Below are 144,179 nucleotides of genomic sequence, written 5' to 3'. Positions count from 1 at the left end.
CACGCCCCTACGATGATTCGAAAGGCGATAAATTTAATGCAGTGGACAGCAAAATTGTTGTTTTGACCGCACGACTTTGCAATGCTCCTATAAAAACTTAACGCTTTCATTTATTTTATGGCCTATTGACTGAATTCGTCTTGTACGCTGTGAGTAATCATATGTGATATTTAATATTGTGTCTTCTTTTTTATACGCAATAGGAAATACTATCAGGAATTTAAACAATTCGTAGTAATATCAACGAAATTCGTCAGAAAATAATATGGATATTCATCAAAAATTTGCGGTTGCTTACTCAGTTGATCTTGTATCCTTTTATACTTGCACTATCTTTCTTGCAGCAAGTACCCTTAACCGCGATGACATCATGACCAGTTATTTCGACGGTTTTTTTTTGTATTATTTGACAATTACTCCAGATACAAAAAAATCTGAACGCAACGATGATATTCATACTATTTTAGATTGTGTATTGAACATTATAATTTTTATGGAGAAATGAACATTCCTATTACCTTTATATTATATTGCCATAATGCATAATTGCAATATAATATTGCATATTATATTATATTGCATAAGACGAACCGACGAGGGACAAACACGTGCCCCCTCTGAACCCAGTTTTAAAAACTATTGAAGGTTTAATTGCATAAAATTGCCACATGTAGATATATAACCCAAGCTATATATTTATACCCAATCGATCGAGCTTACAATACGCCTTATTGCCACAGAAAAAGTACACAATATCTTGAAATATCAGTTCTTGTGTGTCTTATGCAATGAAGTATCGGAATAAATCCGGCATATAAGTGTTCCAGGTTGGTGTTGTATCTCCTAACACGGTCATCATCGGGAACGAAGCGAATGTACCCATTTCTTTGCGCAACGCCGTCTCACCAAAATAGGGCACATATCAATAAATCAGGTTGATTTTTATTTGAGTACGCCTCTTGTACTTATTTACTTTCAACTTTACTGAACAAAAGGTACTGAATTGAATTTCAAATTCTTTGGAGCCATGCTGTGAGCTGTAACAATTGTTCGAGCCTTTTGTGTCTTAAAATATTTTATTACAATTTATAACCGCATTAAATTGATATCCTCGTGTGATAAAAATGATGTCCGTTCAAAATAGTTACACTCTTACCTCGATTCTTAATTTCTTAAAACCTCAATTCTTAAATGTTACACGAATTTGAACAGACCGAATACAGTATCAGTATCAAACCCGCAAAAATTATAATTTGCGTAATTACTGGTGGTAGGACCTCTTGTGAGTCCACGCGGGTAAGTAACACCGCCCTGCCTATTTCTGCCGTGAAGCAGTAATGCGTTTCGGTCTGAAGGGTAGGGCAGCCGTTGTAACTATACTGAGATCTTAGAACTTATATCTCAAGGTGGGTCGCGCATTTACGTTGTAGATGTATATGGGCTCCAGTAACCACTTAACAGGTGGTAACTAGGTGGGCTGTGAGCTCGTCTAACCATCTAAGGAAAAAAAAATTCTCATCTAATCTAGATCTGACAAAAAACTTTTTAGTTGATGCTAACTCTTATTGATAAAACTTATCCTAGATAATTTTATTAAAATTCAAATTCAAAAATTAGATATCGTTCAAAGCGCTCGTTGAAAATCAAAATAAACTTCAGCTTATAATATTAATACTTCTTTCTAGAATACCATTGTAACTCAGCGAAAGGAAGATTATTATGAAGCATAATTAGAAAGTTCTAGAGACAATGTCCCTGCCAGACCTACGTTTACGCATCCGGAATATGATAAAATTTCTTATAAACCAATCTTATCTTTTCGGCTCGCTTTGTTTCCTTAACGGCATAACGCCCATCAGGAACACTTGCGAAGACTCCTTAAAAGAAAACCGGTAGAATGCGCACGAGAGTCCTCTGAAAATCGTGATTAAGCCAGCAAAATTTCTTCCCGTTTTGATTTTGATTATAAAGATTACAAAAAAATAAATGGCATAGATTTTTTTCACTGGCGTTATTGTAATCTTAGACGATTCCAACAGGATACTACTAGCTCACGAATACGCATTAAAATTCGGAGTATACGACCCTTCGAATCCTTACTACTTTTTTTTTTTTTATTGCTTAGATGAGTGGACGAGCTCACAGCCCACATGGTGTTAAGTGGTTACTGGAGCCCATGGACATCTACAACGTAAATGCGCCACCCACCTTGAGATATAAGTTCTAAGGTCTCAGTATAGTTACAACGGCTGCCCCACCCTTCAAACCGAAACGCATTACTGCTTCACGGCAGAAATAGGCGGGGCGGTGGTACCTACCCGCGCGGACTCACAAGAGGTCCTACCACCAGTAAAAACTACTTTAATACTTCATAGCAGAAAAATACTCAACGGCTAAACAAAACTGTAAACCATTAAAAGTCCTACTTCCGCTATAATTAATGTGCTGAATCAACTCAAATAACAAACTATTTATAAATTAATTTTAAAACTGTAAGTCTTTGATATTTTACAGTTCCATGTGTGTAATTTTTCGAGAATACTGTTATTGGATGATTTGTGTACTTAAAAGTACGCAACGGGCACATACAAAATGATGTCATTCGACAAGAATGAATTGTATTTCTAAACACAAACTGGAAATCAAATACCATCACAACTAGCGGCGATTCTCTGAAGCAACATGCAATGCAACTTCTGAAAATAGATTCGAAGCGTTCCTCGAAAAGCTAAGTATTATTTTCACGATATTAAATAATCAATTATTCTTATTTTTTTTTTTTATTACTTAGATGGGTGAACGAGCTCACAGCCCACCTGGTGTTAAGTGGTTACTGGAGCCCGTAGACATCCACAACATAAATGCGCCACCCAACTTGAGATATAAGTTCTAAGGTCTCAAATAAATTACAACGGCTGCCTCACCCTTTAAACCGAAACGCATTACTGCTTCACGGCAGAAATAGGGGGTGGTGGTACCCACCCGCGCGGACTCACAAGAGGTCCTACCAACAGAAATTACGCAAATTATAATTTTTGCGGGTTTGATTTTTATTACACGATGTTATTCCTTCACCGTGAAAGGAGTATTCGAAGAAAAGGAGACAGATTGATACCCACCTATAAAGAGATATTGCAATAATATTGACACGTCGGTTTTCTCAAAGATTTCGAAACAGAACACGTAACAGGGAATTCCTCAAGGGTGACGTACGCACAACGCTCTTTACCTACAAACTTGATCGCAATCCTGCGCCCTCCAAATGTCAAAAGTTACATAACCGAACAACTTTACAAGAACGACCTCACACCTTCGAAAATTGACTTGTATTTTTAAAGAAATTGACACTTGCAAATAGTTCGCATCGCACTATATTCGGTGTCAAAGTTCACAATAAAAGCTAACGCAACAAACTGGGTTCTATTTCCTCATATTCATTAGCCGCGAAGTCTTTTAATCTTTTAGTTGCACGCAAAATTGATAGCTTCGAATCGTACAGGTAATTGCTTAACGACTCGATCTTTCGTCAAAACTTCATGCTATAAAATGTAATCATTGTTTGTTTTATCTTCCTAGTTAAATAGGTAAGTGGGTCTAGATTCATGTTGGCCATAAAATCTTCTTTTAGAATGTCGTATCTTGATCACTTTCGTGTTTAACGAACCAAATAAGTTACTTTGAATGTCATGTTTCTGAACAAACATTGATTTTTTTTCAACAACTCATGAGGCCAAAGATGAAAGTGTAATATGAACTAAGACGGCTGTGAGATAATTACATGTTTTAGAGCTCTTAATACTGACATAATTGTATGTATTTAATGTTTATACTTATAAAATAAATTAAACCGGTCGGTGTATCTTAATTGGAGCGCAAGAACATTACCGTGTGTAGCTTTTGATCACCGCATGTTATATAGAGTACATACAATGTTTTTGTTATTCGTAAATAAATACGCAATTTCATTAAATCGATAATCAGTGGACATTTAAGACAATAATAAGTAATTGTGCTAAGAACTTTTTAAAATTGTCTAACTTATAAATTTTTAATTAAACAACATATAAACATGCATCACTAAAAATTCAGAAGTCCTAGCCGCCCTTCGTCTACATTTCAAATATCTAAATTCGAAAACGTATATGGAATGTAAGTCACTCATTTCACTTCAATAGAGACTGTTAAATCTCTCAACGTACAATTGTTGTAACAGCTCTGTAAAATTCACCGATAATATTTATTTGTTTTAAATCGACGCTTATGCAACTCTAGTGCCGTGAAGGTGTGTAATGTGATACCTGTCCCGTAGAATTAATGTTCGGTGTGAACATTAGGGTGCTGATTGCCGAGCTGTCAATATACGAATCACGGACACTAAGCGTACATATCGTTTTGCAATGTTCAAAATGCTGCTCCAAAACTGTAATTAATTCTCGTAATTGTTGTTCAGTCAACTTATGTCAAACTTCTCGTGGTGATTGATTAATACTCCATGTTAGAGACTCATTATGTATGAAATAATTAGCACGTTTCCGTTTTTGTTATATTGTATTTTTTTTAAATAAGCAAATACCGCGAATTCTTAGATAACTTAACAATACAATGACGTAATAGTCAATATTAAAAAAATCTTCATAAGAAGTCTTTGTGCAGTTACTCATTATATATCGTTACCTGTTTCGCACTGCACTATTTTAGTAGAGTATTCTCGATTGCCGATATTTACGTCACCTGTTGTTATTGGTAGCTATTCCAACCTCCAGAACGATAAATAATGTTTGCACAGCGACTGTAATTCGACTAGAACCTTCTTGTACATCATAACTCTTTGGTAATGACCGCGATCTTCTTGTAAAAAGCAAATCGGTTGACAGACATAGGAGAAAAATAACAAACACGAAACTGCTTTATCTTTGCCTATTTAAATGTATATCATATTATTACAAACTTTCAGATTGTAATGATTTAAATAGATATTTTTGCGACTTTTTTTTCTTTCTTAAAACGTCTAAAAATTATGACAAAAAAAACTTTCTTAAAATCATAAATACCAAAAACCTTAACAAAATAGACAAATTTATTTGATAGATGAACAAGCCATCTAGTGTTGAATGATTACGGGAGTCCTTAGACATCAAACGGTGCATACCGCCACCCACTACGAAACTCATGCACATATTACTTGTATATATTATGGAGAGCATTTTTAAGAACACTTTAAACCAACAATATTTTCTCTCATGTAAACATAGTTTCAATCACAAAGAGCTATTAAGAAACAGTCTCATAGGTTTTAAAGCTTACTGCGAAGGCTGAGAATAAACAAAAAAAAACCGGTTCTCGGTCTACAACGTAGCTTAGCTTATCACACATTGTGTTTCAGTTCCCTTCGCCTTGAAATCGGAAATTATTTTTATTGTCGTATGTGGCAGGGCTGGTCCGAGGCCCATTTGATGTTTGCCAGCTACTCGTACACGAGTAAGGTCAACACCTCAACGGCGTTGTAAAAATTATCGTACTCTTCAAACACGAACTCATAACATAAATTATGCCGTATAAATTGGCAGTACAATACAACAGTTTTTGCAGTCTCATAAGTGATTACTGAATGTTTAATTAAACATTATTATCAAAATTTTAAACGCTAACTATCTTGACAGTTGTCACTGACAAAAATACTTGTTAGTATATACTATATGTACATGTATTTTAAAGAACTAATCGTTTAGACGGAATAACGAGAACAATTAATATAATTCAAAAATTACACAGTTTTGTAATCCTTTAGACTCACCGGCTTTGATACGCTGTGGTTTGTCAGTTGACGGGTACCCGTGTACTGCACAACAAGAAGAAAGTTAAGGTAATAGATCAATTACGTGTTGCACACGACGGCGCCGTTCCATTATATCAGTAAATAGGGGGTGGTCGGAGCCGGCGGCGGCTGGCCCTCTAAATCACGCGCTAATAACTACCAGCCATGATACGATCTCGGCTTTCAATAATAAACTTACCCAATTGTAGTTGGGGGTAAACGGATTTGAAACTAATAGTGTGGGACTTGGTCCACTTTAGACGCAAAATAAAATTATTTTCTTTTTCAATAACTCTAATAAAACCTTGAGATTATAATAATACAATTAACGAAACATAAACATTACACACATTCTCAACAAATTTAATCAACCAATCACAAAGATTTATCTCATTAATTAAATTTCTCATATAAAGTAATAGAATTCTACGGCTACTGTATTGTTTGAAGAAAAACTGCACTTTTCCCTGCCAAATCGTTGGAAGTCTAGGGGGCTATTCTAACTACCCACGGTTTGCCAGGTCAGCTCGTGGGACTCGACCTGAGAGGACTTGCTAACACTAGTCCTAGCAAGAGCAGTGCTTCGCTGAATCTACCACTGGGTCGGAATCGCGCCCCACTGAGATCACCCGTTGAGATTTTTTTTATTGCTAAGATGAATGGACGAGCTCACAGCCCAAATGGTGTTAAGTGGTTACTGGAGCCCATAGACATCTACAACGTAAATGCGCCACCCACCTTGAGATATAAGTTCTAAGGTCTCAGTATAGTTACAACAGCTGCCTCACCTTTTAAACCGAAACACATTACTGCTCCACGGCAGAAATAGGCAGGGCGGTAGTACCTACCCGTGCGGACTCACAAGAGGTCCTATCACCAGTAAAAACTCAGAGACTATGGGGTAGTTTGCTGTCCAGCTCTTCGTCGTATTCAGCGAGTTCCACAAGAATGATTTCCAGTACTTGGTGGTCCTAAAAGTACCAAACTGCATGAGCTTAGATAAATGATATCGACCAGTTATGCAGTATTGAAAAGAATTCAGTGTGTAAATTTACTCTGAAATACAGCGTGTAGCCAAAAACACTCCTCTCAACAAAGTAACAACAAATAGAAGAATATTTTTACATTCTCTGAAGATGTATCCAGGTACGTAACTTTATAGACAGGTATAGTCTAGGTATATATTTAATTCAAACATTCTGTCCAAATTTTGATTGACAGATACGCACTTGACATTCCAACCAAGAGCTGGTACTACTTGCATATAATCATACTAATATTATCAGCTACTTTCCTACTAACTCCTATTCTCTAACCTCTATTTCAAGGACTCTTGACTGGGCCACTCCTGGACAGGGTTATAGTCGCGCTCATTCCTACTCCAAATCAAGATACTTCGATTTTGATGGTAAGACAGATAGATATCTGTCGATACAATATTGTAGCAACGGAATTGTATTACAATGATCCTGCTAACATTCCTAATACATAAACAATATTCCTTCCGTCGGATAGGGCATATTCGTCTATCCACGAAGATAAATAATTTAAGCAAATTGGGATTTCGCAATCACATAATCTGTGTTCTTAAAATGACATCCCAATTTTGATTTAAGGAACCAACAACTACAGAATATTGCCTTGAGTACAAACCTGTTGAACTTTTCATAGAAAGCCACAGTGCGGACTTCTTTACCGGTTTCGGTTTGTAATTACCTGTTACAATGACATTTCTATTAACTATTATTCTAAATTGAAGCAATCTAGAAACAGATTAAATGGCAAGATTAACTCTGCGAACCTTGTCGTAGAGGAGATAAACATTTCGTAGAATTTAATTAATGACATTTTTATGTACCATTGTATCCTGTGTCGTGTTTTTGCCATCCGGAACTTTCTAGACGTTGTGTTTCTTTTAATACTGTTTTGTTTTGTGCTTTAATTAATGCTTATCAACTTTCCTTTCAAAATTACCAATGATACGTTAAATTTTCATATCACTTATTTGATCATCGACTGAATTCTCGCGTTTCGCCCGTAGATAAATTGGACACATATTTGAAAGATACAATTTGACGTGTTCATATTCTCGACGTTAGAAATAAAATAAAATATTTTGGTGTTATACATTTGGTGCTATGGAAAAAAAGCAAGCGCTGAATTCATCGGGAATTTAATAAATAGAATTAATTATACATGCAGAATTTGAGGACACCATTCCCGAAGTCGCAGCGATAATAAACTGTCCTTTTTCATGTTAAAAAGAATAAGCCTACCGTTGTACTTGAGACGTCAATCGAAGTGACTACGCCGATGTTAAAATCACGCAAGGAGGTACCAATTTTTCTAAGAAAAACGCGCTGAACACATGTGCGGGAACGACATCCACAATAAAAGAATACCTATTGTTAGGCCCTAATGTGAGTAACAGCTTTAAGAGTGGGACAGCCGTTATACTATCTAAGCAAGATATGTGGAATCCAAAATAAAGTTTTACTATAAGGTATTAAAAGGTAAAAAAATTACCTAAATTCGTTTTCTCAGCAAGTTTCTAATACACTATATTATATGTGAAGAGGGTCAAGTCACGCAACAAATCGAATCTACAACACATATTTATTGAAACTCCTTACACAATACAAGTCGGTCGAAAAATAATTGGTCTTAAATGAAAAAAGGCTTGGAAAAGAATAAATATGTAGTTAAGTGTTTGACTTCAGAAGAAAAAAAGCTGGGCTGCCTTTAAAAGTTGACCTGAACTCCCAAAAAGTCTATACCAACAAAGGGTATATTGGCAAAGCACTATAGTTGTTCTATTCTTTTTTTTATTTTATTTTTATTGCTTAGATGGGTGAACGAGCTCACAGCCCACCTGATGTTAAGTGGTTACTGGAGCCCATAGACATCTACAACGTAAATGCGCCAACCACCTTGAGATATGATGTATACCCTTTTGTGGGCTGTGAGCTCGTCCACCCATCTAAGCAATAAAAAAAAAAGATATAAGGTCTCGGTATAGTTACAACGGCTGCAAACCGAAACGCATTACTGCTTCACGGCAGAAATAGGCGGGGTGGTGGTACCTACCCGTGCGGACTCACAAGAGGTCCTATAAAGCGTATAAAATTCTAGCGTTTAGTATCCTTAGAAAAAAATTTATAACGAAAACACACAATTTTTTTTTATTTTTTTTTTATTGCCCTTGTATGCAGACGAGCATACGGCCCACCTGATGGTGAGTGGTTACCGTTGCCCATGGACTTCAGCAACGCCAGGGGCAGAGCCAAGCCGCTGCCTACCGAGATTAAATAACATGAAAACGTCTCATGTTAAAGTATGTCAACAGTATGCGAACTGCCAACAATTTTCAAGATCATAAAGATATTAATTTCAATAGGCCGCAATTTCGCACAATGCTTGTATGAATAACAAATTAATTCTAATAAACTTTCACTTGATTTCGTGTCAGACTTCACTATAAACATAGACGCCTCTTGCTCTTTTATAAACTACTAACTTTTATTATTAAAACATCAATTGAAATATAATTATTTTTATTGGAGCTTCCTTATTTATTTACAACTAGCGGCCCGCTCCGGCTCCGCTCGGGTCTTTAACAAAAATTTCAACGATTTTTTTTTAATTTTTTTTTTATTGCTTCGATGGGTGGACGAGCTCACAGCCCACCTGGTGTAAAGTGGTTACTGAAGCCCATACACATCTACGATCATTTACGTCATTTACGTCATTTACGCATTACTTTACTGGTGGTAGGACCTCTTGTGAGTCCGCGCGGGTAGGTACCACTGCCCTGCCTATTTCTGCCGTGAAGCAGTAATGCGTTGCGGTTTGAAGGGTGGGGCAGCCGTTGTAACTATACTTGAGACCTTAGAACTTGTATCTCAAGGTGGGTGGCGCATTTACGTTGTGGATGTCTATGGGCTCCAGTAACCACTTAACACCAGGTGGGCTGTGAGCTCGTCCACACATCTATGCAATAAAAAAAAAAAACATACTTAGATACTTAAAGTTTTGGGAAGAATACGCTGTTTGAAACAAGTAAAGCATTTTTGTCGTGCGACAAAGAATTTAATTTTTAATTAGAGAAACATTTTTTTGCTAATACGCTTTATACTCGTACGTAACGGAATTTTTTAATGTAATTTTCATCTAATTCAAGACCTCCGATTACTAACATACTAAGGGCCCATGAAAATACAATGACTTTATTACTTAAAATAATGACCAAGGTCACCAATTAAAGAAAAATAGTTTATTTAAATTTTTTGTTCGATTTTCTTTTAAAGTGTGTATTTTTTTGAAATGTTGAACTATAGTTTTAATTTGTTAAGCCAATGCGATATACGAACTTATGGATTTAAATCCATTATAGTACGTTCAGTAACAAGTAACGAGACAATATTGATAAAGACGTACCTACTTTTCTTTTACAACAAGTTGTAGATGCGTTTTTAGATTTGTGTTTCGTTTTAATAGAATACGAAAAAACAATTTGCACACATAGAATGATATCACAATATTATTCTCAACATAACTAAAGATAAGTTCTACATGGGTTAGTTAGACGTCAATGCGTTACAAGAAAAACATACTCTAAAAACAATAGAAATACGTCGTATTTAACGTAATAAAAGAACATAGCAGAGAACCGAATTTGATGGCCACAAAGGAGAAAAAAAAACGAGAAAAGATATGTTAGATCATCAATCTAGTAAGCACGTGTTAAGTTATTATAGCTGGCACATTATGCTGATGAACTCAAACGCGCTTTCTATCCGCCGCTTACAAATGTGTATACGGGAATAGTGATTTCTAAAAATGCTTTTTTATTGCCTCTATAGATAGACGAACATCGGCCTATCTGATGGTGAGAGATCATCGTCGCTCAAGGATGTCAGCAATACCAGGGTCATAATCACGACGCAGTCTACCTTAAACATAACATAAGCCTTATGCTAAACCAACAATATTTTATTCTCTTATAGCTGTACAAGGAATTCAAGGCCCCTGGACCTAAAGTGGCTATCAAAGCTAATAAACAAGAATGTAGCAACCAATAAACTTGAAGCATGAGCATCAAGTCTTAACTTGATTGTCTTATGACTGTTTCACCTATTAAAGCAGATCGCAAATTTACTTTATGATAGAATTAGGCACGACGGTACTGTCCGTAGCGGTACTCTATGCCCTACAATCAGGATTAAAGCAAAATGAACAATAACCCCTAATAAGTCTCTATATATTGGACAGTATACGGTGAAATGACGCTAGGACTCCAATTACTTAGACTGCACTAGAGGAGACCTATGTTTGTTTATCTGCACGAATAATTATGTGTGCAATCTGAATTTCAGTTTTGCTTAAATACATTTTCTGTTCCTTGTGTTTTTTTTTTCAATAAGGAATTTAACTTCCTATTGTCCGTGCCATATATTGCTAACACAATATGTATAAGATTTGATATGCATAATTCTTAGTCATCTATTATTAAAACCTAATTGATGCAATTCGTTTGTCATTGTTACCGTTTTCTTGAGAAATCTCAAAAAATTGGTCTCAAAGATCCGTTTCAGATGTTTCCGTCTTAATTGTTCAGTTAATATGACAAATAGATTAGTAGATAATAAGTTACTCGACGTAGTGTTAAAACGATTTGGGTCATCGCCCCAAGTAAATCGTAGAGTCTCACCGCTTTTTTTTTTCTTTTGGAATCGTAAATAGGCCTGGAGCTCCGAACCCACTAGAAAATATCTGTCGCTTTTAATAAATGAAATGACGCCACAAAAATGAATGCCGTACATCAAGCGTCAAGAGAAAGCATGATAAATCTCCCTTTGTTTGAAACACATAATATGTTTAAAGCAAACATGCATGCACTTGAGAACGTTCCGTATCGTGGGCCGGTTCTTTGAATACGTTTGTTCCTGATACAGGTACTTAAAAAATTTGACGAAGATGGCATTTAATTTATCATTGTTAATACAATTCGCCGAGTTAACAAACGATAAATAATGAAAACATGATCTGAAAAAAAAACATTATTAAATTATTATTTTTTCAAATGTGCAGTTGCCGTTGTTTTTGTCATAAAACTCTCGATCGGTTTCACATTCGGGAACAGGAAACAACATTAAATAAAATTCTTATAAATTCAGCATAATCCATAAGAATCAATCAATCTGTCAATCTGCAGAGATCATCTGAGACAGCTTCTGGAATTAGACCATTTAGATGCCTATTATTATGCTATTATTTATTACCAAACGCTATCCGTTAATATTACTTACGCCCGAATACTCTTCGCTACTGAGGCGACACAAATCCTCAATTTCACAACGCACTGATTAAATAATGTTTAATTGCAGCGATTAGGAAGGAAAGGCCCGAACAACCGGATACGAGGGCTTACATAACCTAAATATTAGCGCCTTGCACTGTATTAATTGTGATGAAAAATGTTGAAGATATTTAGTATGTACTCTTCTTGATACGTAATGTAACAAATTTGTTTAAAAATTAAACCTAATGTAGCTTTACCTAAGGTTATAACTAACATGATTATTTGCGTTAACGCGAATGTGTAGTATTTAAGCATTAGTTATGGCCCAGTAATGGGGCATGTTGTGAGATTGAACGGATCAATATCGTCATGCTTATTCATTACTGTTACTTGCCAATGATGCAGTCCAAATTAAAAAAGTATAATTTTTTGGAACCACATATTTCCTATGCGCCCTTAATAAATAATAAGAAAAAGACAGAAAGTATAGGGCTAGCAAATAAATTTAAAAATATATTTCAATTGATCAGTAAAAAAACTTTACGGTTCGCAACGCTCATCGTATTTTTGATTAGCATTTAAAAAAATATTTTAAATAAATTTATAATTAAAATCTTAAAAGCGACATTTAACATTGAGTCACAAAGCTTTTAGTGCGGCAAAAACTATGATCTCCGGCTGGCTTCATTGCTTTCCTTTTACTAATCTCAAAATCCATTAACGTTTGAGTAACAGCCAAGAGATCATATCGAAAGACAATACCAACCGCGGGGTACCATAAAAACGTTCGTGCACTTTAGCAAATAGTTACAGATAAACGGAATAAATACCATCGCGGAAAAGGTCGGCCGGATTTGCGGTCTTGAGGCCTGAATTATACCCGTGACTGTTGAATACAAACTATTTCAAAGGTGAATTGAAAAATATTATACTTAAAGTTGCCAGTTATTCAGCTGGGTTGTCTTAATTGAGTTAATTAGAAAGATAAGCTGAGGATACCATTACTATGGATGCTTAATCAGAGAGTAATACCAGTAGCAGTAGAATCGTTTTAATAATAACGAAAAAAAATTAATTTAAAATTGTCAGATATTCAGCTGGATCGCCTTAATTGAGTTAATTAGAAACATAAACTAAGGATACCACTACTATGGATGCATAATGAGAAAGTACTACCAGTAGTATCGACTACCCACATTCTATATATTTAATTCTATATATTTATGTTGCAAAGCAATAATGAGGTCCGGCTTAAAGAGTAGAACAATCGTAGTCCGGACCCGAAAGACCTAAGTCTGGTGGACAGTGATATTCACGTAGTAATTTCCATGGAATCCATTGAACAGGGGAGAGCTTTTACTATTCTAAAAAATCGTTAAAAAGCGGTTTAGGAAATACAAAGAAATATAATATAAACTCTTATGACTAAATTAAGGAATTATCGAATTAAAACGTTAAAGTATTTAATTACTTTAGTGGTAATTTAATCATTTTCTGTTCTTCTGTTCTGAATTTTCTAACTTTTTCACAGAAAACAAGTATTGAAATATTTATATGTAAGACCCTTTTGACGTATCATTGTGCAAAATACCTTTGCCTTTATCAAGCTTGACAATAAAATGGTTATTTCTAAACAGATTTCAACTTCGTTTTATTGTGGAACTATATCTTGAAAATAAACTATAAAAAATTACTCGACACTCTTGTTTGTAGTAACTCTAACTCTAACTCCAATATATCAGCATAGAAAAAAAAGGCAATGAACTTTCAAAATACTCGTAAGCATCTTGTGTAATACCGTCTTAAGCTTGATTATTAGGAATCCTGTTCCCCGTCATTAAAGAACTTTCACCAAGGAAACGTAATTTTCTAGAAAACAGTAGCTTGAAGATCAAACAGTTTCTATTTTTATCTGTGATCACCAAGCACCCTCGGGCTCTGTTACAGGGCAATTGGCCTTACCTAGATTTCATAAAGCGATCTGCTTTACAAAATGTAAATTGTGACGTTTCAATCATAAAACCCTCAAAGATGGCTACTGAAATTTTAGCGTAAATTAGCATGCATTAAAGATTTGGACTTTGCGTTTCCGATTATGATTTATACCTATATTAAAACATGCGCACCGCACGCATTCCACGAATTTTCTGATCAAATAGTCCACGTGCCTCCGCACGAGCCGTCCTTAACCTTTCGCCGAAGGAAAGGAACGCGATCCAAGTCGCATTTCTGAAACAATGTAGCAACTTGTGTGTACTTACAACACTTTCCGCGATACGAGCCCGGCGTTATGACACAGCGCTTTTTGTGATCCCTTATCTAGGACCCCTCGTGAAATATTGCTCACGGACCAGTTCGGTCGTGTCAGTTTCACCACTCACAGCTGCATCGTAAAAGGTTATCGAGCACGTAAAAGGAATAGCCCGTCGAGGTGTTGAACTGGCGCTAAGTTGAAGTGAAATAATTTTAAGTTCAAGTTCAATAAATATCTTTTGCTCTATTTTGAATGCAATGCTAGAAGGTTCGATGACGTAATTGCCGCGGTTACGCGAGACGCACTTGATCGATCGCATTGAGTGTTGATCTTCTGTATCGTTATCGTGAAATAGTCAAGATCCGCTTATGAATACTCACTCAGATTAACGTCTCGGTGTTTTGTAATGAAAGAAAAACCCAAGGGATTAAGAACACTGACCGGGCGTACGACGACCACGCACAATAATAAAGTAAAGAACTCGGAGTATTGCAATGTTGTTTTACCATCAAAAATAAGTAAAATACGCCTTCACACGGACAATGTTAACATACGATTATAAAATCGAATAAATCGCAACCGATAAAATCGCATTGACTTGTTCGTATTTATTTATTTGATATAATATTGTGTAAACACGCTTTTATCACATTTGATGGAAAGATAATTGTTGTGTTGATATTAAACTTATATAAAAATCAAATATGCAAATCCTCGAAATTCTTTTGAGAGACGTCATAATATTTTGATTTAATAACGGCTTTCTTTAATCAACTTTCTTGTAGTCTTATTAATTATGTGAAAATGAATAAGACTATTAATTATTACTATAATACGAAATTTAAATTAAGATAATTTTGTCTCGAAATCGTAACTAATCTCATGCGAGATTATAAAATATGTCATTTTACATTTAAATTCTCGTTGATTTTATCGACACTGTTCAACTCGCCGTCATAAAAATGACTATCAAAGCACTATTTATTGCTGAAATTAATAAACAATAAATGTTCACCGAGATTTGTATTCATAATTAATGGTTTGAAATTACAACGTAATCTATCACTAATTGCATTAATATGAAAGCATTTAAATAATGGTGGTACTATTTGAAGTGTCGACGTCAGCTTCGTCAGCACTCAGCGGGACGTCTTCAAACAAAACTGAATGGAATCAATAACGTAATGAGAAAATTGCGCAATAGGACGCGGCACCGCGCATACTTACTCTAGAAAAAACAATGATCAAATTTGTATGGAAACGCCTTTATGTACATAATTTAAATGGTTTGGGACTTAAAGTATTCGTTCTATACTCCAAGGAAAACACGTTCCAATATCCATTACCTAAAACGTTAATGGTTATTTTTTTTTTTAGGCCGTCTTTGCTAGGCCGTCACACTTACAAAACATAATACTCTTAGTTTCAACGTAAAACCATTAGATTCATACGTCATCCAAGTTCATCTTGCGTATGTGCTTCCCAGTGTTTAAATGTTCTGTTAGCCAACTTCTACGAATCCTGGCTTTGTCTCTGCATCGATAACCGCATTGGTAAAATATCCTCTTAACAACATAAAGGGTTCTTAGAATAAGTGAAAGACTAACACAGATAAGTAAATGTTTATTTGGGTATTTTTTAAACTCACTCTGTCAGACGTACTTTGAACGCAGCCTTCGTCACGTCACCCCTACCATTACCAAAATACGTTACGTTTGTATGACTAAAAATACTGAAGACATAGCGTGCTAAAACGAATAACAGCTCACTCAGTGAGTTCAGAGATTAGGAGCATAAATTGGTAAAAGGGCGTTAAAACAAATAATAATAAAACAAATAAATGAAAAGAGTTAATAACTATGGTATGAAATACAGAACGTAAGGTAAACTGTTCAACTTATTAGTAATAATTAAAGTAATAATTCTAATCATTATGATTATGCACACCTATTCTCCATATTAGATGAACAAATTCATATGTTGTTTTCGGTAATAAATCTTAATTAGCTCGGACTAATATTATATCTATTTTTACTAGCTGATCCGGCAGACTTCGTAGAGCCTCAATCGATAAATAAAAGACCTAAACCTTTGTATAAAATAAACTTAAAACAAACAAAAAGAATCCGTCTGGCGGGGGACACATCAAAGGGAAAACAAAATTGTTATTTCCGTTTAATTCCGAGCATTTTTATATTTATCTACCTTTTAAACCTTTTCTGGACTTCCACAAATAATTCAAGACCAAAATTAGCCAAATCGGTCCAGCCGTTCTCGAGTTTTAGCGAGACTAACGAACAGTAGTTCATTTTTATATATATAGATTCGAATTAACAAATAAAATGCAACGAAATGTTGGTAAATTCAAATGGAATGAAATCTAGTAGCCTAGTAAAAAAAAATGTTTAATGTAATCGATACGCCGGCTAACTTACATTACTGTCCATCAAATAAGTGGTTCACGTAATGTTTTCCCGGCAAAAATCCTTGAGCGGCGCCAGACAACATGAGAAACCTAGTTCATTGCATAAGTTCATACGGGGGAAGAGTGAAGGGAAATTCTTTAATTAAAGTACGTAATGTTCGTCTCTTTCCAAGGTCTTTCAACGGAGCACAATTACTCAATTACTTTTATGACAGTTGCAATTGGGGATGTGCTATTGTATTTTCGACTTTAGAACATTTCAAAAAGTATTGTTTTACTACATACTTTGTTTTTAACAGACATCAAAAAGGAGTAGGTTCTCAATTTAAATGCATTTTTATGTGTATTTTTTATAACCTGAAACCGATTTTGATAATTATTTTTTAGTTATTTAAAGCTAACGATTCTCATATTTTAAATTTTATGGAGATTTTACCAGTACTTTTGCACTGGGGATTTCCAGATTTTTCTATATATAAGTCTCTTAAACAGAACAGTCCAATCAGGTATTCCCTCACTTCTGTAAAATTAAATATTGTTTAACGGAAATACTACAAAGCTTACAAATATTTATTTGACTAAATTTACTATAAATGTATCGTTTGCATTATACTAAATGACTTAGTGCATCTCAAAGTGATTGTTGTTACCGACCATGAGATATAAGGCAGAGGCATCAATTGTATTAAATTACAACTGTCCGATCCCTAAAACCAGAGTGTATGACTCCTTCTATTCGCGGGTTCGCGGGTAACGTTTTTAATACCCTGCCAATAGGAATCACACTTTATAAATTTAGCATCCAGAAAATTCCCGCTATCTTCATCAGGTCATCCACCCACCTTATGCGAGGCTTACCCTCGCTGCGCTTTCTGGTTCGAGGTCGCCAATTGAGAGCTTATTGGCCTCAACGAGCACCTAGATCAAGCACTAGATATGTATAGGTTAATGATATATAGCGAATAGATATGGATTATTATTTTCATGGAAGCAATTAGAAAGCCGCTACAGCTACATTTTATAGTTTTTTTTTGGCTAGGGCGACCTTTGAGTTTCGGCCACTTAGATATCATCGTTTCACATCCTCTTTATTAATACTCTTTTATTAGCTTCAGACGTATGTATGTTTGTAACCACGGAATATCTATTCCGTGTTTGTAACGGAATCTTTGAACATTATTGTGACCCCCTCAAAACGTCGGATTAACTCGATATTTGGTATACTTATTAAGGACCGATGACAATTCAATAATAATAATAAAATTGAAAAAATTTAAATTCAACTAAAAAATGAAAAATAAATCTTATATACCTATATAAAAGAAAGTCGTGTAAGTTACACTATTTATAACTCAGGAACGGCTGAACTGATTTGGCTGAAAATTGGAGGAGGTAGCTTAGAACCAGGAGAAGGCATAGGATACGTTTTGTCACGTTCCCATGAGACGTGACATAAAACGTGGCATAACAAAACGCAACTGATATGGAATAACAAAACGCAGCTGACAGCTAAACGTAATATATTCTGTGGTTAATTATAGTAGAACATGAGTAGAACTTTGAAATTGACCGGTTGATGTGTTTGAAACAAACCGTGTGGCGGAACAAAGTTCGCCGCGCCGGGTCCATTAGTAATAGTTTAAAAAAACTATCAAAATACGCTTTTATAGAAAATCCAACTAAAAAATAGAAAATAAATTTTAATAAATTTGAATTAACAATACCGTAAGAAAAACTGAGTTTATTGTAAAAAAAGCGTGGGGTGCATGGTATCAGAAGTTATAAATATTTTATGAACAGATATGAATAGAAGGGTTATTTTAATAATATCCTGAAAAGCACCAAATTATTTTATATTTTTTATTTGGATTTTCTATAAAAGCGTATTTTGTTAGTTTTTTTAAACTATTATTTATATAGATATTATGACCTGTCAGATCCATATTTCGATAGATACTCATGTACGATGTGTGCTTACTTTATGTCAAAACACACACTATGTACAAAATCTATTCACCTTGACTCCGCACAATCAGCGATAGGACTATTGCATAGTCTTGTACCTTTAATGTAAGATTAAGCAAATTCATTGACCTCGTCTTTGTTGCTATATTGATTTCCTTTGTTAGGTATTAACATTATGAGACGTGTGTTTAACTAAGAATGGGCGCGTAGAAATGTGTGTACGTTTAATGATACAACGTAGTTAAATAAAGAAATAAATTAATCAACCTTCGTAAATTTATAATTCAGTGCGTTTCCAGAGGCCTTTTTTGCCACGTAGTATCCGGGAATGAGCTCCCCTGCACGGTGTTTCCCGAGCGCCATGACATGTCCTTCTTCAAACGAGGCTTGTGGGGAGTATTAAGCGGTAGGCAGCGACTTGGCTCTGCTCGGCTTGCTGAAGTCCATGGGCGACGGTAACCACTCACCATCAGGTGGGCCTGGTATGCTCGTCTGCCTACAATGGCAATAAAAAAAATAGAAAAACAAGCATAAAGGCTAAGGTGCCTAGTGTATTGGTATTAGTGGTTAGGTTATAGTAGTCCATCTATGTCTGTGTTTAATTCCCATAGTCAGCTATCAATTATTCACAATGTAACACATACTTTACACGTGTTTGCGGAAGACATCAACGATGAAGGAATAGCATGGTGTAATAAAAATCAAACCAGCATACCAATTGATTTTCTCGCCGGTTCTTCGTAATGGGTCGCGATTCCAATCCGGTAGTAGATTCAACGAAGCGCTGCTTTTGCTAAGGCTAGTGCTGGCAATTCTTTCAGTTTGAGCCCGTGAGCTCACGCATGAAGTTGGAATAGGCTTAGGCTACCAACGATTAGGTAGGGAAAAAAATACAAACCCGCAGAAATAAATAATATTTTGCGTAATTAGTGATGGTAAAACAAATTGAGCCCGAATGGGTACTAATTAGATGTCTATTTCTGCCACACAGCAGCCATGCATTATGATTTGAAGCATTTTACAAGACCAAAAAATGAAACCAAGTTGCAAATTCCTTGGGATAATATTTAAAGCATTTTTAAGTAGCATAAACAACAAAACAACACACTTCATTTAGCGCAAAATATTGAATACCTACGGTATGACAAATGAAGACTTAATTTAAAAAGAAAACTTAAAAAATTCAGACAGACCGTCATTTATACATATACTTTATTATTTTCTAAATATCGAATTAATGTCATCAATTATACAATGAAGCTTAATAAATATTATGGGTTAACGTATGAAATTGCCGATTTGTACTGAAAAATTGAAATTCGTTTTTTTTTTTTCATTTAACATATCCAAAAATCACTCGAATTTTCGAAGTATCCATCTTTCTTGTCTATGCTGAATAAAAAAAAACAACTTAAAGTCGATAATCGAATGTTGCAAATTTTTTAAAGAAGAACCTCATAACCATTTGAAAAAAGTTTCACTCAAAAATCTCAAGCCATGAAGGTTCTATGTCAATTCGAATTACCTATTACAATAAAACGGCAATTTCATACTTTAACCCCTATTATTTAGATAATTCATAGATATCCTATCACACGAATACCATTAACACATTTCGTAACATCGCATATAATCGCCAATTACTTGTTTGACTGTCAATTTCTGTTAATGTAGATTCTTAACAAAGATTTTTTGCATTTCGAAAGGATGGAGGACTATTTATACAATGGCCAGTAATTATGAAGACTTTTCAATTCAAGTTCCATAATATACAATAGACTTATAATTAAGAAATTTATTGAGCGAATAGCTTTGAATGTAGACGTAATGTTTCACTTTCTAGACGCAGATTTATAATCGAATACCCACATCATTCGCAAAAAATGAAAACAAGATAAAGTGTAAATTAAGCATGAATCGCTTTCTTAAACAATTGAAATAAGTAATGTAGTTAGAATTGTGGTTTTATTTCAAGTTTGTGGAGGTGGAGGCTAAACATTTTCCTTCCATAAATATGCAATCGAGCTTGGATCCTAAGCAATCACCGGTACACAAAATTCAACGCCACGACGTTTAAATTCCAATTTCATTAGACAAACGGCGAGGTTTCAAATCGGATCATTGTTGACCCAGTATTTTTAAATAAAAGGAGCATCGACCATTTTCACAGTTCACAGTGCACCTAATGAACTAACCACCACCCCTTTCACTGCAGAAAGGACGGAAGTTTGTCACAGAAACTTTAACAGTAGTAATATAATATGTTATTCCCGCCGATGTCCAAAAACAAATGACGATTATATGTCAAAATTGTGTACGGTTACTGGTTAAAATGAATTAAATAGCACACTGTACCGTCACTTATAAAAATTTAAAGTACCTAGCAATTTTTTTTGTATCTCCAAACTGATATGCATAAAAATTGTAATGATCTCCCAAGTTACTTCGTAATTTAATATTTGCCTAATCTCTAATCAATTAATCAATGCTACTTTAATTACAATACCGGACTATTTTGCATGGATACGTAAGGTCGTAAATCTTGTTCTAATAACATAGCATTCAACATTGATATCTTTATAACATCTTTATTATAGTTAACAGAATGAAATTGTTCATATTTAGACATTCAAGTATCTATTTGCTGATACTATCTGTTCGCAGAAATTTGATAGATCGTTTAATTAAAATATTGATTTAAGACTTTAGACTTGTGCAATATTTTTTCGTCAGTTTTAAAATTTTATTAAGTTTCTAACCGGAAAATTGATCGATTGCTATTAATTTGTTCATTAAAATTACCTTTGAACCGTTTTAAACAATTGAAAGACTTCCAAATAGGTTATTTTGTTTTATGAAAAATATACAATTGCAACGAAATATGCTATCCAACATTATACCACCTTGTAATGAGCGGATGTCGGGAATAGATAGCAAACATTGTGAGTATAATATATTAAAATTCAATAATTACTACAAATAGAAAACTACTCAATCGTTATGGTTTTAAGGTGCTTTTTTCTATAACACGTATCACATTTTGCGAAGGAACCATATGAAATAATGTCGTTCTGAAATTGACCTTTATAAATATAGAAATAGGAGTTGCATTTACATCTTCTTTAGCGATCCTTCAATGAACATGGCAATAGAAGCTGGCGCCAGCATTTTAACGTGTGCGTGATAAAATCGCTCCTCGAGGCGTCGAAGCAACAGCTTGTTTGAAATTTAACTGAATAATCTATTTCTTAATGCTAGGTCGAATCCTAGAACGCTTACAATTCACTGTTTTGCTTTTATAAGAGAAATTAGACTATAACCAGTCTAGTCTTAAATTTTTTTTTTTTTTATTGTTCAGATGGGTGGACCAGCTCACAGCCCACCTGGTGTTAAGTGGTTACTGGAGCCCATAGACGTCTACAACGTAAATGCGCCACCCACCTTGAGATATAACTTCTAAGGTCTCAGTATAGTTACAACGGCTGCCCCACCCTTCAAACCGAAACGCATAAATTACTGCTTCACGGAAGAAATAGGCAGGGTGGTGGTACCTACCCGCGCGGACTCACAAGAGGTCCTACCACCAGTAAATATATGTATTATATAGTCTATTACTATAATCAAGCTACTACATCAAAACCAACAACATCAAAATGGTTATATCAAAAAAAAAAATTTTTTTTTTTTTTTATTGCCTTTGTAGGCAGACGAGCGTACGGCCCACCTGATGGTAAGTGATTACCGTCGCCCATGGACTTCAGCAATGCCAGGAGCAGAGCCAAGCCGCTGCCTGCTGCTTAATACTCTCCACAAGCCTCGTTTGAAGAAGGACATGTCATAGCGTTCGGGAAACACCGTGGAGGGGAGCTCATTCCATAGCCGGATGGTACGTGGCAAAAAAGACCTCTGGAAACGCACTGTGGATGACCGCATGTGGATGTGATGTTTGTTTTGCATGATTGTAAAATACGCTCTGACTTTGTGATTGCTTTCAAAAATATTGACATCACAAATATTATCAATAAGGTGAGCACACTAACATTAATACGAATCCTCGAGTGTCCTGGAATCGAGAAAATAATTTTGTCAAATATTGGAAGCCTTGGTTGAAAGGAAGGATAATACTTCGTTTCCGTTTCAAGGTGAAATGTGAGTGCCATTCGTTGTAGAGTAACCGGCCCATTGTTTGGAGAAGCCAACACCGAGGATATATCAACAGAATTAAACAAGTCTAATGTTTGAACAACAAACGGTTCAGTACAAAAACATGACCATGACCTAAATTTGTCTGCACCACGGGATTTGCGTTTTAAGTGTTATATGTTTTATTTTTATTATGTTCTGTCAGTAAACACTTTAGAATCGTATTTACGCAACAATATTTCTGTTATTTATCGAGATGTAAAAGATTAAGGACCGAAAATATGTAAATATTGTTGTTTATTTGCATAAAGCCATATGCTTCGATTACTTATATTGTGTGCATTGTATTACTTATACTAATATAGACTCGGCGTACCCATATAAATAAAAATGCCTTCGGTACAAAAAAATAAGTAAAATAAAAAAAAGATCGGTTGTCTGTAAAGTCGGTTTACTAACGATAGTTGAAGGTGACAACGTCTTAAGAAAATATTGATGCAATGGTTTCATTTTTCAATTATCGCAATTATCGTTGCTATAAACAATTGACACCACATTCACTTTTCACTGAACTTCATACTTAACGAAAACATATAAATGTATTATTGTATAGCAGCTGTCCACGCGGATGCATCGCTCACTCAAGTAGGAGAGAGAAAGATGTCGAACGCTGCCGAACGCGGAGGCCGATCGTGCCTCTTTGTCACTCGTTGCGCGCTCTCGCTTGCACTTCAAGCCTTAAATGGAACGCCTCAGAACGACGTAACGCCGCATGAGTCATGTTTTTTCGTACGTGCAGCCGGCTCCATCGAAATATAAGACGTTGTCACGTCAAAAAATGATAATAAAATAAAAAAGTCATGGGAGGAGAGAAGCAGCGGCCCCGAACAAGAAAGAAGAAAATAAGAGAAGAGAATAGAAGAGAAGAAAGAAAGGAAGAAGAAGAAGCACCATCCCACTCATCAAAAAAAAAACCTGCACACTCCGACCCTGCAGCTCATCACCCCTGCCTTGATAGGGAGCTACAAGCCCGGGCAAAGGGATTTCCCCGAGGCCCGTTCCGCACCCCTGTGACGCGACAACCCCACGGAGAAAGGAATCATTTTCTACAGAAAGTCACACCATTCGCAGCGCTGGTTAAGTCCAATATTATATTTCTTTTTTATGGAGTCTAATTTTTCTGTTAATTTCAAGTTTTTTAACAAATAAACTATTATAAACTGACTGTGCTATGTAAAATCGCCCTGGAAATGCCAACAAATGATGAGATTTTCTCACTAAACATCACGTCCTATATCGCTTTTGGTATGAAATGTGTGTTAATTGAATTGAAACATGTCTTTAATGCAATCATCTAAAATCATGACATATGAGTCACTTATGAGTACAACGAACGCAATATTACAACTCATTGAGTGACACTATTGGCAAGTTAGACTGACAAGACAGATAGTCAATATTTTCTTATAGCTTTGTTACAGAACTAACATTTTATTATTCACCAACCAATGATCAAGTAATTTTGAGTGTGATTTTCATAGCATAGGCAATGGAATTCGGTGATGGACTGATTGATGACATCAAAGTATGTACTTATAACGTTATTTGTAAACCTCCTAGAAATGTACGCCTAATTTCGTGTGTTTCATGTACTTATTTTACTAAAATGAATACAACATTTACCAGGATCAATTTTTAGTCAGAGTCGATGGTTGTTACGTACATATAATCTTCTAACAACCTAGATTTGGTTCGTTTGATTCGAAATTTAAATTAATTTACCTTTATAAAATCTTCTACATCGACACCTTGCTATTGTCTATGTTTTCGAAAGAAAACAGCAAAATACAATTGCTCAATAACATGTCATTCTCTATATAAATTGACTTGTGATCTTTGATGTCGGGTCATGACATGACATGCGACGCAACGTTAAATCCGTGATTGACACTATCTACCAGCAGACCAGGCAAATCTGACAAGACTAAACTGACACCCGACGTTCCGGTATACTGGTGATAAACATATTATGAACTCGCACGTGCTACCCACCATTCTGCCTATTACTGTCTCTAAGCAATCGTGCACCTAATTTCAAGAATCTAATAGGCCTTATGCTATACAATTGAGACCTCAAAACACAAAGACAACTTTTACGCCGGTAGGCTTCAGTCCGTGACCACGAAAACCGTGAAGTATTCAAAGCCTTAGGATTACAATGATTATCTTTTAAAAACAGGAGTCATAGTCCCAACTAGTCAATTCGATCAACCGATCGATCGATTCTTAATGATAAGATACGTAATTGTTAATTGTTGGTTATAATGACAGATCTAGAAAAACTAAAACAGTACATTTGACGTACCAAAATATAACTAGTCTGGCCATAAATACTGTTACATAAAAACTTTTCTTTTTCAACTTCTTAATTACTTTGGATATAGAACATGTACCTATATTATTTCTTTCGATTTTGGGTAAGTTCACATATTTTTTCGTGTCCATTATCAAATTACAATATGTCAAAATTAGTCTCTTATAAAATTTTTGAAGCAAGCAGTTTCGAAATTTCCCTTGGAAACAGTGCGTACATCCATAGATTCTTGGCCAAACAGATTAAAGGCCTGTATAAAAGCCAAAGGTGGCCATTTCGAATAGAATTTTTTTTTTAGCTGAGACTAATAAATATAATAGACTAATAAATATGTAGGTATAAACTTTAATAATATTACATGACTTAATTTTTTTTAAAAAGCATTTTCATTTGTAACATAGCTTATGGCTGGACTAGGTAGGCATCAAATGCAAAAACTTAATGTAAACATCAAATAAACGCATTATATAATTATTTATTTATTGTTGAATTCATATCCCATAAAATCCATCATCGTTAAGCAAGAAAGTATGAGACGTAACTATTCATAAACAACTTTCTTAATATCTTCACATGCACTTCAAAGTTTTCCCGTTAATGTACAAAGTAACAGTTACGTGCGATGTCTAGGAGAAGAATCCAGCGAAGCACATTATTGGTACACAACAGAATTTCTATACTCATAATCAGCGCGATCGTAAAACGTTTAACTTTTGTCCAGATGAAAATACACGAATCTCACTTTCGAATCCCATCAGTCACAACAGACGCTCTGTCACACAACAGTAGCCAGTGATCCGGCTCATTAACTTCGACGCAATGCATCCGCGTGACCAGTTATACGCAACGTGTGCTTTACAAATACAAATTAACCGTTTAGTGATATCTGCGAACCAGCTCCGAGCGATGGACATCGACCGTCTCAATGGAGTAATAAAACGCAACTGGATGTGTCGTTGGATTTCGTAACGCCATTAATAAGATATATATTATCGTGACTTGATATTGGCACTCCTTTTCAAGAGGCAACTAGCCCGGTTACATTGACACTCTTTACGTCTGGTCCTGATAAGAGTTATGGTGAAATCTTGGTATGTACACACCATTCTAAGTTCACGTCCTAGACATAACCCAGTTTACGTGTAATTGAATTCGTTCGACTTAAGCTTACCCCCATTTATAGTATATCTTTATTACTTTAACCGATTGCTTATATGTTTTAGATCGACATGAAAATAGCGTTTACTAATTCTAATAGCACTTCTTCATGCACTTAATCCACTTTTTTTTGGGGATTTTATAACCTGGTAACTTAAGGCCTTTAGTCAAGTCTTTTAATTTATATTTTCTTATATTTATGAAAATTGAGAATATGGAGCGAAATGAAATGAAATGAGATGAGATGATATGGGATGAAATATAATCTCAGTAAAATGGTAATCATTTACTGATATTTTATCAGTGGACTTTATGGATGATCTCGAGAAGTTACGTCCAGTGGCTTTGTTTCATTTTCACACATTTGTGCACTTTCACAGATATTAAACCGTTAATAAACCACCATTATTGCACATTTACACCTGAAGAAACATTAAATAGACAAAATAAAACAAATCACACAACTTCACTCCTCACGTTCCCGTCCAAAAAGTCCCCTTAATCCACATTATGTGGGGTCGGCAGAGAATGTCATCTTGTCATGCTGCAAATGGATTTGGCAGGAGTTTTACGACCGTTGGCCTGCCTGACTTCAACCCTCGTTGGGTTATTAGGTATAACGATTGCAACGTGCTACGAGGAGGGACTTTTTCGGTTTCTTCTTTTGGTACTTCTTTTCCTTCGTCCGTTTTTGATTCTAGCTTTTAATATTCTGAACATTTAATTTTAAATAAAATGACCATAGCACTGTAGATAATTTTCTATGAACGTATAATCAAATATGCACATATTTTAGAGTTTATTTATAAAGGTAGGTGAAAATAGATATTAAGAGTATATCTTTCGTAGATGATAATTAAATTTTAATTAATTTGCCAGAAAATATATACAATTTTTTTAGATCAACGTGTACTGAAGCACTGGTGAGCAGGCTAATTGGAATTATAAGATGGTAGTAGCATTTTTCTGTACTATATAAATAATTAAACAATTACAATTAAAAAAATAAGTCTGCCAATTCCAATCATTCGTAGATCGACGTTTTTCTTATTCTTCATTTCACTTTCTCCGATGAGACTGGCGCGTCCCTGATACAAGTTCTCATTCGTCAAACATTAGACAAGTGCCCGCTGATTATCTACATTAGACTCCATTAACTATTTAAATCGATACCATTTCGCTTACCGGTTACCTGTTATGCAATTATTCAATTACAATTTAGGTATTACATAATGTTTCAATTAGTTGTTTGTTTAAATTAGTCGTATAATTTAGATACTTCACGATTTACAAAAGGTAGACTCCAACTAATATTTGTATTGCAAACTTAACCTAGTTAAAACGTGATTATTTTTGTAATGCCAAGTCTGTTTGTATAATTTATAAATCTGTATATTACACATTTTTTTTAAAACATTACTTTAAAATATTATCATTTAACGGCCGTCTGGTGTAGTGGTAAGTGACATGGTCACTACACAAGGGGGTCGCGGGTTCGAATCCCGCCAAGGGAAGATATTTGTAAGATAAATATAAAATGTTTTTTCCAGGGTTATGGATGTATATTAAATATATGTTGTATGTGTATAATAAAAAAATCTTACATTTATATCCGTTATCTGGTACCTGTAACACAAGTTCTTTACGAACTTATCACGGGACCTGTTAACGTGGCGTGATTGTTAGTAAATATTTATTTATTTATATTATTGAAATTATTACAAATCATAGATGAATAACATAGTATATTCACGATGAAAACGAGTGTATTAATTTGTAAAATTGGTATTATTATTTTAAGTAGTATTTAAATTGCAAGTGTACATGACGTAACTATTGAAAAGCTATAAATTCTTCTTCCTAAATAAACAATGATCAAAGTTTGAAAAACCATTTTTACTGGTGATAGGATGTCTTGTGAATCCGCACGGGCAGATACCGCCACCCTGCTTATTTCTGCCATGAACCAGTAATACGTTTCGGATTGAAGTGTGGGGCAGCCGTTGTACTGTAAAAACTGAGACATTAGAACTCAAACCTCAAGGTAAGTTGCGGCATTTTACGTTGAAGATGTCAATAAAAAAACTGTTAAGTTTATTTTAAAATAGCTATTCTGCGTAACACGGTGTCAAGGCGGTGTTTTCCATGTTAATCCAATCCTTAGATGACGTGTTGCAAAACAAAGACACGTCCCTTGCACGCAAGGGTAGGCTGCGGTTTGTGTGGCAAACACTCGAACTCATTGTCGAAGATCAAACAATGTTACATCGTCATAAGGTGTTTGAAACGCAACGTTGTATTCACCACTAAAGCACCCGCATTCCTCACTTCATTGTAAGCTTTATGTCTATTTTTAATCTATTTTAAAATATACGGTATGTAACGATAAAAATAATCTATTTTTAAATTTAATTTCTTTTGCAAGAAAGTTTCACCGAGCAATTTTTTTTAAGTCTAACTAAAATGTCAACATCCGCTTTTGCAATGGCACGAATTCTGTTTTCAGTCATGCATAAATCTCGATGACCGATGCCTTCCGATACAAATACGGGCAATTAAATGGGACCTAATCGTTTTATCTAGAGATGAAAGTGTCCGATAATGTATCTTCTACATCAAGAATCCGCATGCACGGACTCCGTGATGTATTTCCTCACGTCATATTTTTATCACGATGTTGCATTGCTCGCCGTGGCAGAATATAACCCCGACGTCATTCCTACGCGTCTCTTGTTCAGTTTCATAATGATACGTCTCGAGTACGCTACAGAGCTGATTAGATTAGAACGTTAAACAAGAGCAGTAAATAATGATACAGCTTCATAAAACAGGTTATCAGCGTCTGTCGATGCTTTATTGAAATCGTGCTCGTTGGCTTGAGGCGAGATATCAAGAGTCTCATCGCGATTTTTGCGGCTTCACCCATCAGATTTTATCTCCGGCTTTCACTGGTTACACATTGATTGCTGACTCATTAACTTTTAATTGGCGCTAAACGTCGCCGTGATTACAAGGAGTCAGGCGTACTTGACCTTTTTTCGTTGAATTAGCGATGAAGCTTTAACGTCTAATGATCATTAAATACTTTCTTTAGTCGTGTTGCTACTGAAGGCCTACAATCACACACTGGCGTTTCAATAGAAACTTTTACTGCTTGACCACTTCACGCAATGATTAGTTGCAGGATATTAAACTGTGAACTGAACAGACAGATGTGTTGAGGATCCGTGATCAATTCTAAGATTAAGGATAACATATACGTATTCATAAAAATGAGCATAAATAAATTCTTAACTGCATTATATGGTTCCGGTGCGCCCGTAGCGCGTATAATCTGATGTTGAGCGATAAGAATCAATACTTCGCCTACACTCTAGTTTGTTACAAAACGGAACGTTGGCGCCACTAAAGCAATCTAGAGATCCGATTTATAGCTCATATCTCTGCATCGACCACTGCACCTGTACGTACCAGATTCTATGCACTATGTCTACGCATGGAGCTTGAACCATGCATATTGCGCAACACATTATTTACCCATCTATTTACTTATAGCTCGTTTAATACTAATCTGTACATCCAGTACATCGTGAATAGTAACGTATTTTCTGACTTTTTGGCGGGAACGCGAGGAGTGAAGTTGTGTGATTTGTTTTATTTTGTCTATTTAGTGTTTCTTCAGGCTTAAATGTGTAATAACGGTGGTTTATTAACCATTTAATATCTGTGAAAGTGCACAAATGTCAGAAAATGAAAAGCCGCTGGACGTAATTACTCGGGATTCTCCAAAAAGTCCACTGAAAAAATCTCAGTAAATGACCACCATTTTACTAAGATTATATTTCATCCCATCATCATATCATTTCATCTCATCTCATCTCATTTCATTTAATTTCATCCCAGTTGATTAATGTCACAAATTAATCATCTTCATTTCTTTCATTTCATTTCACTCCATATTATCATTTTTCATAAAAATAAGAATATAAATAAAAATAAGATATCACTTAAAGATCTTAGTTACCAGGTCAGAAAATCCCTTAATTAATGTTGTTTCTTATCGTTTTAGTCTTGAACTTGATCCTGTTTGTGGTGGCGAAACATCACAAAGATTATTTTCGTGCGAACGAAATACGTGCGTACGGTTGTGACGTAGCCCCTGACGGAATTCAACGCGTAATTTCTCTGAGACCTTGAAATCTGCACTTGTTGCTTTCTCGTGTAGCGTCTAGTTGTAATGTCACACTGAATTCCTGTCTCGTCGCTATCGGTCGTCGGTCTGGGTACCGGAACATGCAAAACACAACCTAGACCAAACTCTCTCTCGCTATTGACTGCCTTGTCCGATCAATATTATTCCGACAACACTGCACCTTGTCGCTCGGTCCCATGTGACAACCAGACACTTCGCAGTGTCTCCTCATTAGACCTTTAAAGACATTTACACGAAGGGCAAAGCAAAACAGTAGCTTGGGTGATATGACCTAATTTCATTCAAGTAACATTCAGACATTTACTGGTGTATAATTTAAATTAGCGATCTGATTTCGTTCAACTTTAAAACAAGAATCGTAGGATTTATTTTACAATAAATGCCTTACTCACATAATATCATAACAAATTAAGTTAGGCGTATCATCTTCACCTGCATTTGGTGGAGCATTCTTTGTTTTAATGAAAATAAAACTGGTTTTCATAATGTTTTTCATATAGGTTACTAGGCTTAGTGGTTAGTTGAGAAGGTTTTGTGGCCTGAAGGATAAGACGCCAGACGTACTCGCATAGAGCGATGCAACTATGACCCTGTTCAAATCCCGTAGACGGATACCAACATATCTAATGAAATATATACTTAGGTCATGTTTATGAATGACTTATATGGTGTAGGACTAAGATGGGGAAATTTATAGTTTTCGTAATAACGATGTAATTGAAACATGGACAGCACTCAAAAAATTCGTATTACGATGTCTTCAACCATGCTACACATTATGTTATCTAAGACTTTAAATTTGTGGGTATCTGAATAAAAAGGTTTTTTTGTATTTATTTTATTTTATTTTTAAATGTATCATATCGTAAAAATAATTGTATTCTTATAATATAATTTAATATTTACAAAATTATGAGAAATTTGATAACACTAATGCGAGGTGTTTATCTTACAATTTACACGAAAAAAAAAGTGAAAATATTTACAAAATTAACTATCCTATAAGAAATGGCCATAAAGATATATTTTCTTGTGAATTTGTGACTGCAACAATTGTGTTTAGTTCGGTTTAATGTCTATCATCGATGATAGAGATATTTAAAAATAACTTAAAAGTAATATTACACAAAACAGTCTGGTGGATATTTAGGACTAAATTAATTAATTTAATTATTATTTAAATACTAAGAGATGGTCGTTTCTTTCGCACGCTCTTGCTGTTCTTGCCGAATATCGTTCCGATTACCTGTAAAAACAATTTCAGTTATTAAAAAATTATATACTATTAACATATATTTTTTTTTAATTAGCTCAGCACAACCAATATCAATTACCGTAAAATCTTTAAAATTCGCGGTGTTTCAAAATTTGAAATGAAATGAGCTAATCCTAAGAAACGCGAAATTAACGTAGTAGTCGTAGTAGTGTGATAAATCAAACCATAATAGCTAGGAGCACAACTCCGCTGCGAAATCTTTGTCCGTGAAGCCTACCTTGGAGACGGAATAGGCAGCGAGCTTGCATCGGGGCATAGCAGCAACTGAACGAACGCGTGTGCCCTTACAGGGTTTCGCCGTGTACTCTTTGTCCGTGAAGCCTATCTTGGAGACGGAATAGGCAGCGAGCTTGCATCGGGGCATAGCAGCAACTGAACGAACGCGTGTGCCCTTACAGGGTTTCGCCGTGTACTCTTTGTCCGTGAAGCCTATCTTGGAGACGGAATAGGCAGCGAGCTTGCATCGGGGCATAGCAGCAACTGAACGAACGCGTGTGCCCTTACAGGGTTTCGCCGTGTACTCTTTGTCCGTGAAGCCTATCTTGGAGACGGAATAGGCAGCGAGCTTGCATCGGGGCATAGCAGCAACTGAACGAACGCGTGTGCCCTTACAGGGTTTCGCCGTGTACTCTTTGTCCGTGAAGCCTATCTTGGAGACGGAATAGGCAGCGAGCTTGCATCGGGGCATAGCAGCAACTGAACGAACGCGTGTGCCCTTACAGGGTTTCGCCGTGTACTCTTTGTCCGTGAAGCCTATCTTGGAGACGGAATAGGCAGCGAGCTTGCATCGGGGCATAGCAGCAACTGAACGAACGCGTGTGCCCTTACAGGACTCCGCCGTGTACTCTTTGTCCGTGAAGCCTACCTTGGAGACGGAATAGGCAGTGAGCTTGCATCGGGGTATAGCAGCAACAGAAAGAATGCGCGTGCCTTTACAGGACTCCGCCTTGGACTCTTTCTCCGTGAAGCCTACCTTGGAGACGGAATAGGCAGCGAGCTTGCATCGGGGTATAGCAGCAACAGAAAGAATGCGCGTGCCTTTACAGGACTCTGCCGTGGACTCTTCGTTCGTAAAGCCTACCTTGGAGACGGAATAGGCCGCGAGCTTGCGCCTAGGCGCGGGCAGCAACAGAGCGAGCGCGCGTGCCTCTCGGAGCAGCGCGTGGAAAGCGAGCGCCGCGCCCGCACACGACTCCGCCGCGGACACCTCGTAGAACTGACAACCGAACCGCAAAGACAACTCCTGACCCTCCTCTGCATGGACCTCCCTATTTGAAAGATTATAAATGAATTAAAAAAAAAAACAGTGCGTGTGCAACTTGGTGCACGTGAATGAAGTGAAACTTCTTTTTCGATGTGTAGTAGGTATTGTGGTTTTCTTCATTTTTCATCCTTAAATCAGATTGCTCTTGTAATAGGGAATGCTGTGTATAAGAGATACGACATCTTCAACATTTACATTATATATATTTTAAATTATAGATAGGAAAATAAATACTTTTTTTTAAATACTTCATTAAAAATGGACGCTACTCGTTGCTAACGCTCGCGCTTGCCTGTAACAGGTATAATATGCACATGCGTTCGAGTGCCACACATTCCCTCTCCCTCTGTCTCTTTCTAGTAGGGCAGCGTTAAACGTTTAACGCAACCTTGTTAGAAGTCATATTAGAAGTTTCACTTCAAAAGTGTTTTCATTTAAACAGATTACATATAATTTCGAAATTCAAAATAGAATATAAAGTACCTGGCGTGTTCGAGGTCACGTTTGTTTCCCAAGAGGGTGACAGCAGCACATCCTGACAGTCGAGTTCGTTCTAACAGAGATAATAACTCAGCAGCTGCAAGGAAGGAGCGGCGCTCACACACTGAATATACCACGGCGAAGGCATCGCCCCACCGCACGTGCTCAGCCAAACAGCCACGAATCTACGACAAAAGAAATCTCAATCAAAACTTATTATTATCTACGCGACACATTAGAACGCGTACAAAAAGTTAACCTCTACATGAACGAAAACGATAAAGGAACAACAATATTATGAAATACCGAATAAATTACGAATAAATAAACATTCAGCTAAGTCAGTGAACTTTCAATAATAAAGTCACAGCACTACGTATTGACCGGAACCTTGTATCGGGTCCAGTCGCTTCAAACGAATAAAATCACCGATTACGCAATACGAAACATCAAGATTCCGTGTTGTTCTCTTATATAGTTCCGTTATCGGCCTCTTTAATAAAACATCTTCGTTGTTTAGACAAAATGAAGAACGTGTTTTTTTATTTTTCAATTAATAATAGCACCATCATACGTAATAGCAACGAAACGATTTACGTAATGTTTGACCGGTGCTTGGTTTTAAAGACAGTTCCATGGGCGAAGGCAGGAGTGCCGATCACGGTAGATAAGTCGATACAAGGCACATAAAGTTTGTCTAATTAAATTGTACGGCGGGCATCAGCGGGCGCTACCGCCGACTCTGGCCCGGCCCAGCGCAGATTAACATCTCCATTGTTTACTATTGAATAAAGATCTCTTCCGTTCGTATCTCTATTTGCGCAAGACATCGATGAGTTTTGGTGATTTTTTTTTATTAACTAATCCGAAATGAGGTTCATAATTCTTAAATTACATTTTTTTTTTAAATTGGATTAAATAAAAAATAATGCAAAGGAACTTTATGAAAAACTAAAGGTGACGAACAATTATGTAGTAATTATGTAGTTAGTACTCACGGCACAATTTGAAGTGTCCAGTATTTCTACTTCAGAAACAACTCCATCAAATGCAACCCTGTGCTGGTAGAGGAAATCTGCAACAAAATTCCGAGTATACAATATTATCAATTTTCCACAAATTCAAGTTCGTAATAATTTATTTTAATTTAAATATAATGGTATATTCTTATTGAAAATCAATAAAATAAACGCTTCCACCGCCTCCAAGAAGAGATACGACCATAAAAACAACCAGCGAAACAGCTTAGCGAGTATCTCTTTTTTTATGTTTATAAATTTGTTGCTCGTTATCAACACACCAACAATTTAACGAGATAAACACATTACACAATTGTAAATTGCAGATCGTAACGTCACAGACAATCAAGGTAAGGCGATTGGAACAAAATATGTATTGGTACCTCAACATCCGCAATTCTGTATCGAATTCAATATAAATGTCTCCAAAATGACGCAAAACCACAATCGAAGGCTTAAAGGAAGCAGACATTTCAATTAAAATAAGTAAATGCTTTCGTAAGCACAAAAAGGCGTTTCAATTCACGCTGCCGTCATCGATTTCATTAACACAAATAATTGACCTTTATCTTCACATTGAAATAATCTTATTTACTGAATACTTGAAAAATAAATAAAAGAACTTCTTACCTCCTGTCGAACTATATTCTCCGATATACCTTTTCGTCAGATAGCGTACAACCACGGCTGTAACAAAATAAACAAATTTAATATGTTAGACGTATTTTACTTTCATAGTCCACATAGCGAGTACGTTGTTTGTTAGTACATTGAACAATTAAGAGGTCATCACTCCCGACTTTCTAGAGGCTTCGGATGTTGATTAGTATTTTCACTCCTGGAATTTCTATCTGAAGGGTGATGCACAATACAAACAGTTAACAACAACAATGACGAGGCGAGTTTCTTGAATACAAAACGAACGTGTACCAAACAGGCTACCGACAAAATGAACTGTGGAGAATCCTGGCAGGCCATCAATAGGAACTGGTGAGTCTATTCAAAAAGATGATTACTCGTGGCGCGGCGACCTTTACCGCAGCCATTCACATTACTTACATTTACAGAGTCCTTTCATCTACAATGATTTCGTGTTTTGTCTCTTGATAAATAATCGTAAAAAAATAATAATGTTAACATGTTTATATCTCTGATGTGCTGATAATATTAAAAAAAATATCTAATAGTTTTATTTTTATAATAACCCGGGGAATGTCAAATTTTCCGTGCAAATGGTAAAATGTCATAATAAATTTCAAGAGCAAGTAAGTAGGTACGTGGTATCGAGTCGAGTCACTATGTACAAAGCATAATGATAAAAAGTTTCTGATTTGAATCTTGCATCAGTCCACATACCGAAATGAGATCGATCCGATTTCGGTTCTAATTCTGGACTCGGATCGATTGCGTAATACAAATTGGAACACGTTTCCCACAACGCCTTAATGCAGTTATTGTCATGACAATGGACTTGGTCGGTGTACGAATAGAGCTACCATTCAGATAGAGATAGCCGAATTCATTGCTAGTTGTATTTAAAAATCAACGAAATAGCTTCATGCTACTCCAAGGAAGACCGTTTTTTTTATTGCTTCTGTGGGTGGACGAGCTCACAGCCCACCTGGTGTTAAGTGGTTACTGGAGCCCATAGACATCTACAACGTAAATGCGCCACCCACCTTGAGATATAAGTTCTAAGGTATATTAAGTATAGTTACAACGGCTGCCCCACCCTTCAAACCGAACCTACCCGTGCAGACTCATAAGAGGTCCTACCACCAGTAATAAACCGGTGCTCATTTTAGAATATTAAGTGAACTTCTTCCTAACAAAACCTTACCTGACACTCCTGACAGATAATAATTGAAGCAATAAAAGTCACCGTAACATTTGGCAAGTAAATTTCACTGGTAATTTATTATCTTTCACAGCTTCGATGTTGGCATTTTAAAAGTGTTTTTTTTTCTTTCAAGAAACACGTTCGGTATTCCTCGCAATTATTTTTCCTTTCGATTATTTTTTTGTCAACTTTTTACCAGTATCATGTAAATTACTTTCTCCGATAAACCATTGCACGAACATTCGCAAAACATATTGATATATAAAAAAAGCTGAGTTAGTAAATTATAACGGCCGTCTGGTGTAGTGGTAAGTGACATGGTCACTACACAAGGGGGTCGCGGGTTCAAATCCCGCCAAGGGAAGATATTTGTATGATAAATATAAATGTCTTTTCCAGGGTTATGGATGTATATTAAATATATGTATGTGTATAATAAAAATCTTACATTTATATCCGTTATCTGGTACCTGTAACACAAGTTCTTTACGAACTTATCACGGGACCAGTTAACGTGGCGTGATATAAAAAACAAAAAAACAAAAAAAAAAGTGTGGTTCATTACGTAATTTTTATTAACAGTAATATTCGCACAAACAAACACCGTATCTATTCTTAGCTAATCCTTGGTTATTATTAAGCCACCATCAACTGATGATAATAAAAAGTCACGACATCGAATTTCGATCACGAGCTTAATATGATACTATGGAATGAAAAATAAATCTCAACACAGCAAATATGCGATGGATCTACAAACTTTACTGGTGGTAGGACCTCTTGTGACTCCGCACGGGTAGGTACCACCGCCCCGCCTATTTCAGCCGTGAAGCAGTAATGCATTTCGGTTTGAAGGGTGGTGCAGCCGTTGTAACTATACTGAGACCTTAGAACTTATATCTCAAGGTGTGTGGCGCATTTACGTTGTAGATGTCTATGGGTTCCAGTACACACATCTAGGTCATAAAAAAAAAAACTATACAATCACCGTGGTTAAGAAACATTTCAAACAACAAACAAATTCATTTCAGTTTAATAAATTAAAATCCGAAGAAAAAGTTTATAAAAAATATTTCGTTCACACCAAAGTTAGCAAAACAAAAACAAAGACATGAAGGTTCTAAAACGCCGGTGATATTATCAGAAAACAATAACCAAACTCAATATTATAGTCGCCGAACCATAAATGACAAATTACAGCAATCAAACAACATGGCACCGCGTAGGTTGATGGATGGGTACCCTATCGACAGAAACAATGGATGCTCCATCGACGGGAATCTATGGGTAATTAATAGATGGTCGGCTTCATCCATCATACGCCACGAACTGACCGTGATGACTGTTTCACATTGATGGTCGTCAGATTATGAAAAGTTTAACATAGTACACCACTTCAAAAGCTTCGAATTACTATTAATCTATTTTAGTTTCATTATTGAAAAAATAATACAATATTATACAGTCTTTACTATTTAACCTAAAGTTTTTTTTTTCTTTTACGAATTTCCGTGTTCTAATTTTTTTTTTACTTTAGTTTTTGGGGTTACTATTTGGTAACTCGCAACCACGACCGTACAATAAAAAAAAAGAAATGTTTGTCCGTAGACTCGAAGTTTCAAGGAGGCGATCCTTGCTATAATATGTACTAAGATGCGAGACCAGAGGAAAATACTAAAATCCCTATTTACCTGTATGTTATTACAACAACTATCCGTTAATAGTTCGTATCAATAGCTTATTATACAATCCGATTAACGGTCAACACTTAATTGGTTAGGTTATATCGACAATATATATTGAAGGGTAATCAAATTATGTAAAAACTACTAACCAACATGACACTAATTCGACATCAATATTGTTTAGAATCGGATCAGTTACAAACTTATAAATATGCTTATCACATACAATAAAGCTTTTGCGGTAATGTGACCTAGATTGTGTTAAAGAGATAAATATTGGAGAACTCCGGCCGAGATAGTAATGTGGCTAGTATAACGGAAACCATTAAAGTCTGTCAATAAGAACCTCGTTAAATCGAATCAATCCGATGGTAATGCAGAATGCTGTGGACTGTTAGTGTACAGACTTACACCCGTTTCGTTAAAAATGATGTCAGCACAAAGCACCGAACGCGTTTCATCTCCTGAAATCAAATGAATATGCAATTTCGAAAAGGGCACATGTCGCATATTTTGTCAAATACGTTTTTTCATATACATGTAGTTTTGAGGCTTACTTACACCCATTTTATAATAATTCCAGTAATTTTCAATTGCTAATTAACACTAAATTATATCTCAAAAGTTAATATTTTAAATTTTACACTGCTTTACAAAATAATCAGTTTTTTTCATTTCCTGAACATTTTACATTTTCAGAGATGTGCTCTTTTCGATAATGCATATTCAAATGCAGTATAATTATTTTTTTATTGCTTACATGGGTGGACGAGCTCACAGCCTACCTGGTGTGAAGTGGTTACTGGAGCCCATAGATATCTACGACGTAAATGCGCCACCCACCTTGAGATATAAGTTCTAAAGTCTCAAGTATAGTTAATACGGCTGCCCTACCCTTCAAACCGAAACGCATTATTGATCACGACAGAAATAGGCAGGGTGGTGATACCTACCCGCGCGGACTCACAAGAGGTCCTACCACCAGAAATAAAATAATAGCCAAAATTTACATTAAATCAATTGTGATGTTGGCCCTATGCGAGTGCAGCCAACGCCCGTGATGAACTGCAAAGACACGCGTTGCAGTTCAGTTCGTCGGTCGTCTGTCGACAATTAGGGCGGCGTAATCACAACCAGTCGTCGGCGAGTCGGCTGGTAGGTCAACGGCGCGATTTCCCGACGACCGCGAAGCTTGGCGCCACCGCTCCACGTTGTGTAACTCTTAAACGCCCGATCAAGCATTAACGCCGATGCCGTCGAGGTCGTTGCTCCACACACGTATATCACATTCTAGCACATCACCCATTCGTAGGTAACTACGGTTCCGTTTTAATAAAATCGTATCAAATCGCAATTTAACGCTCGATTTTATGGTTATCGCGAACGTAATGAAGCCTTACAACTCCGTGACAAGATCTTAATCGGATCATTACAATCTATGAGTGTCTTCAACGGTTTTGTCGAGTCGTAGAACTGATAAAAAAAACTTTTACAGTTTAATCTCCCTCATCATACCTTAGATCGTGACAATAAAAATTATAAAACAGAGGAAAAGATTAGCTACGCAATAACCTACTCCTGAATTATAATGAAAATAAAAGACTTATTTATATGTCTTATAACTCGACTTATTTATAAATTACTTCCTATGTAAATCTTGTACAGATCTAAAAACTAAAATACAAAAGACTGTGCGAGCTTCTAATAATTAATATTTTATTACACGTTTTTTTTTTTTTTTTTTATTGCCTTTGTATGCAGACGGGCATACGGCCCACCTGATGGTGAGTGGTTACCGTCGCCCATGGACTTCAGCAATGCCAGGGGCAGAACCAAGCCGCTGCCTACCGAGCCAAGCCGCTGCCTACCGATTTTCATAAGAGACTTAACTCAAAGTTTTACCGTTTCAAACAGAACAAAATAAATGTCACACATTTATAGTATAAGACGTAGATAAAACAGCAAGACTACACATTGTAACTATCAGCTTGTAACAGTGAATTTACACAAGAAATGTCAGCAAATAAATCGCAAAACGGAATGCGTTGATAACACACACACACACACATCTTAATGATCAAAATATTTACATTTAACTCAACATTATTGCGGAATTGGCGTTGTTAGTTACGTCACAGTTTATGATAAACTCTTCTAACCAGTCTGCTTCCGTCAGGCCCTTTCTTTCAAAAACAGAAGCACACGTGGATTCAATGTAAGCTTCAATGCAAGAGATTCTTTCAGTTTCAATTTTCAGTAAAGGATGTTGGAGATCGTATCCGAATATAAAATGGTGCTAAAAAAAAATTTTTTAATACATAATTGCTTCGTATCCATAGGAAGTTCATGTTGCTTTTTTCCTACCTAAGCTGATGGTTTAGAGAAACCATATCAGCGTAATTTTAACTAGTAGGTGAGCTCACGGGGCTCAAACCTGACGATGTTGCTAACACGAACCCTAGCAAGAGCCGAGCTTTGCAACATCTACCACCGGATCGGAAACGGGACCCACTGAGAAGATCCGGCGAGAAACTCAGTTGGATGTGTGGGTTAATTTACTCGCCGAGCCCTTTTATGTTGCGTGAAGCAGCAAACTAAAGCAAAAGCAACTGGCGGAGATTCGAGATCATTGACCTCACACGTGGATTGATTTTTAATTGGTTTATATTGAGTGCGGTGAAAAAATATTCTAATAAAATTTCGGGTGCGATTTTCTGTCATCGTACACAAAAGCTGTGAGTATTTGTTTTTGGATTCCCTTATCCCTAGAAAATGTAATCAGGAATTTTTAATGACGTTGTCTGTCAGTCAACAACACTATTTTAACAATTTCGAAGGTATGACTTGACTTTACATAGGTTTTTTGCTCGTATGTTAAGCACTTAAAAGTTACCTAACAAATCTTTGATATATTATATAAATTATACAATAGTATAAAACAGTGTTATAATTATTTGTAATAAGAATTATAGTGCTTTAAATTCATTCTAAAAACATTGATTCAAAGTTTAATTATTTTTTTCTAAACAACTACGAAAAGTAATAAATTTAAGTAAAAATTACTCAATTTTATTACTTTATTTATAAATTAAAATGTCTTATCCACTTAAATTCATTGAGCACTCCACTAGTTTATAACAGTTAAAAAAGAATACAAAGGTTATTAAAACTACTTTTAGTGTAATTTCGCTTATTTTATATTCATTTTATTACTACCGACGTTTCGGGAATACATATATAAAAATTCTCGTAGAATTGTAACTATACACGCGAGATTAATCTTCGTAAAAGTGCTTTTATTTATGTCTACGGCTCGCGAAAACGAATCGAGAACAAATATCCCACTTAATGAAATAAACTTCGTCTAAAAATTTGTTTTATAAAATATATTTTAAATACTTATTAAAATAAGTTCCGCTATACCCTTCACTGATGTAATAATGGCCGCGTAATGGCGCGTAATGTTTTGGTTGCCGAAAATTATAGGGTATGATGATGGTAAAATCGCGAGAACCGCCTACATTTAATGGCACCCGGTGGACGCGTTAACGAAAAACATGAATATGTAGTCCATACAATAAACAAAAAAAAAGGAAAACAAACTTCATTCGGTTAAAGATATCCGCGGTCATTTCAAGATTTATATTACAAGTAACCGTGGATGGCAATAATAGGTTTAATAAGATAAGACGGGCAGTAAGGGTTTTTTTTCCTACCTATTCTAGTAACCTCGAGGGGCTATTCTAGATTCGCCGAGCTTGTAGGTGAGCTCACGGGGCTCAAACCAGACGAAGTTGCTAACACGAACCGTGGCAAAGGCCGTGCTTCGCAGAATCTACCACCGGATCGGAAACGCGACCCACTGAGAAGATACGGCGAGAAACTCAGTGGGCTGTGTCTGTGGGTTAATTTACTCGTCGAGCCTTTCGTCGCAAGTGACGGTTTGATGAGAACGATGACCGGACAGTAGGGGTAGCTGCGTGCGCTGTGCTGCGGTCAAGCTGACCACTTAAAAGAGAATTCTTTATACATAACGAAAAATTTAGTAAGTAATAAATATTTAAATTTAAAAGATTTAATAAGGACATTTTTTAACCATTAATTGAGTTGACTATTATCAAAGCCGGCAATCTGACTTTTGGACAATTATTGGTAAATCAGAAAAACGAATTATTGACTTTGTATTCCATTGGCAGTCACAAAACTCTTCGGAACGACATCTTAGATAAATAACAGGTTAAATATTAACCTTTATTTAATGCAGGTTTTGAACCGTATTCTTTGAAGGAGACGATTATATTCAAATCAATCTGTATTGACATATCAATAACATATTTTTTTTCCAAATGCACAGATTGCCACCTTTGATAATATACGACTCAATTATTCCGCCAAAACTAAAGTGACCGGTGCTGACGATTACTCATTTCATGATTAGTGTGAGCGAAATTTCATTGGTGGCTCGTTTGTCACCGTAGGCTTATGTAGAAAATCAAAAGGGTTTTTTAAAGTGCTATTACATCTTTGCGCTGACTTATTTCGGTCCACAACGAAGCACCGTAATAATTGTAATTATTACTAAATAACACAACATTGAATTAAATTTTTTGTTTCACTTTTTTAGAATTAACGCGACAGCCGTACTTCGTAGGATAAAGAAGCGAAATATAATAAGTAATTGTCACGGTAAAAATATATTTAAAACATTAATAATATATAGCAACTGTTGAGAAAAAAAAACAAAGATTTTTGTTTTTTTTTTTTTAATTTACCTTCCTTACTATTTTTGAAACATAAAATTTAAAAGGCTACATCATAATTTGTCACTATTAAGAAAAAATCATTATTGATTTTCTTTATTCATTCTTGATCAATTTCAATATGTATTATAAGGTAAAATAATATTATTTCTATCACATTTAATATTACAGTAGCTTTTTCTCGGTATAATAAACTACATTAATATATAACAATAATTTATACTTACAAAAAAAAATGTGTATCTAAAGAAAATTAAAAAGTTCACACTTAAAATAAATGTAAACATATAAACGAAAATATTTTTTTGTATTTTTTTTCGATTCTTGTTGAGGATTTATACCTTTTATTTGCATGTATTATCACTTTTAAGTCGAGGAAGCCTATAGTAAGCTATTTTCATGCCCGTAATTACTTTTTAAGAATGTATAATATATATCTAAAATAATAAAATTTTTCATGATATGAATTTCATAAATCATCTCGCTCTTCATACTTGATGTTTCCAATATATCTAATCGCATTAAAAATCTAGCTGTCTTTTTGAAATATAATTATGTAACAAAACTACTAAGTTGATAAGCACTGACTTACTCGTTCACTATCTTGTACGATGAAAATTTTAGTAGGTAAATCATTGAAAACTAAAAATGTCGTGTAGAACGTTTCTTTAAATAGTATTATTTTTTCTAAAACAGAAAATTATCTGTATAATAATTAAATTAATCGAGTAAAATACATAAAAATAATTTAAATTTCCCCATAAAGAAAGCAAAGATAAAAACGAACCAGATTTCCCGCTCCGTGGACTCCCCAGCACAACCACCCTTATACGATTCACAGTCATCTTCATTTGGAATGATTTTAGTTTTTCACGTTTTTCAAAAAAATATCCTTTCAGATAGCCATCATGCCTTTCTGACGTACAATCACAGCAGTCATGAACACAAAAAACTCGACGCACGTTCGATCTCGTAATATATATCGTGAATTTGATCGAGATATTAATGTAGAGTAATAATAAAATGGCGTAGTATAAAAGTGTGTGCCCGCCGCGATGTTTCCCGCGCGACTGAGAGCATTTTGCTGGTGCTTGGATGAAAAGCGCGTGCGCAGCCTCTGGCGCACACAGCCTCCCATGCCCAGACGTACTGCGCGCACATGTTTACCGAATTCTTTCGTACGTTATGAATTATTCATACCTACATATCTTTACCATGAATCTAAATATTTGCTTATTAAATCTCAAGCAATTTAATTAATCCAAATAATATTGCTTTTACGGATGAGAAATGTCTTTTCTTCTGCATTCAAATATATTTATTCCAGTTTATTTTTATTTTTAATACGCTTTTATTAGCTTCAAACGTATGTTTGTAACGGAATATTTGAATATGATTTTGCCCCCTTCAAAACGTCGGATTAACTCGAAATTTGGTATACTTATTAAGGACCGATGACAATCCAATATTTAAAAAAAAATAAAAAAATTGAAATTCAACTAAAAAATGAAAAATAAATAATAGTTTAAAAAAACTATTATAACAAAATACGCTTTTATAGAAGATCCAACTAAAAAAGCGTGGGGTGCATGGTATCAATAGTTATGAACAGATATGAGTAGAAGGGTTATTTTAATAATATCCTGAAAAGCACTTTTCAACTATTATTTATTTTGTTTTATTATAATATAACAAATCGTTTCATTAGGAAATAATAGAATCAATGAGAGGTAAACGTTGCGTTAATTGTTATTTTTTTAAATATATTTTAGATTAAAGTCTATATGAACGAGAATAGAGTCGACTAGTATCAAAGCCGGCAATGTGACTTGTGGATAATTATTGGTAAATCAGAAAAACGAATTATTGACTTTGTATTCCATTGGCAGTCACAAAACTCTTCTGAACGACATCTTAGATAAATAACAGGTTAAGTATTAACCTTTATTTAATGCAGGTTTTGAACCGTATTCTTTGAAGGAGACGATTATATTCAAATCAATCTGTATTGAAATATCAATAAAAAAAATTTGTCCAAATGCACAGATTGCCACCTTTGATAATAGACGACTCAATAACTCGTTCTAATTAATGTTATCTAAAAATTGCATTACAATTTACTTAATTGCAAGATCGGCAATTTAACTACATTGTTCAGTGGACAAATATTAGAAGTACATTTTTTATTTTTTTATTGCATAGATCTGTAGACGAGCTCACAGCTCAGCTGGTGTTAAGTGGTTACCGGAGCCCATAGACATCTACAACGTAAATGCAGCCACTCACCTTGAGATATGAGTTCTAAGGTCTCAGTATAGTTACAAGGGCTGCCCCACCCTTCAAACCGAAACGCATTACTGCTTCACGGCAGAAATAGGCAGGGTGTTGGTACCTACCCGTGCGGACTCACAAGAGGTCCTACCACCTATATACATACTTATGACGTTTAGATCCAAAAGGGCCACCCAAGCGACCCAAAGTAAAAGTAAAAACTTAACGAATAACAAATAAACCTTATTTGTCAGAGTTCATTAGCGATCTCACAAAATATTTGCTTTCGAAAATAAAAGAAAATGCATTTGCATAGAAGTTGATCTAGGCGCGGGTTTCTCTGCTCATTAAGGCATGTTGCTTTGGAATTATTTTTCTACATAGTCGATTAGTTGCGTTACGTTAAATGATACTTCCACTTCGCACGCCATTTCGTGCTATATTAACACAAAAACCTTGAAACTCCATTCGATGGTCTCAATAAGACACAGCAAAGATCGCCTTTCGTACAGTAATAAACTTTTAGCAAATTAAACTGACATTTCAAATGTAACAGTTGAACATCAATAGCATTTAAAGCAAATCCGTTTGGGCCTCTCGTAAAGTTCATGAGCTAAAATAAAACGAAGTCAATCTATTCGTTCTCACACAGAAGGCATAAAATGTCAGAAAACAAATACAAATGCAAATCACTAAAACGATTCACGCTATAACTAAACGGATAACATAAATTAATTTCTCAACAATAACAAATTAGTCGGTTTACCGGCAACAGAGTCAAGCGCACAGATTATAGAAACACAGTGTTTCTATGATCTGTGGTCAAGCGCATTCGCAAAATCATAACTTTGATTAATTCATTGCAACAGTATCGTTCGTTACGCCCGTTCTTGTTGTTGTGTCCGATATTCAATTAAAGGCGTTCTAATTAAATTACTTATCAGCGTCTTGGGTAACGATGTAAATAAGCATTTATTTATTTTAATCGTGAGCCGAACGTTTCGTAAGAAGTACTCGCGTGTCAAAACTCGTTTGTTATTGGTACCGACAATGGCAATACTGTTCACACTTACCTATTAAACGTATCGTGTATTCGAATCTTTAACCTCTTGTTGTGCTGCTTACTAAACCTGTACACAATATTAACTAATAGTTTCTTGCTTGTTCAAATGAGAAATGAAAAATTTGATACTGACCTGACGATTGGCAGTGCCGAAATATTGCACAATTGATACGTGAAACCCGGCACCTATAACAAAAAGAAACTAGCACAAGTATATCAGACAGTAGGTTAAAATTCTATGACTTGGTATTCAATGAATAAAATACATTAAGCTGCCTATATCTGTGTGTCATCAAATAGTTTAGTAAATACATATGAATATATTATTGATTTAAAAAATCTTACTTGCACTTACTTCCTTAGATCAATTTCGAAACTTTAAAATAATTGGTTGGTACATAGTAAAGGTGTTGATAGCTGAGTTAGGAATTCTCAAATAAAGCCCTAACAAAGATTGGGCCGACCGATTACTTCTGAATGCACAGTTATTTCGGGAAACATGCAGTTAATTAACAAAATTTAATATTCTTTACTTATAGGCAGCTTGTAGGCAGCAGCTTGGCTCTGCCCCTGGCATTGCTAAAGTCCATGGGCGACGGTAACCACTCACCATCAGGTGGGCCGTATGCTCGTCAGCCTACAAGGGCAATAAAAAAAAAAGTTATATATTGTGTTTACCTGCCTATGTGCAACTCAAAGCATCATTAATATATAGGTAAGCTATTGATATACCTAAAATAATTATTTATTAAAATATGTACTACGTCCAAATAGTCGGTAATGATCGATCATCTTCCACTTACTAGATGATTCAGTAGAGGAAAAGTACAAAGTTATTTTTAACATCAACCTCGCCATGTATAATTTTGAAACTAATTACTTAAGCTTATGAGTTGCGCGATCATGATTTATCGGATGGCCTTTTAACACCAAAATTACTGTCATCAACAAGCCTTGTGGCTGTGTGCTCATAAATTATGAGAAAAAAAAAAAACTAAAACACAAGCGTTTTTAACCTACAAAGGATCCCTATAAGCTTTCGTAATGAAGACTGCGTCTCGTCGCCGCACGTTGACTCGGCTCGAGCGATCCAATTAATTTTATTAATAGTTTGTATGGGACACGAATATTTTCTGTCATAATAATCGATGTACACGGATGATAAAGACGTCGATAAATAAGAAGTTATTGCGCTTCGAGTTTTGAAATCGAAATTCTTTTCGAATTCGAAATCGAGTCGAAAACATCGATCGACCGAATTCGCCAAAACACATACCTACAGTTTTGATATCGACCTCCGAGGTTACATAAAACTCAGAACGCAATATGAGATGTCGCTGGATAATTTTATTGTTCTCGGCGTTCGTGTTTCGATAAAGATGTTTATTTAATTCAACGAAACATCGGCACCTCGTGCTTAATGTGATGTATGGAGATAGTGTTTGGAGACGCGTTGACACCATCCATGCACATGGATTTCACTGTTCACACGCGAACGTTACATAATTTTCGCAATCACATAAATACGTTTTAAATTCACCGTCGTCGACACTTCAGGACTTTGCACGCAATGAAAATATTCATCATTCACATTCATCAATAAAACGTTTATGTCGTAATAAAACTATGTAAGTTCGCAATGCAGGATTATACATAGACCTTAAACCGTGAGTAAATTACTGCTCATTGTCAATGCGTATTTATTCGGTCAAGTAACTCCAAAATAGGTTAAAGCCGTTCTCCTGATTATTGTTCTCTAGTCTTTGTGTGATTACGTGTATTTGACGGAGTATTTGAAGCCCTTGTTTTAAGGCAATTAATCTTTATATCCCAAACGTGGACAATGTTAGTAGAAGATTCATGTATTTTGTACGGAATAGCGGCAATTGACCAAAAACGGTCTCACGCAAATCACACTATTTTGAAGGTTTAATTTTATCAGTAACTGGCAACCGCTTTATTGAAGAACTCCATAAAGGCGAGATGGGACTGAAATAAAATAAATTGTAACCTGTATTTTATTTCTTTGTGTTCTAAAGCTAACATGTGTATAGCAGAATTAAAAAAAAACGAATACAAACTAAGCTACAAAGTTTGATCAAACAACCTAACTTGATGTGTAATCAAAAATTGCAAGCACAAAAACAGATGTTAGAGAAAATCCCGAATCTAATCCGACAAGATTGACGCCAGCCGGTCTGGTTGGATCAATCAGTGCAAAAACTTCTAGTTCAATGTCCGCCCACCGTTAAATTGATTACAGCCTTAAGCTAATCCTATTGGTTTTATAATAACTTTGATGTAATTAAAAAAAGACTGGATTTTTAAAGCAGTGTTTTGGACTTAGGACTTTGAACGCAGTATTTTGAATTTAAACAGTAAATAACAGTATTCATAAAAGCAGAGAGCTATATTTTTATGTCGTAATTTTATTTTCGAATTTAAAAAATAAAGTTCAATCTGGTACCATCAATATGGTAGGATAACGATAAATCCAACGAACTTCATTATTTAATATTGGACCACGTTTATAGCAAGAAGCCATCACGAATAAAAATGTAATATTTTTTACTGAAAATAAATTAAAGCTATTAAATTCCACTTTTTTACTGGTGGTAGGACCTCTTGTTAGTCCGCGCGGGTAGGTACCACCATCCTGTATATTTCTGCCGAGAAGCAGTAATGCGTTTCGGTTTGAAGGGTGGGGCAGCCGTTGTAACTATACTTGAGACCTTAGAACTTATATCTCAAAGTGGGTGGCGCATTTACGTTGTAGATGTCTATGGACTCCAGCAACCACTTAACACCAGGTGGGCTGTGAGCTCGTCCACACGTCTAACCAATAAAAAAAACTTACTTAACTAGACAGCAATTAAATGAACAGAGTTAATAGAATACGAGCAAAAGAGAATAAGAAAAAAATATTTTTTATAGCTGATATGCAAAAAGCTATGAAATACAACAATAAAAACAAATTTTGCCTTCTTTTTTCCTACCTATTCGTTGGTAGTCTAAGATTATATTCCAGCTACGCGTGAACGAGATTGCCTTCAAAAATCTCTTTGTCATCATCCGAAAAACTCGTATTTTTCTTAATTGAAAACCATATAATTTTCACTCTAATTCGATTCGGCCATGTCATATATTATCTCCATTGACATAAACTTTCCATCGAATTCTGTAAAATTCCTCTTATTTATGTATGTTACGTTAAATTTAAATGTAATAAAATTCATTCAGAATATATCGACAGTTTTGGGACAGTAATAATAAAAATAATTAAAGTGCATACCGGAGAATGAGTTCTCTCCGCATTACAGTCGACACAAAGATGAAATATTGGATGCGTTTAACTGTTAACTTAATGCATTACAATAATTTAAAAAAAAAAACCTACAGACCTTTTTAAATAACAAATGTTCCTTTACAATTCACTAAATTCTGTGTCTTCGAAACGTTACGATAAATATTACCTCGCTTATTCATGGCTGGCACCTTTGTGTTGCGAAAAAGGCTATCTGAATGTGTTTGTTAGGCAAATAAATACCTTTGGCCCGAATACGCCAACGAAAGCACGGAACGTAAAATACAGACTGATGTACGCTGTGTTTACATGCGGCTTATTGACCAATTTCTAAAGTAAATGACCCGTTAAGGAATCTACTTAGTACATAAAATCCAATGTCTCAGACCTCCGTAGTGGAGTAACTGTAATATTCTCAACATGGAAACCAACTGGATTCATGAACGTATTGAACTTTTTTCTAAGTTTCTTCATAAATGAGATCGAACAGTTGAAGTTCAACGTTCACTTCACTCGTTGTTACCGTTTGTTTTTATTGCTAACTGTATGATTCAACATTAACTATGTAGTTAGTTCTGTATGTTATTTTTAGTTCACTTTGTACAAGTAATTATAAAATTTAAATCCGCTCACGTCGTGTATGAAGAATAATCAAAATTGTAATGTGTTAATGAAAGACGACCGTGAATGATTTGTTGTCATTATCTAAATAAAACTGTAACTCCATCCAGGATCCACAACAGGGTCAAGGTACCCGAAGCAACGCTGACTTATTCAGAGGACAAAAATTGATACAGAAAATCAGACCCTATTACCCTCTCCGCAAAGCCGGCGACTTGAAAAAGCAAAATATTCCTCAGCAAAAACAGCCAAAAGCGCATTCGGGAAGCGTTTAATTAGCAATCATCATTGACCATTTATGTATCTAAGACCTACTTATTACACCATTGTATCAGATTCTTTACACGACTGAAACTACAAAAAATGACGCACCGTAATGCTGTTAAATTATACAAATAATATTTGTTACTAGCCAATCAATTTGTTTCCAGTATTTCAGTGAATAATCTAAATGTTATCAAAGCCATTATCCTTAAAGTTATTTAAAAAACAGAGTTATTACACGTAAACAAAAAAAAGTTATTATTTTCTATATCGCAACTGTATTCTTCGAAAGATTATTAATAAGCTGTTAAAACAAACAGGCATTACGTGAATCAAATTTATACTTTGTTCCCTAGTATTTTATCACCAAAAAATTATAAACTAAAAGTTGCTTATTTCTAAAAAAAAACCCAACCTAATCGTTGGTAGCCTAAGGAACTATTCCAGCTACGCTTGGTCGGGAAAGTTGCTAATGATTGTTAGTAAAAAAGGTCAATAATACGGATGTCATTAATCTCAAGCAAATAAAGCTCTCGTACCAGACTATTTGTCAAAAAATATAAATAAGTCGCCTTTGTTCCTTCGAGCTACTAGTCCTAGCCAACTGAGTTTCTCGCCGGATCTTCTCAGTGTGTCGCGATTCAGAATAGGTGGTAGATTCTGCGAAGCACTGCTCTTGCTAGGGCTAGTGTTAGCAAATTCTCTCAGGTTGAGCCCGTAAGCTTACCTACCCGTCCGCGCGTAGCCGGAATAACCTCAGCCTACCAGCTAATAGGTGGGGGAAGAAAAATTTAATCCTCGCACTAGTACTTCTCTTTAGAAGGTACTTTGTGGAAGTAATGCGTGTTGTGGCCCCTCTCAGGTTCATACCACCGACCTGCTTATTTGTGCTACGATGGTTTTCAATTTCCAAATGTAATGTTAATGAGTAATCTCTAACTCCAACCCAACTGGATCTTATGTCTCGCGTTGCGTCGTTCACGTTGGACTGTCTATGCAACATGGTAATCATTTACTATCAGGCAGACTGTGAGCTCAACTGCCTATTCACACAAATAAATGGAAATCCGAGTCTGATGCGATCATAGATTGCGGCCGCTTAAAGACCAAGTAGGTAAGCTAACATTAGCCGTAACACTTAGCTTCAAATACCTACTTTAAATAGGCTTCGTCACAAGACTATAAGAACAAAACGTTATTTTGTAAGGTAATAAGGTAATAGGACCTCTATTACTCTCAACAGTATTATAAGGGCATCAGAGACCACGGGAAAATATCCAACTGAAAAGCTAACCGATGTTTATGGAGATACACCATGCTTTTGTCATCATAATAAAATAGCACCTCTCTAAGCCAGCATTCAGCACAACAAATTGTTGTAGCGCAAAATCGATTATTATTACATTATTTATCTTCAAGATGATCCTGCGTGGAGTAGAAACCTAGTAGGTACATATGGTTGTTGAAATAGTACGATTTGAAGATTACGAAAATATAACAATACACAGCGACAAACTCATTTGTCATCATGAGATTTGACGTTAACCGTTCAGTTTGTTAGTCATTTCCAGTCGCTTTGTTAGGCGTATAAAAAAATTAGCACGGACGTAAAAATAGACAGGTTTACTTGATGCTATTCAGATTATTCTTAGTTATTTTGAATATTAAAATAAATGCACATTTAGTTATATCTATTTTACTGTCGTATAACAATGAGAAAGCAAAATACTTTATATAACACGAAGCATCCTTCAGGAGAATTTGACGTCAAACACATTTAGAATAACCTAAGTCAATCAAAACAAAGAGCTACAAACACCTGCAAAGCCCGTGGATCTAAGCAAACGCTCACCTGCTTTGATTTATGCGCCTGCACCGCCATTGTCCTGTCATGGCGACCAACCCGCGCAACTTATGAAATGCTTAGCCGCAAACGTCTTGTATTTGAGATAAGCCAAACTGAATTGACGTAGGAAAACTTGTAAAACTGTTTTTATTCAGAGCACGTGGTTAAGCTGATTAAACGAGAACTTCTTGTAAACGGTTAAAATGCACGTGTTTCATTTCAAACATCAACAGATTGCGGATCTTGAGACATATTAGTAATTTTCTTCATTGCGCAGTTCGGATGTATAAACGTGATAAACGCTATTTATTCACCTTCATGTAAATACTAAATTTTATTTCTTAATTATCTTCCGGTAGAAAGCTAGAGACTGAACGGTGAAGCTTGACGAATCCATTAATTCGCATCGATACGACAAAGCAGCGACATAATAGAATTCACATATAAACTAAGGACTGCAACAGCTGTGCTATTATTGGAACTACTCAGCCTATTATTTACATGATCCTGGTTTAAACAATACGTTAAAGTTTAACATTCGAATACATACCTGCTAAAATATCAGTTATCTAACTTACTTAAAATTAACAAGAATCCTGCAGTTTTTACTATCGGAAAAAGATACTGACAATGAAAAATGTATGTACGTAATATTTTATGAGAACGTTGGCGTGCTCTAGAAAATCCAGTTGGTTTTTTTTTGTTTTTCAATTTGAATTTTATGTGATAAAGAAGTACATAAAAAAAATTCTAATCTGTAGTTTTTTAGAACCGCAATTGCTTCTTTAGATGTTGAAGGTCGATCAATAAATAAGCCTACTGATCTCGGACTACACAAAAATATCAACGTCAAGAACCCGAAAAACAATCCGTAATCAATTATTATTAATCCGTTCCGTGTGTGTGGACGAGGCTGGATGCGAACCCATTTGTTTTACTTTAAATTTTAATGCTCTTAAGCGGCCAAGGATCCTGTAGCTTTAAGGTCACGTAGATTTTATGGATTTACAATTTTATTTTTGTAGTTTTATATTTATTCTGTGCTTTAAATAAAATAGTCAAAATCACATAAGATATATTGGCACAATTGGAAGACTCTTTTGTCATTATTCGTCTGTTCAATCAATTTAAAATCAGATTTTTTTCTAATAAATCCTAAAAAGTAGGAATAAAAAGTGGTTCTGGTTCTATTAAATACTTTTTAATAACGAGCGAACAAACTACGAACCTCCATGGAACAACATGTAAGCGAACACCACAATATTATAATACCCTTAGTAAATAAACTACTAGTAAACAAATTTTGAATTTAATTAGATTTTCACTAATGATCTGCTGCATGGTATATGGGATGTGGTTTTTCTTTAAACAAAACACTTCCATCACAGCTTAGTTTATTTAATATCTACTAGTAATGTATGTATGTTTATCTGCAAACATTGCAGCAAAATGAAATTGGCTAATAAGTACCTAAACAAATGAATTGGTACCATCAAGCGGTTTACGCAACGGCCTTCGCCCTACCGATTGTATTCCCACCACATCAACATAATAAGCAATAACGAATTGCACTTACTTAAATGTCAGAAGAGACAGATTTCTAAACTGGCAGCAAATGCGACTAGGTAGCAGATGATAAGTAGGCTAACGTTAAAATTTCATCACTTAATGAATGCAAAATACGAGGTAATTAATAAACGTCGACTATCCGGTACTTTTGCGGCCACGAAATAAGCGATCAGAACATTGACAGTATAGGAGTGAACCGATTACTGGACAGCATTATGACGCTAATAATCCTAAATGTTGTCACGTAATCTCTGTCAAAACTGTACCCGTTCAGTTTGTGGTCGCGCAATAAATTAGTAGGTATGCAAATGAATTTTAAAATAGTCCCCATTTTCTGTTGTCAAACTCGGCTGCATTATATGATGCCTCCGAAGCCTTCTATTATATCTAAACGGATATAACTACCAAACAGTACCCCAACAACAAAAATTAGTACAGTAAAAGATCCGTATTTACGCTTCCTTCATAGGTGTCTTCCATTCTTTTTTTTTATAGCTTAGATGGGTGGATGAGCTCACGGCCCACCTGGTGTTAATTGGTAACCGGAGCCCATAGACATCTAGGTACAACGTAAATGCCGCCACCCACCTCGAGACATGACTTGTAAGGTCTCACTTTTAACAGTACAACGGCTGCCCCACCCTGCAAACCGAAACGCATTACTGCTTTACGGCAGAAATAGGCAGGATGGTGGTACCTACTCGTGCGGACTCACAAGAGGTCCTACCACCAGTAATTATGCAAATTATAATTTTGCGGGTTTCATTTTTATTACACGATGTTATTCCTTCACCGTGGTAGTTAATCGTGAACATTTGTTGAGTACGTATTTCATTAAAAAAATTGGTACCCGCCTGCGGGATTCGAACACCGATGCATCGTTTCAACACGAATGCACCGGACGTCTTATCCGTCAGGCCACGACGCGACGACTACTAAGCTTTAACATTATTATAAAGGATAGCAATGGTACGAATACGTACAGATCGGCTGTATAAAAGTATCGTTTTTGTTCTAGGTGTCAATTAATATGATTTTATTGCCCGATCACCGTACTCGTCGAACCCGTCGCTTGCCACGAAGGGCTCTACGAGCGAATTAACCCACAGACGCAGCCCACTGAGTTTCTCGCCGGATCTTCTCAGTGGGTGGCGTTTCCGATCCGGTGGTAGATTCTGCAATACACTGCTCTTGCTAAGGCCAGAGTTAGCACCACTCCGGTTTGAGCCCCGTGAGCTCACCTACACGCTAGGGTAAAGCTGAAATAGCCTCTCAAGACTATCAGGATAGGTAGGAAAAAAAAAATTAGAAGAATACCTCATTCTGCGATGTCAAATCAATTGACAAAATTAAAATGTTCGCTATGACCTATTGGCCAATAATGCCCTCTCTATAATATTGATTCGTAGCCAAATATGTTTTCACTTCTTTTTCTAGTATTCGCCAGATGTACTCATACCATCGGCGAATTTCAATTTTGCAATGGATTTAATCTTGAGGTTTGTATAATTATTTCTAAATGTATAAATTTAGGAATTTATTGATGTCAAAGTGTGTTTTAGGTAAGTGTAAGTCGCCGGTCTTACCCATTTATGTCGGAAAACATCAATGGGCATTAATATAGGTTTGACCGATATTAAAACAACTGAGATATCGACTGCGTGCTTCAAGACGGGTGGCTGTGGCTGCATTCGTTATGTTTATGGACTCACTAGCTGCAAGATATAATTCCCATTATCATATCATCCATACCATATTATTATCATACACAACAAGCTTAAACAAACTTTTTGTTGAATTCATAATCATTCACTTTACATTGTAAAATGATTTTATCTATATTAATTATTTTTAAATATTGTATTATTAATTTTTAAAAAATTAATATATTGTATAATTAATAAGATAGTACAAATAATATTAATAACAATAAAGTTTTTGTTGGAGATAAGGGAAGAGGCAAACAGCTGTAAAGCCAATAACGAAAAGGTAAGATACACTGTGGAGAAACAGAATACATGATATTTACCTAACACTAATCTCGACATAATTAATCATAGTGGCCCAAAAATGCCAAGTATATCCAACTGTCCGTATGTGACTGTGCTTGCATTCAAATCCCGAATACAGCCTCCTGTACAATTGTAAGAAACCTGTAAAATTGTGCATTTCCTTATTGTTAGACCTCATAAATTCTAACCACCATTTTGCAGATTTTTGCAATTTGATGTCATACTCTACACCTTGAAATATCGGAAATAAGGGATTACTTAAATAGAAGTACATTGAGAATGCACAGATCCAGGTCAATGCACAACAATATCATATATTTCCATTTGCGGTCCACATACTATTTGGACATTGATAGGAAACCAGTCTTGCGAAACGTTAAAGGTACGTCGCGGTTCATTTACTCCACTCCGGTGAGGAAAAATTTCCAAGGACGTTTGAGTGGAGTTTATTTTTACGAATAAGCTTATCAAAACGCGTGTTGGAGGTTGAGTCGAGGCAAGTTAAGCTTGTGTGAATGACTAAAGATACAGGGGTTAGTCCGTAAATAATAATGAAAAGTTGTAATTATCTGAAAAAAACATTGACTTACATTCATACACATATCAATTTTATATTTAGCAAATGAAAACAATATCTGTATCAAACATTTAATAAAACTAGAGTATTTTTACACAGAAATCCCACATGTCAGCCTTGACTGTCCAGATTCTAAAAAATTTTTCTTTCAGATTTTCCCATCGGTCTCTATATTGTTTAGATTTTATCTTCATTTTATTGTACGGTATATTTTCTATATTTTCATCTCCAAAAATTGACACTTTTAACTCCTTGTTTCTATTTAATAATTTAAGAAATGTTTTGTATATGTTGTATTTACTGATAATCAGTGATGCGTCAGGTGAAATTGACTTTCCTTTTTTTATCAAACCGAGCTTTCTGCCTTGAACTGCCACTTCTAAAATCCTGTAAAAATTAAACATAAAACCTATGAACTTACTAGTAAATAAATACTATTACTAAGTGAGCTTATATAAGCACATACCAGTTTAAAAAAGAATATGTTTTAGACTGTGGACACAATACTAAGATCTAAAGGTTAATTACCTTTTATTTAAAGTTAAGTTCTTATTATTTTTATTCAATAAATATTTAATTGACATTTTATTTAATTAAGTAATATCTAGGCTTACTTGAAATATACTATTAATTTTAAAAACTTCATGATTCAACATTTAGATGGTTTTTAAAATCTATGAGTATTTTACCCATTTTGTACCATTACTACTAACTTTTAGGTTATTGAACATTTACAAACTTACGGATTAGTAAGATTTATCCAAACTATGCTGCCTGAAGCAGGTCTATACTTTCCTTCTGATTTTATATCTAAAAATGTTATTGAAGACTGGTAAAATTTTGGAGCTCTGGTGTTATTGAATTCATTACTCCTTTTTATAATTGCCCTATTTAATGATTCTTCACAATATGGTACAGATGCACCAAATATGAAATGTTTTATAAAAATGGGTTCACATATGAAGTCTAAAAGAGCACCATGTATACCAAGGTGAACCCACCTAGCTATTTTATCACTACAAGACACTGATAGTGTTCTATCACCTCTTCCAGGCTTAGTCCTAACCTGACCTAAGACATGATAATCTTTTCCAGGAATTTTAAGGTCCTGTTCTGCATTTGAAAGGCATTTTGCACCAGTTCGATGAATATCACTTAATTTTAGTCTTTTAGTGTCATGCACACAGTTGCTCTCATCTGTCTTTCTTTTAACCTTGATTAGATCACCAAAATGTTCCTCTTTCTCTTCACCATTCTTAGGTATAATAGATGCGTCACCACAAGGTAATTGTGAAGAATAAAATATAAATTCTATACTGTCTTTTAATTTTAGCTTGCTATCCGTTTTAATAAATATAGAATCAAGATTGTTGGTAGCCTTTTCGATATTTTGGAATAGATAATGTATAAACCCGCGCCGAGCGAACACTTCAGCGTGACTGTCATTGAGCAAGTCTCCGAGTGGCGACATTTTTGTAGCGCCAATACATTTAGACCCAGTTCCTAAGGATAATACTTCGATCGTATCATGTTCAGTTTCATATTTCACAATGCAAGATAGCACCGTCCATTCGTCATCGGCAGGTTTTCCTTTTTTGGGCAGTTGTTCGTATGTTTTCAGACATTTCTCTACTATGTTATCGACACATACACTTGATAGGTTATCTGGCATTTTATATTTGCATAAATATATTTTCACATTTGGCAGTTAGTAGAAATCTAATCTAACACCGTACCTAAAAGTAATTTTAATGTTAACATTTAATGAGACTTAAGATCAACAACAGATAACAGCGCTCTTTTATTGTTTACAAACAAATTCACGCATAATTTCTTTAACTCTTTTTTATTCGTCTATTGGCAAAAGGAACAAAGCCCATACTACCAAATTTTTCCAACAAAGACTGAAGCCATTTTTTAAACAGAAAACAAAATAATATAAAATACCGAATAAATATAAAATACCGAATTTAATGGAATGAAGAGAAATTATTCTTCATTTCAGTCGTACACTTCTGGCGGAGTGGTCGTGGCTATGTATTTGTCTTATTGCTTGGTTGCGGCTTTTGCAAGGTTTCTCCATCTCTTTATATTTGTGGCGGTGTATGTATAATGTGAGATAAAAAAAGTGTTAGTTATATTGATATGAGATAACCTCTCAGTCAAATAATAATAATTTATTGAGAGGTCATGATCTCTGACGACTAAACATAATTCATCGATATTTGAGATTAAATCTAGAAAATAATTTTACTTACGACTCGAGGAATTCGATGAAAAGTTTATAGCTTATCTGTAGGTACTCTCAAAATTGCGTAAACATCCCAATATTTTTAAAATAAAACCGTGTAAAATGATATTAATTAAGGAATGAAATACAATGAAATGAAGCTGTGAATCGAACTTGAATGTAATTATTAAGCGTCATGAAGCAAAATTAAATCAGTTATTATAGTAAATCGCGATCTCTTCCAGGCAACTACCAGTTGGGCAAGATTCATTTCTGGAATAAATTAACCGCGGTGTACTTATCAATAAAAAATAATATAGTATGTATTTAAAAATACACATAAAACATTAATATAAGTACCGCTTACATTTAAAAATACAAACATACATTTACAAAATACCTATGACGCATAAAAGCAATTCTTTTTAAACTAATAACCCTAATACATATTAAAATAGATTGACAACTAATGGGATAATAATTAATAAAATCCTTAATAAGTCTTTTGAAGGAATTTAGTGTCGTATACATACATGGACAGTGAAGAAATGATCATAAAACTTTATCGTATACGGACTCACATAATTAATTGCATGTTTTCCGATGATCTCAGGGATATGATGTGTGATGGACAAACTCAAAGCGTCTTTTGAGATATGAAAGGACTAAAGGTAATGAAGTTTATAGCAGAAAAAGGATATGAGCATTCCGACGAAGGCAAATTGACAGCCACCTAAAGGACAATGCCCAAAAGTGGGCCAACTTTATGTCAAAACTATTTGTACTTGAAAAACTATGACTTAATTTTTCACGTTGTTTAGTTTATGTATCAACATTTCTTTCACCCTGGCATTGTTTTACAAAAAAATAAATTACTTAATTGTTAACATCCTAAAACTGAGTGCCATTGTTTTTAAATTCGCCAATAGGCAAAGGGCTTAGCCCATACAGCCTTATAGTAAACCTATATGCTGCCAAACGAAAGAGTTGCCTGTGACTTGAACAATAAATTAAAAAAAATAGCTAATGGTTATAATTCACAGACTTTTTAGTTTATTTTTGTTCAATTCAATATTTATATATTGTTATAATAATTATTACTTAATACCATGAATTATTGATTATCTTTAGATATGAATGATTCCATTAGTAAAAATCTCAATGACCTACTATTACTCTATTCTTATTAAATATGATCAGAGTTTTGACAGCAACCCGAGTGAAGCGTCACTTGAAGTTTTATTTTAATGTTTTTTTAATAGCTTATTGTGATGTATAATATATAAATTGGGTGTTGTTTTGTGTATTAAACGTCAATAATCGTTGTTCACGATTAACGACATAAAAAAATATAACTACGACAGATTAGGCTGTATAGGCTACTCTCTTTGCCTGCTTATTGGCGAATTTAAAAACAACAACAACAATATCGTTGCCGACTTCCGGATTTCATTTCATTTTATTATTATTATGAGGATATAATAATAATAAAATGTATGTAAGGGCTTATTTCTAGCAACATTAACCACAATTAACTTATTTAATACTGTAATTAATGATGAGAGCGATTATTGATTTCGAAGAAAACAATTAACAACTTAATTTTAGCTGCAGAAAAAAACAGATTTCTCTTAAACCTGGATGAGAATATAAAAATAGTTTTCTGAATATGAAACGATATTTCCTTGTCTATCAAATTAAGTTAAAACCATCATGACTCGACAACTTTTTTTAGGGGCCCAAACGCCCATAGAAAATGGGCATTGTCCTTTGCACAAATTTCTGAAACTTGATTATATTTTCGTTTGCCAAGTAAATCTTAAGCAGATTTTTTTATATTTATTTGATTGTGCTTCAGTGAGATCGAAATAGCTTAATGGAACAAACATTGCAAATAAAGCGGAACTAATAATTCCAATGACAAATTGCTGGTATTATTTCAAATGTGCACTATAATTGTGACCCTTAACTTGAACTACGAGCTAGAGAGAGCTAAACTAAGAACAGAAATATCGACCAATAAATTTCCAATAGCAAACCTACCCACCTGGAAATTATTTGAGTGGTCATACATAAAAATCCAACAAAAGAAAACATGTTAAACACAAAAAATAATATTATATTAATTTAAATATTCCACACTGTTCATTTTTAAAGATAAAAGTTTACCCACCCTCCTACCTAACTACCTACCCTAAATTGTCACCACATGTCACCTATAACTTTAGTTTCGATCACAAGGTACGACCTTATTTCTCAACGAGGGTATGGCACCCATTCGTAGGTATCGTTATTAGAGAGATATATTAGAGGCTCTCATAATCACCTACTAATTTATGAGATAGCCTTAACCAAGCAGCAAGCGGAAAGGGAGAGGAGTGTGAGTTTATCTTCCTAGTTGAGTGTATCTATAAAAAGTCACACTTGTTGTGCTCGAAGCTTTTCTACTCTACCGACAATAATATACCTAAGGTTTTATTCTTTAAGATAGTATATTATAACTGGCTATCACATCTACTGACCAACTGAGCTCAGTGGGCGATGATGAAATGAAATAGTTTGTCATACCACGCTTGATCAAAGGTGCGATCATGACGAGCGGAAATACAGCATACATATTATATTATTTGCATAACAAAAGGAACCGTATCCTTTCAATAGAATATTATAAAGTATCCCATTCAATGTTTTATTGGATATGAATTCGATCACAGTCCGGGCGAGAAACATCTTTAGGCATATTTATTTAAATGTAAATCTTTAAAAATAATTATCGGCACATATAAATATATTTTTTTTTTGATTTTTTGATTAAGTGATTGTAAACAGAAAAGTTTACTACTAGAGTACGTAATAATAATAATAATTTAAAGATATTGAACAATTTCAATATGGTTCCAATTATGCATTCCAATAAGATTGACAAATTGTATTTGTTTATGAAATATACACAAATAAGTAAAGATATAAAAAATACAATGCAATACACACATAAATATAAAAAAAAGCATGTACTCTCATTTTATAAAGAACTAAAATAATAGAAAAGTACTCTCTGGCGTGCTGTAGTTATCTGGCAGGCATGGAGTTAATAAGTACCTACTAACTCTATGCTGGCAGGATAGACTGTAGAATATTCCCTGTGTCATGATAGGTAATTACATAACTTGATATAAATAGTACCTCCCAGTAAAAATTAAGATTGACCACAAATTATTTTCCTGTTCAAATTCGTGATACAACAAACTTCATTTTGCTAGGTAATCATTCAACATTAATAATGTAATTAATTGTAAATTGTAATATTTTTGAAGTCGTCGTGGCCTAAAGACGTCCGATGCATTCGTATCTTGTGATGCACCGGTGTTTGAATTCAATCGGTACCAATTTTCTAATGAAATACGTGCTTAACAAATGTACATTGAATTACACGGTGAAGAAATAACATCGTGTAATATAAATCAAACCCCAAAATTATAATTTGTGTAATTACTGGTGGTAGGACCAGCTGTGAGTCCGCACGGGTAGGTACCACCACCCTGCTTATTTCTGCCGTGAAGCAGTAATGCGTTTCGGTTTGAAGGGTGGGCAGCCGTTGTAACTACACTGAGACCTTAGAACTCATATCTCAAGGTGGGTGACGGTATTTATATCGTAGATGTCTATGGGCTCCGGTAATCACGTAATCACTTACATCAGGTGGGTTGTGAGCTCATCCCACCATCTAAGCAATAAACAAAAAAAAACTTAATATATAAATGATATAGTGAAATAATTTACATATACATAAGTAGTAACACGATATTATTGAGAAGCTCTCCTGTGTTTTGTACCGTGTGCTTCATGGGGAATGCTCTGAGGAATTGATTAATATGGTCCCATCATCTCATTTTTATCATCGTACCGCCCGCCACCTAAACTAATTTTATCCATACCACCTCAAACCAGCTTTAGAATGAACTCACTTCCATGATGTTTCCCGAGCGCTGTGACAATGTCCTTCTTCAAACGAGGCTTGTGGAGAGTACTTAGCTCTAGTCGGCGGCCCCTGGCATTGCTGACGTCCATGAGCCACGATAACCACTCACCATCAGATGGCTTTTCGTTTTTCCTTTGTCGTATCACTCTAGCCGGAGCGGTCGTGGTCGTTAATCAGTATCATTGCTGTGGGCAGATGTTATGCGAGCAATCGCCACTCTTCTCGGTTTGTTGTGAGTCTGGTACACTCATGTAAACAGCCGCCAACTGCCGACTTGATTTGACGTCTGCCTACAAGGGCAATAAAAAAGTTGCTTAAAATTCAAAGTTCAAAAACAGATAGACAATTGCTACAATCATATTATATTGATATAATAATAATTGCACGTGTTGCTAGGTTTAAACTTTAGTATTTTTAAAGGTCTACGCCAAAACAACGAATACAGATGGAGGTCAACAATAGTCTGAAACAATCAGTAGCTATTAAATCTGTGGAAACCGACCGATGGCAACCGTAATTGATTTTTCGATATGCAAAAATACTGCATAATTTCGATCATTATGTCATAAAATAAAATTTAATCATTTATAAACCCCATCACAGACAATTAAAATTAATTATATGGCAGCTTTCGTGGTCTACAGAATACTAACGTATAAATTTTAAATAAGTTCTTCGCAAATTTTAAGAAGCACGTACGAGTACTTAGATGAAATCTGTTCTAAAAAAAAATATTAATCGCAAAAGCTCACGAACTGTGTTAAACTTTCGCGGCAATCTACATTAAAAAAATGTTATTTATTAGCTTTTTACCCTGATTTTTCACATTTAGTAAGTTCCCGATATATACCGGCGTGTTGCAAGCACCATAATCGTGATTAGCTAGTAACTGTGGTAAGCTTCAGAAGATTGCGGGTAGGATGTAGGGGCAACCAAATCTGTCTACGCTCTTTCTAATTTGTTTTTTAATGTTACTACTGGAACTCGATTACTCACCCAACATTATACACTAAAGAGTCAACAGGTTTTTCTGAACAATAATGGTGGCTTATTAAACGTAACGGTCTTTAGGAAATTACACAAGTGTGGGAAAATTATACAAAGTTAATGGACATAACTTCTTTTCAGTTACAATATAATTTGATTCCGATGTAGAACTATACAAACTACAACAACTCCTAGGAATTAATCAGTGATCATTTTCTTACTATATTTCATTTTCAGTAGGTAATGACGCACCAATTTCTGTATTCGATATTTATTTGATCTTGGTTTGACTTAACAGGCGCTTTTTCTTAACACTCTAATGTTGGTAGCAGCTTTGAATGCATCTGAATGCACCATGACCAAAATCAAGCTACGTGGAACTCCCGCTAGGCGCTAAGGTCGCTGATGATTGATAAGGAGTCAAGAGAGCGTATTTTGGTTCCCACATTCACAGTGATTGCGAACTGCAACGCAAGGTCGTGTTGCGTAATGTTTGGGAAGTCTTTATCTCCCATCGCTATCCGACCGTGGTCGTCATTCATAATGCAACATGAATAATTTAGTTTTCCAAATTATGCAATGGTACAAATTGAAATCGTTTTGTATCAACACCGACCCCTGCAGAGAGAAGTTCCTCGCTCTCGGCACCGCAACAAAGGCATCAATAATAAGCAGAAATATTTTACTTTGTATTGATCGTAAGCCGATAATCTTTCGTAACTTTGGTATCTTTTGTATCCAAAGTACTTACTATAAATAACGTGATAAGTGTTCATGAAAGAAAATGTTTAAAGGACATTAAAACAACAACTGCCAGATAATTCGGTTTAAATAAATTGATATCAAAATATATTTTAAATAAAAACAAAATTAAAACTATAGATACAGACGTGTAGCGATTAGCTAATAAAGAACACAAGATATTTGACAGACTCCTGAATTTTGTTAACAACATTTTCCAGATAAGTTTAAATATTGCGACTTAGCTATCCCCCTCGTATTGCTGACGTCTATAAGCGACGGTAACCACTTAATATTAGGTGGGCCGTATACTCGTCTGTCAACAAAGGCAATAAAAAAATAGAATAACAAATTCAAGCTCCGAACTTTTGTATCTTCGGTCTACCAAACAACTTCCACCTATTAAGTTTCGCAGTAGCGAATTTCCCCATGAATCAATGCGCATTTCAATCGATAATCGGCACCTGAATATTGCGCCGAGGGTCATCATGGGTTCGATTCCCACATCGTATGAACACAAACACTGAATTCGTGTGATGAACAGATTTGTTTGCTATTATTCGGTGTGTGTTATTAGCTATATAAGTACGTATTATATATTTATTACAAAAAAAACCACTGCACTCACAAGAACTAGTTTAATTTATAATATGTAATTAATTTCATCCGATTTAATCCTTACTAGGAAAAATAATAATTTCCTAATGACTTGATCCTAATAATCCTAAATAACACCTTTTTGGTGCAGTGCCAATTATGTATTAGCATAAAAACGCAGTAAGCGCAATCGTTAATCAAAAACAGTACAAGGAAGAGAGTCCCGTGCCTTAATTTAGCATTTGCAAAAACAGTTAATTCGATTATAACTCAGAATAACAATGTTGTGCACATTGCATTCTACCTAATTCCAACCACGAAACCGCAGTGAAGAGTTTTCTGATTTGATTCGTTTTGTAGTGGCAAAGTGCTACCTACCTATTGTACTAGACGTTGAATTAATTTGTAACTGGATTAGCTTTGACTTTATTAGAAGATCCGGCGAGAAACTAAATAGGCTGTGACTGAGTGCTAATTTGCTCGCCGAACCCTTTGTCGCAAGTGACTGCTTCGACGAGAACGATGACCGGTACTTGTGTTACCTAAAAGCACCGTGCTTCCCGAATCCTGATCACACAGGAGCTAGTCACCGTCGACGCCCTAGATACGACCTTACGGATCCATCAGATCCAATAACTTTTGCACTAGACGCCTTCAGCTCTAACGCTAGGAACAGGCTTAGGAACCACGGTAACCCTAATCGTCGAACTCGGCAAATAGTTCGACGTGCAATCTAACCCATGCATCAGCACATTGAGTTTCTAGCCGGATCTTCTCAGCGGATCGCGATTCTGATCCGGTAGTAGATTCATTCGCGAAGCTGTCTTTGAGTTGTTAGGTCTTCTTTGAAAGTGATCAGGCAACTGTTATCAAATCCCACCCCTTCTGGCTGAGCCTTTGCTCACCCACCTGTCCTGGTGAAACTGGAAAGACCACCAGTAATCCTTCATTCATAAAAAATAAATAAAAGCACCGATAGTGGATCGGAAGGATCTGAAATGACGTGCTTAGGGCGACGGGGACTGTTTACCACTGAGACCTCTGCGAATGGTAAACTACCGTTCGCAAAGGTTGAATGGTGGACGTACTAAAATATAAAACGAAGTAGCAGAGATAACTGTTCAGACTACAATCACACACCTATTATGCTTTGGGTTTGTGATTTCCGGCTACGTAACTACAGTCACATTTTGGATTCATAAAAAATATTTGAAGAACAAAAAAAAATTGTTTGTTGTGTGAGATAACAATAATTAGGGTGCACTATTGAACGTTAGCAATAGGTACTGTTTCGACCTAAAATTATATAGGTATTAGGTAATCTATGCCCAAATGTTACCTACATCGTATTTTATTCACAAAATAAGACGAATTTTAATAACCCAAATTATCTAAACTTGTTCAATACACGTAAAAAAATTTTTTTTGTTGTTTTTCGGTTGCATTCCTGTAAGGAGCAGTTGTTACAAAGAGAGGAAATTATTGTGGAAGGTAACCACAAGCAATTTAACTGCCTGCCACTCATTACTAAGGGAAATGTAATTTTGTTGGTTTAAAATAATAACACATTGATTTTACGTCTAGTATAGTAGTGGTAGGTACATTTTTATTTAAGACTTTTAACAAACGCACAGACAAGATTTTAGCGGAAATTGATTGTATCATATGGATCTCATAGACAGATATGAAATTTTCTTCCAACCGGCACTGAGGCTGCGCTTGCACAGCCTTTCTTCCAATCCTTAACTACGCCAATTCAGATAATCTTGATCGAGCCGAAAAACAATTTGATAAACCTAAGCGGCTACAAAACGTCAGTATCAAATTCGTATTTGGTTTACTTAGCTATGATTGATTAAATATGATCATATCATAGACCTATATAGTAGGGACACGAGATATTGTTCTATACGTACAATTTCTTATATAAATAGCACCCATTTTGAAGCCACATACATAAACATATATCTATCTCGTTCTTACTCAGCACTTTAACTCGCAGGAAAACAATATAACAGTATTTCAGTGCGTACATAAAATGAAACATGAATATACGTAAATGTCTCCGTCTCCGTCTAATGAGGCCGAAAATCCGCCATGTTTAGCGCGCCAAATGTCATTGTCACGTCAGTTCGGCCGTCTGTTTTGGGTTGTACATTATTTATTGACTTTGATATCGATTTAATATGATTGCTTATATAAAATTTCTTATTTTATCATGCTTAAAACATACAAAAATAATAATTAAAACATATTTTATAGGATCTCAAGAAAGTCGTCGGAACTATTTAAATAAAATAGTTTTATAACACTATTGTCAACTCGTTAAATATTTAATAATTAAGTGATTTTAGAGAGGAAGTCACAAGGAATGACGTTTGTAATTTTATTAACGCATAAATGTTCTGTAGGTGTTTTTTTTTTATCAGGCGATCCCTTGATAAGTTTAAAATTTGAATCACTCTCAAGTGAGAGTGATTCAAATGGTGCGGCGTACCTTCCTTGAGGTGCGCTGCGGTAGTGTGCTACGGACTTTAGGTCAGCAAAACAATTAAAATAGATTGTAATAGTCTAAGAAAAACACGTACTCAAAATACGATAACATTCAGCATGCTAGAAATGGGCAGATGGCACTGTACTACGCCATATCTTTATGTTTTGCGGCAAACGACAACTTTATAAAATCAGTGTAGCAAATTTTAAAAATCGTCATATCGTTTACTTGGCAAATTTGAAGCACGAACTCGTCTTAGATTTCACATAATATCTAAATCACATCATCTTTGCACATAACAATATACTTACTTCCTATTAAAGTATAAATTCTACAAATACATTCACTCAACAATATTTAAAATAAAATGAGCTAAGAACGTTTATCGATAAAACCTACTAACATTAAAATCTTCTGGGCAGCACTAAAACCGCCATGTTTTGTGGCCAGATGACGTCACAGTGGCACGAATTTTTCATTTCCATAGGTTTCCTACTTCAGTGGATCATATAGGTATATGAATTCCGTTCTTAAGTCAAGTGGTTGACAATTTACCTTCGTCGTTATATGTACTTATATTCTTTCTTTACTAAATTGTAATATATTTTACCCTCCATTCCCCCAACACATCTCAAGGAACCTTTCGAGGCCCTTTGTGATTCTGTGAGATCATCAGATAACTTAAAGATTACAAATTCCTAAACATTCTTCAACATTGTTTGAGCGTTCATTCACCATCCAAGCGATTAACAAGGTCAATTGCGTTTTGGTGTACAAGAAAGTATATTCTCTCTCTGCATTCTCTTTGGCTATGTGTAGTATTATTAGTTGAAGGAATTACATATATAAATTTTATTAATATCTTATAAGCCACACGATTTAACGAGTAAAACTAAAACTTCAGACGTACTCGTAATTATGGCATTAATTTATGGTGAAATTATGTATTTCCATAATTATAGGTAGGGATTGTATAATTAATTAGTTCAACTACTGTGATAGCTACCGTAGTTGCCTATAATTATCACATGTGAAATCCAATTAACAATAATTAGGTAATAATACTTTTTGGTGCGAATGCAAGGAGCAGAGTTGGTTGAATTGTTTTATTTTGTTAATTTAATGTTTCTTCGTGTTTAAATGTATAATAACGGTAATTTAGTGTTTATTATCTACAAAAGTGCACAAATGTGGGAAAATGAACCAAAGCCGCTGAACGTAACTTCTGGCATCTTTCAAAAAGTCCACTGAAAAAGTTTCAGGTAACTATCGAACATTTTACTAGGAGTTTATTTCTACCCATATCATCTCGTTCCATTTAATTTCATCCCAATTTATTAATGTCATAAAATAATCAACTTCATTTCATTTTGGTCCTTAACATATTTCATAAAAAAGAATATGAAAAAGATAAAGCTGTATGGTTTGAAACTATCGCCTTTCCAGTTAGACATCTCAAATATTACGTGTATTATCTATGGTGTGACATATCTTTAATGCCGGTTGTACACACTCATCAAGTCGAGACACCCCGAAGCAGACCGAGAGCGAGTGTGTATAATGTACATGGTGCTCTTGTCTTGTCTCACTCTTGCGCGTCTTGCCTCACTTATCCGCGGTTGCTTGTCGGTTTTTTGCGCCCGAATCAAAGGAACTCGTGGGGTCTCACGAAGCAAACAAGAGCTATCATGTACACACTTGCTTATTCAGTATTATCGTTAAGTTTTAAGTTTAAACTTATTTTTACTAGTGGGGGACCTCTAGTGAGTCTGCAGGGGTAGGTACCACCACCCTGCCTATTTCTGCCGTGAAGCAGTAATGCGTTTCGGTTTGAAGAGCGGGGCAACTGAGTGAGACCTTAGATCTTATATCTCAAGGTGGGCGGCGCATTACGTTGTAGTTGTCTATGAGCTCCGGTAACCACTTAACACCAGGTGGCCTGTGAGCACCCATCTGAGCAATAATATATACGGTGCATAGTAACTATCCAACATCTTCTTCGCCATGGATTATTTAAGTTTTTTTCTTTTTGTGGTAAATTTGTAAATAATTATAATCCGAGCACAAAGAAAAACAGCAGCAGCAAGTTCTACGTCTATTACTGCGGTAATTTCAGTACAGGAACGCTCTCGTCGAGGGCCATATCGGCCGAGACTCGGCGAGTGTGTACAGCCGCCATAAATACGGAGACTCATAAACTTTGAAAATGCGTGATACCATAAAAAAAAAAAAAAACTTTGAATATATTATAAATTATAATAATCTGTGGATGTGATAAATTGCGATAAGATATTTATTAGAGAAAAATCTAAATACAACAATTTAAGTTCTGAGAATCTGAAAATAAATTTTTAAACTATGGGTAATTGGAAACTAGAAGTGGGTAGGATGGCTATGTACACATCGTTTCCTGTTGGATTGTTCTTTTTTTTCAACCAACCAAAATATTTTGAAGAATGGGTAACCAATACAAAAAGACAAATCTTCCCACCAGAAAACCAACATGATAGAGAAGCGATTCAAAAATTAATACAGGATATGAGGAAGAAACAAATGCAAAGTCTGGAATCCAAGTGAACAAAGTTTATAAATAATATAATTTAGTTTTTGTTGTCAAACGTTATTAAATACATTATGTACTTTAATTATTACTATTATTTCATTACTATTTCAATGAATTGAAGGTAACGAAATTCATACTATAGTGTGTATTAAGGAAGCTCATTCAATTTGGATTCATCAGGTAATTTTACAGATGGATCAACAAGCTTATGGCTCACCTGGTCTTAAATGCTTTTAAAGGCCCATAGACATCATAATGTCAAATCTAAAGCTCCCTTCTACAACAGTAAACTCACCCTTAAAACTAGAACATTATTAACTGTACTAAGTATGTGACATATTAATATTGTGTTATTCCTTCATTATGGAAATCATTCATGAATAACTTTAGTATAGTGTTTATTTTGCGATATTGCTAAAAAATTATATTCATAATCTAATCTGGTGGCTGTTCCATATCAACTTGCTGTTAATTATTGTTCCAAAATAGCTCACATCTTATTGTTAAATTCAGTGTTTTTTGTGAACATTACCTTACATTTGATTTGGGCAGGATTGACCAATAATTCATTAGTAGTGTATCATCTCTAAAACCAATAACACTATTTCAGTAAGATCACGGGTGTTTTTGACTGTCTCTTCATGGTTATTGTAGTATGTGCATGTTATGCGAAAACAAGATGATCATTTGGCTAAAAGACCCTGAGTTTGAAAGTAGATAGTAATGTGAGAAGGTGAAGGTATAAAATCCCATGGACTGTGTTAAAGAGTATGATAGACCTGAATGGAAGATGAGGACACATTGCAGTGACCCCAAAAAGAAGAAGGTAGCCTATTATTTTGTGTGGTAATAATACTCACCTAGGTTAGTGACACTGCATTCAGTGTACTAATAAAATGTCTTACAAAATTGTTTGACTTTGCTACTACTGGCTACTGCTCAGCTAGCTTGTCTTCAATTTTAAGCATTTTTTCTGTATCTTAATATCAATCATACTGCTGGTAGGGTGCCTTGTGTAGCTTTCACTAGTTAGCCTATTTCTCCTAAGGAGCTGTCTACACAATTCAAACTTACACCTTGTGTCATGGAAACATATAATTTAATGTTTATCGGCTCTGATAACCACCCATATGCACAACTACTGAAGTTATGTCCATAGGGCCTTTATTAATTATTTAATAAAATTATTGATTTTATGTTTTTATTAGCTTGATCTGTATCTATGTATAATCAGCTTCAAGAAATCTAGGTTATATACTAAGATAAATAATTTAATAAATAAACAAGCCTCTAAAAAAAGAACAGAATAATCTGAGTTATTGTGTAACTTAATATTTTTAAAATATTAGGCGATGTAGTTTTTAAATTAAAAGCAAAGATTTCTTCAACAAAACATTTATGTAACTCATGAAATTATTTACAATAAAATTGTAAAATATAATCATACAATTAGTCAACTTTCCTTTTAGTTCTATAATGGTAACTCATCACAAGACCCAGTACTGTGGGTGCCAATGAAGCATATATCACATATGAAACTCCTAAAAATTGCCCTGTAAACCCAGCAACCATAGGTGCGACCACTCCAGATAAAGATCTGACACTGTTGGAAGCGCCTATTAATGTGCCTCTATGATCACCATCACTCCTTTTTAGCACCATTTCTAATGTTACCAACCTACTAACTGCATTACCCATAGCTAAAGGAATCAACCATATTACATAATTGTACACATTTATTGATACTATTAACCCTGTCAATGAAATACTTAATAACAAAAACACATGTAAACTCCTTAAGCTGTAGTCTACATCCTGTTTATAGAAACTATTTATGTATCCTATAAAATAACTAGAAATAGAACCCATAACACCTTGGAATGATATAACATAACCCACATATTTGGGAGACAAGTCATATGTAGTTTTCAAATATAAAGCATAATTAGAATAGTAGACCCCCATTGCAAACCCAACTAAAGCTTTATATAAAAAAATGTCCCAATATTTAGACCAATTTATGCTGTACAATACAACAAATGATTGTTTGAAACTGTTAAAAAGTGATAACACTAAATTCTCAGAGAGAACATCTTTTGTTTTGTTTCTTTTTGATGGCTTCTTACTGTGCTTTGGCTTTGGCAGGAAACAAACAAGAGCTAAAACACAAACAAAAATACAAGGTGTAAGGGATCCATTATTGATAAATTAAGATTCTTATAATTCTGATATATCGTATAAATAATGCTTTTTTAGCTTTGAACAACTGTCACACAAAGGCAACCAGACCACATAACACAAAAATCTAAAAAGATTCATTGCTTGTTTATGAAGTAGGTACCTATTATTCATTTTTTTTTAATCACAACATAAAATTGATTGATTTATTTTTGACCTGAACAATAAGTAGGTAGTATATGATGCCCACAGCCCCTCACTCTTTTGTAGAGAGCTCAAGATTCGTGCCGATTACTATTATTTACTATAACAGAATTAGCAGATTACTTTTTATATTTCCTATTTAATGTATATTACTTTATAACTATGTTGGTTATGGGCTTAAATAATTAAAAATAAAGATACATTGTATTTTAAGTTGTTGCACAACTACTTTACTTATGTAGGGTCGTAACATTCATTTAAAATAACATTGCTAGGCAAAAGGTTAGAAACTTACCAGCATTAAAAATAAAACATATTCCGACTATAAAAGCAATAAACATAAATGCACCATTTGGATTGTCTTCCATAATATGACCACCAATCATAGGCCCCAATGTAATACCTACTCCAGATATTGCAGCCATTTTACCATAAATTTCAGCCTGTTTTTGCTCATTGTTTTCATAATCAGGCACTAAAGCCTTGGCCAACATTTGGGTTTGTTTGAAGAAACCTGAAATGTAGAGATCCAATTAGTTAACATATCAAACTGATGTTTGAAGATTGGTTACTTGTCTGGTTATCTGGACAATTTCCTTCACAGTTTAGCACCAGTGGTTTACATTCTCTAACTATTGCTGATTTTCATATACCAGTCAATAAGTTCCATATTCTGTTCACTGACCATTGACAGTTAGTTATAAGACCTCTATGGCTAGCTAGGCTTTTAACTGATGCAATGAAATACACTGACATAAGAAGTAGCAAATACTATTAAAAATAATGATACTTTTTCAGGGTATAAAATTTGCTTCTGGAATAGAGGTCCTTCTGGCATCATGGATGTTGTAGTTTGTACATCAGTACCTAGGTGTAAATAATTTTCCTTTAAAATATTTTTCTATCTTTCATGAACAGAACAGTAGCAATAGTTTTTTAACAATTAAAGTACTTGGATACAATGAGTCACAAAACCGTGTCTAGGCTAGTGGTCTGTCTGTACGATGGATCATTGAGAAATCTATCGGTCGGTCAAATGAACCTCTTACACTGAGCTCACACGCACATTAGCCAGCCTGTACCAAAGCTATGATATCACCATCATTTGTTCCTCATTAAAAATTCAGCTTCTATAGACTACAATAGACCTCTTCAACATGTATGTATATAAATATATATTTAAACAATAATATTTTTAACTTATTGAAAATTTAATATAAATGTAATATTAAAATCTTACCCAAAACACCTCTTAGAAGTAATATGACTAGTATTGAAGAAGTCAGACCTAGTACTGTGTAAGCAACACTACATATCAGTAATGTTAAAATTAGTATTGTTCTTCTACCTTTCAGATCACTCAAACTTCCCTGAAATTAATCAAATACAAAAAACAAAAAATTATTAAATAAATACTAAATAATAAAATACTAACTTAAAAACTTATTAAATAAAATACTAATAATTCCTATAAAGGCATTATTAGTATTAATTCTTATACCTAATAGCAAATTTTCTTTAAGTCTAAGTAAATGTATCAATGATTGAATTAGCTTTAATGACTGAAAGGTAACTTTTTTTAATGTCATTTTTACATTGTGAAAAGGCTGCACTGAAGTTACCTAAATATACCTGATTCCTTATGTTAGGTACACATTCTGGAAAGCAAGTACCAATTCTTTTAAATAAAATTAAACACTAATAATTTCCAGGTTGAAGGGACATTTTACGATAAAAACTAAACCAACATTATATTTATACTTTTACACATTTACTAGAGAAATTGTCACTAGTGAGTTTCCAACTACCTAGCATTTAGCATTGAGATTTAAATCTCATATCTCAAAGTGATGATAGCATTCATATACCTAGTTGTATATAGGCTTCAGTTACAGTCTATCTCTAAGTAAAAGATCTTACATCCACCAAAAGCATTAAAAAGATTTTAAGGTTCAATTTCATTGTAATTATTTTGACACTTACTATAAGTGGTCCTGAGCCCAATTGGAAACCAGCATATATGGAACCAAGTAAACCCACATAAATGTGGTTTGCTCCCATTTTCCTCACATGGCCAGGTACAAGTGGAATTATAAGGCCCACAGCTAAAAGATCCTAGAAAAATTTAACATATAAAATGAAAATGATATATCAAATAAAGACCAATGAGAGGCATATGGATGTTTTTAAGGACTATTGGACTTTTGTTAGAATAAATAAGCATTGGCATGCTACACCAAATAATTTCCTCATGTTCATTTAGTTGTCTCCCTGAGGCCCTGGATCCATCCATAGTAATATCCTCACCTCATGAAAATATTCCTAGTCAACCTTAGAATTCCTAGAAGGACAACAACCATTCTGTATATTTTTACCATAAAGTAATCATGTTTTAGTTTAAGTATGTACTTTGAAAGCTGATCTTGTGTCAACACAAAAGATACCCCTATATGGTCTCAGTCTCAGATGATTTATGACGTGAAGTGAGTAGGCTGCAGTAACCACTTAGTATGAATTTCATACTATGAAATAGATGTAGGAGACCATGATCTCACCGAAAGAAAAACCCACAAAACATTACAACTTGTGAGTTTAACAACTATTTAATACTATCCTATACTATATTTTAAAAGTGCAAAAACAGAACGGGCAAGATTGTGCATGTCTGATGTTATTTTTTTTTCAAGTATCGAAAATGTGCAATAAAGACAAACCAAAAAAGAGATTGCTTGTAGTAAACAGATTTCAAAAGGCATGATTAATAGATTTTACACGGGCAGCAACATATACGCCTGATTACATTTCAAGCCCATTAATTTATGATGACAACACGCATCTAGTTCTCTTAACCTGTCTGCACCTGTTTAGTAGACATGTGTAAGTAATGCGAGTGATATTACTCGGGTAATATTACTCTACGATGTAATGCAACATCACACATTACGCGAAGGAAACAAACATCACACCATCACCCAACATGTTTCTTTCTTTGTCGTGTAATGTTGCTTAATACACGAACGGAACCGAGCGAGCGAGACAGACCGATCGACGCAAAATAAATGAGCAAGCGACACGGAATTATTCCTAGTGATTTGGAACCGTATGTCCCGGCCGCTAGGTACATTTTTATACCTATGGTACGTCTGAATTTTAATATAGGTATTTGTGTTTATATTGTTCATGCGGCCAGCCGGTAGTTTCCCGCAAGTACTTACTTAATTTTTTATTCGCAACTTTTGTAAAATCGCTAGTCGCTCGTAATTGTTTAGTAATATTTCATATTAATTTTTGTGTTTGATTTGAATTACTTAAGCACTTGTTTGAAGATAGTTTTATTATTTGTTTTAATGCGTGTTTAATAAGTGAAAGAAATAACGGCGTCTAAATGAAAGTACAGTCCTCCTTGGATGCACTTTGAGGATATCGCGCCGAAACAATGCATCTACTGCTCTCGTATATTAACATTATTGTCGAGCTCAATTTGCAGTCTAAGTCGCCATATGAAATCCGTTCATCCCACAATAAATTATATTAAGTAAAAAATAAAATTATTATATTATTAAGTAAGTCAATCTCTGTCAAGTAATATAACAGTGTATTACAATACAAAGTTCATACTTTGTATTGTAATACACTACTGTAATGACACACCCGAATCATTACCTAAGTGATGTGTATCAACACATCACTTAGGTAATGATTCGGGTGTATAGATACAATGTATTCGTCGTCACAGTATCTATTGAACGCACCGAGTAATGTTAAGAGTGATGTGTAATGTTTTCGAGTAATATCACCTGTCTGTAAAAGTGATGTCATATCACATTACATTGAGGAGTGATGTTTTGCGCAAGTCTACTGTTTAGCTAAAAAATAAAAATACCTAGGTAGGTACATACGGTACGTATGTACATAGCTATCACAAATTCTATTGTTATTGGTCAACCGTCAAAGTATGATTTATTTTACTCGGTTATTCATTAGACCGGTAAAGGGAACCTAGTCCATACATACAAATCCTTTAAAACGATATCCGAACAATCTGTTAATTGAAAAGTGAAATTATTGTATTACCTGAGGTGAGATAAAATAAAATAACCTTTGTTATAAGAATAAGAATACAAATAATTCATAAGTGTGAAAGAATGAAACAATATAGCTAGATATGTTATCTCGAGTCTTCCAAAAGTATATTAAAATCTTGTCTTAAATCCAATATACTGAAAAAACTTGCTTTTTAGGCAGCGGCTTGGCTCTGGCCCTGGCATTGCTGACGTCCATGAGCGACGGTAACCACTCACCATCAGGTGGGCCGTATGTTCGTCTGCCTATACGGCAATAAAAATATATATATACTTACTTTTTTAAACCATTTCGTAATTCGTCTTAATTGGCCATTAGTATGGCCCATACCATTATATAAAAAAATTAAATGGAATGGAAAAACTAAAGCCGATACCGTATGGGCCCCATCTGTCGTGTATCCCTTGCTTAACTGACTAGGTAAAAGAAGAAAAAAAAACATTATGTAAACAAACATTAAAGAAAATTTAATTAAATAATAAATATTATACCAGGGGTTTAGTAAAGACTAAACTGAAAATGATGACAAGACGTTTGGTAAACATGTAATCATTAGTGATTTGTTTTTAATTTGTTTTTTAAAATCGCCTTGTTTCACATGGATAACGTTTACTTTATTTGTAGGTTTTACAAAGCTTCAAGAAATTGCACAGAACTAGAATGAAAGTCTTCGAAGGCGACGAACGTGCTTTATTAGCGGCACGAATAAAAATAAATGAAGAATTTCGCAAAAACAAAAATGTTCAAAATGAAAACTCGATTAAAGCGGTACTTTGTGAATATAGCTTTATGTTAAACAACATTAAGTAATAATTAAGTATTAGGTACTTAGTAGTAGTACCTATCAAAGAAAAATATTCTATAAATCAGACGAATTTACTCTGCACTACCTTTGGTTAACGGGTAGAGAATGCCTTAGGCATTAAGTCCGCCAATGCAAAATTTACATGAAGTGTAATAATTAAATAAATAAATTATAATACAAATGGTAACAGATGTGCACAATTTTTTAGAAGAGACAGTTGTATTTTTATTATTTTAATAACTGTGGCGTAACAGGAGGATAATAAACTTATGGTAATATTAATTTTCAGATGATTGCATTTGGAGAGGATATAGAAAGGGAATTAAGGACTCAAGTGATTCAAGCCCGAGAAATAAAACCAGGTGTTTATGGTAAGGACATCCTTGTTATAGTTTAATATAAGTATGTATTATGTTTTATTATTTTAATTATGAACTTAAACACATGTGTTGTGTAACAAATCAGTTCATTTGCGTGTCTATCAACAACCCACACTTGGCAATTAATTTATTAAAAGAAGAACAAGTACTCTTACTAGTACCCAACAGTACGAAACATTAAAAATTTATCTCAGGAATAACTGAGACTTAAATTCAGTTTTTTTTTTTTTTTTTTTTATTTTTTTTTATTGCTTAGATGTGCGGACGAGCTCACAGCCCACCTGGTGTTAAGTGGTTACTGGAGCCCATAGACATCTACAGCGTAAATGCGCCACACACCTTGAGATATAAGTTCTAAGATCTCAGTATAGTTACAAGGGCTGCCCCAGCCTTCAAACCGAAACGCATTATTGCTTCACGGCAGAAATAGGCGGGGCGGTGGTACCTACCCGTGCGGACTCACAAGAGGTCCTACCACCAGTAAAAAAAATATATTAAAAAAATATTAATAAAAATATTTGCTATATTAAAAATATTTAAAAAAAATATTGCTCAGTTGAGTGAATGATTAAGCAAATGTATAAATTTTGCAGGTTTCATTTTTATTCTATGTTATTCCCTCATTGTGGAAGTCATTCACAAACTAATGTTATACATTCCTCAAAACAGTTGATAAATTTTGAAGAGTTTGAACACCACTATAGTAACCATAATACACTGAACATCTTATGTTTTAAAGCACAACATTACATTAAACTGATATGGGTTAGCGATGAGGAAGTTCACAACATTTAACAAATTGAAAATCACAATCAAATTACAATTATTTTTCTCTGTAACTCGATAACAATCAGAGAATAATTATATTTCCTGAAGTTCTGAGCCTTAGGAATGATTAAAGCTTTTCAGCTTTTTGCCTTTTTTGTTTATACCTATTTAATTAATTTTATAATTAAATTTTCAAAAATAATATCCAAATGGATAAAAATTTCAGAAGCAAGAATTACCGATGACACTGTGAAATTAGACAACATACCTTTCAATGATCATGCTATATTAGAAGATGGGACAGAAGCACCACGACCATGCTGTCAAGATAAAACCAAATAGTAGATATATAAGGCTAGTTAAAACAATACAATCTTGAATAGAACAGCAAATGTAATGTAAAAAATACAAATAAACAGAATGTGATACACAATTATTTTAATTACGATTCCCATGTTTTTATTATATCGAAGGGTGATAGGCTATTTGGCTTATGTGACATTTTTGCAACTTTGCAGAAGGGCCAATTAAAGTTTGTAATTTAGAAAAATAATAATAATAAATTCACCTATTTGAATGGGGTAAACTTAATTGAAATTCAATTAAAAACGTCGAATTGTTGTTGCTAATACCAAATCAACGAACCTTTAATGATTACAAAGATAAATGTCGCTTAAACCAAATAGCCTTTCACCACTATGTGATATTAATATGTAAACGGTATCTTTTACCGCTTCGATGTTGATCGAAGTTTCACCGTGATTTAGACACCCTTCAAAAAAGTCGGCCATCGGATTAAGTATAAGATTAAGTAGGTACACCTACATAAAAAGGATCGATGGCAATTATTATTATTATTGACAATTCAATATTTTAAACAATTAGAGTCGTTATTTACTTTCTACAGTCAAACAACTTCAGTCAACAAATTCATCAGTGTGCTTAGTGCGAGCTTTTTAACGTTCTCGGTAGCGTAAAAGCTAGCTCATATTGGTATGGAATGGGATCGTTTGCCTCTTTGCCTACGTAAAGAATGGAAAGTAGTCGACGTCGCCCCAAACACGTCATCTCGGATCCTCCCTATCCACTAACGGTGCTTCTAGGTACTTCAAGCACCGGTCACCGTTCTCGTCGAACCCGGCGCTTGCGACGAAGGGCTCGACGAGTAAATTAACCCTCAGACACAGCCCACTGAGTTTCTCGCCGGATCTTCTCAGTGGGTCGCGTTTCCGATCCGGTGGTAGATTCTGCGCAGCACGGCTCTTGCTAGGGTTCGTGTTAGCAATGGCTTCGCGCGCCTTTTTCAAGGCGTAGTCTCTTGCGAGGAATTCGGGGAGGTGGAGGACCTTCTCGTCCCCCTCTTCCTCTCAGGAGGCGCCGGAGTCCGACATAACCCGGTTCGTTACCCCCCCGGACCGGGTATCCGTAAATGGATTCCCCAGCGTTAAAAAAAAAAAAAAAAAGGGTTCGTGTTAGCAACTTCGTCAGGTTTGAGCCCCGTGAGCTCACCTATTAGTTAAGGTTACGCTGATATAGCCTCTCAAGGATATCAGCTTAGGAAAGAAAAAGAAAAAAATGCCTTCGTTTGCCGCTAGGGGCGCTGTTCCAACTGCATACAAAATTGGGCTAACTTTTACGCTATCGAGAACGTTAAAAAACTCGCACTAAGCACACTGAGCGCGTTCTTTTTTTCACTTAATAAATGTTGTATTGGTGTGAAAGTACATTAGGGTAAGTAGGAACTGAATAATTTATGATACATATTGGCCTCATGCTTTTTTTACAATAAATTTATTTTCAATTTGTTACTTGGATTTTATAGAAAAACGTGTTTTTTAGTTTTTTTAACTATTATATAATATTTAATCAGAAGAGTAAGGTGCCTGGTGCAATCGTTTCTGACCTAATTTAATGTCATACTCATATCTTATAATTGTGTTGGCAATAGAATCATCCTCTCTTCCCATCGATATCGTAAAAGACGACCAAGAACGGAGAGGCAGCAGTGTTTTGTAGATACTATAAACTAGGTACCGATTTTAGGTGAAAGCTACTTGGTAATTCTCGGACAGAAAAACATATGTTGAAACTAAACTTTTTAGTCCATATTAAATTAAATAATAATAATTTTCATTTCGTTGTATTTCGTGTGAGTTGGTTTCGATCTTTTGTTATTAAAAATGTAGCTTATTAGTTAAATTCCTTTTGTCTATCTATTGAGCAATTAAACGCTCAAAATAAAATAAAAAGTGAATATAACAGCTTGAATAGAACAGCAAATAGATTAGAATAGATTTTTAGGACTTTTTGGCGGGACTGCGACGAACAAAGTTGAGTTTTGTTAATGTACCTAATACCTAGTGTTTCTTCAGATTTTTTCCCTACCTAAATGGTCTAAAGAGATCATATCAGCGTCACGCGGCTAGTAGGTGAGCTCACGGGGCTCAAACTTGACAATGTTGCTAACACGAGCCCTAGCAAGAGCCGTGCTTCGCAGATTCCGTCGTGGCCTTAAGGATAAGACGTCCAGTGCATTCGTGTTGAGCGATGCACCGGTGTTCGAATCTCAGACAATTTTTCTAATGAAATATTGATTGACTTCCACGGTGAAGGAATAACATCTCTATAAAAATGAATTGCTGTTCGTTAGTCTCGCTAAAACTCGAGAACGGCTGGACCGATTTGGCTAATTTTGGTCTTGAATTATTTGTGGAAATCCAGAGCTTTAAAAGGTAGATAAATATGAAAATACTCGGAATTAAATAAAAATAACAATTTTTAAGTTTAGGACTTTTATTTATCGATTGAGGCTCTACGAAGTCTGCCGGGTCAGCTAGTCGTGTAATAAAAATCAAACCCTCAAAATTATAACTTGCGTAATTACTGGTGGTAGGACCTCTTGTGAGTCCGCGCGCGTAGGTACCACCACCCTCCCTATTTCTGCAGTGAAGCAGTAATGCGTTTCGGTTTGAAGGGTGGGGCAGCCGTTGTAACTATACTGAGAACTTAGAACTTATATCTCAAGGTGGGTGGCGCATTTACGTTGTAAATGTCTATCTACGTTATTCCTTCACCGTGGATTGCAAATCATCAGATAGAGGTTTCTTCAGGTCTAAAAACGGTGGTTCATTAGTGCCTGTCAAAGTGCACAAATGTGGGAAGTCAACCAAAGCTGCTGGACGTGGCTTAGTGGCTTCTTGGGATCTTTCAAAAATTCCACTGAAAAAGTATTCGTCACCATTTTATTGAGACTATATTTTATTCATAAAATATGAAAAGACTATATATCTTCTCGTTTCATTTATAGTCATCCCAATTGAGTACGGTCTCAAATAACTCAACTTTAAAAATGTATGCAAAACTAGGCTGTTTGGTATGATATCTTAGACTTTCCTGTTGGAAAATGGATATGGAACTACTACTGTCATTTTTTAGGTGCAGATTTTGGGAAAGTGTTTTACCTACTCCAAAATAAATCGAGGAAGTCAACAAATTACTAGAAATAATGTTGACAAGAACTTTGCTAACGAGAGCTATTCTGCTCCGTAGGCTGCAAAACGCTGGCGACAGCTTGAAACAAACCAAACGAAATGCAGGACATGGGTTAGTGAAAAATGGGTGTTATGTCATTGAATGTATACATACATACTGAGAGCAGATTAAATTTTAATTACATTAACATAAAATAATATAAGAATAATAATAAGGAATATAAAAATATAAAACAACTGTGTTCTCATCAAATGTTCAATAAAAAATGACTTGCGCTTGATAATTCTTATCAACAAGCCTTGAGGAGTTATTATGAATTAAAAAAAAAACTGATACAATAATATATATTCAGTCTGAATGAAAGAAACAATATTGGGTATATACCTTCATTATAACACACACTAGGTGTATACTGTAACTCCAGCTGGGTTAACATATTTATGTATAATGGTACCAGACAATATATAATGAATGTACCTGAAATAAATACGTTCAAGCATTCATTCTTCTGAAAAAACATAGCTTATACTTTTATATCTATGTAAAGTAAGCTAAGTAAAGTTAGCTATTCAAATAAGCATTTAATCTAAATAAATTAATAATAGTGACATGTGTAGATGTGGACAGCACCACCATAACCATTTAAGACAAAAATGAATGCATTAGAAATCAAAGTATATGTTTACTGCTCCTGATGTGTAAATCTGAGTTATACCTTATTAGTTCTGCAAATTAAGGATATAGACAAAGTAGATTCCATACTTAAGCAATAAGTTGGCTTATCTGTGAGCTTTAATAGTGATTAAAATTTGTAACCTTAAAATAATACAATTATTTATATTTAATTCACCCATTAATATTAATTACTCACTTATATTTAATTTTCCACAACTGCTATTGCTAAATAACTCATTCAATAAAGTGTAGAATTATTAACCTTTAGCCTGTGTTTTTTTCTATTTCATTTTGTTTAAATGATTTTCATTGCAGAGTTTGGACGTACCGTGTACCGCCACCAATGCCTTCAAAAAAATCGATTCGGTTAGCTCAAGGGCTTGGTGGATTGTGCTGGTGGTGGATTCTGTATCACATTGCAACTGAACCTGAGCACATAACTGTAAGTAAACATAATATAACAAGCTTACTTAAGGGGGGTTAATAAGGAGTTGTGCTGACCTCAGCAATTTCAATGTTTATGGATGACTGAATAAATTTATGTTTGAAGGACTTAATAATTACTTTTAGATACTCTTTACAACAAGTATAACAAAACAGAAATAGTTGGTTCAGATGTCATATGTGAAACAACACAATGAGATTCCAGGAACAAAACTAGTATCTATTCCTAAAATATATTTTAGAGCACTTTTGAGTCGTACTCCCTCCTTGTGTCACTTTCCTCATTAGTGAGGGTCATGACTGTATCATTTTCTCACATACGATTTCCTTCCATTTGCTGAGATGCTTGGCTTCAGGAAGGGCATCATGGAACTTTATGTTTGAAGAATATCGGACTGCATCCTCTGGGAAGCTTGCTCTCTACCTTGCTGATACCATCAGCTATTCGGGATTTTGATCCTCTTTTCCAGCAATGTGTCCAAAGAACTCCAGTACTCTATGAAGGCATATGGTTGATGAGACCTACAGGCCTATTCATTTTATTTATGGAGCAATCTGAGGTGTATTCTTTTGCTTTTTTTTATTTACTGCTTAGGTTGGTGGACAAGCTCACCTTATATTAAGTGTTACTGGAGCCCATAGATATCTATAACATAAATGCTGCCACCTACCTTGAGATATGAGTTCTAACCTGAACCTAAAAAAAAATTATTCTAATAAAAAAAAAGTTACACACAGAGACATACATCTGATTTAATGAAATATCATAAATAATGTTTTATCTATAATATTTTATCTAAAATATTATTTTCGTTCATTTGAATTTAATTTTCCAGGGTGAGTGGCCTTATATTGATCCCAGTACATGGACTGATGAAGAGCTTGGAATTCCTCCTGATTCAGCAGGTTGCATAAAGCATTAATGCAAAAGTATATTAGTCATTGTACAAAGGATGTCTTGCTGTTATGTTGTTTAGCAAAATATAAGTTATTTAAAAAATGAACATTATTTTTCTTTACATTCAAAAATATAGCTATTAAAATGAACAATATCTTGTGTGGTTGTGGTAGAAGGTAAAGAACTAAATTAAAAATATATATTCAGCTACAACAAAACAAAATCAACATAATTTGTTTTTGGTTATCACCTTCAAGTTTAAGAATCCCAGTGACCATGAAATGAATAAGCATGAATAAGACACTACTTAGTCTATTGGTGTTCTTTCTTCCAGGCCACCAAACCACATTGTTTACTTTTGTATTTGCATTAAATAATACCCAATCTATGCTCTATATTATTCTAATCCATCAGAGCCTTAAATAATACCATCGCATTTTCTTTTTAATAAACCACTAAGTTCGAATCTTAAATTAGAGAATAAACATTTACTTTCACACTATCGTTTGATAGATTCACTAGTCCAAACAATCGGAAGCTATTTAAAATCGAATTTTGAAGTTTAACCGAAATCAAATGGAATACTAACACAGCTAATTTGATTGTTTTAGTTCAAAATAATTACATCCCATCTTTGCATTTCGCAGTGGGTAATCGGTATTATAATGCCCACTGCGAAATGCAAAAGTGGGTAAGGGGGGAATTAGAAGATTGGATGCAAATTTATGTGTGTCCGAGTGAATCTATGGACAGTTTGGACTTATAGTCACACCCAGGCACTGCAATATGGTTTATGTTTAATTTAGTATTTAGTTTAATATAACATTAGTAATATAGATCCGGTGGTAGATTCAGGGAACCACTGCTCTTGCTAGAGTGAGTGTTAGCAATTGCCTTAGGTTGACCTCGTGAGGTCACCTATCGGTCCATGAGTAGGTAGTTGGAATAGCCCTTTAGGCTACCAACTAGGCAGGGTAGGGTACATGGTCTACCGAACAACAACACTACTTAGTAATTCATCATAACTCATTTGATAACTATGTCATTTACTTGTCTCATTTCGTTTTACTGAAATTCATTCTAAAACCAGATCAATTTTGTCATTCAAGATATGGCTTCAATCTTTGTTGAAAAAGATATTGCTTATTGTTAGGCTCCTTTTACGTACTAACTGGACGAACAAAAAAAAAAGAAAATGTCGTTTGACATCTCATAAACGAAATGTCAAAAACAGTGAGCCTTTGCTTTCCACACGCTTGTATACGATATTAATTTGTGAATCGTTTCTTGTTATTTCGTGATCAGAATTGAAATGTGCTATTTGTGGATCAATGAAATAAAAAATACGTGATGTTGTGATTAGTGTTCAATGCCGGCAATGGAGACAAATCTATCACAAAAAGGTGAGTTGATTGGTATATCGCCACTACAAAAGACCCTGTCTTGTTTGTGTATGAATAACTGTATCTTGTGAGTCTTGCGACACGAATTCGTTCGTATGGCGCCGTATGACAACGACGGTAATGTGCCGTATTTAATTTTTTAAAAATCTCGAAAATAACGGGGAAAAAACGGGGATCGTGAAGCATCATGTACGTAACTCTTCGCCATGTCTTATCTTTAGATAAACTTTCATTCATTCCAAAATATACCAGCTACTTTTGTCTAAGGTAGCAATTTTTTAAAATGTAAATACCGCTACCAGTACTGCTCTATTAACAAAATATGACTATTTGTGTCTGACTCATGTTTTTGGTATTGTGATGTCATATGCTTGCTGTATGCTAATAATCTAAACGACGCGCTTCTAGCAAAAATATTAAATCTGTAAGTGATTGACTTATTCTTTTATTATTTTAGTGATCAAATATTATAAGTATAGAGTATTATATTGCAAATAATATTGAATTTGAGAATAATAACAAAGTAAACTAAAATACTGCAAAGGTTGCAAAAAATCTTAAAATACTAGAGAAATAAGATAAAATGATTAAATTGACTAAAAACATTAAATAAAAAAATTTATAACTTAAAAATAAGAACTTTCTTAGAGATTTGCACTTTAATGAATACAATTAAATTTTAATACTGTTTATTTTTAACACATTAACCTTATGAACATGTGAAACTATCACCATGATGATTCAACTTTGGAACTTGTATTTGTAAAGCATGTCATATGTCTGCATAGCTTATTATGAATTCAGGACAGGTATTTATACTTGACAGAGCCAACAGATATTACTTTAGTTAAATACTACATTCTAAGCATCATCTAGAAAGACAATTGTCAATGTTAAATGTAGAACTTATTAAAACAGTTGTCTATTGACACCATTAAAAAACTGCAATAAAAGTGCACTTTTTTTCAATTGCTTATTGCTTAGATGGGTGCACAAGCACACTATCGTCCTCGTGTTAAGAAGTTACATGGGCCTATACTCATCTACATTGTAAATGCTGCCACCCAGCTTGAGATATGAGTTCTAAGGTCTCCGTTTTTACAATACAATGGCTGCCCCACTCTTCAAACCGAAAAGCATTACTGCTTCACTGTATAAATAGGGAGGTTGATGATACCTACCTGTGTGCACTTGCAAGATGTCCTAACACCTTTGTGGGTTTGATTTTTATTATACGATATTATTCCTTCGCCGTGGGAGTCAATCGTGATTATTTGCTAAGTTAAGACTGTGGTTTGTTATTATTCACTTGATATACAATGTTGTTGAAAAGCTTAGGTACTGGTAATTTTTAGCCCCACTAAAAAAATATTGGATTCGGTATGTATTCAACTCTGAGCCAATGGGATATTACAAAATGAGCTCAGAGTTGAATGCTGATTGAACTCATGTGGAATGGTTTGTTTAGAAATTTGCTAAGATGTCATAGTTTAAAGGTAGGACAAAGGGCAAAAATGAATGATTTTTCATTAGATGTGACATATTTTTACGCATGGGGATTTAGTGAGACCGGTGTATGAGTGGTCTCTAGGAGGCATAAGGAGTGAACAAAATGGGTACAACTCTCTTCTTTATTTCTGCCACCATAATAAAGGCACTGTGTTCCACATTGTTTTTTATAATAATTTAGACATTATTTTATAGCAAATATGTAAACAAAGAAACATCTGTCAAGGTAACATTTCACTTATTTGAAAGTGTAACTGTATTTTCTTCTTGATCAATTCTTCATTGATTGAAGGTCATTGGTGCCGGTAATGACTTTCTGGACTTGCTTTCTCTAGGTACAGGAGCACTCGACTTTTTTCACAGCGGTTGATTTTTGTTATTTGTCAATCAAATGTAAATAGTATGTAATGTAATGTAATAAGGCAATTCTTATAGTACATGAAATCTCACACCATTGGCCCTGGTTTTGATGGATTTAAACACAATACAAGTGTCTTGTTTTAAAAGTACATACACAGTTTGACATGAAATTTTGCTCGTATTTCTGAGCAGGGGAACTTCAAAGTACTGCCTACATCTATTTGGCTTCATAAGAAAAGCTCTTTCGAATTGAGGATAAGGCATGACACACGCCGCATTTTACCCCTGTGAATAAAAATACTTTGCTTTGGGTAGAGGAAAACAACTGCCGGTAATGGTTGTCATTTTTTTGCCCTCAAAATGTAATTGCTGGTAATTTTCATAACTGTCTCTTTTGAATTTGATTTTACATATATATTATTAGTTTACTGATGGAAAGAAGGCAAGCGAACCTGCACAGATGGGTATCATTTAAAATTCAAGACAGCGACAGCTTAAGGCTTAGACCACATGCCTTATGATGGGTGGTGGCATTCGCGTTGTGATATCTATTGGTCCAGTAATCGATTAACAATAGCTGGACCGTGAGTGTGTGTACTCGTCTATGAATAAAATCAGTAATCTTTGACGTCAGGCGTTAACCATCGGCAGTTTCGTTGATGTGCTAGAGCCCTTAGTCAAATAAGAGTTAAATGTAGCGTGTAGTTTTATGTCGCATTTAATCACAATTCATTGCATCGCTACTTATCGCTTTGTGTAAGTAAGCGTACTTAGGGCAAAAGACAAGATGTGTAAAAATAATAATGAAACATTTGATGTCTTTCGCAGTGTCTTGCACCGTTAACTTCGCATATGATGCATCAGAAGCGGACGAGCTGACGATCAGACCGGGGGACGTGATACGCGACGTTGAAAGATTGCCCGGGGGCTGGTGGCGAGGCGAGTTACGTGGAAACCGCGGCATGTTCCCGGACAACTTCGTTTCTCTTCTAAACGAACATGCTACTACGAGGTTAGTTGACTTTTAAACATAAGAAGCAGTTGATTTAAAGTATTACACTTTTAACGATCGTTGATTTAAAACTGTATAACATACATTTTTCTAAGCGTTTCGATAAACGGCGAAAACATTTTGGAAGGAAAATTTCAAGATATTAATGTATATTTATGATAACTATCATACACAATCTTAAAGTTCAATTAAGTTAATGAGGTTTGTAAAGCGTAGATAAACTAAACAGCTAAGATGTCTTTAAAGTTTTGACACATATTGTAATCTGCTCCAGGCTTTGAACACCCACGAAACTGGTTTGGATTCCGACACAATATAAAAAAAACGTGTGTCGGATGTTTCTAGTTCACTGACACACATATTAAATTTTGTAATTGTTTAAACTGGTCGCTATGATTTTCACAAATTAATCTTTTTATTTGACACATTTTTGAAATATTTTTGTAGCGTTCAAGTTCGTCTCTGTTAGAATAGTTTATACAGCGGATAATAGTAGTAGCTGGCCATTTCGAAACTATATAGTTTGTTTTAGCGCCAATATTTGTTGTGCTCAACAATTTTGCACCAGACTGTTTTTTAATTGGCATCGTATGCCTTTCTTCTTCTTTCTGATAGTACCATTAATCTTATTTCAAATATGATTATATACGAAACTAAAACTATGAAACGCTTCTAACACTAAAAACAATAATAAAGATGAGGCACGATCGACATAAAACCTCGTATTTTATGGATTTTCTGTTCCGCCGGATGCTAAGCGAATAATCGATAGAATAAATATCACTTCGTCATATTAAATTTCAAGTGTTCATTTATTTTACCTATCGGAAAACCCAGGAATAACATAAAATAATAGGTTGGGGAAAAAGTCTTTTGCATTAAAGTATGTATGAACTTGTAATAAAATCTCTTTGACTATACTATTTGTATTTGGCTGGTTTTGGTATCATTAAAAGTTTAAATTTTAAAGAAGATAATTTCAAATTGAAATTAAGAAAAGATGTGATTCTAATTTATTTATCGTACTGTCAAGATGAGTGAATCTAATGAAGAAATTAGATACATTTTAAAATTTTACTACAAAAAAGGTAAAAATGCAACGCAAGCCGCGAAAAAAAATTGCGATCTTTATGGACTTAGTGCAGTGTCTGTGAGAGTAGCACAAATTGTTTTCAATCCGGAAATTTTGATGTCAAAGATGCACGTCGCTCTGGTCGCCCTGTTACGGATAAAATGGATGCCATTTTTGAAAAGTGGAACAAGATCGGTATATCAGTAGTTACGACGTAGCTGAAGAACTGGAAATTGACAACAAAACAGTTTTGGCGCATTTGAAAAAAACTGGGTACACAAAAAAGCTCGATATTTGGGTATTTCACGAGCTCACTGAAAGAAATCTAATGAACCGTGTACTCATTTGTGATTCTTTATTACGACGTAATGAAACCGAACCATTTTTGAAGAAGCTGATAACTGGTGATGAAAAGTGGATCACGTACGACAAGAACGTGCGAAAAAGTCGTGTTCAAAGGCCGGTCAAGCTTCACAGACTGGCGAACCCTGGGTTAAATCGCAACAAGGTGATGCTGTGTGTGTGGTGGGATTGGAGGGTATTAATCATTATGAGCTGTTACCACCAGGCAGGACCATCGATTCTGATGAGATTAAATAAAGAAATCGAAAGCGGCCGGAATTAATCAACAGAAGGAGTGTGGTTTTTCATCATGATAACACGAGAGGACTGCCAAAACCAACTGTTGTGGTATTTTCATAGATCATGTGCCACCTACAAGATGGCAAAAAGTTATCGAACAAAATGGTACCTACATACTTTAGTTAAATGTAAATAAACTATATTAAAAAATGCTGTGAACTTTCTTTAAAAAAATGCGAAGAAACTTTTCCCCCAACCTAATATTATGACAAATTAGTAATACAATACTAAAATAAAAAAGGTTTAATACTAAAATTATAATATATATCAAATAGAAAAAAAATACAATGTAGGTAGAATTTAAAATTGGAATTTATAATAAAAGCAACATGAAAATTCAGACTTTGTAGACTAGGTCAACATCATTTGGCTTATAAATTCTATTCAGACTGATCTCTCTTCGCCGTATGAATGTATTTTGTCGTGAATCTGTGGAAATTATTGTTGTCAAATAGCACAAATAGAATGCACATGCGCTTTATGACGTCACTGTCATTAAAATGCGGACGAGCGAGAGAAACAGCGAGACGTTCATTATACTACGCACCCATCATTAAAGTGGAGGCGTACTTCTCTTATCAATTAATTAATTTATCTAATTTCGATGCCTTTAACAAAACATTTTCTCCTTCCACACTCTTCTATCATATACCATTTCTTCGCTCACTCCCCTCTTATCCATATCGTCTTTCACGCAATCCATCCATTTCTTCTTAGGTCTACCTCTTCCTCTATATCCTTCCACATTCATAGTTAACATTCTCTTACCAACCTCATTTTCATTTCGTCTCATCACATGTCCACACCATCCCAAACGCGCACTTCTCAGCTTCTCTGTCACAGGTGCCACTTTCAGACTTCCTCTAACATATTCATTCATTCATTCTTTAACAGAACAATATGTAGTATTTAATCGTTTTCAATTTAAATAACAATTTTATCATTTTTGTACATGATATAAAACAATGAAAGTAATAAAAAAAAATAGACATCAGAATCATCCATAAACATAGTAGACACGTAATGTTTCGACACGAAAACACGATATGTCATGAGAAACGAGCTTGATCATGTCTTCGATAGTTGAAACGGGACCGTGTAACTTATTATAAACAGCATAATATTATTATTAAATTGAAATTTCTGTTGACATCCGGTTTCGTGGTCGAAAGCAACGGCCCGACTCGGCGAAAGTCGCTCAGCTGCCGTATGCAACAGGTTGAATTTCAAATTATGAATATTATTTGAAACAGATTTCCGTTTAAAATGTTTTTTTTTTTCGATTACTGGAATAATAATGGTTATACGCACTATCTAATCAGTCCGGATAAGACGATAACACGCGTTGCTCGCTTTACTTTGTGTTTGTGTGACCCTTAGTAAATACATACTGTGTTATACTACAGTGTAAAACGTGTCATATGGTTTGGAAGAAAATAGTAAAAACACGCGGCTCCTTCAGATTCTGGAGGTAAGAGTATTTTCTATTGAACAAAAATATGAATTAAAGATACAATGGTTGTCATCTTGAATTTTTTTACGGATGATAGGATCGCGGTTTGCGCAGAAACCTTGCTGTTTAGCCAAGAAGGATGATGTTGAAACTCTTTGATCAACAATAATCGCATTTTTAATTGTAAATGTGAACGGACATTTAATTCTTGAGCTATAAATGAAACATGATTGTCAATAATTGAATAAGATTGCTTTAATTGTTTGATTATATTGATAGTGATATATTAAATTAGTATTTGCACATATCATTATCTCTCCAAAATTTTGGGGCTTATGTTAAACAATAATAATTAATAATTGTAAAATGAAATGCTCCAGTGAATTGTAAAGTTAATAAATAAAAATAATGTACCTACATGTTAATATGAGCTATCGTCTTATCTGGAGTTAGTCAGTTCAGTACATAAAATATACGCGTTATAAAAATATTTATAATTAATTATGGAACAAAACAATTAAAATATTTTGTAAAAATAATTAAGTAATAATAGTTTTTTGAAATCTATATATTAATACGTGAAGCAAAAACTTTGTATCCCTTTTTACGAAAATTGCGCGGACGGAGGAGTATGAAATTTTCCACACTTACAGAGAATATAGAGAAGAAGTGCACAATGCTAATATTTTTTTTAAATAATAGATAGAATAAAAGATACATTAAATCAATAAAGAAAACATTACACACACTATAGACCATGTATTTGACGCACACACGCATGCATACTATTTGTTGTCAAACTTTTGTTCTTGACGTCTGTTGTCAAATAGAGAAAAGATTAAATATTGTTTGTCTTTGTTAATATTTTTTATAGTGTAGTCTTGGCGAAATTTGTGATTATAGAAGTATAAAATACAATCATAATGGTGTACAAACTTACAATTCCAATTAATTATAGTCGAATTTCGACTACTGCGGGACCTCTAGTTACTATAAAACGAGAAACGACAGGCATATTAGAAAGAAAAAAATCTTACAGGTACAACTAGTTAGTGACAATACGCCCCATTCAAAACCAAAATGGGTAGATACATCGTCTTTCATATTTTTATTTGAAAGCATTTTTTCAATTTTAGGATGGATAGTTGTTACACTAAAGCAATTAAGAAATCACATTCTCATGGCTCATTTACATTTTTATTATATTGCATTACATTTACATTTAAATTACAGGAGGAAACTACATATTATTATATGTATTCTAATAAAAATTCAATTGACACTTTAAAAGTTAAAATGCGCAGATGTTATCTGAAGCGAAATGTCATAGTTTCCGATTAAAAAAAAATTGTGTCATTTACAGTTAACAAGAACACAATCGCGCTAAGTAACGAACATTATGACGCACCGAAGCGTTTCAATTTACTCACATTTGTAATTCATTAAATTTCTATAAATTAAATCGAAACATTAATTTCTTGTGACTTTCGCTATCGTCATCTCGAATCAAGAAGATAAGTAGCTAATGTGCATCCTAAAGTCTTATTAAAGCCAAGTGAATTTTCAAACTCATTGGTTTCATGACGAGATCTTTCTTGAACTTTATCTACCTTTACCTGTAATAAAAATCAAACCCGCAAAATTATAATTTGCGTAATTACTGGTGTTAGGACCTCTTGTGAGTCCGCACGGGTAGGTACCACCGCCCCACCTATTTCTGCCGTGAAGCAGTAATGCGTTTCGGTTTGAAGGGTGGGGCAGCCGTTGTAACTATACTGAGACCTTAGAACTTATATCTCAAGGTGGGTGGCGCATTTACATTGTAGATGTTTATGGGCTCCAGTAACCACTTAACACCAGGTGGGCTGTGAGCTCGTCCACCCCTCTAAGCAATAAAAAAAAACTGTCAGGTTTTCTTTCGCTCAGGCAGAGTAGCCTGCACGGCAAACAAGTGTGCCATCAGTAATCGGTTTGACGGCCCAAATTTCCATTCCTAAAGACTTTGTCTTCCAAATGCATTCGATGTGAGCATTGTTTTATCTTAACTGGGCCAGCGTCGTTTTATGTCGCAAATATTGACCCGATTAACCAAATTACGATTTAAACTTTTTATTTTAAACATTTACGTAACATTTTCTTTAAGATCCAGCAGATCTTGTGTAGCACTTATTCGTTCCGCGACAGGAGTTTGAATTTTTATTCGAATACTTCTGTTTGAACTTAGATCTGTTCAGGAACGAATGAATGATAATGCATTTATTATAGTTAGTTTAGTCGATGTGTGAGTAAGAAATGAAAACGACATAAAAGCCAGTGTGTTAAGTGTGTGTAAAGTTGACCCGCATCATCGGGTTTTCTAAAAGTGTCTCTTACAAAAGGCAACTTTTTAGATATTTGTCGATGTTCAACTTCCTTAAGAATTTCAACGCATAATTAATTATCCGATGACGATATGAATTTTTTGACGTAACATAAATCATTTTTGAAGGGTGGGCCCAGCCCTTGTACTGTAAGAACTGAGACCTAAGAACTCATATGTCAATGTAGGTGGCGTCATTTGTGTTATTGATATGTATATGGGCTCCGATAATCACTTAACACCAGGTGGGTCATGAGCTCGTCCACCCACCTAAGCAACAAAAAAACAAAACCTAACTAAATATTTTTGGGTGGCGGCAATATGTCTTTGGTACGTAATCGCAGTGGTCCGTTTGTTCCTATTAGATCAACGGGCGTGCAAGGGCGGTGTCGGGCTCTGTACAGCTATCAACCAGTCAATCCGGATGAATTGGAACTCTGCGTCGGCGACGTGCTTGAAGTTCTAGGAGAGGTATGGACTATATACAATTTTACATAAGAAACTATACGGAATTACCGACTGAATTAATTCAGTTGTTAAAAAGTATTTTTCAAATCATTTCCGATTTAATTTTTATCATTATCACCTACGTTGACTACGTTGACTGGTGGTAGGACCTCATGTGAGTCCGCACGGGTAGGTACCTACCATCACCCCGCCTATTTCTGCCGTGAAGCAGTAATGCGTTACGGCTTGAAGGGTGGAGCAGCCGTTGTAACTATACTGAGACCTTAGAACTTATATCTGAAGGTGGGTGGCGCATTTGCGTTGTAAATGTCTATGGGCTCCAGTAATCACTTAACACCAAGTGGTCTGTGAGCTCGTCCACCCATCTAAGCAATAAAAAAACATTGAGGGCTCAAGACTTTTACTTTCGAAAAGTAACTGTAAAAAAGTGCTGCTGGTAGGGCGTCCTGTGAGTCCGCAGGGTTTTCTACCGCCATCCTGCCTTTTCTGCCGCGAAATAGTATTGTGTTCCGGTTTCGAAGGTAGGTCTAAGCCTCAATTGTGAGTGGTGGCATTTGCAGAGTAATGTCTATAGGCTTCGGTGAGCACATAACATCAGGTGGACCATGAGCTCGTTCACCTGTACATACAAATGGTGATCTTACGTACCAACGGATTATGAGTGGTGAATGCCAGGGATAAAGCCAAACCACTGCCTATGAGTACCATGTTCAATATGGGTGTTCGCATGACTGTGTGTCTGTCATTCAGGTAGAGGAGGGCTGGTGGCAAGGTCGACGCCAGGGTCGCGTGGGTGTGTTTCCATCTAACTTTGTTGTGATGCTCGACCCACCGCAGCCGGCACCCTTCGAACTCGCTCCAGCGCTCCCACCGAAGCCAGGTAAGTTAACACAATCGTATTTTGAATCTACTCTTTCATCGTACGTCTTATTGCGTTGTATATCTAAGGAGCATTCCATTTGCTGATCAAATACACATAAATAAAAATGACGTAAGGTGTCCGACACCGGTTTAAACGATGCACATAACGTATTGAGGGCCATACAATGGTGTAAATCACGCGAAACTAGTACGTAAGAACAGTAACGTAAGCGCTCTTCCCGCCTGTACATGTGTCGCTCATGACAATGACCTTACGTTTCACTTTCGGAACATTCGGAACAGCGTTCAATACTTGAAAATTGTTTTTAATCTATGATTATTTATGGTTACGGCGTCTCGGAGTACAGTGCTTTTGAGATTTCAATTGTTTTTGGTGCTTAAATTAAATATTAATTCGAATATGTAATTTCGTTTTGAATGAAACAGTAAGTCGGTATAATTCAGCATTATTAATGTATTAATTAAACACGTGTGAGTTATTATTGAAGCTTTAACACTAAACTTACCGACAATTTTTGTATTATATCGCGCTCGGTTAAATTGACCGGTTGTTAAAAATGTTATCGATTTTATTATTTAATGTATTTTCATGATTATGTTTATATGTAAAAGAAAAAATAATAATTTGAAGTAAAGTTTTATATGCATGCTCTAAGAATTCTCTTATATTTTGATAATGGTATTTCAGCATTTAAATCTATATATTAATACGTGAAGCAAAAACTTTGTATCCCTGTTTACGAAAATTGCGCGGACGGAGGAGTATGAAATTTTCCACACTTATAGAGAATATAGAGAAGTGCACAATGCTAATATTTTTTTAAAATAATGCATAAAAGATACATTAAATCAATAAAGAAAACATTACACACACTACATAGCATGTATTTGACGCACACACGCATGCATACTATTTATTGTCCAACTTTTGTTTTTGGCGTCTGTTGTCAAATAGAGAAAAGATTAAATATTGTTTGTCTTTGTTAATATTTTTTATAGTGTAGTCTTGGCGAAATTTGTGATTATAGAAGTATAAAATACAATCATAATAGTGTACAAACTTACAATTCCAATTAATTACAGTCGAATTTCGACTACTGCGGGACCTCTAGTATATATAAATATAGCAAAAGTTGCAAAAGTGCATTTGACCGGTAATGGTAGGTTTAGTGTTAAATAATTATTTTGAAACAACGGTAGAAGGTACATATATATACTATACACATTGTATAAACAAGAGTCGCGTTCAATGAAGTGCAATAATAAAATTGAATTGTTAACGTTGAATCACTCATGTTCTTGATTTAATTCAATCTCCTCTCATTGAGCGCATGAAGCGAGCTAACTCACAAATTAATCGAATCAATCGGAAAGCTCGGGGCCTCTTTATCCTTTACTTTTATTTGTTTACGAAACAAACAATACAATACGTTCACACAATATAGATTACTAGCGACCCGCCCTCGCTTCGCTTCGGAAACATTAAAACACACATGAAACAAAAAAAAAATTAAAAAAAAAAAAAAGGTAGCCTATGTTCATCAGGGACAATGTCGGCTTCTAATGGAAAAAGAATTTTTCAAATCGGTCCAGTAGTTTCGGAGCCTATTCGAAACAAACAAACAAACAAATCTTTCCTCTTTATAATATTAGTATAGATTAGTATAGATAGGTATAACAAAAAAATCACATACTAGTTTTCACTATTAACAATGCGCATGAGCAATTTGGTGAACATTATATAAAATAACTATCGTCTACGATAAAAAATTGTTATTTCTTAGATGGGTGGACGAGCTCGCAGCCCACCTGGTGTTAAGTGGTTACTGGAGCCCATAAACATCTACGACGTAAATGCGCCACCCACCTGCTAATATTTAAATTATTTTTCAATGTTTGCTTAAGTAGATGGACTAGCTAATATCCCACCTGGTGTTAAATGGTTACCGGAGTTCATCAGTAATGTAAACACTGCCATCTACTTTGAGACGCGAATTCTAAGTCTCAGTTCTATAGTGTACCACGAACTCTGATAGAAAAAAATATTTAGGTGCATATCGAGGGCTTGGTGGTTTAAGCGACATTTTTGCAACTTTACAGGAGAGCCGTTTAAAATTTGGAAAAAATATCATAACAAAAAAGCTTCTTCAGCTATTTGAATGGCGAAAAATTAATTGAAGCTCAATCAAAAACGTGGAAGTGTTTATGCTAATACCAAACAAAACGTAGCTTTAATTACAAAGATAAATGTTGCGTATTAAGCAAAAATGTCGCTTAAACCAAATAGCCTTTTACCCTTCGATATAATAATAATTATAAATATCAAATCCTATAAGAGAATATACTTCAAATACACCTGCTTTGAACTGCAACGTTACGTATCTTATTGTGGATAGGTTAACGCTATTTCATATGGGCAACGCAACGCCACGTATCACGCAAAGGAATATTAGAAAAGTGAACTCGGCATTACTGGCTCACACGAATCCGGGTGTGATCATCAGTGTTCGTGATGCCGAGACGTAATTGGAGGAAGTCGCGTCATCACACCCCCCTCGTCGCGTCTAGTTTTCTGTTCCCGCGGTGATACTTTTATAATCAGCGTTGCAGTACGACTTCCGTAGAGCGACCCCGCCGTTCCAAAGATAGGAACATATAAAACCCAGAGATTACCCAGATATACGGTCATACCGACACCAAAAAAATAATTATAAGCACTAAAGGCAGTGGCGTTTTGACCTGACAGTAATAGAGAGGCCAAACTTTTTACACGGTTCTAAACAAAACAAAAATCGGAGTGAATGATGTTATGGTATTCTTTTGTAAATATGTTGGATGAATGGAAATTTTATTGGAAATGATATAGATAGAGCTTAGGATTCTTTGTAGCTTTCTTTTCATGTTTTCCTTTGCTGAGCCCTCCCGGACAAATATCCTGCCAGGCTCTTGTTATAGTCCTTGTAAATAACTTTATTCCGAATGATTTAACTATATTATGCTAATTCATTGCTTGTTTTAACTGATATAAGGGACTGAAATTACAATTCAACATTCCAGGAACGCGATCTGGGTTTTTTGATTTGTTCTTGAATTTGGTTCAAGTTGGGTCACACAAAAACAACAGTCTGTTTATTCCTTTAAAAGTACCGCCCGACACACTTAATTGGATGCAAATAAATCTATATAATAATCGCATATTAGTAAAGTTATCTCGCAATTATGCCAATGAATTTTCTTGGAAGTCGCTTGGAAGTCGTTGAATGAATTCTGGAGACCTACAATCAAAAGAAAGCAAATACACATTTATGCTTATTCACTACCACTTGTAATAATAATAATAATAACTGAGAGAAGAAATCAAGCATGGTCATCAAGCCCAATTTAGGATTCCCTGTGTTATAGGTACCGGAGATTGAGAAACATATCTATATATGTACATTTAAATATAACTAGATAATAAACACCCAGACAAATAGCAAAAAAACTTGTTATTCACCCAATGTTTGCCCGATGTGGGAATCGAACCCACGACACGTGCACCAGTCAAAGACCACGAGTCGGTCAAAACTTGTGGATGTTAAAAACGTTTAGTCGCCGCGGGGCGTTGCAATGTTGCACAATAATGAAGCGAAATGCGCTGTCACGGACTTCTCGATTGAATCAAGCGATTGTATTGTCGATCCTTACGACCTTGGTATTAAGTGCTCTAATTGAGTAACGGTTAAAACGTAATGTGTTTCTGATAGCATGATGAGAAACGATGACCATCATTACCTATATCAATAAATGAGCGATAACGTTCGAGTCGCGTTGGAGTACTCACACGAAATCGGAACATTGGTTTTATTTTTTATTTATTTTTTATTGCTTACATGGGTGGACGAGCTCACAGCCCTCCTGGTCTTAAGTAGTTACTGGAGCCCATAGACAACCACAACGTAAATAAGGCACCCACCTTAAGTTCTAAGGTCTCAAGTATAGTTACAACGGCTGCCCCACCCTCCAAATCAAGACGCAATACTGCTTCACGGCAGAAATAGGCAGGGCGGTGGTACCCACCCGCGCGGACTCACCAGAGGTCCTACCACCAGTAATTACGCAAATTATAATTTTGCGGGTTTCATTTTTATTACACGATGTTATTCCTTCACCGTGGAAGTCAATCGTGAACATTTGTTGAGTACGTATTTCATTATAAAAATTGGTACCTGTCTGAGAATCGAACACCGGTGCATCGCTCAACACGAATGCACCGGACGTCTTATCCGTTAGGCCACGACGACTTCAAGATGGTACGTGATTAGTTCAAAACTCGCGACAATATTGAGTGTTTTTTTTTTTTTCAATTCAGTAAAGGAGCAATGTCGGGTGTTGTTCACTTATGCTGCCGTGAACGACGATGAGCTGAACCTCAACGAAGGCGACATCGTTACTGTTATATCAAAGGAAGCCCCCGACCGAGGCTGGTGGCGGGGAGAACTGCACGGTCGCGTCGGGCTCTTCCCCGATAACTTTGTACAGTTGTTGCCTGCCGGTGAGTAGACTATATCTACATTTCATTATTCTGTATATAGGTTTTATTCGATATTCAAGGTATAAATTTTCGCTTCCATTAGAGATGTAACACACAGTTATGTTTACACGAAATCAGCTTGACGTTGGTATCTAACCTAGACAGCCTAAAACTTTTTATTACTACATTTGAAGGAAATTGGAGTATCACTGAGATAAAAAGAATTTAAAATGAACTTATGTGCAATACATACTTAATTATTAACTAATATTATAGGAATATGAGCGTAAAATTTACTTTTTAACCAACTTCAAAAAAGGAGGATGTGCTCAGTTCTACTGTATTTTTTACGGGTGTGTTACCTTAGAATTTTACTAGACGAACCTATTTTTATTGTTTTTTTTTTAAATTTGAAATCAGGTTAAATTCTCATGTGATCCCATTTATAAAGATCTGACCAGTAGTTTTGGAGTTATTCTTAATAATGCATATTTAATTGATTTGGACTATATTGATGATATTCTCATTTTGTATTGTTGAAGTCGATTTTCTTTTTTGTAATAAAAACTTTGTAATATAGGCCATACAGAAGCTAATGACGCCACGATGAGATGTTTAGAGGTGATTTCTAAGAATCTCACGTATAGTTGATGTAAAAGTATGTATGTATATAACAAAACATAAAAATTATGACCGCTGGCATTCTAATTAATGTGTTCTATATGATTCCCACAATATTGCGTTGCTTGATGTTAATGATGGTGCGTCATCGCTCATGATCCTTAACGATAATTAAGTGCTCACTTGGACGGCTTCATTTGTACGTAAAACTAATTGCTTTACGATTATTCATAATACGAATCGAGGTAGTTTGTTGCGTATTTTTTCAACAAATCGAAAGTACTATGTGTTTTCATTTGACATAACTCAATGTTCTTGTTTGGGTGGATCTATATATCTATCTATATTAATACGTGAAGCAAAAACTTTGTATCCTTTTTTACGAAAATTGCGCGGACGGAGGAGTATGAAATTTTCCACACTTATAGAGAATATAGAGAAGAAGTGCACAATGCTAACATTTTTTTTAAATAATGCATAAAAGATACATTATATCAATAAAGAAAACATTACACACACTGCATACCATGTATTTGACGCACACACGCATACATACTATTTATTGTCAAACTTTTGTTCTTGACGTCTGTTGTCAAATTGAGAATAGATTAAATATTGTTTGCCTTTGTTAATATTTTTTATAGTGTAGTCTTGGCGAAATTTGTGATTATAGAAGTATAAAATACAATCATAATAGTGTACAAACGTACAATGCCAATTAATTATAGTCGAATTTCGACTACTGCGGGACCTCTAGTTTCAATAAAAAGGCGGTTTTTTTTTATAATGGCTGAAACCGCAGAATGCGTACAGTATTTAAATTTGATTTTCATTAGTACGGTGAATATGAATAGGTATTTTTATTGCCCTTGTAGGTAGAGGAGCATACGGCCCACCTGAAGGTGAGTGGTTACCGTTGCCCTTGGACTTTAACAATGCCAAGGGCAGAGCCAAGCCGCTACTTACCGTAAGGCCGCTGCCTACCGTGTATAATACTAAAAACCTTTGTATTTTAATAAGTGGCTCTGTGTTTAATACTACTCGATAGCAAACAAAGCAAAGATTATAACGAGACCGATGTTACGACAAAATTATTTTTATCCAAACAAAAATCAATGTTTCCAATGTATAATAGAAAAATAAATGTGGTCATCTTTATCGGTTAACGTTAGATTAGTGTTTTAAATATTACAAATATAAAGAGCTCTTATAGATCGGCTTTTACCATATAATATGTGCTGTCCTGAAAAAAATAATCTTAGTAATATAAGACACGATAATTTCAGATTAGAATTGTCAATTGTGTATAAATCATCTAACTATTATAAATAATCAGGATGATGTGCTATCGATCTATTAATGATTACTAAAAGAAATTGTAATTTGCGCTAAAAACATCAAAAAATAAAAAGAAGTACATATGTTATACCTCTGCAACAATATTAAATATTTCGAAGTTTTGTTATGTTTGGAAACATTAGATGCATAAATTTTGTAATTTTCATTATCAGTAACCAATTTCGAAGCGAATTATCTAATTAATCGTAAAATAAAACTTAGTTTTAAAAGTGAAATAATGTCACGTATGTACGTACGTACATGCTACAGTGTAATGTATTGAACAATTTAAAGAACCTTGAACGTGTATTATGTGTACAGACTCATTCTTATATTCGTAATTCAAGTTTCGCGCCAAAACAATGACTCTAAGCTATTTATGCTATTTATTTAAAGATCGCATGATCGACTCGGTAGTCATATTTGTCGAGCATGTTAGTAAACTATCTGCCCGTTGGAGTTGAGTGTAGAGGTAAACAGTAAGGCAATATTAACGTTATTATTTGGTGCAATATGTAATATATTAATTTACGATGAAGAGTTATCTAAGTTTTTTATACGCTTATTAGTTGTTTTTAGAATTTTCAAACATTAAATTCGATCTGTTTCTTATCGTAAAAAAGTATGATTGATTGGACATTGCAAAAAATGCCGCTTTCATAAACTCTTGTTTTTTATCAATGTTTGCCGGAGAGATTGTTTTTAGGCCGATAGTCTGTGGTTTTCGGTAAACGCTGAGTAGCAGAAGGATTTGGCGTTCGTCCTAAAATCTACTCAATTTAAAAAAAAGTTCTAATACTTATTGCATAAATTTTCTCTTTATGTTTAAAATATAATGAATTATATATTTATTTTTTACGATTATTCGGTTGTTTATTAGAAATTAATCGAAGACTAAATTTAAATTCCTATTCACTAGACGATTTTTCAAATATACTATTTAATTAAATTTTAAGATTGACTAACAGTAAGTAGCTTTGATTTGACCGACATCAAGTGAAAAAACAAAATTTATGGTCATTGATTTAGTTAAAATAAAGACGATATAGTTTTATTTTTCCACACATGTAAAATTTTAAAACATAATTGAGACTTCCGCGTTATGTCTCAGGTGAGTGCTTTACGTTGTCATCTATGTGCCTACGGAGTCCGGTAATTACTTAAAACCTTCTTTACCGACCAGAGCAATAAAAATACCTACATTCATAAACATGTCGTACTGTCAATAGTTATCAAAGGTATCGATGTTTTGCTATTGACATTTCTCATGAAGGTTGCAAGTCTCGAGCGAAGTCGTGATTTTGCGTAACGTACAGCCTCAGAGGTTCTGTCGCGTTTCTTTTTATAGCTTGTTGCCTCAGAGTCGTTCGTAACGCGTCTGAGCCGTGTTCGTTTCCTCGTTCGTTCCGTGTTTCAATCGAAATGGGCGTAGAAAGTCAGTTGTAAAAATTTATAGCTGTTTAAAAAAAAAAAAGTATCATTTTCGCACCATCGAAGCCATTTGGATGACTTTTGATTTTGTGTTTTGTTTTTTTGTGATCGTGCATTGGATTTTTTTTTTGTGTTTCGCAGCCACAGCAGATGTTGAAGAGAAGAAACCCGAACGTCCATCAAAAGCCGCGACCAACTCGATTTATCCCATACTCAATAAATACACAGAAAAAACCGCCTCGGTCAAGGAGTTGACTACGTCTAAGATAAGGTGAGGAAAGTGTGCTTTTTCCGTATCTCGTTTTTCGATTTAAGCGTGATTCTTTCGAACGTTTGAATGGTAATGAAGTTATATGTATACAAATAAGTATTACGAAATTAATCAACATAATGTGTTAGAGAAACAGTTATTTTTTTTGTAATAATGAATACAAAATGAGCGCGGGCGTCATTACGTTCGCAATCAGCTGACCTGTTCATACATATTTATATAAAAAAAAAAGTTTTTGTATGTTAGGATGGTATCACTTTTTTTATAGTGAGGTTGGCTTTTTTGCTTTCACTTGTCAATAATATATAGGTTAATATTAATACGTGAAGCAAAAACTTTATATCCCTTTTTACGAAAATTGCGTGGACGGAGGAGTATGAAATTTTCCACACTTATACAGAATATAGAGAAGAAGTGCAAAATGCTAATATTTTTTTTAAATAATGCATAAAAGATACATTAAATCAATAAAGAAAACGTTACACACACTACATACCATGTATTTGACGCACACACGCATGCATACTATTTATTGTCAAACTTTTGTTCTTGACGTCTGTCGTCAAATTGAGAATAGATTAAATACTGCTTGTCTTTATTAATATTTTTTATAGAGTAGCCTTGGCGAAATTTGTGATTATAGAAGTATAAAATACAATCATAATAGTGTACAAACTTACAATTCCAATTAATTATAGTCGAATTTCGACTACTGCGGGACCTCTAGTAGGTTAATAAAAATACAAATATGAATGTCAAAGCAATAAATAGTACACACGAGTTTTAATAATGGAGCGCTTATTTCATCAACTAATCGAGCTTCCTTGTGTTTCGACATAAACATTACTATTCAGATATAAAGAGGTTCAGTTAACAATTCCTGCGAATTGCTATCTCGTATAATGCACAAGAAGAGACAGCGAAAGGGTATATAAACTTGAATAGTTCATTGAAATATTTTATCACAGAAAAAACAGAACGTGGTATTATAGTAGCTATCATGGAACACAAAGTTATTAGACAGACGCCTGAAGCTGAAGCTAGCACGCTTGCACGTATTCAAGAAATTTTACCCTCTCGGTGGAAAACAGTCCCATTGTCGTTAAAACTCCCAAAGTGGGAACACTGCAGGCATACGGACTTAAAAATTTTATTTCTTAATTTCAGCATGCACAAAGACAACCCTCTCAGCAAAGAGACTAGCACACATAGTACAGTCACGCACACAAGTAAGAATGAAACTGAGAAATTTATTCACAACGAAGCATCTACAGACGGAAGTATCGACGGCCAGGTAATTAAATGACTTTTAACTTTTTTTTTTGCATAGATCAGTGGACGTGCTCACAACCCACCTGGTGTTAAGTGGTTACCGGAGCCCATAGACGTCTACAAAGTAAATTCCGCCACCCACCTTGAGATATGAGTTCCAAGGTCTGAACTATTTTTAGGGATGATCCGCCACCCGGGCTCAAGGCACATGGATGTGCTAAGTCTTTAGTGTTCTAGAGCATCCTGCTGTTTATTGGTGGCAGTGCTTTGTGAATTTCAATAAGTCGTGCTGCGTTCCATCCTGTGGGAGGCCTATTTCCCTGGGAGGGAGGGGGATCCGTTGGATGTAAGCAGTGCAGGATCAATCGTTGTGGCGAGGCTTGGGAGAGGCCTATGTCCAGCAGTGGACGTCTGTGGGCTAAAAGATATATAGATAGTGCTTTGCAGTTTATGTCAAATACAATCGAAGACCTGTATGTGAAGTCGCGGTGATCAAACTTAGAAATCTAGTAGGTCGCGATCCTGTGTAATGTAAATACAATATTTATGATGCAATCACATTGCAGAGTCTTATTTCATTACTTTCAAACAGTGATGTGTGTAGTAAGCGATATATTTGCAATATAGCTGCAAGTGAAATGTCTAATTTCATTATTTGTAAATTGATAATTGCATAAGGCGCGATCTCCGATCGATTTCAGCTTGGTCAAAATTTAAGTTGTTTCCAAATTAATGAAATGCGTATTATTTCGCCGGATTTATAATATTATGTCACTTTGAGCCATTGTTGCGTGAAAGAGGCCAATAGATGTCATTAAGTATGTAACTGAAACTCGCGGTCGCAGACATTTTAATGCGTAAAGTTTTTCGGTTGCATCCCAATCTTTGACTCGTTTTGGATTTTATAATAATGTTACGCGCTGGGGTTCGGGATAAATAAAAGTCCACCAAAGTACAACTAAAAACTGTATTCAACATTTAGAACGCTTAAAACAATTCACTACACTTTAAAACACTCAACAAACACTTTAAAACTCTCAATTCACTTGTTCCGCTTTGCTTCAGGTGATCCGTTCGCTGTTTCGCTTCGAGTAGTTCCGATTACTAACTGACTGCGTGCTATCCCTGCAACGCTTTTATAGTCGATACCACATCCCTAGAATTATCGAGAATATTCCACACATCTCTAGTATTATTTCCGCTATCTGGCAATAGATGGCGTTGTACTTCTCGAGCGTTCTAGGTGCTACTAGACCCCTCGATATTTGTCGGCGATAGATGGCGTTACTCTTACCGGCGTAACAATAATAATAAAAATGGGCAATAAAATCACACACGGCCATCCGGCCTCAGGTTAGGATTCCATGTGTTATGGATACCAGACTGATAAACATACTCATATATACTTGAATATTACACACATATAGATAATAAACGCCCAGACAAAGAACAAAAAACTTGTTCATCACTCGAACGTTTGCCCGATGTGGGAATCGAACCCACGACCCTCGGTGCAATAATCAGGACCGCTAACTACTACACCATCTAGACAGTCAAGTTTTATAACGTCATTGTTGGAATATTAGTTAGTGGTTTAATAAAATAAATAGTCCGGTATTTACGCGAACATTTCAAAGCACCTCCGTGTGTCGTATTGTGTCCGTATAATTAGCGAAAAAAAAAATTATATATATACACATTAAAACGTCGCTTGTGTACGTGTACCCTTTTAAATTCAAGGATATGAAGTGAATGTCATTGGAGAGTCAAATTTGAATCGCAACTACGCCTCCGCCTACGGTAGGATAGTTACGTAATTTTATGATTATATAATGAGATTTTATGTTGTTAAATTATTTCACGAATATTTAAATAAAAAAATCTAAATACCTTCCGAAATGTTAGAAAAGATATAAATTTCGCGCTGGGGGGTAGTTGTTGAATAACAAAAATGGACTCAAACACGTTGTATGACGTCACGCATTGATGGTTCCTGCCTGTTTCTAGCCGGATCTTCTCAGTGGTTCGCGTTTCCGCTGGTAGATTCTGGGAAGCACTGCTCTTACTAGGGCTAACGTTAGCAACGTCCTCTGGTTCCGCTAGGTAACTCACCTACGCGATCGGATACGCTGGCCATAGCCTCTCAAAGCTACCAGATTAGGTAGGAAAAAAAAGGTTGTTCCTGCCTATTTCTGCTGACTTAACGATCACTTGTTTTGAAGGCTAGATTAATCGTTATGGATAAGCTATTAAAACTGATACTTCTTTATTTGCTTAGATGGGTGGACGAGTTCACGCCCTATCTGATGTCAATAATCAAAAACGTAAATACTGCCACCCATCTTGAGACATAAGTTCTAAGGTCTCACTTTTTACAGTACAACGGCTGCTAGTACCTACCCGTGCGGACTCTCAAACTCGCCCTACCACGACTAATCACGCAAATAATAATTTTTGCGGACTTGTTTTGTACTACAATTCCTTCACCGTGGAAGCCAATCGATAACGTTTGTTAAATACGTATTTCATTACAAAAATTTGTACCTGCCAGCGTGATTCGAACACCGGCATATTCGCATCGCTGGATACGAACGCACCGGGCGTCGTATCCTTTAGGCCACGACGAGTTAGACCGCGACATTTATGTGAAGCTCTCTATAGGTTTTTTTATCGTTGTTCGGACAACAGTTAATCTATAGTTAAAAGCTTGCTTGGGTTTTTTTTTCTATAAAGTTTTTTTTTTACTTTGGTAAATGTTGTTATGTTTACAGGTAAAGAAACCGCCGGTGCCGTTAAAGAAAAGTCCGACGCCCGTATCCGGAGTCGGAGGATTGCTCAGCGGACTGAAGAATAAAATGCTGTCATCGTCTGACAAGTTAGTGTTCGTGATTATGAAATTTAGAATTTCTCGCCTATATTCATAAGAGCTAATTTGCGATGCCGTAATAAATAACAAAATTCGGAGGATGTCGATATTTGGAAGAGATTAGTTTCGGCTTAGTTAATTACCCAAAGCACGTTTGTCTCCTAATTATATCCGTCGTCAGGGATTTATTTTATCGTATCTCTGAGCGATACCTTTCCCCAAACGTCGCTCGCATGAGCTTCGCAAAGACTGTCAGCGACTATGAACTTATGGACATCTTCGCCCAAATTGTAGTGACGTCATTGCTATTACTGGTGGTAGGACCTCTTGTGAGTCCGCACAGATAGGTACCACCGCCCCGCCTATTTCTGTCATGAAGCAGTAATGCGTTTCGGTTTGAAGAGTGGGGCAGCCGTTGTAACTATACTGAGACTTAGAGCTTATATCTCAAGGTGGGTGGCGCATTTACGTTGTAGATGTCTATGGGCTCCAGTAACCACTTAACACCAGGTGGGCTGTGAGCTCGTCCATCCATCTAAGCAATAAAAAAAAAAGACTTAACACGTACTATTGTCTCGGGTTCGTAAGCCTTTTCATAATACATTCAAACTCAATACAATGAGATGTGCCGTTCTAACGCTGTATCTCTTTTGCAAGCACAGTATAATAATGAATAAAAACTAAATATCTTCAGAGAAAAATCGACGCCTGTTATTGTGGATTCGGACCGACCGGACGGCGCTACGTCCAGCAAGCCAACACCCAACGCCAACGCAGCAACCACGACCAACGCCAATACGACCAACGCCAACACGCCCAACATCAACGCACCCAACATCAACGCACCCAACAATAGCACGTTCGACAATATCGAACGTAACTCCATACTCAACGATCCTCGAGCGGGCAGGTAGATTATTCTTATTATTTTTAATTTATTTCTAGCCTCTAATAAAACAATTGCATTCAAATTCACTTATCCAGTTTAAAAAGGATCTAAATTGAAAAAGCGTTTTTAGCTAGTTTTTAGCAAATATAACTAGTGTGGTACACTTAAGATCGATAATATTTCAAACGATTAACTATTACTACTACTAATAATAATTTTCGTATATAATTTTGTTTGTGAGTTGTTTTCGTGTTTAACTTTAATCACATAATTAAACCTCTCGATTATCACATTTCAGAGTCAAAGCACCAAGACGACGGCCACCTAGTCAGGTCCTACGCGACGACACGCCGCAGCAAATAGGACTTAGCAACGGACACGAAGGTACGATGATACTGTATATATATATCAAGAGAGAAAAGGGTATTTGGTTTAAGCGACATTTTTGCAACTTTACAGGAGAGCCCTTTAAAATTTAAGAAAAATTTTCATAACAAAAAACTTCTCTACCTATTTGAATGGGGTACTCTTAATTGTAGTTCAATTAAAAGCATCGAATTTTTGATGCTAATACCAAATAAAATGGACCTTTAATTATAGTAACCGGCAAACTTCTTGAGCAAATGACTTTGACTGCGCAGAACCGAATTTTAGATCACTTTGGTGGTGAGGGTGAGGCGCGACGGCAGGGGAAATCGTATCGAGCGCGTTATTGGTAGATCAGTCGAACCTTGCGTCCCGCACCGCGCCCTCGTTCCGCTTGCTCCCAAAAGTACGCTTGCGTACAATGAAAAGTCTATCGTTATTAATCGTTAAGTTATTTGTTATAATTGCTTGTTGACTTTGTTGCCATTGCTATTACTATACGAAGCTAAAGGCTCTGGCTTGCTCGCCGTGTTTCGGACTCCGGGTAAGAAAAGATCAGGGAAGAAGAAGAAAGTTACCAGAATAGATAGTTTCGTTCAATCTGTAATAAAAAGATGTAATCATAATAACTACATAACAAGCAGCGAAACTCCGTACCGTAGAAAGGCTTCGAAAAATTTAAAGAAGATATAAATTTTAATGGCTCGGTATGAAGTTTACGACGAATTATGAAAGAGGCTTCAGATGGAAAAAAAACAGAAAATAATCGGAAGCTGGTAATTGAAAAAAGTTACATTCGATTACTACGAATCGAATATCTTCAAAAAATAATTAATTATAGACAAAAAAGTAGACCGAACCGACCGAGTTGTAAACTACACCGATGATCCCTATGTCGACTCATCACGATGATAGCAACTCGGGTGATAAAAACAGTGATGATGATAGTCAAGATTATGATAACGAAAAAAAAAATTACAAATACCAGCTTCGCTTCAACTGAACCAAGACCTGGCAACAGCTCTAGTTTTGACTTAATAGAAGGAATATATTATATTTTATTCCAAGATTAAATTATTACAATTATTAACCTATATTTTTTGTTGATGTTCTCATAAATATATAAATAAATACATATGTTGATTTTAATAATTTAATTGCATTATGACGCAGAGTAAATAATGTTTTTGCACGTGAGTGTACCATGCGCAAACTTACCCCCACTACGTCAACAAATGCTCAAGAAGTTTGCCGGCTATTATACACAGATAAATGTCGTGTAATAAGGGAAATACCTCTTAACTGTACGAACTGATAAATCAAATCGTGTGACCTCAGTTAAAGTTAAGTCAGTCAAGTCTCTCAAGATATGAAATTTCTCTAGAGATGTACTAAATTTATCGAAAACCCATTCCTAAAGAATTTTAATACTGATGTTTCTTTTTAAAAATATTTTTAAGGAATAATGATATTGGAGTCCATAGACGTTCTATGAATGTCATTTTAAACTACCCACCTTGAGACATGAGGTCTAGTAATTTGTATCGTGTAACGGTTATCGCAGTTAAAATGAGTAGCGGCACTATTTTTCGGGGAAACATAAAAAGGGAAAAACCTGCGGTACGTACTCATCGATTAATCTATATCTATACTAACATATAAAACTACAGTGGTTTTTACGGATGTTCCGTTATAACTACTGAATCATGCATCCGATAGATTTGAAACTTGGTTTCTATGTAGAAAATACATGTACTTAATGGATAGGCTAATATTTATATGAGTGTTGGACTCCCTATACCAGTTGCGGGGGCGTTAATGATGAGAATCTTTGTGGGGGTGACAAAAAAATAATATTAATTTTAAATGCCTAGCGAAGCGGACGGGTTCAGCTAGTAATGTATAAAAATGAGGTATTTTAGTAATAGCTCGTGTTGGCCGGAGTCGTACATGTCTCGAGTAATCAACTGATATTAAGTAAGAACTATGGCTTTAAACAATTATTTTTGTGTTCGTGCTATAACCTCCACATAAAAGAACGGAGAAAACCCAGGTGGGGTTAGAGAATAAATGGATTGGGATGAATTAAAAAAAAAAAAACTTCTGTTCATTGCAAAATAGAAAAATTCAAATTGATTTACAACAATCGAAAATACATTTTTACAGTACCGGCGAGCGAAAAGCCTCCGCCGGAGAAAGCGGAAGAGATAAAACCGCGCGCTCGCGAGTGGGAGAAGCACAAGGCTCCCTGGATGGAGGAGTTGAAGCTGAACCAGGCGAAGAAGACCAGCTTCGCGGCGGACGGCAAGGCGCGGTCCGTCTCTAGCTCGGCAGAGAGCAGCGCGCTGGCCAGCAGGGCGGGCGGCGGGAGCACCGACAGGTCGGTCACCGCCCGCAAACTAACACAAGCCGTGTTCAATTTTTTTTTAAGGGATTTTATGACCTTGTAACTGAGACCTTTAAGTCATGTCCTATTTTAATTTATATTCATATTTTTATGAAAAATGATATTATGGAGTGAAATGATATGAAGATGATTAATTTGAGACATTAATCAACTGGGATGAAATGAAATGAAATGAAATGGGATGAAATATAATCTCAGTGGTCATTTACTAAGATTTTTTCAGTGGACTTTTTGGAGGATCCCGAGAAGTTACGTCCAGCGGCTTTGTTTCATTTTCCCACATTTGTGCACTTTCATAGATATTAAACAGTTAATAAACCACCATTATTACACATTTAAACCCGAAGAAACACTAAATAGACAAAATAAAACAAATCACACTTCACTCCTCGCGTTCCCGCCAAAAAGTCCAGCCGTGTTCAAAGTTTGAATAATACACAGAAAATACGTTAATAAAAAACTTATTAAGGCGCGTACACATAGAACGTCAGATTTACAGGTCCTTTTAAACGTATATGTTATTAGCGTATGTAGTTGTATGAGCCAGTTCAAATGACAGTATTCCGGATCGAGTAAAAAATCCCACACACACAACGGAAATACTGATCCGTTTTATCGGATCCAAACCACTTCATAATTGAAAAGAGTAAAAAAATCACCATTCAAAAGCTTCGACAATAAGTTGATTAATCCTCCTTTCAGAATCCTGGAATGCGGTTTGGACGAGAAGAGATCAACGCATTCTATGGAAATGTCGAAGAGCACCTCATCCATCACCAGTCGAATGTGCGTTCTAGAAAGTTTCGAAGAGGTGAGTTCACAGATATTGCACGCGGATTTATTTTTTTATCTAAACTTATTGTAAAACAATTTTATATAATTCTAGAATTGCGTATGTAGTCAAATTATAAAAAAAAATATTTACGTGAGTTTAATACGTGAGAGTAATAAGGGTTTCATTATTAGAATGTTTGATGTATTTATTCAGACTTTAGACTGCACAAAGGTTTTTCAGATTACGAACAACCGCAACAGGAAAATGGCTTGATAAGACCATTATAGTAGTTACTATATATTAAAAAAAAATGTTATCACTACATAGTATAAAACAAAGTCGCTTTCTCTGTCCTTATGTATGCTTAAATCTTTAAAACTACGCAACGGATTTTGATGCGGTTTTTTTTAATAGATAGAGTGATTGAAGAGGAAGGTTTATATGTATAATAACATCCATTCAATAGTGGAGAAATCAATAATGAATTACAGTTTCCGAAGCGAAGCGAGGGCGGGTCGCTAATTAAATAATATTAAAGAAATCTCTGATGTAAAGTAAAACTGTTTAAGATTAAATATCTCAAACTAATGCTGTAATGTATTATCGTAATGTATTGTTTGTTCATAGACAAAGGTACGTCACTCGTTGGATTCTAAAAAGGAAACGCCCGATAGGAGTACCCCTGATCCGGTGCCTGTCATTAAACCGGTCATGCACTCCCCCACCGCCGCAGGTTAGTCAAAACACTCTTGTAACTAATTTATTTAGTTTGCTCATTACTGCATTACGGGGTCACTTGTTATAGTGACGTGGCAACCCTAATTGTTTGTTATACTCCGATACGAGAGGACGCCACCAGTCTCACTTTATACTCTGATTTTTCTTACTGTTATATGCCGGATCTTCTCAGTGGGTCGCGTTTCCGATCCGGTGGTAGATTCTGCGAAGGTCAGTGTTAGCAACTTCGTCAGGGTTGAGCCCAGTAAGCTCACCTACACGCTAGGCTAACGCTGATATTACCTCTCAAGGCTATCAGCATAGATAAAAAAAAACCGTTATTGTTATTAATTTCATTTTTCATTTTGGATATTGTTTCTCTTTTAATATATTTATATGTACCTAGTGGTTCCGATTTATCATTTTTGTTGCTTTAAGTTATTGGTATTTCCGCTCCATGGGTCACCAGACACCTCAATATGCCTGCGTGTCTATGATTATGAAACGTTTGATTGCTTCGCGGCAGTAGTAACCAAGATTGCTACTTTTCAATTTAAATATGGTCTATTACTGGTGATAGAACTTCTTGTGAGTCCGGCGGGTAGGTACCAATGCCCTGCCTATTTCTGCCGTGAAGCAGTAATGCCTTTCGGTCTGAAGGGTAGGGCAGCCGTTGTAACTATACTGAGATCTTAGAACTTATATCTCAAGGTGGGTGGCGAATTTACGTTGTAGATGTCTATGGGCTCCAGTAACCACTTAACACAAGGTGGGCTGTGAGCTCGTCCATCCAAATATGGAATAAAAAAAAATATTTGCATCCCACGTAATGTCAACACAATGTTTCAGGTCGAACATTTTTATCGATGGTTGACGATGTGAAGAAACCTCCCGCCCCCGCCCCGCCCGCCGCACCCACCGACAAGGCACCCAGCACCAAACACGACAAGCACGTTACAGATAAAATCGAAATTAATTCTACGAAGACATCCAGTGTGTTCGAGAAGTCTAGTACGGTCGAGAGAGTGGAACGGATCGAGGAGAGGTCGCCCGAGAAGCCGGTGGCCGCAGTCGGAGGTGACAGGACCAGCGCGTCCAGTACTCTCGAGCGGAGGCCGCAGCCCGGCAGGGGGGAGAAGGCGCCCCCGGCAGATGGAACCGACGCGCTCATTGCGCAGCTCAACTACAGGGTCAGTATTGCCCAATTATTATTATTTTAGGATTGAAGGATTACTGGTCACTTAAGCCAAATAGATAGCCCTCCTCGATATACTTTTAGTCTGTGAAGCTGGAAGTTATATTTTGTTATCGAATTTTTTGCGGGAACGCGATGAGTGAATTTGTGTAAATTGTTTAATTTTGTCTATTTAGTGTTTCTTCAGGTTTAAATGTGTAATAACGGTGGTTTGTTAATTGCTTAGTATCTGTGGAAGCGCAGAAATTTGGGAAAATGAAACAAAGACGCTGAACGTAACTTTTCGGCATCCTCCAAAAAGGTCTTAGTGAATGACCACCATTTTACTGAGATTATTGAGATTATATTTCATACCATATCATCTCATTTCTTTTCATGCCATGTTTCATTTTAATCAATTTCATTTCATTTCACTTCATATTATCATTTTTCATAAAATAAAAATATAAATTAAAATAAGCTTGACCTAAAGGTCTCAGTTACCAGGTCATAAAATCCCTATAAACACTCGATTTCTTAATACTTTTAAATTTTCACACTGCTATCGAAAGGCACTATGATTTGGCGAATGCGTTGCGTCAAGGAGCGTTGGGCTCACCTAGTCAATTTGTGTGACATGAAAAGAGCGCGACGTTAAGTACGCGTTCTGTTTGACGAAGGCTTTAGATGTTTTTCATACGCTTAGCAATAGACGCAGCGGAATGTGGTACCTCTTTTATTTGTATGCAATAATTTCATTTTATTCTCGTGTTAAGTATCCACTTTTGCGTTTTTAATTAATTACCTCATTAAATCACCTGTTATCAGAGGAAGTGTGAAAGTAGCCCCGGTAATGAACAAATGAAAGAGCGGACGGTTAAAAAAAAAACCGCTGAGTTTGTTTCGCCGGTTCTTCTCAGGACTGTGGCTTTTTTTGGAACCGGTGGTAGAGTTAACATTGTTATTTATATTTTGACATTCAACATGCTGACATCTAAGTTGAAATAAATCATTTTGAATTTGAATTTGTTAGCGTGGTATGGACATTTGATGCGTAGAGAGAAAGATGCATGTTACTAGGAGATGTATGGAAATGGTAGTGCAAGGTAGAGGGGGAAGAGATCGACCGAAGAAGACATGGATGAAATGTGTGAATGACGATATGAGAGAGAGAGAGAGGAGTGAGTGTTGAGATGACGGCCGAGAGAAGAGAATGGAAGAGAAAAATTAGCTGTGCCGACCCCACCTAGTGGGATAAGGTGGAGAAAAATAAAAGAAGATTAAATCACCTGTTAAGAATAGAAATATTTTAATCAGATTACAGTTGTTTTTTTTTTCGTAAATTAAACCTGCACATTTTGCATTGCGTTTATGTTTATTTTTTATTTTTTTCAGATATCGAACCTCGAGAAACTAATAGAAGTACAGAACAGCATGTTCAAGGCGTCTATTGAGGAGCTGAACGCGAAATTGAAACTTGAATCCGAGAAACGACAAGCTCTTCAGACCGAAATAGAGAAACTTGCACACTGCGTGACGCAAGTGTAGTGAGTGGCGTTATCCTGAAGTTGAAGTATCGTTCAAATTGAATCCTGTAAGATTGAGGTATTTTCCACAGCGGCGCAATTGATTGTAGGACGGAATTTGCTGTCGTAAAATACAAATCGAAACTAGGCGTAGATTTTTATTTATTGCCATTGTAAGCAGACGAGCATAACCACCTACCGGTGAGTGGTTAGTGTCGCCCATGGACCTCAGCAACGCCTCTGGTCAGAGCCAAGCCGCTGTCTACCGCATAATACAAACGAAATTCTTGTTAGATATTATGTCTTCGAAGTGTTTCAAAAGTGACTTTTATTAAATAATATCTGGTCCCACAGTCGCATTTAGTCTAGTAAATATTGAATTGTAGTCGCCGTGGCTGGTTTTGCGGGTTCTGTAGAAGCGAACGCGTTTACATATACGGTAGGCATAGATCGGAAATAGTTCAATACATTTTCACCTGAAACATGTTGCGTGAATCATTCATTCTAGCGTCCTAAATAAAAGTTTACAAATCATATAAACGTTTTAGCTAGAAAAATATGATCTAGATTTTTTAGTCTAAAATAAAACATAGATTTTTTGAATTAAAGAGATTGTAGTCAATAATAGGAACGTCAATAAACTCTCGACGTCGAATAGCTAAAAAAAAATTAGTAAAAAAGGAACCTGATCGTTAGTGGATAAATAAAACTAACAAATGGGCGATTGTGTTCAAGTAATTTTACAAAAAAATAAAAAATAAAGTTTAGCGAACGTCTACTCTATTCTAATTCTGTTCGCAGAGTAAATACAATTATAACTTTATTACTATTGTCCAAAACCTCCGCGTAGACCGGTGTAATGTACAATTTGGTTGCTTTGATAGATCGGAATTACACTGGATATTTATCTGGATTTATTACGTCGGAATAGAGTCAATATATAGCACAAATAAAATTTCAACAGATTTTTATTACGCTGCATTAGGTTTGGTAATTTCTAATGGATCTAATTATGCCTCTGAGTATATTTGCAAAAATGTGTAAAGTGATAAATCAGTGTTTTTGTAAAAAAAATTTTTACCTATTTTATTATTCACAATATGTACCTCTATTCCTACTTTGTGTAATTTATGGTGAATCTGATAAAACATCAGTGACTTATATCGTTCTTTTAAATCGACTTAATGCAGTGTCATAAGTTGATAATATTAATCCTTTGAGCGCAAACCATCGATAGATCGACTTATTCATGCGTAGAAAGTGCGGAGCGTTGGATTAGCGACTATTGTGCAGTTTGATTATTGGTGTTATATCCACTATCGACCTGTACGGACGTGTCTTAGCGCGCGCATGTATAACGTTTTAAATAATTTAATAACAATTTAAAATTATTTTGCTGTGAATTTAGCATTGATTGCTGTATTATTTATATAGGTTCTTTTTTTTTTCAAAAATCTTTGTGCAGTTTTCTGCAAAATATGTGAAAATAAGCTCAGCAAGGTTTAATATTATGAATAAATAAGACGCATTGAGGAACGGTGCTATGCTTAGTGGGAGTTTTTTTAACATGTCGATCACTTCCCTACGTTTGCCGCTAGGGGCGCTGTTCCAACTGCATACAAATTTGAGTTAACTTTTACGCTATCGAGAACGTTAAAAGACTCGCACACACTGGTCGTAGAACGTGTTGTGGCCCTGGACAAGTTACAATTATGGTACTTCTGGCGTAATACAATCACGCGTTTCAATCAGGACTGCCATTTATTTTGTTACAAGCTAAACTTTGAACGCATGTCGAGGCGTGGCGCTTGACTCGATCGTCAGTAACATAATATGTACTAAATACCGACCAGCCAGTGTGATACGTCAAAAAGAACGCAGTTTCAATATATGTACGTATGTACTTGCAATTCCCTGCCTAGGTGTATATACTCGTAATAAAATTGAATCTACATTTCGAACCGAAACAAAGGGACTGGCATGAAATAAAAAACTTGGAAATTTAGAATGAAATTACTAATTTAAAAAAAAAAAACGATGCACGTGCAACTTGGTGCACGTGAATGAAGTGAAACTTCTTTTTCGATCTGTGGTATTGTGGTTTTCTACATTTTTCATCCATAAATCAGATTGATCTTGTAATAGGGAATGCTGTGTATAAGAGATGCGACATCTTCAACATGTATCTATCTATCTATCTATCTATATATATATAACAATGAATTGTTGTTCATTAGTCTCGCTAAAACTCGAGAACGGCTGGACCGATTTGGCTAATTTTGGTCCTGAATGATTTGTGGAAGTCCAGAGAAGGTTTAAAAGGTAAATAAATATGAAAACCTTCGATCAATAATAATACTAGATTAAGGATCAGGAACAAAAATAAGACGCTCCAGTGGCCACGTTTGCAGACACGAAAACATCTTCATTTCTTAGAAAAAAGTTTAATAATGTTAACTACTTCAGTTTATTATAAACCTTAATACTTAAACATAAAATTTAATTACTATTGCAAAATATATGTATTTAGGTCCTTTCGTCAGAAAAAGAATATTATGGAATAAATTTAAAATGTCACTTGAACATAAAAAGTCATCAGTACAAAAATATTTATTCTAAAATGATACTTAAAGCCTAATTTATAAGGTTAAAAATATTTGTTTAAAATTTCGTGCTTATTGTATTGTGGAACTAGATGTAGTTCTAGGTATTACATTTCAATGCTCAGAACACAGTAAGTATTGAAAGACATAGAGTTGCAGAATATACATATTTGTTTTAGATTTGTTTTGTATGGTTGCAACTATTTTTGACCGATTCAAAAAAGTAGTAGATAATATTTTACATTGCCGCTATTACAACAAATAGGTGATAAAAAATAAAATTGAATAAAGTAAAAAAAATATGAAAGGAAACACGAAACATGTTTTCCACGTATTCTTTATACAGAAGTAATTAAAATAATAATATAGGTTTAATTACCTTTAAACAGATTCAGTTTGTTATAAAGCTGTCTTTTAGAAGTCATTTTTATATGAGCGGTTTCTTTTTTACAAATATAATGTAATCTTATATCAATGAATTTTTCTATAATCAGTTTAATTTAGGCTTATTTTATGGCTGTGTTCGTTTCCCCCAGAAAACAAATCCTTTTCAGCATATACGCTTAAAATATTTACACATACATATAAAGTTTTTTTAATACTTTTTTGCATTGATTTGCCACCACCATTGAACAATTCTAGAATTTTTATAAGGGTTCTATATTTCTTCTCCTCTTTCTTTCGCGACAATATATATCCATTGTGCACAGCGACAAGGGGCTACTAGGAAATCTACAAACAAAAATAACATTATAAAATAACAAAACTACTCTATGCATTCCCTGTTCAAGAATTGGTGATGTTTGTTACAATAGTTGGTGCCTTGTTGCAAACATTGGCCAAACAATTACAATATTCGTAAATTGTGTTTTATTTACAATATAATTGTGTTTATTATTTTATGAAAAACACTTAATAATATAAATTTACCAAAAAAAGATATTCCTTCCAAAACCTTGGTGTTACGGTGGTTTTTTACTCAGTTTTTGAACGCGCATTGCAGCGTTTTGACGTCTTAGTGTTGGCTATGATTGGACCATACTATTTTGGGCCGTTTTTGAAGCGCTAATCGCGAATCTAGTAGTATTATTGATCGAAGATGAAAACGCTCGGAATTAAATAAAAATAACAATTTTGTTTTTCCTTTGATGTGTCCCCCGTCGGACGGATTCCTTTTGTTTGTTTTTTGCTTAGGTCTTTTATTTATTGATTGAGACACTACGAAGTCTGCCGGGTCAGCTAGTATTTTATATATTTTACATTATAGATAGAAAAATAAATACTTTTTTTTAAATACTTCATTAAAATATTGGACGCTATTCTATGCTAACGCTCGCGCTGGCCTGTAACAGGTATACTACGCGCATGCGTTCGAGTGCCGCGCATTCACTCTCGCTCTGTCTCTTTCTAGTACGGTAGCGCGAAAACGCAACCTTGTTGGAAGTCGCATTAGAAGTTTCACTTCAAAAAGACAATCGCCAAGAGAACACTAACAGTACCGTTCACAGAATAAACTTCGATATTTTTAATTCGATTCGTTGTCGCGGTTATAGTCATTTACGTTGATATAATTCGGTGTAGTTATTATTAAGGTATTAAAACCTAAAGTCGTTTACGGTTACAAAGTTTGTGCCATTTAATGTTTATAGAATAAATGTGCTGCACATACACACAAACACGCTCACAAACTCACACACATGAACTTATTCGGTATTCAATTGTATTGAAAAATCGAGTGAATTGATTTTATAATGTCACGATTATAGTCTCATTTTAATGTTTGTGATTCGTACTTTCCACGTGTTGTGAATCGACTAATGTATCCGCGTTAAAGTATTTGATATTTCTAACAAAATATATAATGACATTTTAGATGAAAACTAATACGTTATTGAACACAAAATATATATATGAGTCGACTATTATCAAAGCCGGCAATCTGACTTTTGGACAATTATTGGTAAATCAGAAAAACGAATTATTGACTTTGTATTCCATTGGCAGTCACAAAACTCTTCGGAACGACATCTTAGATAAATAACAGGTTAACTATTAACCTTTATTTAATGCAGGTTTTGAACCGTATTCTTTGAAGGAGACGATTATATTCAAATCAATCTGTATTGACATATCAATAATATTTTTTTGTCCAAATGCACAGATTGTCACCTTTGATAATAGACGACTCATATAGACGCTTGAAAGGCAAACGTGACTAAGCGACAATGCGTGAATTTTACAGTAGACTAATTTAAAGTTGAAATACCTGAAAACAAAATTTATTTTAACGAAACTAGCTGTAGTAGAATCTAGCTAGTAGCTGTAGGATTAAAATGATTTTAATAGACCTAGAAAAAATTTTTTTTTGCGCATCGAATATGGTTATTGCCTATCATTTATGTACAAAGCAGTTATTGTCGCTTAGTCACGTTTGCCTTTCAAGCGTCGATATATATATATATATAATGTTTAACTGAACGGTTTATATTTTTGTATTTGTACATAATTATGTTGTTTGTAATAGACACCGTTAATTGAAGTTGTTAAGATTTTTGTTATACAATGTTAATATTAATTACTTACTCCTATGAATATCGTATTCAGCCTAAAATCAAGGTAAATTTAATATAATATATATATTTAAGTCTAACTGTAATGTATTTTTGTCCGTTGCGTAAATTTCGTTTTTTGTACAAAAGAAGAAAATAAAAAATCAAACGGTTATGTCGATATGTAATTTAAGTTACGAATTTTTTTTAAGAACCCGGTTAATGAATAGTATATAAAAATACATGATGTAAGTAATAAATTTATAACAGGTAAAATAAAAATATAGTGTGTATCATGTGTAGAATTAGGTTGCTATGTGATAGTTGTTGCCTAACTGGTCCATTAACTAAACTCATTCGTTACAATGGCTTTAATCATGCACAAAGAGAGTCACACTGTAGTTTATATAAATATGTAGCTTGAATGACGTTATTTTTTTTTTTCTAGTAAATAAAACAGGCCTACGTTTTGATTTTTGATGTAACAAGTAACTCATAGGAATATGGTGGTAATAAATAAATTCGATAATTAATGTACATACAAAAAAATGAATTAAAAGCGTACATAGGGTAAAAAAGGTAAGGTGAACTCAACTCTGATATGAGTCTTTCACAATCTAACTATACAGTTGTGCACCTCCAACATGTCTTAAGAAGGAAAGAAAAATATTTTCAGGAAAAACATGAAACAAATATACAGAGAAAACTGTTAGAGTGTACATTTTCAAATAGATTTGCCTTTGTGTAAATGCGAAAACATATTTTTCAGACGAAATTTTTGTAAACGCTAAATAGTGTATATGAAATCTGATGAAGATGTAACGTTATCTTGAGACATGGTTTTGTTATCAACCACAATATATTGGTACTCCGGTTCGCTAGGTCGTCACCAGTCTCGAGGAACTGATTGACTTCATGGAGTATTTGAGGCGGAAAGAATGAATATGGTCGCGTCATGTAATATAGGCACTATCTCGTAGAGCTACCGAGAACTGCCTTTCGAGTTTCAAAATGGTTTCAATCCTCGGTACTCGCCGCACAGTTTGAAAAGAAAAAAGGAAAATAAAATGTTAATAAAATAATTAAATACATTCCATACAAATGACACCGTGATGAAAAATTTATTAATTTTAATTATTGTACTTATTTTGTCTTGAAATGTGATGTGTTTCGTTTGATTTTGTTATTCGGCGATTCCGTACCTGAGATTAAATGTGGTTGTTACGTATGAAGCAAATGGAGTTGGTGCCAAATGAGGTGCAAATCCGGTGGCTAAGTTTGTGAAAATAGCAAAAGTATAGATAGAAGTTAGAGACAATTGATTTATTAAGATATTATAATAAGTGCAGTTTGTAATCGTGTTGTTTATTGCGCTTATCTTTGAACGGGAATTTTGTAATGTGTTCTACTTAAAAAAAAAAAAATTAATAACATTTTGAATTGTTAAGAGCACAGCACTAAAGTTGCTTTTGTCAACAAGCCAATGAATACATCTTACCTGCATCATTCATTCTCAAAGTGGTCTACTAAAATCTAATATCATAAAATTGTAATTAAATCGTGCCTTAGAACTTTGGCATTTAAAAACAGAATTACCTATGTGTCATGTGTATCTGTCAATATTTATGTAATATTGATATTTTTTTTTATATATGACGACTGTAATCTTTAGTTTTATCGATCGAAGTATATGTTCAATCTGTATGCATTGCGGCGGTCGTTTCACAGAATTTTGTCTTGAAGATGTCTTTATTTGTTAGACCGTCAGTTTGTCTGTAGGCAGCTAAACTCTAAATAAATCACAGATTGAACATTTAAAACGGACGATAAAACGACTCAATTGCTACGTATCCTTGCTATTTTCGAGCTAACTTAACCGTATCTAAGATTCGTTATATCTCGATGTATATAACAAAATAGGAACACTGATATTTTAAAATGTAAATACAGAGCCAGATGAAGTACACACGAATAAATGGTTTATATGATAAACCCATGTATGATAGGTTTTTTTTTATAACTTAGTACTTAATTTATTTTTGTTTAAGCTGTACCCTGATGCATTCCTAAAGTTTAATGATTTGGAATAAATTCATAATGAATAAAATAAATTTAAGATTACTTTGTTTTATTTTGTCATTCTCATTGGGATTATGTATGAAGATTTTAGTTGACGGCTATATTTTTAGCTGGCTTAATATTAAAGGTCACAGCTCCTTAGAGCAATCCCGGCAATCACTCCGGACCGCCCTCGTACGGTTAGTATTATATGGACTTGTATGGCTATGTGCTCACTACACCAACTCCGTAATATCACCGGATCGCCTCCGTCGTAAACCTCGCACGCGCGGACTACTCGGGAGACAACTGGCTGTTCGTATGCTTGCCTTACGGTGACCGCGCATTGCCAATGCTGCCCAAGAATGACACCAGGACGACACGCTAATAGTTAACAGACTACTCGAAAATTCGTTGAACAAGCGACGTCTACTCGTTAACCACGCGGCGTCCACCCGTCGACCACGAATGGAAGCCGTGCGACGAGGCGGTGCGGAGTGGGTGCCGGGTGTCTAATGTGCTGTGACCTTAGGGATTTATCGTAGCCCTACAGCACATGCTGACATAATATACATGAAGTCTCAGTTAAGAACTTGGCCCAATTTCTGTTGTTTTCACGCGGGAGAAACGTTTTAAGTTGTCGCGGCCTAAAAAATATCGATCTTAAAATCTACCAGGCACGTATCTATTTTTCTAAAGAAATACGTGCAGTCATCCGTTCTGGTTTGGACCCATTATACAATGCAATTGAGACTTCAAACTAATGTCTCAAGGTGGATGGCGACATTAATCTTAAGAGGACTATGGGCTCTTTTAAATGCTCAATACCAGGTGAGTCAGAGATCGTTCACTTATTGTTGCAATAAATAAACTGTATAGGGCGTAGCTTCGCGGCAAAAATAGCCAGGGTGGTGGTAAGGTAGTCAATTGTGAGGTTTTCAAATATGATCAGTAAATATCCTGAAAATATATTCACAAAAATAAGAAACACTAAATAAGTTACAACGTTTTATTGTTAACAAAACATACTTAGATAAACAATAAAAAAAAACAACTGCAGAAATATAATTTTTACAATGACGCACAATTGGGATATATATGTTCAATAATTGGAATTGCATTAATAACAAGATATTTAACCTCAAAATAAGATTACATTTATAATATAGTATAGATATATTTCATTTTCACACATACCTACCTACAACTAATACATTTTGGAGGAACAAAAGTGCAAGAAAAAACAAATTTTAATTGTATATTTTGTCTTAAAAGGGGAATGCCACCGAAACTGGAAAAAAATATTCTATTTTTTCCTCGCTTGAATAGCGACGAAGCATTTTTATTGAGATTACAAGCAAGCGTAAACAAGATTAACTTAATCTCAACGAAATATTGACAGTCTTGCTAATGGAGAGTGTTAACATTTTTCAAAGCGCGTATATCCAGCTACAAAATAAACTACTTTTTATTTTTTAGACAAGCATACGACTCGCCTGACGTTGAGTAGACATTATCGCTCATTAGCAATGTCAGGCGATATATGCATTACATACCTACTTGCTGATTTCTTTAATAAGGGACATGCTCGTCAACTCTCTGGTCATGCTATCAACCAAGAATTATTAATTTGAATTAAATTTGAGTTTGATGTCTGTCAATTATTTTTGAAATCCAAATCCATCCAAAATTTTATAACAGGTGCATTTAATTTTATACAATTAAGTTTTATTTAATTTCTTATCAAATGTATTGCATGAATTTGTTCTTTAGACACAAAACAAAAAAAATCGAGCTTTTACTAAAATAATGAGTATTTTCACAAAAATATACTTATAATTAAAGCTTCTATGGCAGGGTACATACAGTTCGATACTTAACCTTTTCTTATATTCGGGAATATATTTTATTATCATCCTCATTCTATGGATGAAATCCAGACTTACGGATTCTTAAGACTAGTCAGAATAATTAAGTGAATACTCAAAGTGACAGTTAAAATAATTATAGACTGCCTAAAAATTTTCGCATTTATATTTTTTTCATAACTTAAGTACAAAGTTTAAGAACAACGTATCAAAATGCTTGAAGACAATTAATTTCGGAATGCCAAAATAAATATGGAATCTTTCATTTGTTTCAGTCACATAATTTTAAAGCAAACGATATAACACAATAAAATAAAAATGTAAATTATTAAAAAAAAGATGGAATGTTTCAATTTTTCATTGAACATGCTACTATCTTATGAACAATAATTAATAATAGGTATTCATCACATGAAATTAAATGCGTATTATATAATACGTATAATTCATTTACCAGTATATAATATTTAGAATAAATTTGATAAATACTGTGCAAAAATAATAACACAACCCATTTGTAATTTATTATTGGGTACAAAACATAGGTAAGTACAATAGACAACCGATAAGTAATTTTATTTTAGCTAAAACCGTTTTAGTAAAATAATATAAAGAATAAAGAATCGACGCTTAACCCAAAATGACAGTGCACTAATTATTTGTAACCATACATGAGATTCTGTTTTGAAACAATTTAATATTTTTTGAGGTTAATTTTTTACGTTTTTTTTTCTGTTAAGTACCATTGAAGGCAAACGAGCCCATGGTTTACAATGTTGTAGGTGAACGTTGTCACTTCAGCAACTTGTTGCCTATCGGATTAACTATACACATTTTTTTTTGGTTAGAAATTACGAATGGGTTATCCAATTTTCGACTTATACGAGTGATAGGTATCAAATAAAAAATAATAATTAAAAACTAAAGGATATTATTACAGTATTTCTTTATAAAACTGTTTCGATTACAAATCACTGTTGAGAATAAATCTGTTTCCTTCTGAATGTTTGCCCGTGTACTTGTATAGACATTTACCGTAGGCACCTGGAATTATTAAAACATGATAATGTAATTTAATCTATATATTGTTTGAAGAGATAACTTTTTTATTACCTTTGTTATTTGAAGTGCGCTGAAACGAAAAAGCAACAGGAAAGGCATGATTGCGAGACAATGAAAACAATTACGTTTTACTTATACTTTTTTTATTGTTGTAGATTGTTGCCGTAGCCAACCATTCGGCTCCCGGAAATTCTTTAAGCTAGAATGAAAGATTCCTACGAAGCAAAAATAGCCTAGTAAGTCCTATCATAATCTTTATGTATATAATTCTACTGTACAGGTGTGTATCTGACTCCCCCGAAACAAATGGTTGGACAGATTTGAATGATTTTTTTGTATGCATTTGGGCGGCGCCCTGGATGGTTTAGATTGACAAATCAACCCAGCAGATGACGCTGCAGTCGGTATCTAGGTTATTTATCTGTACTGCAACTAAACGACTGGATCGACTTGAAAGACTTTTTGCAGGACAACGTCTGTCGGGTCCGCTGGTATAATTATATATTGATTACTCATAAATAAATAAATAATAAATATTTACTAACAATATTACGCCACGTTAACTGGTCCCGTGATAAGTTCGTAAAGAACTTGTGTTACAGGTACCAGATAACGGAAATAAATCTAAGATTTTTATTATACACATACACATATTTAATATACATCCATAACCCTGGAAAAGACATTTATATTTATCATACAAATATCTCCCCTTGGCGGGATTCGAACCCGTGACCCCCTTGTGTAGTGACCATGTCACTTACCACTACACCAGACGGCCGTTAAACTATGCAATTATTGTTTTTTATGATACATCACAGGGCTCCTTTATCGTGGAGTTCGTGAAAACGCGTTAAAAATAATAAGTAGAACAAATCAATTAATTTTGATTATGTACGTGAAAATTGCAATTAAAGACCGCGTTTGTTCTATCGAAATTGTGCCTTAATCGTTATTTAGATGTTGGTACTACAAACTATTGTTTTAATTTGAGTACATATCGGCACTCATTATTTTTATTTCGATTTGTTTCATTTTTCAAAATCTAAATGTACTGGCGCTGTTTATGTTATTTAAAAAAATATAATACAAAATAATGCTTTACTAGGCCAATTTATATATTACGTATAATTTTATTAGTTCGGTTCAGATTGTTAATTCGCGCGAAATTTAGAATACTATACTATACGGTATATATATCAAAATTAGTTAAGAAATGTTCTACAAACAATAATAGTACTAAAGTATTATACAATAGGCCATGTTATCGTTCAAAGCTATTTCTTCGAGACAAACTGGTCGGTAGTGTGTGATGACCATGGAATCCAATTAGAATCAATGTGAATTCTATGCATAAGTTAATTTTATTTTGTAATTCTTTAGCGGTCGAACCTATTCGATTACTTCTATTTTGAATAAATTTATTTTGATCTGGCGAAGTTCCATTTACGATTGACTCAATCACGGCATCAATATTTGAATATTTATATACATGTAAGGAGTAGTATACATTTTTAACAAAAAAACAAATCGGTGAATGTTTTTTTTTTATACTAGGTACAGACTAGACTAGGATAATATAGTACAGGCAGCAATGGTAAAGAACAGAAGCGTACAGTAAACTGACCTTTACAAAAAATAATGTATGTTACGTATTTTATTTTGTTTTATTTTGGTGTTTTTACACTATGGTTTATTAGTATTAGTATTAGAGTATTTACTCAATAAAAAACTGTAAACAATTCATTATTACAAGCATTACACACACTCGGATTCCCATAGTACAGAGCACCTATACTACTATAGTTTGCGGCCAGACCAATCCTGACGAATCCTTGTAGTATGGAAATCGAAGACAGTTATCCATACATTTAAATATATAGAGATGTTAAACATCCAGATAAAAATCAAACCATTTTTTATTGCTGTTGTAGGCAGACGAGCATACGGCCCGTGTGATGGTGAGTGATTCCGTCGCCCATGGACCTCATCAATGTCAGGGGCAGAGTCAAGCTGCTGCTTGTTCGTCGTATAAGAGTGCCTTAAATAATATCAAAGAGCTCTTACCTTTGTGTTTGCCCACCGCGGAGAGATCAATAGGTAGGGGTCGTTGACCTCCGGCGGCTACGACCGGTGAAGCAATCGAGGGTCCAGCGTCCGGTACGTCTGGTGGTCTCCGAACCTTCATGAACTCACCGCGCACTGCCGCCTCCCTGCGCTCAGTGGTGGTGACGCGACGCGAGTCCAAGAAACGCAGGTGCGGTATCTTGTATATTACATAGTACCTGCGTTAATAAGGGCTGTCCAAGTTAGAATAAAACTAGACCTCCCCGCGGTTTAGGCTATAAATTTGTTTTAAAAAAAATATGATACACGTTGCATTGCACAGGGAATGAGGTTGCTTGTGGCACTCTCTGATCCTTAAATTTTCGGTTCTATAGCAACATTTGCTATGCATAATGCGATCATCACTACACAGTATAAAACAAAGTAGCTTTCTCTGTCCCTATGTATGCTTAAATCTTTAAAACTACGCAACGGATTTTGATGCGGTTTTTTTAACGCGCAAACACACACACGCACACACACACGCACAATAACATACACACACACACACACACACATACACACGCAAACATACTATTAAACCATTAAAACCTGTTGTACATTCACTAATTAATGTGGACAGTCAAAACGAGAAAATTCTGTAAAAAAAGAATAAGAAAAATAAACAACAAAAATATTGTGACTATGAAACCACAATTTAATATTAATATCTTTCATCAAAACTTATCAAAGCACGAAACTTATTTAATTAGCAATTTTCATACATACATATATATTTATCGAGGTTGTTGAAAGGCTGTTTGGTTTAAGCGACATTTTTGGAACTTTACCGGAGAGCCAATTAAAGTTTAAAATTTGGAAAAATATCATGCCAAAAAAACTTCTTACCACTAATCATGCCAACACTTACTGGTACCTATTTCTACCATAGCGGGTAGATAACGGTACGACAAGTATTACTCAAAATAAGCAAAACAAAATAAAGTATAATAACTGTAAAATAATTGGTAAGAAAAAGTCATGAAGTCAAATGTGCAAAATCAATAAGATAATACGTGCATTTTCAATGCAAAAGTTCATAATGGGTTATTTGATCCGTTATTGTATGTTTAGTGTTAAGCTATTTAAATGGGGTAAACATAACTGAAGTTCAATTAAAAACATCGAATTGTTAATGCTGATACCGAAATGAAACGGACCTTTAATTATTGTCGCGTGTTAAGCGAAATGTTGGTTAAACCAAATAGCTTTTCTCCACTCGATATATATTTACCACGCTGCCTACTTCTACCGTGAAGCAGTAATGCGTTTCGGTTTGAAGGGTGGGGCAGCCGTTGTAACTATACTTGAGGCCTTAGAACTTATATCTCAAGGTGGGTGGCGCATTTACGTTGTAGATTTCTATAGACTCCAGTAACCACTTAACACCAGGTGGGCTGTGAGCTCTTCCACCCATCTAAGCGATAAAAAAAAAAAAAAAAACTTAGGAAATCTTCACACCTGTATCTTTGGTAGTCGGAGTCGTCTTTGTCAACGTCGGAAAGTTGGTTGGGACACGCTTTGTTACTTAGAAGACTGAGGTAAGACAACACGGGGAAGTTCTCCCTTATTTTATCAACGAGATCCTCCAAATTGGCTATCTGAAAATTACAGCACCCTAAATCTAACACAGGACTTTAAATTGTTAATGTGATTCGCATTACTACAATACAAATACATTTTTAAATGGTTACCTACGTGAATGAATCAATGAATCGAAAAAGCATATATTATAATTACGTACATAAATCTGTTTTTTTTTCACATCTACCTCAAGTAAATATGAATAAGTCAACAATGCAATTATCAATATAAATATTATATAATATGGTAACCGGTTGTTTGTCATCAGCATTCTTGAATTCGCGATGACAGTTTGAAATTTAGGTCAGTCATTAATAATGACTGAGTCTAACTTAACAGCGAGATTGGATAAACGTTTAAAAGTTAAGCAAAAAAACGTTAACTGAAGGCCAACTGGTTTTCAATTCGTGATCGGAATTTTACAATCTATCCCTTCTAAAATTCTGTCTTTATATCCTTTTCAGTATGGAAAACTTAAAATATGTTAAAAATTCAAAAGTCATACATTCGAAACCGGTATCGCGTAAGAGCGTAACGATCGCAGATACTAATAACCTTCAAATGAATATAGATTAATTAGCTAATTTATGTTTTAGGTGGGTGAAGTTCAAACAGCTATTCAATTTTTATGAATAAAAATAAAACTACCATTTAAAATGTCGGGCGAATTATTCGAGGTTAGAAGCGTACTAAATAACAAAGTATAGATTTATTTAGATAGATACAATAAGTTCATATTATTTAAAGTAAGCAAATATTTATCGTAATTTTAGGTTTGTTTTACGTTATTTACTTATTTAAATATTAAATAAATAATTAATGAAATAAATAATTTTATTTAAGGCTAAGTGTTATTTAATTTATACTTAAGTCGCAATTGAACACAATCGGTTAACTAAAAGGCTTCTATTGTGGGATAATTGTTTTTAAGCGATGAAAGGATGCAAGGATGAGAACATCCAACAGGCAGAATCAAGGATGATGATACCTACGCGTGTGTGCTACGGGCTAATAATATGCTTTGAAACAAATTTTTATTCTTCTTCTCATATTTTGACACTCTGATCAGTGTTTTTGTTCTATCTATTCATAATAAAATAAAATAAATAGGCAGTATTTGAGAGAACCTTTCCCGAATACAAGCTTATTTGAAAAAAAAAAAAACTATTGTTTTGTTCAGCTACTACTTAATAATTATATATTAGAACGTTCACATGAAATCGCAATAAAGCGAAGGTAGTTGATAAAGCGTGAGAAACACGCGAGACCGTTGACCTCGCGCGCCGCTTAAATTTAAATCCCTTTACATTGCGCGCTGCGAAAATATATTAACAAACAAATAGGATTTTCTCAATTTAAAATGTTCAATGTATTTGTTAATCCGCTTATTACGAATTTCGGTCCTCAGAAACGGTCCAACGTAACGTAAAACGTAAAATACCTGATTATTATTGAGGGACAGAGTTTTTAAATATGGCAACTTTGGAAACTTGACTCCATCACTCAACTGGTTGTTGTCTAAAATCAACTCCTCCAGCCTCGCGAACTGTTCGAGACCCTTTAATGTTTCGATACTGTTGTAACTGTAAATAAATAAAAATAATCACTTTCTTGTTTACTTATTCATATTGAAGGCCACGTTTGGAGGGATTTAAAAGACAAAACAATTTGCATAAAGGCTTGGTTCCTGTTTTTTGTAGTTAGTTTATTGTGTATTTAGAATGTCAAACGGACTCTACTAATTTTTGATGCTAGCAAACAATATATCGAGGGGTGAAATGCTATTTCGTATTAAGCGACATTTATCTTTGTAATTAAAGATCTGTTTTATTTGGTGTTAGCATCAACAATTTGATATTTTTAATTGTACTTCAATTAATTTTGCCCCATTCAAATAGCTAAAGAAGCTTTTTGTCATTTATTTTTTCATAATTTAACTTTTGTTAATTGCCTTTGTAAGCAGACGAGCATACAGCCCACCTGATGGTAAGTGGTCATCGTCGCTCATGGACGTCAGCAATGCCAGGGGCAGACGCAGAGCCAAGCCGCTGCCTACAATTAAACTTTATATAAGTTGTATAATAAGTAAAGTTGCAAAAATGTCGCTTAAACCATAATAGCTTTTCATTCCTCGATATTATCAACTTAATGGAGAAATTATGAGCGATATTAAATTATATAATTTCATGCAGTGTATTGAATAGTAACGTCAATATTCACGTGTGCCATACAAAGGACGCAATAAGTAAAAAGTTACTATTTATACCAATATAGATGTATTGGAATTAGTTGTGAAAAAAAAGGTTTATTTTTTATAATATGTAGGGTAGTAAGCATGCTGTCGTCGTAGCGATATGAATATTATCTTATCTTTAAGCAAAGATTTTAAAAGTCAACTAAAAACTATATTTTTAGGTTCGTTTCTGAGTGATGATTAAGTGATTTCTCTTCTAGGCACCCTTGTATTTTAATTAAAAGTTACATAAGGTCGGGAGACATATTTATTTAGCATTAAAAATATTTGCAAAGGCCTCATGTTGTATCTTAATGCTGACATGAATATGAAAAGTACTGAAAGTTTACTCGCTTTTTAGAGGCTATCAGTTTTCGAGACGTATTATATATCAAATTAAGCCCATAGTTTCAACAGACAAAGTGTATTTATTATATGAACACAAACGTTATAAAATGTCAATGTATAAACAGGCCTTAATAAAACTGGTCGTAATAAATTATTCGGTTTTGTTTTTATATTTTCGGTCGCATTCTTTATGCCTCTGTAGCAAATCTTATCTCGGCTCGACGGAGTCGAAATAGAGTTTTTTATTTATGCAGATTTAAGATACCGTTACCGTACCTTAAATGTAGCATGCATTAATGTATATAAAATAAAAAATCACCGGGGTAAAAAATATAATAGTTTTAATTTTCAGTTCTGCTTCCTAATTAAAACGTTTTTTTTTTCTTATCAAACCACATTTATATTTGTTATATACACTATGTCTTCCATCGTTCAGTGACCGACCAAAAAAATATGAAAATAAATATACGTAAAATCACCGAGAAAATATCCTACAATGAGGGGTCTGCGTTTGTTTGCCGGGGACCGAACCTCCTACGAGGTCGCCGCACCTAGGGGGCGAGCGGGGTATGTGAGACTAAACGGTCCACAGATGATGAGTCTACCTGACATAGCTTATTTACAGTTTTTTTTTTGATAAATCTTTTCTTACGTCGGTTTTGCACATCTTCTTTCTTTCATATCTTCAACAAATATCAACTAGTTTTTTATCATTGTATAGCTATAAACTTTAACTAACAGTGCCTGTTTACGCACGTTTCCATATTATTTCGGGTGGTCACTTATCGGTGGAAAGGATTGTAGGTATTGTACGCGAATTGGATTATTCTGATTTTGAAATCAATGTTTGATTTTTAAATACAAAAAAATTGTCTTAAAGCTTAATGAATTTCATGATAAACTATTCTAGTTACTATACTTATATTAATACGTAAAGCAAAAACTTTGTACCCCTATTTACGAAAATTGCGCGGACGGAGGAGTATGAGATTTCTCACACTTATAGAGAACTAGCTTTTGCCCGCGACTTCGTCCGCGTGGAATAGTTACTTTGGCATACCGTTAAATTTTACCCGCGACTTCATTTACGTAGAATATCATCTTTATAAAAACACCTTCACAAATAATGCTTTATTTTAGAACAAATTTGGTTAGCATAAAAAACCTTATAGAAAGCCAACCTTAACATAATATATATAGAGATATATTGTTGTCGGGTTGATACAGTGCAACGGTATTACAGTACTCAGGATTGGAACTTCATTACTGAACCGGTAGCGTTGAAGAAGCTAGATTTTGAGACTTTTGACAAAAAAAAATTCAATTTTTCGTAAAGATTTTTTTTTTCTTAATAAAAAGTATCTTAAGTTACTTCTAATACCTCCAAGAATATGTGTACAAAGTTTCATGATGATCGGTTGAGTAGTTTTCGCGTGAAAGCGTAACAAACAAACTTACATTCACATTTATATATTAGTAAGGGATATAATATAGAGGAGTGCAAAATGCTAATATTTCTTTAATATTATGAACAAAAATACATTAAATCAATAAAAAAACATTACACACACTACCATGTATTTGACAAACACACACATATTTATATTGTTTTGTTTATTTTGAAAGTCTATGGTCAAATTGAGAATAGATTAATATTGATTTCCTTTAATATTATTCGTCTATAGTGTAGCCTTGGCGAAATCTGTGATTATACAACATTGATTAATATAGAAATGTGATAATAGAACCATAATATGTTCAAACTTATAATTTCAATTAATTACGGTCGATTTTTGACCGCTGGGCGACCACTAGTCCTGAATAAATTTCTACAATATCAGTCATGAATGAATGTTCAAGTTTTGAACATTTTAACGTTTACCCGTTTTTATGGAAATCCTATAAAGAGATATTCTACAGAACTTACCTTAGATCTAAACATTTCACTTTGGCACCATACATTTTCTGTAAGGCCGGTGGAATTTTTTTACAATCTTGCCCGCAATAGCTTAGCTGAAAGAGGTCAAAACAATCTTAAATAATTTATAGTACGCAGTATACTGCTTGGACACTAATCAGTGATATGTGGTCCAAAAACTGAACAAACTTTACAGTTACCAATTTTTTTATTTTGTTTCAAAGAGAAATTCCATTGCAACTTATTGGTTCAAGATGATTATTAGGCCTTCTACTCGCATATAAGAGTAACAAGAGGAGACGGTAATACTACACGGTATTTCTTTTATGACGTCTTCAACACTAGGAGCAGGCTTAGGGACCCCGGTAACCGTACTCGTCGAACTCGACAAAGAGTTTGACGTGCAACCTAACCCATGCATGAGCCCGCTGAATTTCTCGCCGGATTTTCTCAGCGGGTCGCGATTCCGATCCGGTAGTAGATTCATTCGCGAAGCAGCTGCTCTTGAGCTGTTAGGTCTCCTTCGGAGGCGCTCGAGTAGCTGTTAGCAAATCCCACCCCTCCTGGCTGAGCCTTTGCTCGCCCACCTGTCCTGGTGAAACTGGACTCCGGGCCATCAGTAATCTTTCAATTATAAAATAAAAAAGGTATTTCTTTTATAAACATGTAGTATAGGTCTCCTCTTTCAACCCAGTTTTAGCTTGTAATTAATAAATGCGGTATCACTAATCCCATTTCACGTTATAAGGACAAAGTGACCTACCGTGAAACTCGCTGACCCAATTTGAAAGACATTTGCTCAAATATAGCTCAATAGCTCAATAGCTTCTACTTAATATTATCGTAAAACTCCCTAGTAATATTAACAGATTTAACGGAACACTTCGCATAGGGGTATCAACGGTAAAATTGTAACTTGTAAAATCACATTGTAATTGAAACTAAGCAAAAAAAAAAGATATGAAGAAAAAAGGCAAGAAAAACTAGTCTCAGATCAGAGACGTGCAAATGCGTAACTTATTTTAAGAAAGCGATCCAGAAGGACCATTCGTACGCCGGTCACGTGCTAAATTCAGTTGAATAAAAGAAAATGAAATGATTTGATCGAAAGGTTGAGGCGGGACCTTGACTACCTACTAGTCTAGTCTCAGACGCCGTGCGTTTGAGACTGAAAATTGAGTTCAAATACATGTTTACTGATGGATGGTTGTTTAGCGCCCCTAGTCACTGGACTGAGGGTCGTGGGTTCGATTTCCACTTCGATCAGTTTCCGTAAACATTTGTGGAAAGATCAGGTGTGTCCGTGTGTATAAAGGTATATAACTATATAAATTATACTTTTATACACACGGACACACCTGTTCTATATTACCATAGCTTAGGACAGTGATTCTCAACCACTGTGCCGCGGCACTTTTGTGTGCCGCCAAATTTTGCAAATATGTATATAATAATGTTAATATTATTAAATCACCTTCTATTAGATCACATTTGATTGGTTTCGTAATCCATTTCTCATAACGGATACCTCTGTATTTGACTTAACTTTGAATGAAGAGGAAGAACTCATTTTGCTTTCCAATAATTGAGATTTAATTTTAAAACATTCAGAAGAATCAATTAATTCGTTTTGGATTAACATCAGATGCGATTATCCAATGATAGCCAAAAAAGCTTTAAACATATTATTACAATTTTCCACATCTTATTTGTGTGAATTCGGATTTTCAGCATTAGCCAACATTAAAACTAAAAAAAGATCAAGATTGTTAAATGTAGAAGACGATATGAGAGTAGCATTGTCATTTTTCCGACCAAATATAAATGAAATTATCAAAAAACATCAAGCTCAAATTTCGCATCTATACTAATATTATAAAGAGGAAAGATTTGTTTGTTTGTTTGTTTCGAATAGGCTCCGAAACTACTGGACCGATTTGAAAAATTCTTTTTCCATTAGAAGCCGACATTGTCCCTGATGAACATAGGCTACTTTTTTAATTTTTTTTTTTTTGGTTTCCTTTTTGTTTTAATGTTTCCGAAGCGAAGCGAGAGCGGGTCGCTAGTTAAAAATATTTTTATTATTAGCTTGTAATTAATCCCTTAATAAACGTTTAGTTATTGTAGTATATATTAGTTTATTTCGTATATTAATTTTTTTTGTCATAAACTATTTATGCAATGTGTTGTAGTAAGTAAATAAATTTTATCTTTTTCTTTGTGTGCCGCCAAATTTTGAAATCGTTAAATATGTGCCGCAACAAAAAAAAAGGTTGAGAATCACTGGCTTAGGGGATACTATTGATAGTGTTTAAAAAAAAGTTAGGCTGTTTTGTTCACTACCGGTGAATAAATCACCTTATACTTTTCTTTTTTCCATCTTTGAAAATAAATTTACTACTTGAAAGGCAGATAGACTTGGGGCTCTTTTTCCCCCTAAAAATGTCAAAGGTCAAAGGGTGGCCAGACAACTGGTTAAATATTTTAACCTATCAGACTTTTTCATTATTTTGATCAATTTATGTCAAGAGTGTCTAAGTCTCTTTGTCTTTATATTAAGTCTCTTTCCAAACTATGTGACACATCTAATAGTTTTACTTATAATGAATTATTTTAATTATATTACTCTAAATGAAAATATATTAAATAATTGTTAGGAGCGATTAATTCAATGAAATGTGAACTTTTATAACCTTACATTCGTAGAAAATAAGTTATGGCAAATACGCATATAAACGCACCAAGTTTAGGAACAAGACAAAACCAAACCATCCTATTAGTAAAACAATATTTTCATCTTTATTAGGTAATTACTGCGAAGATATTCAACCCGCTCCTTCCTCTTAAAGGTATGCAGAGCAATTTGGATTCCGAACAGATTTATGTATACCTTAAAGAAAAATAAAAAGTAATAACACTTGTCTCTGATAAAAATGTGGCGAGTAAAGTTTGAGTCATAAAAACATTCAGGTATCTATCTGAAGTTAACGGTGCAGTAAACCAAAACGTAAAGTTTACTGCTCACGTCGTTACTGGTTTTATTTTTTTAGATACTTTTATTACGAGTGCCCTTTATTATAGGTCACTTCACTAAATGCCGCGTGAATTTATTTATTGTAGCTCATATTCAAATTAATTAAAGAAAAAAGTTGCCCATCCAATACGAATCAGTCGTCTGTGATAAAAAAAAAACTGTAATAATCGAAATGAAAATTGAGTGCTAGATTAAACCGTTAAAATTGTTTTAACCTTTTGCACCCGAGGCGTGAGTTTCGCTCATAGCTTTGGTACGGAAATTCGATGCGCTGTGCAAAATATTTATGTTACTTTATTTAATGGTTGGCATCTTGTTGATGCTTTTGATATCTGTTCTTATCGTTATTTTTGTCATTTGTAATTAAATCGTGTGGTGATCGATACTCACCTCTCGACTGCAAAAGGGTTAATTAACTCTATGATTCGCGAAAGCTGAATCTTAAAATAAAAATCGTCATAATCTGGTCCGAGCAGGTACCGTTTTTATAGGTTTTTTGATTGCCTCAGATATCGATATATCAAGATGAATGTCGTCCATTTGGAGTTATGAAATCTAAGTTTCAACACTGCAGTACCATAACTTTCCCACCATTCAAATCAGAACTCACCTGTATAAGCTTATAAGCTTTGGTCAAAAACTTTGTGACGTCACACGTTAAGATTCAAATAAAATACTAAAACACGAAATTTATATGGAAATAAAAAAACTTTCAAAAATTACGAAGCAGCTCTTATATTCATTAATACTTTAGTACTCTCGCTACGAAATTAACTCTCACGCGACAACGTTCAACTTGAAGTGCGGTTATTGCAAGTGAGACACTAAAATTCATGAGAGTTCTGAATGGTAAGGGTTTAAATAGATTTAAGTCGTCGGAGTGCTTTTCTGAGTATTTTTATTAAAGAATAAAAATAAGAATAAAATGAAAATATATTCTTTCTTTTGATTATTATTAAATACAGTGGGGGGCTAAAAAGTTCTAAAATTCCTGTTATCGTTCGTAATTTTTGGAGGGCCTCTTATCTATAACAATATACGTAGGCCAATCAGCTCAAAGGTTGCTTGGTGATTGCGATGTGAAAGTTTTCACCCGCCTTAAGATAGATATACGGTATTAATTGTATTGAAACAGAACCAGATCCTGTGGATCGAATGGTAAACAGTCGACGTCGCCCTAAGCACGTTATTACGGATCCTCCCGATCTATTAACGATGCTTCTAGGTACCTCAAGCACTGGTCACAATCGTAGCCGTGCCCGTGGCTTGCGACGAAGGGCTCGACGAGTAAATTAACCCATAGATACAGCCCACAGAGTTTCTCGACGTCTATCTGAAGTCTCTCTGAGTTTCTATAGGTTAATTTACTCTTCGAGCCCTTCGTCGCAAGCGACAGGTTCTGCGAGGACGGTGACCGGAACGGCAATAAAAAGCTATCCAATATCCAACCTCTTATCATTATGTTAGTAGTAATATTATCTACTATTAATGCCGATGAAAATAAGTCAACTATAGTGTAATTATAAAAAGTATCTATATCGTATAACAAATTATTAGATATTGCTTGCGTTGCTTGTGAATATCGCACACAGTATTTTTAAACCTAAACAAAAATTGATACTTAGGCACATAGGGTACTCATTTAGTCTTTTAAGAGATTCGCTCCGCGGTTTATCATGTTTATCGGCGATAAAGTTTTTACCAAAAAAGAATGGGAACCCGTTGCATTTTCACGGGATAAAAATTTGTTTGTGTCATTTTTTGCTCCTTAAACTATCAGCGCTACGAAGGTAAACATTGGTACCTACTGTGAGCAAGCTACTTTTACTTCGCGATATCATTCATCATTTGGATCATTTTGGATGATAGGATTGCATAAAAGTAAAGTAAAAGTGTTTCTTATGTATAAAATTTAAGATCTGCAACTCAAAAAAATCTGTTAATAATTCTAGTAAATACGCCTGAACTGAAATTTATTTTAAACAGTACCTGAGTCATTTCTTCAGCTAAAACTATGTTTAAATGCGATTCTGTTATAATCACATTTTTTTGCGAAAATTGTACAGTTAACAACTCAAGTTTGTATTGAAAATTATGTATAAAATAATTCGGTTTGGGGTTTCTGTAATATTTGAAGAGTTCAACAAATCCACTATATTTAGCGACGATTATAACCCACTTAATTAAAGCAAACGGTAAATAGTAGGACTCCACACATGTAAGAATTAGGAAGATTACATTTATTAGACTCGTTCGTTTTGACAGTAATTTAAATGGTATATTTTTGTAATTTGGCATTATGGGCTTTCTTATACTTCGAATGTCATTTTGACAAAACTAATCCGTAAAATTCCAATTATTGTTCACATCACAAGTACCTAACCACTGCCAGTTTTATTTCACCACTATTTTTTCTCATTATAGCAAATTTTTAAGAACTTTTTGTTACAATCTGATGTAAAAGAATAATGTTTTAACACTGTTTCTCGTGTACAGTAGAACACACAGGTCTCTAGGTTTTGATCCTATTTACATTAGTAATTGGATTATGAAATATGGGGTCAAGAGAGTATGACAAGTTTATATGTTATTTAATTATTTATTTATATTATTTGTAGCTAGTAACGACATGCAGGCTATGTAATTGTGAGTGGTCACCACTGATCGAGCTTATCTCAAACAAATCCTTAGAGCACTTCCCATGAGAAAAACATCAATCTTCTTGTCAGTGAACATAGAAATCTGTATGTTTAATGGAAATTATTACTAAATTAAACATGTGTTTTAAGTCAGTAAGAGAAGTCTAGTGAGTCCTCACAGGTTGTTTTTTTTTGTATTGCTTAGATGGGTGGACTAGCTCACAGCCCACCTGGTGTTAAGTGGTTACTGGAGCCTATAGACATCCACAACGTAAATGCGCGACCCCCTTTGAGATATAAGTTCTAAGGTCTCAAGTATAGTTACAACGGCTGCCCCACCGTTCAAACCGAAACGAATTACTGCTTCACGGAAGAAATACGCAGGGTGGTGGTACCCACCTGCGCGGACTCACAAGAGGTCCTACCACCAGTACCACCACCAAGTCGGGTGTCTTTCTGCCGCAAACCAGTAATACTCATACATTCTGGATTGAAGCGTGGGATAGCTATTACACTATTCTATACAATTGAGGCTTGATCTCATATCTCAGGGTGGGTGGCAGTATTCTCATCGTAATGCCTATGGACTTTGTATGTAACTACCACCAGGTGAGTAATATGCTTGTTCACTCATCACCCATGCAATAAAAAAAGAGCTCTGAATCTCCACTTCAGAGTACAGTCTTGACTGCCCCTCATGAGAAGCCAACTGCTGGTATATCAATTCTTCGGTGCTATCATTTGAAAAGCATGCATCCATTGATAGGATTGATCATTCAGGGTGAAATGCATGGAGTAGGGTGCTAAAACTAGTTGAAAGCTACCATTAATGATCATAGTAGCAGCTAACAATGCCTCATATACACTGTTAAGAGGAAAGACAGGCAAATTTTCCTGAGAGTTCCTAGCTTACACGCACCATCTAATGTTTTTAGTCAAAAAGATTGTATTCTATTATGTTACCATTAAACATCAACATGTATTTAATAAGCATAATATACAGTATAACAAATAAGCTATTAATTTGTATAGCGGTTGAATTATTAGGCTTTCTTAATATTGTGGAAGAACTTTTAAAATTGGGAGATAGTCCCAACAAAAAAATAATCGTTAATCCTCTTTATATGAGTAAGTAATAGCTGGTCTATTTAAATGAAATTTTTAATTGAACTTCAATTATGTTTACTCCATTATAACAGCTGAAGAAGTTTTCTTTGTCGTGATATTTTTCCAACTTTTAAACTGTAAGTTGTTCTTTTGTACAGTTACAAAAACTCACTTAAGGCAAATAGCCTTTCACCAGTTGATATGGAGCTAATAAAACCACATTAATCAGTCCACTATGGATGAAAAAATTGATGAAACAAATGGGCAATCTCAACCTTTTCATGGATATTTTCAGTCTGAATAGTCTGTTCCGTGATATACTCGAGGGCTCTTTGAAGGAAAATGTAAATTATGTAATAACAAGTTTTCTGTGAAGTTGCAGAGAAAATTTTATTGTGTGAATTTAAAATAAAGCTAAACCTTATTTGGACAGCATCAAGTTGTAATTCTACAAAACTGATTTTTCTTTCTGAATGTTTACAAAAGGATTACCAATTTTTTATTAAATTAATTTTTACAGAATTTAAATAGCTTTGATGCTTATGGCCACATAGAGGAGTTTTGAGGTCTTTGGACATATTGCCAGAAAGAGAGGTGAAAATTTATAAAAGCTGCTGGTAACAGGCAAGATATGCAGAAGAGGGCCCAGAGGCAGAAGTCTAATATGTTGGTTGGACCAGATACGCTCTACACCTCAGTACACTATGCCATCCGTACTTCTAAGGATAGGCAGGGTTGGCGAAGGATAGTCCAGGAGAAAGTTATTAAAGGAGGCCACGACTGTCGGCATTGAGGATTATGGACATGAGGAGGAGGAGGAGGAGGAGGACACTTATACTTAATTTTGTTTCACATAATAAAATCTTATGTATTATAGCTTTGTTTTATAAATTAAATTTAAGTACCTGAGAACAAATAAACGGTAGATAAATAACGGTATATACATTTATTATTTGATTTTAGGCATGGAGAAGGTAGTTCATAAAGAACATATGCCATTTGGAAGATGCCTGAATCTCGCTTATAAAATTTTCAAGATTAGATCGTAGACCATCTGTTTATCAAGCAATTTCACCCTCTCAGAGAAAAATCTTCCCTTTATATGTAGACTTCCCTATCTTCATATATAAATATATATTATTTAATTGAATTTATCTTAAATAGTTTCTTATTAACATTTATTCTGTTGTTTATTTCAAGCACAACTTTTAATGCCACAATTGAAACTATTTGTTCTTTTTTTAATATACACAGCAACAGCATGTGGTAAAAGGAATCGAAAAAATTATGGTTCCTTTTATGAATAGTCGTCACAAAATAATTTATGCCGAAACTTAGCAGAAAGTGCTAAAAGTATGGCATACAAATACGAAATAATTCCTTATTGTGAATCAATTTATTTTATAAAAATAAACTGTAGGGTAGTTTGGAAAATTTGTCGAAAATTTAATTTAAAGAGTTATTTTTAAATGTTCAATAGCGATAAATTCCGATAAGTTCACGAAAGTACCTATGTAAATAAATAAAATGTGTGATTATTCAAATTGGTGTAGATAATATTATTGTATACTCACAACGTTATTGGTGAAGGATAAAGCAAAATTGTTAATGTGTGTTTCCTCCATATTTCAATAATTTTGTGCGATAATAGTTAATTGGTTTTCTTAGCACAATGTTCAGTTCTTAATACGTTTAATTCAACAATCCACTTGCCTTCACTTCACATTGGATTAAGAAAAGTAAGAAAAGAAACATAAGATTTATTTTTTAAAGGATTTTATGACCTGGTAACTAAGACCTATAAGTCATGTCTTATTTTAATTCATATTCTTATTTTTATGAAAAATTGTGAAATGAAATGAAATGAAGATGATTAATTTGCGACATTAATGAACTGGGATGAAATGAAATGAAATGAGATGATACGGAAGGAAATATAATCTTAGTAAAATGGTGGTCATTTACTAAGATTTTTTCAGTGGCCTTTTGGAAGAGCCCGAGAAGTTACGTCCAGCGGCTTTGTTTCATTTTCCCACATTTGTGCACTTTCACAGATATAAAACAGTTAATAAACCACCATTATTACACATTTAAACCCGAAGAAACACTAAATAGACCAAATAAAATAAATCACACAACTTCACTCCTCGCGTTCCCGCCGAAAAGTCAGAAACTTAAGACAGTAAGTAAGAACTTAGGAAATAATTAGACAGTATAAACGCACTTGTTAACAAAACGCTAGTAAATACGGCCATTGCCAGCTGACTGACAAAACCGGCGCATGCGCAATGTAGGCGTGAGGTGATGGTTGCTTATTAGATATAAAATAATTAATAATTGGGAATTTAATTGTTTTTATGATCGAACAATCACCAATAGTCTTCGAACAAACGATAATTGATCAAAATTAAATAATCTGAGTAATAAAAATAAAGATATCTAGTAAGGGGGGCCAACATAAGGGTGATCATTTGTTTAATTAATCTATATACATATCTAAAAATGAATTGCTGTTCGTTTGTCTCGTTAAAACTCGAGAATGGCTGGACCGATGTGGCTAATTTTGGCCTTGAATTATTTGTGGAAGTCCAGAGAAGGTTTAAAAAGTAAATAAATATGAAAATTCTCGGAATTAAATAAAAATAACAATTTTGTTTTTTCTCTGATATGTTCCCCGTCGGACGGATTCCTTTTGTTTGTTTGAAGTTTATTTTAAACAAAAGTTTAGGTCTTTTATTTATCGATTGAGGCACAACGAAGCCTGCCGGGTCAGCTAGTTATAAATAAATAAAAGACGAACAAACAATTTTTACATTCGAGCATTAATTAACAAACGACGAACAAATAATTAAAAATTAAAAAAATCCGAAAATCAAAAAATGGGGTCCAAATTCAGTGAGCCACTCTTTACACTTTCAAACTTCTTTCAAACATTTTGTTTTTTGCTTAAATTTTCATTGAACTGGCAAAGTAAGCTAAGGACATACAGCTGAATTTTTGGGAACAAAAAGCCGAAGCCATGGAACTATTTCAATAAAATGAAATTTACTATGACATTAATTAGAATCAAATGAGTGAGAATTACATTTTTTTTATTTATTTTTTTATTGCTTAGATTGTTGGACGAGCTCACAGCCCACCTGGTGTTAAGTGGTTACTGGAACCCATAGATATCTACAGCGTAAATGCGCCACACACCTTGAGATATAAGTTTTAAGGTCTCAGTATAGTTACAACGCTGCCCCACCCTTCAAGCCGAAACGCATTACTGCTTCACGGCAGAAATAGGCGGGGCGGTGGTACCGAGCCGTGCGGACTCACCAGAGGTCCTACCACCAGTAATAAAATGCAATAAATATCACCAAGTAAAAACAACACACTAATAAGTAAAACACTTCAGCAATAAAATTTTAATGGGCGTTCGGGCACATAAACTCTCTCTTGGTTATCCAATCCCTACCTCCTTCGCAAAATCTACCACTGGATCGGACTCGCGACCCACTGGGAACATCTGGCCAGAAAATCAGTGGGTTGTGTCTATTAGTTAGTTCACTCGTAGAACTCTTCACGAGTGGACGCTCAGTGCTTGAATAGCCTAAAAGCACCGAGTGTGAATCCTGAGGATCCGAAAAGACATGTTTCAGACGACGGCGACTTTACGTTGCTCCGTCGCCTGGGTCGTACTTGAAATTAGCGCCACGCTAAGAGTGTTACCGTGTCATGCCGC

The 144,179-nt window shown here is 34.9% G+C and overlaps 8 protein-coding genes across 16 annotated transcripts; 4 read left to right on the top strand and 4 right to left on the bottom strand.

Annotated features, from left to right (window-relative positions):
- Positions 1-31,470: 31,470 nt before the first annotated feature.
- On the bottom strand, positions 31,471-44,098 carry LOC149502386 (ras-related and estrogen-regulated growth inhibitor-like protein A). Its single transcript, XM_089729959.1, has 6 exons — positions 43,760-44,098; positions 35,318-35,374; positions 34,667-34,743; positions 33,672-33,853; positions 33,006-33,192; positions 31,471-31,894 (listed from the first exon to the last, which is right to left on the bottom strand). Exons 1-6 carry the CDS (start codon positions 43,821-43,823, stop codon positions 31,826-31,828), a joined length of 636 nt encoding a protein of 211 aa, XP_089586085.1. The 5' UTR covers positions 43,824-44,098; the 3' UTR covers positions 31,471-31,825.
- A 12,458-nt stretch (positions 44,099-56,556) lies between these two features.
- Positions 56,557-58,480, bottom strand: Adat1 (Adenosine deaminase, tRNA-specific 1). Its single transcript, XM_028170103.2, has 2 exons — positions 57,243-58,480; positions 56,557-56,886 (listed from the first exon to the last, which is right to left on the bottom strand). Exons 1-2 carry the CDS (start codon positions 58,169-58,171, stop codon positions 56,580-56,582), a joined length of 1,236 nt encoding a protein of 411 aa, XP_028025904.2. The 5' UTR covers positions 58,172-58,480; the 3' UTR covers positions 56,557-56,579.
- An 11,240-nt stretch (positions 58,481-69,720) lies between these two features.
- On the top strand, positions 69,721-70,172 carry LOC114239739 (protein PET100 homolog, mitochondrial). Its single transcript, XM_028170100.2, has one exon. The coding sequence runs from the start codon at positions 69,886-69,888 to the stop codon at positions 70,102-70,104; it is 219 nt and encodes a 72-aa protein (XP_028025901.1). The 5' UTR covers positions 69,721-69,885; the 3' UTR covers positions 70,105-70,172.
- A 1,297-nt stretch (positions 70,173-71,469) lies between these two features.
- Positions 71,470-75,453, bottom strand: LOC114239737 (solute carrier family 67 member A2). Of its 2 annotated transcripts, none has more exons than XM_028170098.2 (5): positions 75,187-75,453; positions 74,456-74,587; positions 73,713-73,842; positions 72,768-72,986; positions 71,470-72,249 (listed from the first exon to the last, which is right to left on the bottom strand). In XM_028170098.2, exons 1-5 carry the CDS (start codon positions 75,226-75,228, stop codon positions 71,540-71,542), a joined length of 1,233 nt encoding a protein of 410 aa, XP_028025899.2. In that variant the 5' UTR covers positions 75,229-75,453; the 3' UTR covers positions 71,470-71,539. The 2 variants fall into 2 exon arrangements, with proteins under 2 accessions (XP_028025899.2, XP_089586083.1); XM_089729957.1 differs by lacking the exon at positions 75,187-75,453 and adding an exon at positions 74,780-74,951.
- LOC114239738 (complex III assembly factor LYRM7) lies at positions 74,941-78,941 on the top strand. Of its 4 annotated transcripts, none has more exons than XM_089729963.1 (4): positions 74,941-75,058; positions 77,180-77,323; positions 77,650-77,731; positions 78,735-78,941. In XM_089729963.1, exons 2-4 carry the CDS (start codon positions 77,216-77,218, stop codon positions 78,848-78,850), a joined length of 306 nt encoding a protein of 101 aa, XP_089586089.1. In that variant the 5' UTR covers positions 74,941-75,058; positions 77,180-77,215; the 3' UTR covers positions 78,851-78,941. The 4 variants fall into 4 exon arrangements, with proteins under 4 accessions (XP_089586089.1, XP_089586086.1, XP_089586087.1 ...); XM_089729960.1 differs by lacking the exon at positions 74,941-75,058 and adding an exon at positions 75,517-75,609; XM_089729961.1 differs by lacking the exon at positions 74,941-75,058 and adding an exon at positions 76,937-77,092.
- A 2,981-nt stretch (positions 78,942-81,922) lies between these two features.
- On the top strand, positions 81,923-84,123 carry LOC114239772 (NADH dehydrogenase [ubiquinone] 1 beta subcomplex subunit 2, mitochondrial). Its single transcript, XM_028170153.2, has 3 exons — positions 81,923-82,111; positions 82,991-83,117; positions 83,956-84,123. The coding sequence occupies exons 1-3, from the start codon at positions 82,014-82,016 to the stop codon at positions 84,040-84,042; spliced, it is 312 nt and encodes a 103-aa protein (XP_028025954.1). The 5' UTR covers positions 81,923-82,013; the 3' UTR covers positions 84,043-84,123.
- A 1,110-nt stretch (positions 84,124-85,233) lies between these two features.
- On the top strand, positions 85,234-122,613 carry LOC114239776 (uncharacterized). 3 transcript variants are annotated; one of them, XM_028170157.2, is made up of 15 exons: positions 85,234-85,420; positions 88,118-88,301; positions 94,193-94,298; positions 95,046-95,175; positions 99,529-99,711; positions 103,222-103,351; positions 104,519-104,645; positions 107,395-107,498; positions 108,184-108,399; positions 108,677-108,762; positions 110,911-111,124; positions 111,854-111,962; positions 112,554-112,659; positions 113,493-113,833; positions 115,213-122,613. In XM_028170157.2, the coding sequence occupies exons 1-15, from the start codon at positions 85,387-85,389 to the stop codon at positions 115,363-115,365; spliced, it is 2,223 nt and encodes a 740-aa protein (XP_028025958.2). In that variant the 5' UTR covers positions 85,234-85,386; the 3' UTR covers positions 115,366-122,613. The 3 variants fall into 3 exon arrangements, with proteins under 3 accessions (XP_028025958.2, XP_028025959.2, XP_089586082.1); XM_028170158.2 differs by lacking the exon at positions 85,234-85,420 and adding an exon at positions 85,527-85,609; XM_089729956.1 differs by lacking the exons at positions 85,234-85,420; positions 88,118-88,301 and adding an exon at positions 91,328-91,486.
- Positions 122,614-123,548: 935 nt separating this feature from the next.
- LOC114239784 (leucine-rich melanocyte differentiation-associated protein) lies at positions 123,549-142,723 on the bottom strand. 3 transcript variants are annotated; one of them, XM_089729955.1, is made up of 7 exons: positions 142,027-142,193; positions 140,728-141,357; positions 133,682-133,767; positions 130,615-130,756; positions 129,051-129,190; positions 127,551-127,768; positions 123,549-125,465 (listed from the first exon to the last, which is right to left on the bottom strand). In XM_089729955.1, the coding sequence occupies exons 3-7, from the start codon at positions 133,714-133,716 to the stop codon at positions 125,386-125,388; spliced, it is 615 nt and encodes a 204-aa protein (XP_089586081.1). In that variant the 5' UTR covers positions 133,717-133,767; positions 140,728-141,357; positions 142,027-142,193; the 3' UTR covers positions 123,549-125,385. The 3 variants fall into 3 exon arrangements, with proteins under 3 accessions (XP_089586081.1, XP_028025966.2, XP_089586080.1); XM_028170165.2 differs by lacking the exon at positions 140,728-141,357 and having other exon boundaries at positions 142,027-142,723; XM_089729954.1 differs by lacking the exons at positions 140,728-141,357; positions 142,027-142,193 and adding an exon at positions 138,696-139,121.
- Positions 142,724-144,179: the final 1,456 nt, after the last annotated feature.

The sequence above is a fragment of the Bombyx mandarina genome, chromosome 09, assembly GCF_030267445.1.
Source record: "Bombyx mandarina strain Sakado chromosome 09, ASM3026744v2".
NCBI lineage: Eukaryota > Metazoa > Arthropoda > Insecta > Lepidoptera > Bombycidae > Bombyx > Bombyx mandarina.
The sequence above is the reverse complement of the archived record's forward strand: the minus strand, read 5'-3'. Positions and strand labels throughout refer to the sequence as shown.

Bases quoted from the DNA above. Each gene is read 5' to 3' on its own strand.
- LOC114239737 (XM_028170098.2), bottom strand. From the start codon at position 75,228: ATGCCTTTTGAAATCTGTTTACTACAAGCAATCTCTTTTTTG. The intron at 74,588-75,186 runs GTTTGTCTTTAT...AAATTTTTCTAG, and splicing joins TACAAGCAATCTCTTTTTTG to GATCTTTTAGCTGTGGGCCT. The intron at 73,843-74,455 runs GTAAGTGTCAAA...GATTAATTTCAG, and splicing joins TGGGCTCAGGACCACTTATA to GGAAGTTTGAGTGATCTGAA.
- LOC149502386 (XM_089729959.1), bottom strand. From the start codon at position 43,823: ATGAAGATGACTGTGAATCGTATAAGGGTGGTTGTGCTGGGGAGTCCA. The intron at 34,744-35,317 runs GTAAGAAGTTCT...ATTTTGTTGCAG, and splicing joins AGAATATAGTTCGACAGGAG to ATTTCCTCTACCAGCACAGG. The intron at 31,895-33,005 runs GTAGGCTTTACG...TTGTTTTTACAG, and splicing joins CGGCCTATTCCGTCTCCAAG to GTAATCGGAACGATATTCGG.
- LOC114239738 (XM_089729960.1), top strand. From the start codon at position 75,532: ATGAGCAAGCGACACGGAATTATTCCTAGTGATTTGGAACCGTATGTC. The intron at 77,324-77,649 runs GTACTTTGTGAA...ATTAATTTTCAG, and splicing joins ATGAAAACTCGATTAAAGCG to ATGATTGCATTTGGAGAGGA. The intron at 77,732-78,734 runs GTAAGGACATCC...TAAAAATTTCAG, and splicing joins AATAAAACCAGGTGTTTATG to AAGCAAGAATTACCGATGAC.
- LOC114239739 (XM_028170100.2), top strand. From the start codon at position 69,886: ATGGGTAATTGGAAACTAGAAGTGGGTAGGATGGCTATGTACACATCG.
- LOC114239784 (XM_089729954.1), bottom strand. From the start codon at position 139,004: ATGCCAAATTACAAAAATATACCATTTAAATTACTGTCAAAACGAACG. The intron at 130,757-133,681 runs GTAAGTTCTGTA...ATTTATTTACAG, and splicing joins GTGAAATGTTTAGATCTAAG to TTACAACAGTATCGAAACAT. The intron at 129,191-130,614 runs GTATTTTACGTT...TGTAATTTTCAG, and splicing joins TGTCCCTCAATAATAATCAG to ATAGCCAATTTGGAGGATCT.
- Adat1 (XM_028170103.2), bottom strand. From the start codon at position 58,171: ATGCCAGATAACCTATCAAGTGTATGTGTCGATAACATAGTAGAGAAA. The intron at 56,887-57,242 runs GTAAGTTTGTAA...TAATTTTTACAG, and splicing joins TGGATAAATCTTACTAATCC to GATTTTAGAAGTGGCAGTTC.
- LOC114239772 (XM_028170153.2), top strand. From the start codon at position 82,014: ATGTTGACAAGAACTTTGCTAACGAGAGCTATTCTGCTCCGTAGGCTG. The intron at 82,112-82,990 runs GTTAGTGAAAAA...TTTTCATTGCAG, and splicing joins AAACGAAATGCAGGACATGG to AGTTTGGACGTACCGTGTAC. The intron at 83,118-83,955 runs GTAAGTAAACAT...TTAATTTTCCAG, and splicing joins CTGAACCTGAGCACATAACT to GGTGAGTGGCCTTATATTGA.
- LOC114239776 (XM_028170157.2), top strand. From the start codon at position 85,387: ATGCCGGCAATGGAGACAAATCTATCACAAAAAG. The intron at 85,421-88,117 runs GTGAGTTGATTG...TGTCTTTCGCAG, and splicing joins GACAAATCTATCACAAAAAG to TGTCTTGCACCGTTAACTTC. The intron at 95,176-99,528 runs GTAAGTTAACAC...TTTTCAATTCAG, and splicing joins AGCGCTCCCACCGAAGCCAG to TAAAGGAGCAATGTCGGGTG.